At 45.2% G+C, this 144179-nt stretch overlaps 2 protein-coding genes across 4 annotated transcripts; both read right to left on the bottom strand.

The window, feature by feature from the left end:
- Nucleotides 1–51907: 51907 nt before the first annotated feature.
- FBXL18 (F-box and leucine rich repeat protein 18) lies at nt 51908–109532 on the bottom strand. Of its 2 annotated transcripts, XR_005455329.1 has the most exons (6): nt 109468–109532; nt 94318–94527; nt 92154–93694; nt 74666–74884; nt 71657–71722; nt 52971–53054 (listed from the first exon to the last, which is right to left on the bottom strand). XR_005455329.1 is itself a non-coding variant. In XM_038762378.1 (5 exons), the coding sequence occupies exons 1-5, from the start codon at nt 109483–109485 to the stop codon at nt 52898–52900; spliced, it is 2145 nt and encodes a 714-aa protein (XP_038618306.1). In that variant the 5' UTR covers nt 109486–109532; the 3' UTR covers nt 51908–52897. The 2 variants fall into 2 exon arrangements, 1 of the variants encoding a protein (XP_038618306.1); XM_038762378.1 differs by lacking the exon at nt 71657–71722 and having other exon boundaries at nt 51908–53054.
- Nucleotides 109533–128362: 18830 nt separating this feature from the next.
- ACTB (actin beta) lies at nt 128363–135611 on the bottom strand. 2 transcript variants are annotated; one of them, XM_038762452.1, is made up of 6 exons: nt 135509–135611; nt 131396–131524; nt 130688–130927; nt 129722–130160; nt 129313–129494; nt 128363–129084 (listed from the first exon to the last, which is right to left on the bottom strand). In XM_038762452.1, the coding sequence occupies exons 2-6, from the start codon at nt 131516–131518 to the stop codon at nt 128941–128943; spliced, it is 1128 nt and encodes a 375-aa protein (XP_038618380.1). In that variant the 5' UTR covers nt 131519–131524; nt 135509–135611; the 3' UTR covers nt 128363–128940. The 2 variants fall into 2 exon arrangements, with proteins under 2 accessions (XP_038618380.1, XP_038618381.1); XM_038762453.1 differs by having other exon boundaries at nt 131396–131551; nt 135509–135581.
- Between the last annotated feature and the right edge of the window lie 8568 nt (nt 135612–144179).

The raw sequence follows: 144179 nt of genomic DNA, 5'->3' as shown, positions 1-144179 counted from the left end.
TTCTTGCCCTGATTTGACACTGGGGAAAATTGGGCCAGTGACAGAGGGGTTACAAGAAGCCAGAGTTGTAGGAGTACAGAGATAGTAAAACATTACTAGGTTTAATGACCGACCTCAGCTCCCTCTGAACCAGTGTGCTCCCTGCTTCCCAGCTGCAACACAATTGGAAAGTGGGGAGGCAAGGGAAAGGCCCCAGAAATCCACTCTCCCATCAGCTTCCTGGAGCTGAAAATAAGGATAAGTGAAGTGGCCCCGGAAACCTGAGCAGGCACCCAGAAATCTGGGTAGGCTGGTCTAAAGACCCGGAGACAGCAACTCTACACCACAACTGCCCCTAAAGTGCAATTTCTCAAAAGAGGCAGATGATAGGAGAGTCCCTGTATTAGGGAGTGAAACGAAGAACTCTGTAGAAGTCCAAGTCTTAGATTCGGGTGGGGAGGCGAGCGTAAGTTTGTAAATTAAAATGAACCCCTGGGAGGCGAGGAGGTCAGTCCTAGTCATTAATCCGGGCGATTTTTTATTTTTTCCGAAACCTGGGACCTCTCTTGGTGATTTTTCCCTTCAATTTAATTACTTGAGTCCCTGGAGAGATGGCAGCTGCCCGGCTCCCCCGCAACATGCCCAAATCTTCTCAGGATGCTACCAACACGTTTCACGTGCTTCCAATACCAATCACCAAAAGATGTTTTTCCCTACCCAGTCAACTCCCTGTAAAATGCCCAGAGTCCAAGTGGACTAGAAGGTGGGTACCTTCAGCAGCTGTATTAAACCAATGGTTCCCCTGCAATGAGTCCCAGCATCGTCAGCCTTGACAAAATGCTTAATCCCTTGTTTTCGGAATCACCGTCGGTGGAAAATGACAACTCAATGCCACCTGCCATTTTAGATGGGGCTCTTGGTATTATACTCTTTAAATAAGAATAAGTAACTCTGTGTGACTGCTGTGCCCCAGGATCCCTTGTAAAAATGAGCTGCAATTGTGAGGTCCTCAGAGGGAGCAGAGATCTGTAAGATAAATAAATATGGACAGCCAGTCTCCAAACCTTCATTACTAATCCGTCTTACAGGCTCTGCTCTCTGGCACATCTGAATTCTTTGTAACCTAAACCAAAATGAAGTTTCAAAGCAAAGAGATAGTTTTGAAAGCAACTGCACCCTACCTAGCCACGTTTCGACAGTTTTTTTGGAAAGGGCAGGTGGAAGAGCCATTTGTTGCTTCACTCATTTACCTTTTGGTAAATGACTTCCTGGGTAATCTCCATCAGGACACAACAGATTCTCTGGGAGACCTGGAGCTGAGGCGCTCTGAGACAGGTGCTTCCCAAAGGGGCTATTCTGCTCTTGGATGTTTTCCTTCTTCCCACTAGATGAGGACAAAGGGAATTTCACATCAGGGAAAGAAACTCCAGAGATCCAATTCAGTCTTCCCCGAAGCCTTCAAATAATGGTATTTGTTGAACACCTCCTTGCAGATGGAGCCCAATTAGGCATTCTGGAGGATTTATTTTGGTGTCTGTCTTTCAAGCTAGATCATAAACTCTTTGAGGGGAGGGATCCAGTCTACTAGCTCTAGACTGTATGGTCATTTTGGGCAGGGAATGTGTTCTCGAATTTTGTTGTTTTATACTCTCCCAAGCACTTAGTACTGTGCTCTGTACATAGTAAACAATAAATACCATTTGATTGGTCGATTGATTATTGTACCTTTCCAAGCTCTCTGTACAGAACTCTGCATAGAATAAGCTCTTAATACATACTACTGATTGATTGACTACAAAGAAAGAATGAGGTTAGGTCCCTGCTCTTTGGAGCTGATATTCAATAATAACGATAGTATTTGTTGTATGTAGTATGTGCACGGCACTGAACTAAGCGCTGGGGTGGATGCAAGGAAGTGGGGGTGAACACAGCCCCTGTCCCACTTGGGGCCCACAGTCTTAGTCCCCATTTTACAGATGAGGTAACTGAGGCACAGAGAAGTGAAGTGACTTGCCCAAGGTCACAGAGCAGACAAGGGGTGCAGCGGGGATTAGAACCCATGACCAAACGGTAAGAACTCTGAGACTTTCTCCAAAATGGAAATTATTGAGTGCTTACTCTGTGCACAGCACTATATTAACTGCTTGGGAGAGAATACTATAGCAGAGTTGGCAGACACATTCCCTGCTCACAACGAGTTTATAGTTTAGAGAACAGGAACTTGATTTGTAGAAACGTCCCCTAGCCCTAATCAATGTTCTGATGAAGAAATATCAATTCCTGCTCTTGCAGAGGCAAGCTTTTGAGGCACCATATGCAGAGTCGATAGGAAAGAACCAGCTAAAAAGAGAAAAATTGATCAAACCAAATAGGGAACCAATAGGGAATCTAAACTGAATCCCTCCACAACCTAGAACTCTAGCAGCACCACTGGCTGTTGCAGCAGGATCCCAAGGAATTTCGGTTGGAGGAGTTGCACCCGAGTCTCAGCCGGGACCTCAATTACATTTGGTGTGATCCTGGCATTCAATTCCGTTGGGTGGCAGGGCTGCGTAGATATCCAGGCCACTGGCTGGGAAAACCTGCTGCATTTTACGGAAACAATCAATACCCGGGATGAAAAATGATCATGCCAAGACAAAACCCAAAAAGAAAACCCTGATGACAAGAGGCTGCTTGACAGAAGTGTTTGATTATCTTCTCCCAGCCTGGGCTCGCATAGTCTTTACCCTTAAGAGGCCAGCCCTCTCCACTTCTCCTCCTCCCCATCCCCCCAACCCCAAGCAATAGAAGAGACAAAAGAAATCAAAGTTTGGCTCAGCAAAAATGGGTGGCATTCCTCAGAGCCCTCTAGCAAAGATGGGGTAGGGAGGCGGGGTGTTCGTGCAGGGTCTGAAGGCTGGGTAGGATTCCCTCTTTGCTGCTTCGCCTCTCTGATATCTGGGAATCTGGGAAAACAGCGGCTGTATCAGTGCAGGGGAGGTGGGGTAAACATCTGGTTGATTTGATCAATGTAGACAGTGGACCCGGCCCTAAAGTGGATTATTTGGCCTGAATTACCCAGTTTGTCCATCCCCATAGCCTGAATTAGCCAGAAAATTGTCTCATCTCTCTGTGCTGGGTACACTCATCCAGCAAGCCTTCCTCTAGGCCTGGATGGCTAATCCTAACTAATTTCCAAATGACAGTTAGGCTCCTTTGAATCTTGTTTCTAAACTTTTTTTTTTCCTGTTTACAATTCCATTTTGAAATTAACTTAAAAACATGCAGGGCATAATTGTCCCCGGTTAATATCTCCTGTTTATATTTAGTGCAAAAGCCCAGCAGTGTTTCTGGACACAAATAACATGCCAGCAGCATCACCAGCCCTGATAATCCTTTGAAAAACAAAAAAAAAAAATTCTGCCCGAGGCCCCTTCTGATGAGGAGAAGCTGCAGTTGGGTGCGGTTCAGTAGTACATCTGATTAACAAGGAGCACTGTATTTCCAAGATTTCGCGTTCTCGGAAGGAGAGTGGAGGGAAACGGCTGTATTCAGCATTAACAGAAGAAGAGAGTGACAAAATTAAGGAGGAAAAAGTTGTTTACCTGGAGCTGATTTTGATTTTCTCTTTTCAAATACCAGCAGGATGCTCAGTCCAACCTCATTATGCAAATAGAAGCAATTAGAGCCAACCCAGGATCTCACCATGTGATGCATTATACTCACGGAAATTTTCCCTGCTACATGAGAAGAATAACAACCAAGTTGTGTTCTTCTGTTCTCTATGACTCATTCCACGATATATATGTGCTGCCTTCTACTTCATTCGGAAAAGTAAACAAAAGTTAAAGCAATTCCTATAACTCAAATTCTGCCTGTCTTTAATGTCAGTCTTCAGGGACAGCCTTTTTAAAGAGCCCTGGGTACTTTGAAACGCAATTTAAGAAGAAAGAAATCCTCCCGAGAGATGAGGAGGGGCTTGTACAGGTTTCCAGGGTTCTGGACCTGCAGAGGCCTTATCTAGATGTTTGATAACTGGGCGGAATTTACAGCACCGAGGGCAGGGCGCTGGGCAAAATGAGAACTTTCCAGTTCCTAATCTCCTGGAGAAGCTCATGTTACAATGAAGCCACTCTCTATATCTATTTTTCCTGCGCTTTTTAAAAGCAGAAAAGATAGAATTGCAGTCATGATCCTAGAGAAACATGTCATGCATGTTAATGATGCCTTTTTTTAATTTTAATCATTCTCCGGAGTCTCCTTTCAGAGCAACTGGATGATCGTGAACTAGGCAAGGATCAGTCATACCAAGCAAACCTCTCAGCATGTTTAGAGAGAGGGTGGAGGGAAAGCTTTTCTTGGGAGGGGTAATTAATTGTGTACCTCTCCTGGGCACAGACAGAGAGCTACAGTCCACAAAATCAGAGGCCAGTCACTTGAGTCCCTGTGCAGAGATGAAAAGCCACCCTGTTTCTATCGCTTCGAGACGGATGGGTTTGAGGGGTTTTGGGGTTATTTTTTTTCGTTGTTGTTTTCAGTCAAATAGCTTCTCTGCCCATTTGGAGGATTACTCATTCTTCAAAATAAGAATAACTGAGATTGGGTGGGCCCCCAAAGCAGTCCAGCTAGGCTACAAAGCTAATGGATGTGATAATGGGGAGCCCTGTCAAAAGGTCTGCTAACACGGTCAGAGTCTATCCTGAAAACCAGGAATTCCCAAGAACCACATTCACACTTCTCTCTTAAATGACAAAACCAACCAAATGACACAGAACCAGACTGCAGGCGAAGCAAGTCCAAGTGGTTCTCTAGTGCCATTAGCCAGATTCCTTTCCTCTCAAGAAAGGCTCCAATTCCTCTAGACTGTAAGCTCCTTGTGGGCAGGCAACATGTCTACCAATCTTGTACTCACCCAACCACTTAGTACAATGTTCTGCACACAGTAAGAATTCAGTACATACAACTGATTGATTGGGAGGCAGGGAGAGGACAGCAGCAGAAAATTTTCCGGTTCAACATTCTAGTTCTTAACACAGACGAGACTGTTTATAATGCCTTTGTTGGGTGGGACATTCAAGGCGGGTGGGGGAGTTTAGGGGGGAGGGACGGTTATAATAAACCCAGCTGTTGACCCATTAAGATAGCAGTTGTGGATCTAAGGCAGCCTGTTGTTTCCTCTGCTGCCTAATTTTATCAGCTCACTGAGCAGGTTCCGGTATAAAGGCTGAACTGCCTAAGGAAATGCTGAACTAGGATAAGAGATAGATCAGCAGCCGATTTTCCTGTCTTTTTTTTTTTCACACTTTGGGGAAAATGACCTTTTCCCATACATGTGTTTCCAGTTTGAAAATGTATCCATACTCCACATGAAAGTACCTTATGGCAAGATCTGCATGTTCATTTATCAATATTTATTAAGTACTGACTGTGTGCAGAACGTTGAACTGGGTACTAGGGGAAATTACAATAAGAGAAAAAGATGAGGCCTCTGCCCTCAGGGATTTTACAGTCTAATGACATCCACCCTCATGGCTAGAAGCTCACCATCAGAAGCATCGGTGAATGTGAGATCGGTTCTTTATAAACGCATACATCTGCATAGCTACCGAGAGGCACTGAGTTAATTGATATTATACGGTTCCAATTTTGATGCAGTTTTCTCCAACAGGACAGTGGGAATAATGATCACTTCCCCAGATGTTTTCAAAGGCACGGGAGATTATGTTGGGAAAGAACACTGAGATTCTCAGGTGCTACACAGCAAGACATACTAAGATGAGTGTTAATGGATTTTCTATACATCTTTTCTCCACCTTTTTCTCTGTATACTATTGTCTATGCTTTCCTCCAGTATCTTTTAAGGAGGATCCTTAGGCTTCTGTAGTAAAACCTTGTAGCATCCAAAAACCCTGAAAGGAAATTCCTCCTAACATCTAATCAAGATCCTTCCAGCAGCAATTTAAGCCTGTTCCTTCTTGTCCTGTGCTTAGGGAAACGAAGAACAACTGCTCACCATCACCCATTCGTTAGTTTTTCACGCCCTTGGAAACTACTACTGAGTTCTACTCAGCCTTCTTTTCTGCAGGCTAAATACACCCAATTCCTTGGCCTTTTCCTTCTACTCAAGAAGCCTTGTATATAAAGGCTTAACTTTTTGCAAATCCTAATCTAGGCTTGCCCCTCTTCCCTTCAGCCAGAGAGGAGAGCAGACCTGAGTTCTAGAAAGGTAGAATTACTTTAAAGAAGATGATGAGTCTTAAATAACTTCAACAATCATTCCTGGGACAGATTTATGTTTGTTTACTTGGAAAGTCGATCTTTTGTCAAGTTGTCACTCAGGCTGGTCCCCTAACCTTTTTGGGTCTTATATTCTATGTCTGAAAAATGAGGTAATATTAGTTGATCAGATGAAAGCTATTAGAGATACAAAAAGCACTATAAATTGGGATTTCTGGGCCTCCTTTTCCCACCTGTAAAATGGGGACAATAACATATCTCCTTTCCTAAATGGTGGCAGTGATGAAACATACTTTGAGTTTCTGGGGTGAGAGGACCTTTATAAGAGTAGCGTTGTATTTTCTTGGGTAAAATGGAAGCAGAATACTTGCTTGTATAGTGCTTTGGGATCCTCCTTTGCAGAGATGCTTTGGGACCATCATCAGTGGTATTTGGTGAGCCCTTACTTTATGCAAAGCATTAAGCGCTTGGGAGAGTACAAGAGTTGGTAGATATGTTCCCTGCCCAAAATAAGCTTACAGACCAGAGGCAGAGGCAGACATTACCATAAATATTAAAAATTATATTACATATATATTGTACACAGTATTCCTGGAAACAAAGACTCTAGTCTCCTCGGATGCCCCCATTGTAAACACTTATTTAGAATTCATTTTTTTTTCCCTGGAGTTTAGGAAGTAAAGGCACATAAAAGATTCCTATGTTTGATCACTCTGGTAACACATTAACATGGGTTCTAATAGGGTTGTTCTCCTAATGTAGAATAAAGAGACCAGACTTATTAACAGCTACTATAGACTTCCCTATCCAGCAATTAAGTTTACCTACCTAAGTGTATCAGTTCCTGGGGAACGCAGGGAATTTGGAGAAACTAGGAGGAAGTATGTGGTTTTGTCTGTGCCTGTATGAGGCTAGGTTTATGCTTGCAAATTACCTGGATAAACCACAGTTGGCTTCAGTTAGCTGGATATTTAAGGGGAAAAAATTATCCTGAAATATTTGGGTAACTGAGGACAGGGCATGTGTTTTGGCCTAATGCAGTGCTCTGAACATATTAGGTGCCTGATAATATGGCTGCTGGTTTGGGCCTGAATTATTCTACCTTAATTAATCAATCAATCGTTGCTATTTATGAGCTCTTACTGTGTGCAGAGCTTTACTAACTGCTTTAGAGTTACCACACAGTAGAGTTGGGGGGACACAATCACTACCCACAAGGATCTTAGAGTCTTCAAGGGAAAGCTTACTGTTCCCTATATTCTATTCTTCCCACATAATAAATGAAGTGAAACAGGATTCTATTTGTGGGGCCGGAAACTTCCTTGGGTTCCGACAGTGGGGGTTTCGCTTTTTGTTCCCTAGAAGATTTCTTCCAAAGGTGCATTTCATCTGTGGTCTCCATGGCTACACAACCGGTGAATGGGCTTTATGAACAGGCCCTTGAGAACCATTTGCCACAGTGAGTACAAGGGCTGGGCAAGAGAAAGCCACGGAGGAATTATTTGGAGACTTGCAAATGGAAGCAGTAAGTACTTAAGAACAATTCCAGCAGCCTTTTGGAAGTATCCAAGATAGATTAGAATAGACTTCTAAAGTAGAAGCAGAGACCCACAGTGTGTGTGGGATGAGTTGTTGCGAGGTAGGGGTTCCCCTTCCCAGATTTACTCGCTGTCCCCAGAACATTAAGAGCGGTTTGCGGTGGCATTAATGACCCACTTTCAAAGTGGGTCCCTAAATCTCAGGGTCCCCCTGGGCCTACTGCCCTTGGTCCATACCTACCGGGATGTTAATTCAGAGTGCAACAGGCCCTTGAAAGCCTCAGAAATTTGACAAAGAGTGCTCAGGACCCGGGCATCTCCTCGGTTGTGAAACGGAGCCACCTGCGGGTCTAACCGCTATCAAATTACTCTCTTAGCTACCAAATTCTAGGTTATGGAATCCTGGGCCACAGAGTTGACTTAAGCCTTTTAGTGCGATTGGATGGACAGAAAAATGCGAAGGGAAGGGAGTGTTAAAAAAAAATCAATACTCTCCGTGCTGAATAATAATAAAAACTCAGCGTCAGCACTTTGACTTTCAGCCCTACATACAGAGCGGGAATTGGGTTTTATAGAGCCCTTTCTAAAGGTATTTAAAGTAATGGCTTAAGTCCTGGAATGGAAGCAGTTGTGTCAAGTCCACAGAGGAAGCCTCCACCCATTAACTGTAAGCCGTCACTCTCACAGCCATCACCTTGATGAATCCGAAGCAAGGAAGTTGGCTGAAATAGCATGGTTCTCTCATCCATTTTCATAATAGAGCACTCACCCTTCATCAGGCAGCATGATGAAGTAAGTACCCAGGGGGTGGGCAGCCCGGATGGTAACTCCGATGGTTGGCAGATGGGAGGGGGAGCAAAGAGAGTGATCGCATACTCGGCCTGTACATCCATCCCTCCAAGATTGGGACCATGAGATGAAGCCATTAACTTTGCCTCTACAGGAGGGGGCAGGCAGCCATACCCCCTAGAGCCATATGAGGGCTGGATTAGAGCCCCTAAAATAGTGACCATCCAGCTGGTTTTTGTCTGGCAACCTTTAGCAGGCTCAGGCTCATGCTGGCCAGGGGAGCAAAGCTAAAGAGCTTGGCAAGAAGACTCCCCTCTGACCTCGAGGGCAGAAGGCAACTCCTGGCCCTCAGCATTTTAGCTACCGCAGGCGATGGCCGGAAGCAGGGATTTTGTCAAGCCCACTGTGACTGTTTCCTCCTCCCAAAGAAGCCCTGCCCTCCAGAAGCTCCATCTCCACTTCATCCCTGCACGCAAAATGAAGAGGTGGCACCAAGCTTAGGTAGGGCACTGTACAAAAGCAACTTAAACATCATCATCATCATCATCAATCGTATTTATTGAGCGCTTACTATGTGCAGAGCACTGTACTAAGCGCTTGGGAAGTACAAATTGGCAACATATAGAGACAGTCCCTACCCAACAGTGGGCTCACAGTCTAAAAGGGGGAGACAGAGAACAAAACCAAACATACTAACAAAATAAAATAAATAGAATAGATATGTACAAATAAAATAAATAAATAAATAAATAGAGTAATAAATATGTACAAACATATATACATGTACATATAAACAGATCCAGTCCCTTCCTTTTAACAACACTGGGAAGCAACATGGCCTAGTGGATAGAGTATGGGCCTGGGAGAAGGATCTGGGTTCTAATCCCAACTTTGCCACTTGTCTGCTGGGTGACCTTGGGCAAGTCACCAACTTCTCTGTACCTCAGTTCCCTCATTTGTAAAATGGGGATTAAGACTGTGAGCCCCATGTGGGACAGGGATTATCCAACCTGACTATCCTGTATCTACTCTAGCTCTTAGAACAGTGGCCGGTACAGAGTAAGTACTTAACAACACCATTTTAAAAAAAAACAAAAAAAAAACCCTTTTCTGAAACCACCACAGGTAGGTTCCAGGATGGTTATGGTGAACCTTAAGCAGGGTTATATTTAGTAGTACATGTTCGTGAGAAGAATGTGGCCTAGTAGAGACAGGACTGAAAGTCAGAAGACCTGCGTTCTAATTTCTACTCCGCCACTTGCCTGCTGGGTTAGCTGGGGCAGGTCACTTAATTTTTCTGTGCCTCAGTTTGGTCATCTGTAAAATGAGGATTAAATACCTGTTCTCCCTCTCCTTAGACTGTGGGCCTCATGTAGGGTAGGGACTGTGACCAATATAACAATAATGATAATGATGGCATTTGTTAAGTGCTTACTATGTGTGAACCACTGTTGTAAGCACTGGATAACTGTATTGTATCTACCCTAGCATTAAGCATTAGCACACAGTATGCGTTTAATACCATAATTATTCATCATTATTATTATTATTTTCCAATCAAGTTGTCAGTTCCAGCTTGAAAAGTTTCTCTTTGGAATTTCCAGTGCCAGTACTGAACAGGAAGAAGGCAACATGGCCAAGTGGGAAGAGCATATCTCTGATCACCAGAGGATCTGGGTTCTATTCCCAAGCTTTGTCTTCACCCTGCTAGAAAACCTCAGGCAAGTCACTTAACCTCTCTGGATCTCAGTTTCCTTATCTCTGAAATGGGGATAATAATCCCTGCCTTTCCCTCTCGTACAGGGTTGTTGTAAGGACAAAATGAGGCAATAATATCAAAAGCACATTGGGAAAAAGCACTAAACACAGTCAAGGCATTATTATTTATTTAATGGGAGTTTGGGGTCTGTTGCTGATTCTGTTTGGCATTCTTGTGGTGCCGAGGCTTTCGAAACAGGCCACAGTCCATCTGAAAGGTGGGTCAGTTTGGTAATCCATCAATCAGTGGCATTTATTGAGCACTTACTGTGTGAGGAGCACACTACTAAACACTTGGAAGAGTGCAATACAACAGAGTTGGAAGATGTGATCCCTGCACATAAATCCTACCATAGCCAAAATTTGGAAGATAGCACAAGTATCTGGTCCAAGTGAGACAAAGAATGCATGTTTTTCAGTTGCACTCTTCCTCTGTTTACTCTTCTTAACCACAGCCTTCCCAGCTCCCTCTGGCTCTACAGTATCAGCACTGGGAATGAACTCCCTGCCGGGTGTGGGATTTGAACCCATATGACCTTCTGGCCTAGAAGCAAAAGTGCTCTCAGTTGAGCTGCCCTGACCCCTAAACAGAGCTCTGCCCACGTGTTCTGCGAGCAGACAGCCTTCATCTGTATGGTTTTGCTTAGATGTCAGCACTCTAGTAGTAAATTCTGCTTTTTTGGTGGGCAATTACTCAGGGCTGGAAGGACTGCTTTTAAAGAAAATTTAACCCACCCTCTCCTAACTTGGAAACCAGGAGTGCGTATATCCCTAGTGGAATAAATAATTGGAAAAGTCTGCATTGTCTTACCCAATTCAAGGCAAATCGCCACTCTCCCCATTCTTCAACCCCCTTCTAAATACAATAATAATAATAATAATGGTATTTAAGTGCTTACTATATGTCAGGCACTGTACTAAGCGCTGGGGTGGATTCAAGCAAATCGGGTTGGACATAGTCCCTTGTCTCACGTGGGGCTCACAGTCTCAATCCCAATTTTACAGATGAGGTAACTGAAGCAAAGAGAAGTGACTTGCCCAAGGTCATACAGCAGACAAGTGGAGGAGCCAGAATTAGAACCCATGACCTTCTGAATCCCAGGCCCCTGCTCTATCCACTATGCCAGAAAATTCACATCTCCTCCCAGAAGCCTTCCCTGACTAAACTCGCATCTCCCCATCCTATTTTACCTCAGCTCTGCATCATCGCCTATAGGCTTGGGTCTGTACCCTCTAAAGCACTTTGATACTCATCCCACCCCACCACTCTTGGGTACACATAATTATACTCCTCTAGTTGTAATTTAGTTTAGGGTCTGCCTCCCCTGCTAGATCATAAAGTCCCTGAGGGCAGGGATCTTGTCTACCAATTCCACCGTATTCTCCCAAGCACTTAGAGAAGTGTTCTGCACACAATAAGTGCTCAATAAATAACACTGAATGATTGATACTGAAGACCCAGGGAAGAGGTCTTCCATGGGAAGAGGAAGAGGGTGGGGTCAGTGGGCCTGTGATACCCCAAAATAAATACTGGCATATATGGGAAGGCCCAAGGTAAGGCTAGGGGGTGGTCACCTCCTCCATTCCCCAGCCACCCCCCCCACTATTTCCAAGGTTATTTACGATTGCTTTCATTGCTCCAGTCTGGGGCAGATTCCTAAGAATTTTCTGGGATTGGATCTTTCTCTTTTCACACAATCATTAGGAGTTATAGGATTTGATGATGATGATTGTATTTGTTAAGCCCTTACTGTGTGTCAAGCTCCCCTCTCAGGACTGCTGGAGAGTTTCTAGTACTCTACCAGTCTCAACTACGGGAGGGGGAGTCAAGCAGAGACATACCCATTCCATTCCCAGCTTGGGCAGTGGTTAGCAAGTGGAAGGCAACCTGCTACAAGTCAAAACTAACCTGTGCTGGGCAGCGGCGGCCTGGGGCAGAATCAAGGGTGGAGACTCAAGTTTACTGCGTGGAAGGAGGAAATGGTAAACCACGTCCATATTTTTGCCAAGAAAACTCTATGGATACACTACCAGAATGATTGGAGATGGAGGCAGGGTGTTCTGGAAGAGATGTGTCCTTGGAGTCTTTATGGTTTAGAGATGATGACAGAATAAGACAAGACAAGATGTGTCAAGCACTTTTCAAAGCGCTGGGGTAGATACAATCAATCAATCAATCAATCGTATTTATTGAGCGCTTACTGTGTGCAGAGCACTGCTTGGGAAGTACAAGTTGGCAACATATAGAGACAGTCCCTACCCAACAGTGGGCTCACAGTCTAAAAGGGGGAGACAGAGAACAAAACCAAACATACTAACAAAATAAAATAAATAGAATAGATATGTACAAGTAAAATAAATAAAAAGAGTAATAAATTTGTACAAACATATATACATATCCCAAGCGCTTAGTACAGTGCTCTGCACACAGTAAGCGCTCAATAAATATGATTGATGATGATTGATGATGATGATATACAGGTAATCAGGTTGGACACAGTCCTCGTCCCACATGGGACTCACAATCTTACTCCCCGTTTTATAGATAACAAGCACAGAGAAGTGAAGTGAGTTGCCCAAGATCACACAGCAGACAAGTGGTGGAGCCGAGATTAGAACACAGGTTCTTCTTATTCCCAGGCCCGTGTTCCATCCACTGGGCCACGCTGCTTCTCTAGGATTTAACTCCCTCTTACTTTCCCTTCCTACACCCCTAACCCCCACCAAAACCAAGGGGCTAAAGTGACTCAGGCAGACTGGAAGAGCGGAAGGCAGAGTAGTTTTCAGTCTTCAGGCTTGCCAAATGTCGAGGAAATTCATTCATTCATTCAATGTCTTTATTGAGCGCTTACTGTGTGCAGAGCACTGTACTAAGCGCTTGGGAAGTACAAGTTGGCAACATGGAAACTTAGTCAGAGAACCCAGGACTTTTTCCAGTATTGTCCTGTTAGGTCACTGGCATTCAATTCATTGATTTGCACACAGATGAGGCAAGGAGCTCCCAGATCAGCATTCCTCTCCATTTGAGGCCCCTTTGGGAGAAGGGATTGTGTCTAAACTGATTATATTTTATCTGCCCCAGTGCTTTGTGTAGTGTCTGGCAGCGTGGCTCAGTGGAAAGAACCCGGGCTTTGGAGTCAGAGGTCATGGGTTCAAATCCCGACTCCGCCAATTGTCAGCTGTGTGACTTTGGGCAAGGCACTTAACTTCTCTGTGCCTGTTACCTCATCTGCAAAATGGGGATTAAGACTGTGAGCCCCACGTGGGACAACCTGATCACCTTGTATCCCCCCGGTGATTAGAGCAGTGCTTTGCACATAGTAAACGCTTAACAAATACCATCATTATTATTATTATATGGTAAGCACATAACTAATGCCACAAATACGATTATTTCTCCCCTACTTCTACCAATGGCTTGGTACCCCAGATAATTCACCCTAATAATAAAAATAATAATAATGGTATTCATTAAGCACTTACTATGTGCCAAACACTGTTCTAAGCACTGGAGTAGATACAAGGTAATCAAGTTGGACACAGTCCCTGTCCCATAAGGGGCTCACAGTCTCAATCCTCATTTTATACATCCACCAATCTAGCTCTCTTCCTCCCTTCAAAGCCTTACTGAGAGCTCACCTCCTCCAAGAGGCCTTCCCAGACTGAGCCCCTTTTTTCCTCTCCTCCTCCCCATCCCCGCCACTCTACCTCTTTCCCTTCCCCACAGCACCTGTATATATGTTTGTACAGATTTATTACTCTGTTTATTTTACTTGTACATATTTACTATTCTATTTATTTTGTTGATGATGTGCATTTAGCTTTAATTCTATTTGTTCTGACAACTTGACACCTGTCCACATGTTTTGTTTTGTTTTCTGTCTCCCCCTTCTAGACTGTGAGCCCGTTGTTGGGTAGGGACCGTGTCTACATGTTGCCAACTTGTACTTCCCAACCGCTTAGTACAGTGCTCTGCACACAGTAAGTGCTCAATAAATACGATTGATTGAATGAATGAAAGATGAGGTAACTGAGGCCCAGTTAAGTGACTTGCCCAAGGTCAGACAGCAGACAAATGATGGTGCCGGGATTAGAACTCAAGACCAGTCAATCAATCAATCAATCAATCAATCATATTTATTGAGCAATTACTATGTGCAGAGCACTGTACTAAGCGCTTGGGAAGTACAAATTGGCAACACATAGAGACAGTCCCTACCCAACAGTGGGCTCACAGTCCCAGACCAGCCTCATCAGGGACCCTTCCCTTTCCCCTAAGGCTCCAGGCAGTGTGAAGAGTGGAGCCATGATTTTACTATTTATTTTACTTGTACATATTTACTATTCTATTTATTTTGTTAATGATTCATTCATTCAATTGTATTTATTGAGCGCTTACTGTGTGCAGAGCACTGTACTAAGCACTTGGGAACAAGTTGGCAACATATAGAGACAGTCCCTACCCAACAGTAGGCTTAATGATGTGCATCTAGCTTTATTTCTATTTATTGTGATGACTTGACACCTGTCCATATGTTTTGTTTTGTTGTCTGTCTCCCCCTTCTAGACTGTGAGCCCGTTGTTGGGTAAGGACCGTCTCCATATGTTGCCAACTTGTACTTCCCAAGCGCTTAGTACAGTGCTTTGCACACAGTAAGCGCTCAGTAAATACGATTGAATGAATGAATGAATGATGCCCACATTGAAATGGTTAATGTTTCCAAGGAAGGTGTTAAATCCCAGGTCAAAGTGCTGTACTCAGACAAGCGCACAAAAGGGTGCAGGGGAAAGCTTTGAAAGAGGAAGTTAAAAAAAAATAGGAGAAAGAAAAGAACTTTGTATATAAAAGAGTAATTTAAGCCACCCCTGCATATATGAAAAGGAAAACCGGCTGGTGTGTCTCTGAACAATGAAAGGGGAGAGAGAAAGACAAGTGTGATTAAGTTCAGGCCCCTATATCTGTTAACAGTTGTCAACCTCTTTTCAGTGAGAAGGGCAGGGCCGAGGGGGTGGGAAGGGTGAGGTTAGCAATCAACCAGACTAAGAGCCAGACAAAACTATTTCCACATGTCAATAAAACACTGAACGTGAACAATTTTCTGGAACACTGTGGGCCCCCTGTGTTGCATTTAAAACAAAACAGAGGGTTGGACTACACACCCAAACAATGACGGGCTTGGAATGAAATATGCCAGGGGGTTTTCAGGGTTGGCTTCACATGCCCCTCCTTTGAAAGGCTTGTGGTGGTGGCAGGGAGAAGCAACGTGAGGCTCTCTCTACCTGGTCTGATCCCCAGTCCCGAATCAAATGGGATTCCTTTAAAAGTCACCGTCCCACACCTGGCCTTGGGGGCTGCATTCCCCTCTCTCCCCCTCTGCCCCCCATTTTCAGCTGGTTTTAGTATGGCAAAATTAAAGGGAGAGGTCCAGGGAGCTGCCCTCCCATCCAATTAGTTTCACATGTCCTCAGCCGGCTCAGAATCTGAAAAGGGCTGAAAAACTGCCCTCCAGTTAAAAGCTCTCTATACTGATTTGAAAGGTATTTCTTTCCAGCAGGCTTCACTCTGGCCTAGCCAAAGCCTTATCTTTTCCTTCCAGGAGAGAGCCTTTTGCTTGTTTAACTTTTTGAGATTTTAAAACAAATCCAGTAACAGGTGGGGCTGCTTCGGAGTTTGGCTGGAATTTGTTTTTAGAGCTTAACTGGAATGATAAGGAGAAAGCTGCCTTGACAGTATGGCCTGGTTAGAAATACTATGGCTGCATTGCAGAGAAGAACAAACAGCTTCACACAGGAGTGTCTTCACTTTGCAAACTGCAGTGCTTGGCAAAGAAAACAATTTGAATATGAGAGGGCCACCTTCAGGACTGCAAGAATATATTCTTACTCTATGATACAGTATGGGCTAAAGATTATTCCCCAAACCTAAATTCTTATGCAACTTTACCATCTTGTGGCAATCTCAATATTTTAACCACACTTATTCAGTAGATGTCAGAGACCAGATGACCCTTCTCAGGACTGCACTTGGAGAGTTTCCAGTACTCTACCAGGCTCAGGTATAATAATAATAATAATGGCATTTATTAAGCGCTTACTATGTGCAAAGCACTGTTCTAAGAGCTGGGGAGGTTACAAGGTGATCAGGTTGAACCACGGGGGGCTCACTGTCTTAATCCCCATTTTACAGATGAGGTAACTGCGGCACAGAGAAGTTAAGTGACTTGCCCAAAGTCACACAGCTGGTGGAGTGGGGATTTGAACCCATGAACCCATGACCTCTGACTCCAAAGCCCGTGCTCTTTCCAGAGTCACACAGCTGACAAGCGGCAGAGCTGGGATTAGAACCCATGACCTCTGACTCCTAAACCCGGGCTCTTTCCACTGAGCCACGCTGCTTCTCTCATACCATTAATAATAATAATAATAATAATAATAATAATAATGGTATTTGTTAAGTGCTTATTATGTGCCAAGCACTGTTCTTGTGGAGTGGAGACTCAATTTTACTGCGCGGAAGAAGGCAATGGTAAACCACTTCCATATTTTTGCCAAGAAAACTCTATCGACACACTACCAGAACGATTGCAGATGGAGGAGGGGTGTTCTGGGAGAGATGAGTCCATGGAGTTGCTAAGGGTTGGAAACGACTTGACAGCATAAGACAAGAGACCAGACGAGCTGTTGGTGTAAACGCTTCGGTAAAATAGTTGAAAACAGAATCTTGGGGCTGTTCTCTGCACCCTCCAATGTCTAAGAAGTAACAAAGAAGATGTCTGCTAAGTTGTGCTGGGGTATGAAGCTACTCTGCAGTTCAGTAGTGCAGTTGATTATAGTGGAGAGTTAATTAGAGACTATGAGCTCCTCGAGGACAAGGTTTGCTTATTCCTAAGAACCTCCTTCAGAACTTTGCACGCAGTAGGTGCTCAATAAATGCTACTACTACTAATAATAATTATTGTGGTATTTGTTAAGCGCTTACTATGTGCCAGGCACATAGTACTAAGTGCTAGGGACATAGTACTAAGTGCTGGGGAGGATACAAGAAAATCAGGTTGGACCCAATCCCTGTTCCGCGTGGGGCTCACAGGCTTAATCCCCATTTCACAAATAAAGAAACTGAGGCATAGAGCATTGAAGTAGCTTGCTCAAGGCCACATAGCAGACAAGTGGTGGAGCCGGGATTAGAACCCATGACTTGAATCCCAGGCTCATGCTTTATCTACTACACCATGCTGCTACTGAATGAACAGATGAATTCTTCAATAGCCAATCCCCCAAACCCTTGGTTTTTGTATTTTTTAAAAATGGTATTTTTTAAGCCCTTACTATTACTGTTTTAAGTGCTAGGGTAGATACAAATTAACTAAGTTGGACATAGTCCCTATCCCACATGGATCTCACAGTCTAAGTAGGAGGGAGAACAGGAAAACTGAGGCACAGCAAAGTTTAGTGACTTGCCCAAAGTCACACAGCAAACATTTGGCAGAGTTGGGATTAGAACTCAGGTCCTCTGACTCCCAGAACTGTGCCTTTTCCACGGGGCCATGCTAATTCTCCCTCAGGGACCCACAAGGCAGAAAGATGGTTAGGGTCTTGCCAGCAGTAGAGAGCAATGAGGTGCCAGTCTTCTTTCTGTCATTTCTTTGAAAAGTTCATAATGGCATCTTTTAAATTCTGTGGCATCTTTTCCATATTCCAAATGTTTAGAGAAAGCATACAATAAGCAGGAAACCCCTCCATGCTTGTCAATATCAGCAAGTATGCCAATAAGTCCAAAAATCTTACCATTTTTCATGGTTGAAATTGTGGTGGGGATTTTCTTAAAAGATGAGAGAGCCATTCAGATTCTCTGTGCTTTGAAAAGCCTAATCTTAGATAGTACAAGGTGTGTTCCAAAGATTGTTGAACTGCTGTTATTTTGGCAGAATTTCCTTTATCATTCCTTTGCAGTGATAACAATGATGGTAAGAAAGCAATAATAATAATACTAATGATAATATTTGTTAAGTGCTTAGTGTATGCCAAGCACTATACTAAAGCTCTGGGGTGGATTCGAGATAATGAGGTTAGACAAAGTCCCTGTTCCACAAGGGGCTCCCAGTCTAAGGGGGAAGGAGAACAGTTCTTAATCCCCATTATCCAGATGAGGAAACTGAGGCACAGAGAAGTTAAATGACTGGCCCAATGTCACAGAACAGGCAAGTGGCAATGCTGTGATTAGAGCCCAGGTCCTCTGACTCCCAAGCTCTTGCTCTTTCCACTAGAACATGTGGCTTCTCCCACAGGCCCGAAAGGTAGCTTGGCCCTTTTAACTTTCATTCAGTACAGTCCTCATCCAAGCACCTAAAGTGAAAGCAGGAAGAAATAGTCCTAAGAAGCTGGAATCAGGAAGGTATTGTAACTCTGTTATTATGATAGTGAGGAGAGCCAGTGGAGTTTTACTAGAGGTAGAAGTCACCAAATAAAATTCTCCATTACCTGTATGAACTCCGATTTTCCCTCCCAAACTTGAGAAAGTTGTGATTGCAGCTCTTTAATGTCACTGAAAGGATCTATGCTTTCTTATCAGATTGACACAAGTGCCCCATTGCTGGACTAAATGCTACCTGAGTCCGCGGCCAACATTTTGACTAATTGCTCCTTCACCAGACCTTGTAATGCAGTGTCCACCTCTTCCTCACTTCCATCCTGAGCTCTGGCCTCTTTCCTAACCCATGGCAGGAGAATTCAAGTAGATTCAGAGAATGCAACTGCAGTTTCTCTACAGGAGGATTCAACCATTCAGACCTGGAGGCAGGGTATTCATCAGGCCAGTACAATGAAAAAACGGCCTCCGGTATTCCCAAATCCCTCTCTGCCAAAGCAGTTTCTGAATCCCAGGAGACAGCTACCCTTATTCCCTATTCTGTGTGCGTGTAATGTATTATCTGCCTCCAGTGCATGAGGTATGTTATGTATACCTTGCAGGGCAGCTTCATGTAACATAAAAGAGTGTAACTCTATTTGACAGGAAGAAAAATTAAATACCATAAAAGAAAATTCTCTTCATCAGGAGAAAAGCTGTTTTCCTCTTGGGAATTGTCTGATTCTCGAGGGAAAGCTCAGAGATGTGCATTGTCCTTTGGACAGATGATATCTTACATATTTATAAGAGACATTTATGTCCTTTTCACTCTCCGGAAGGCTATACTTTCTTTTTCATTTTTTTTTCTCAAACTCGAGGGAAGGAAGATGAGGGAACAAAAAAAGAGCTGAAAATGAGAACGGTATTTCCACTGTGTAAACCTTTTCCAGGAGAACCTTCATGCAACACAGCAGTACATTCCCAGGATACATCTATCCTACTGAATAGAACATTAAGGCTTTTTCTCCAGCAGAAATGCTGAAGAAGTTAAAATAAACTGCAGTGCAAAGGGCTGGGAAGCAGGGGCTAGACCCAGTTTGAGTTCTTGTCAGGTTGACTTACCGAGTAACCTTGGGCAAAATCACTTAAACGTTTTGGGGCCTCAGTTTCTCCAATTGCAAAATGGAGATAATAATACAAATTTGAAAGCATTTTGTGGGGCTGGATGGAAAGGGAAAATGGAAATGCAAAGTGCTATTATTATTGTTTATTACTATTATTATTCATTTTCCCTGTGAAAAGGTTTTAGTCATATAGGTTGGGTTCCTTCTCTATTAGAAAAACAACAGGATAGGAGAAAATTTGACTCAACTAGAGGAAAATTGACTTGAGAAATTAGGAGGATAATGTTCCCATACACATGGAGTGGTCCAGCCTGAATGCCTTGTCCTTCTGTGAGGAGGATATGGGGCATCACTCGCCTTACAGGAAGACCTCTGAGGCCCATTGAGGAACCAATAATGGGGGCTTGTAGTCCTCAAAAGAGGCTTGGCCAGGGTGTCCCTGGAAAATCTGGGGTTTACTGATATTCCCAAATCAGAGGATATCAGAAGCAGCATGACCTAGTGGATAGAGAGGAGGCCTGGCAGTCCGAATGACCTGGGTTCTAATACCATCTCAGCCACTTTTCTGCTGTGTGATCTTGGGCAAGTCACTTAACTTCTCTGTGCCTCAGTTCCCTCATCTGTAAAACGGGGATTAAGGGTGTGAGCCCCATGTGGGACAGGGACTGTGTTCAACCTGATTAACTTGTATCTACCCCAGCACTTAGAACAGTGCTTGGCAAATAGTAAACGCTTAACAAGGACCATAATTATTAATTATTATTTACTGTACCTCCTCTCACACCATCCCTTCCCTTCAAGCGATTTCACAACTGGTCTCTTCCTCATCGGCAACAGTGCAGACTAATAAACTTGGCTCCGGCTCAGATCCAGATAGGACTTGGAGGGAGGATCCCCGTCCAGGCTGGGTCGGGAGAGGCCAGGCATGGGCTTGGATCTGTAAGGGCAGGGTCAGGTCTGACCTGAAATTTCCCACTTATTCAGGGCTTGGTGCTTCCTTGTGGCATATGTCCTTTTAGGTGACTACAAAGTGATTACTTGATATCTGCTCTACTATCTCCTCCAATATTGTTAAGTAGTCTGTAATTATATGGTCATCCTTTTTTAAACAGGCAAAATCTTTGAATGCTTCCAATCCCAGGGACTCCTGTCTTCTGGGAATCCTCAAAAACAACGCCTAACCATTTCTTCAAATAACATAGGATGTATGTCATCAGGCCCTGCTGATTTAAATGCATCTCTCTTCAGGCACTTCTAACTATTTCTTTCCAAACTCTACTTTGGCTTTCCAACCCCATCATCAGAAGTGGATTTGCTCTGATCAACTGCTTACATTTGATCTTTTCATAACGATAGAAGCGAAAAAACATTCAAAGCCTCTGTCTTTTCAAAGTCATCTCTGATCAATTTCTCCTTTTGGACTAGTTGGGGGGGGGGGTGTGTGCGGTACTTTCTCTGGTCCTCCTTTTTGCCTAATACAACTAAAGAAAGGTTTTTGTTACCTTTTATGTCTCATCTATTTCTTTATACTCTTTTTTAGTGAATAAGCCTAGTTTCGACTTTTTGTAGTTTCTTTATTGATCCTTAAGGTGCCTCTTTAATTTGAGGTTTATATATCCAATTTGGTATTTTGTTACCTTTCTTATCCTTCCTAGGCACTGGAGCCTGGCTTCAAATGGGTTTAGCCATTGTCTCATGGCAAGGTACAGCAGAAGACAGCAGGGTGCCTAGTCCCTTCCAAGACGACTTTTGCTTGGGATACTCCACGATGATGTCGGTATCAGACTTTACGAAGATGGCTGTCATACACGCACCTATTCCCTGTCCACAGGTCAGTTTCGTCTGACATTGTGCAAGTGCAGCAGCCATCTTTTGCTCCCCTAAAAAAGTCCCCCCCATCCCCCTTGACCTGAAGTCCAAAGCCCAACAATGTAAATCATTACATTGTTCAAATCAAGCTAACCCTGAGAAGCAGCTTAGGGGATACAGCACTGGCCTGGAAGTCAGGACCTGGGTTCTAATCCTGCCTCCGCCATTTGTCTACTGTGTGACTCTGGGTATGTCACCTAACATCTCTGTGCCTTAGTTATCTCATTTGTAAAATGGGGATTAAGACTGTGAGCCCATGGGGGACACGGACTGTGTCCAACCTGATTAATTAGTCAACTGTATTACTTGACTACTCTCTCACTGTGTGCAGAGCACTGTACTAACCCCTTGGAAGAGCACAATATAACAGTAACAATATAACGATAATCTTGTATCTAACCCTCTGAACACAGTAAGCGCTAAATAAATACGATTAAATGAATATCCCAGCGCTAAGTACAGTGCCTGGCAAATAGTAATGCATTTAAAGCACTTAGTATATAAGTATATATGTATATATACCACCTGTATATATGTATATATGTTTGTACATATTTATTACTCTATTTAATTTTTTATTTTACTTGTCCATATCTATTCTATCTATTTTATTTTGTTAGTATGTTTGGTTTTGTCTCCCCCTTTTAGACTGTGAGCCCACTCTTGGGTAGGGACTGTCTCTATATGTTGCCAATTTGTACTTCCCAAGCGCTTAGTACAGTGCTCTGCACACAGTAAGCGCTCAATAAATACGATTGATGATGATGATGATGACAGTACAGTGCTCTGCACACTGTAAGCACTCAATATATATATATATATATATATACACATGACTGAATATATATGTATATATACACATATACACATATATATATTCAATCATATTTATTGAGGGCTTACAGTTATTCTCTTACATCCTAACCATGGTTCCAAGAAGAGATCTTGAGTTTCTCCTGTCCCATACTCTTTGCAGTTGGGTTCAAATATCTAGTAAAAATATATCATCCTGTCTGTTTCTTCCTACTTCCTTGAAGCAGCGTGGCCTAATGGATAGATCACAGAAGTGGGAGTCAGGAGACCTAGGTTCTAATCCTGGCTTCCCCACTTGCCTGCCCTGTGACTTTTCAGCAGTCACTTATCTGTACCTCAGTTTCATCATCTGAAAAAAGGGGATCAATACCTGTTCTCTTTCCCCTTAGACTGTGAGCCCAAATCTGCTTACCTTGGAGCTACCCCAGGACTTAGTACATAGTAAATGCTTAACAAATACCACAATTATTATCATTATGTTAACCATAAAAGATTTCCTCATACCTCTCCTAAGATCAGTCCAAATTTCACTTTACGGGCTTGAATGACCCCTTCCCCACCAAACCTAATTTTAGGGTTTTTTTTCCTGGGTTAGTCAATATGTTCCCCCAAGTACTCTTCCTTTTTTACATTATACTTGGGTGAATAAATCTGCAGTACTCTTTGGCATATTGCCAGACATGCAACTCCAGGATTTGTGCACATCTCACTCATCAGAAACCTTCAGTGGTGGCCCATTCCTTTCAGCATGAAGCAGAAACCCCTTAGGGTCAGCTTTAAGGCACTCACTCCACTCTTTCCCTCCACTACTTATCCTAGGTCCTCTCCCACGATAATTCAGCCTGCACGCTACGATCCTCTAATTCCAACCTACTCCCTGTGCCTCATTCTCATCTCTCTCCTCATCAAACTCTTGGTCACACCTTTCCTCCTGCCAGGAACTCCCTCCCTCTTCATATCCAGCAGACAACTACTCTCCCATCTCTCAAGTCTTCCAGTTCACTCTCATTCAACCCCTCCCCACCCCTTGTCCCATCCCCTCCTCCCCTGCAAAAGCCTCAGTCAAGTGTGGCTTGTGGAACTCCCCCACACCCCAACCCTGGCTCCGTTATGGGAAAGCTTCCTTTCATCCTTGCTCTGATCCCAACCCAGTCAGTGCTCCTCTTTGCCATCAAAGAAACCTGGCTCTCCCCAGATGACACCATCTTCCCTGCCACTCTTTCTAGAGGGGCTCTCATCATCTCTCACTTACCGAGACTCACTGGGAAAAGGAGAGAAGTGGGCTCCCTTTTCACTCCCCAGTGCTGCTTTTGCACCATTCCACCTCCCCCATCGCACTTGAAGCCCATATCATCTACCTCTACTACACACTCCAATTACTAGTCAAAGACATCTATGACACCCCCAGGCCCTACCTCCAACTTTCTAAACAATTTTCTTGGAATTTCTTCTCCCTTTCCCTATCCTTACATTCATCCTTGGGGATTTCAATATCCATGTGGCTGTTCCTGACAACCTTTCCGATTCCCGCTTTCTATCACTCCCCAACTCCAGTGACCTCCTGCTCCACCCCACCTCACCCACTCACCAACTTGGACACACACTCCATATCATCTCTAGTCAATATAAAGCCTCTGCCCTCACCAACTCTAAAAATCCCTCTATCCAACCACAACCTTCTCATCTTCCCTCTATTCCACTCACCCCATCACAGCAAATCTGTCCTGTCCCCACATAGAGACCTCTGATCTTTTAATCTGTACCAATTTCCTCAAGTCATCATGCCCCAAACAGTATCGATACCCAAACTACCTTCCCTTGATGACCAAACTGACACCCTCAGTACCACCCTCTCCACTGAACTCAACTCACTCACTGCCCTCTCCCTTCGCTGTTGTGATACCACTAACCCTCCCCAGACTGCTTTCTTTGCTCCTGTGCATCCCCCTTACACTTGGATTTTCACCCTTTATTCATTTCACCCTCAACCTCACAGCCCTTACATATATATCCATAATTTATTTATATTAATGTCTGTCTCCCCGCTTAGACTGTAAACTCCTTGTGGGCCGGGAGCGTGTCTACCAACTCTGTTATACTGAACTCTCCCAAGTGCTTAGTACAATGTTCTGCCCACAGTAAATTCTCAATAAATATGATTGATTCATTGATCTTTCTAAAAATCACATCTCCAGTAGGCCATTCCTGACTAATCTCTGATTGCCTCACCCTTTTTTCCCCACTGCTATCACTTCAACACTTCTGCATCACATGAGCATTTGAGTCCTCAACTTAATCAACTCTCTTCCTTACCATTTCTTTCTCCTCTTTCCCTCTCTCCTTTCTCTCTCCCTTTCTTTCTCTTTCTTCTTTTTCCTCTCCTCTCCTTTCTCTTTCTCTATTCCTTTATCTCTCTCCCTTTTCTTCCATATCTCTGTCTCTTTCCTAATCAACTCTCTTACCTACCTTTTCTTTCTTTCTCCTTTCCCTCTCCCCTTTCTCTTTCTGCTCCCTTTTTCTCCTTTCCTCTCTCTCCTCCTTTATCTCTCTCTACTCATTCATTCATTCAATCATATTTATTGAGCACTTACTATGTGCAGAGCACTGTACTAAGCGCTTGGGAAGTACAAGTTGGCAACATACAGAGACGGTCCCTACCCAACAACGGGCTCACAATCTAGAAGGGGGAGACAGACAACAAAACATGTGAACATACTCCTTTATCTCTGTCTCTTTTCTCCTTTCTCTCACCTCTCCTTCTCTTTCTTGCCTCTCCTTTCTCTCTCCTCTCTTTTTTCTCTCCTCTTTTTTTCTATGTCTTTTCCTCTCTCCTCCTTCCTCTCTCTCTCTCCTTCTCCTTCCTCACCCCCTTCCAGCTTAGTTGCCATTTAATCATGTGGAAAGAACTGCAGGCCTAACATCAGCCTCAACCAGACAGTGAGGGGAAGCAGCGTGACCTAGTGGAAAGAGTACAGGCCTAAGAGTCAAAGGACAGGGTCCTAATCCTAGCTCCATTCGGCTTGTCTGTTTTATGACCTCAGGCAAATCCCTTAGCTTCTCTGTGCCTCAGGTACCCTCTCTAAAATGGGGATTAAATCCTACTCCCTCCTATTTACCTGATTTTCTCATACCTACCCCATCCAGCACTTATTACACTGCCTGGCACATAGTAAGCGCTTCAGTACCATTGAATAAAGAAAAAAGAAAAAATGAGTACACACGACAAGCAAGTCCAACAGTATCATCTTGGAATTCAAAAATTAATGAGAAGCAGAGGGGCCGAATGGGAAAAACACGATCCTGGGAGTCAAAGAACCAGGATTCTAGTCCCGGCTCTGCTGCTTGTCTGATGTGTGACCAGGGGCAAGTCACTTAACATTCCCATTGCTCAGCGCTTAGAACAGTGCTTGACACATAGTAAGAATTTAACAAATATCATTCAATCCCTGTTCTCCTTCCTACTTAGACTATGAGCCCCCTGTGGGAACTGATAACCTTGTATCTACCCCAGTGCTTAGTATAGTGCTTGACACAGAGTAAACGCTCAATAAATACTATTATTATTATTATTTAGGGATACTCATTTGCACTAATATTAGTGTCTGCCTTGTAAATAAGTCCCTTTCCCAGTGGAATGTTCACATCTTTTAATTTCGTAAAGCATTCTAGATGGAGCATGTTTGATGGCTGCTACATAAAATAAAGCTCTTTCTAAATACTATTGATCTATGTTGAGTTTAATAAAGTAGCAAATGACTCATGATGAATTACAAGGAATTAATTTCACCTCAAGTTTCAGCTGACTTCTCTCTATTTATATAATGCCTATCACCATGGCATCTCATAGCTTTAACAAGAATGCTATTACCGCACCAGAAGATACAAAGGGGGAGGGGAGGAAAATAGCCTTGCATTCCATCCTGAAATGAAGGGAAAATGTGGGTTCTTGCCTTGGGCAACCTGACTGGGACGCTCAGTTTAACCTAGTTTCTATTCCTAGATTTCCAAATCACCTTGGGAAAGTCCCTAGGGTTGCCTGGATTTCAATTTTCCTACGACCGTGTGCACATACTGTTTTTTTTTTTTTCTCTCTCTCTCCCTCTTTCTCTTTTTCTCTGTCTAGGTTTGGATTCACCCCAGAGGCAGCCAAGCTTCGACACCTTGGGCTAGTCCAACCTGGCTCGGCCCATCAGGGAAGGAAGCAGGCCCGGGCAGCTCGGAGGTCCTGGCGGTGAAGTCGACCAGCAGCACAGCTCTGTGCTGCCTCTGCTTCCATGGCACCAACTGAGTCGATCCTGGGTTGGCCTAGTGGAAAGAGCATGGGCCCAGGAGTCAAAAAACCTGGGTTCAAATCCCGGCTCTGCTACTTGGGCAAGTCACTTCTCTGGGCCTGTTTCCTCATCTGTAAAATGGGGAAAACCTAGTCTCCCTCCCCATTATCTAATCAATCAATCAATCAATCATATTTATTGAGCGCTTACTATGTGCAGAGCACTGTACTAAGCGCTTGGGAGGTCCAAGTTGGCAACATATAGAGACAGTCCCTACCCAACATTGGGCTCACAGTCTAAAAGGGGGAGACAGAGAAAAAAAAAAACCAAACATACTAACAAAATAAAATAAATAGGATAGGTACAATAAATAAATAGAGTAATAAATATGTACAAACATATATACATATATACAGGTGCTGTGGGGAAGGGAAGGAGGTAAGATGGGGGGACGGAGAGGGGGACGAGGGGGAGAGGAAGGAAGGGGCTCAGTCTGGGAAGGCCTCCTATCAATCATCAGTGGAACAGTGCTTTGCACACAGTAAGCGCTTAATAAATGCCATCATTATTATTATTATTATTTACTGAGTGCTTATGGTGCATTGTACTTGGGAGAGTATAATACAACAGAGTTGGTAGACACATTTCCCTACCCACAATGGGCTTACAGTATAGAGTCGGTCAGTCAGTCAATTGTATTTATTGAACGCTTACTGTAAAAAAAAAATAAATTATGGTACTTGTTAATAATAATGATGGTATTTGTTAAGTGCTTACTATGTACAAAGCACTGTTCTAAACGCTGGGGGGGGTACAAGGTGATCAGGTTGTCCCATGTGGGGCTCACAGTCTTAATCCCCGTTTTACAGATGCGGTGAATGAGGCTCCGAGAAGTTAAGTGACTTGCCCAAGGTCACACAGCAGACATGTGGTGGAGCTGGGATTCGAACCCATGACCTCTGACTCCAAAGCCCGTGCTCTTTCCACTGAGCCACGCTGCTTCCTTGTTAAGCGCTTACTATGTGCCAAAGACTGTACTGTTTGGTTTTGTTGTCTGTCTCCCCGTTCTAGACTGTGAGCCCACTGTTGGGTACGGACCGTCTCTAGATGTTGCCAACTTGTACTTCCCAAGCACTTAGTACAGTGCTCTGCACACAGTAAGCGCTCAATAAATATGATTGAATGAATGAATGAATGAATGCAGAGCACTGTAACTGTTTGGGAGAGTACAATAGAACAATAAACAGACACATTCCCTGCCCACAAGCTTACAGTATTGAGAGGGACAAAGACATTAATATAAATAATTTATAGATATGTACAGAAGTGCTAGGAGGCTGAGGTGGGGGTGAACATCAAATGCCCAAAGGGTACAGATCCAAGTGCACAGAAGGGAGAGGGAGTCAGGAAAAAGAGAGATTAATTGGGGAAGGCCCAGACATGACCTTAATAAGGCTTTGAAGGTGGGGAGAGTGGTGGTCTTGCATATATGGAGGAAGAGGGTGTTCCAGGACAGCAGGAGAACATGGAAAAGTGGTCAGCAGACAGATAGACAAGATTAGGGCCCAGTGAGCAAGTGTGCAGGCTGGGCTGTATTCATTCATACATTCAATCGTATTTAGTAATAAAAATAATAATAGTGATGATGACAGCATCTACTATGTGCCAAGCACTGTTCTATGCTTGTGAGAGTACAATATGACAATTAACAGACACATTCCCTGCCCACAGTGGGGCTATAGTAGAAGATAGGTGAGGTAAGATAGGAGGGAGCAAGCTGACTGAGTTAGGCAGTTACTGGCACATAGTAAACACTTAACAAATATTATATTTTAAAAAAAGGAGAGAAAGAGAGGGTGGGGAGGAAAGAAATTTTGTGGCCAAAGAAGAGAGGGAGAAATGGAGGGGAAAAAAGTGGAAGAGAGTGGGAAGGACGAAAGAAAGGAATGGAATGATGGAATAAAATGTGGAGTGGGACGTGGAAGTGTAGAAAGGGAGGCAGGCAGGTAAGAGACAAAGAAACACAGAGATCTCACAGTGGAAAGGGCTGATTGTATCTCAGTAGATCTCCAAGCCCAGGATGGAGTCTAGAAGAGTGATTTTAGTTCAAGTCTCATGGAGGTTATTTTTCCTTCTTTCGGCTGCCTCTGGCTTCAGGGAATACATGTGTTACATGGAGGGAAGAAAAGGCCTTATGAATCTATAGAAAGGGTATATTGCTAGAAGAGGGGGAAAGAGTAGATCAGAGGGGAGAGGTGGTGTGTAGGATTTTCTGGTGCCTTTAATTTGGTTACCTAACACCCCGTCCAGTGACCTGCGCAGTGTCCTAAAACTGCGACTGTCTGTCTTAGGAGGTATCTGACCCTGGTCGTGGGGGTGGTGTTATAATATAGAGCTACCTATTTGGAGCTCTTAGGAAGAGAGGTCTTGTATAATTGAAAGGTGACATCATCATAAAGTACCATCAGTGCTTTCATATATACAAATGAGAAGTGCTGCAAGTTCGGTTAAAGCCAGTCTATATGTCCTAAGCCAAGCCGAGTGGAGGTGATTATGCTCATCATTCAGACAAGAGAGTATTATTCCCCTGACTGATCTAGATAATTGCCTCCTCACTTGACTTGACTTTGGCTGTGCAGGAATAACCTTAAATGTGCTAGTAGGTGGGACAATTCTAGTGCAATGCAACCGAAATTAGTTGGCATTTCAACCCACCTACCGTTTAGGAATATGTCAGATCCACCCCATGATGAACTTTCATACCATGCCCGCATTAATTTTCAAAGGTCTGTACAGATAAAAATAATAAAACTATATTTATTAAACACTTACTATGTGCCAGGCACTACACTAAGCACTGACAGGATACAGTCCCTGTCCCACAAAAGGATCACAGTCTATAGGGGAGGGGGAATAAAACCATGGTCATGTGAAACTAGGCAGACGAATACTCAGGAGGCAACCTAGTTCAAAGAGTAGGTGGACCGGGAGTCCCAGGAAACCCAGGTTCTAATCCCAACCTTACCTTTTTCCAATGAGACCTCAAGCAAGTCCGCTAGCTTTTCTGGGCCTCAAATTTCTCATTTGCAAAACGGGGATAAAATACTTACCTCTTCTCCCTCTCATCTATAAGCCCTGTGTGGGAGAGGGACTATGTCCAATTTGATTATCTGTTTTCTACCCTAGTGCTTGGCACAAAGTACGGGCTTAATAAACACCACCTAAATCATTAACTAGAATCCGGAGAACAGCATCGCTGTGCATGATGATGCCTAGTTTTTGGAATCCGCACTCTGGACTCCACTGGGAAAGTTATTATTATCTACTGTCATTTTCAAAGAGAAGCTGTATTTCGGTGCCAAAACTCAAGGTCCCTGAACTGGCATGGTTTCTCTGGAAAGACGGTTAAGTCAGCTTCCCTTCCATCAATTTAGCATTACTCTTATTTCTGGGGAAAGACAAAATAATCGATGCCAAGACCTAAGTAATTATAGTACATCACTCAGTGAAATGTGCTCAAGTCCCATGGGTTCCCATGTGCATATAACCCTGCTAGAGTGGAATGATCTCCATTCACCTCCAGGTAATGGGGTAGACTAGGGGTTTGATTTTAGGTCTGGGTAGAGAGTTAGGCCCCTCTGAGGATCGCACCTGGAGAGTTTCCAGTACTCTCTACTGGTCTTGGCTGTGGGAGGGAGAGTCAAGCCGAGGCATACCCATTCCATTCCCAATTTGGGCAGTGGCTAGCGAGTGGAAGGCAATCTGCTACAGGTCAAAACTCAGCTGTGCCGGGCAGCAGCAGCATGGAAGAGAATTGAGGGTGGCGACTCAATTTTACTGCACAGAAGGCGGCAATGGTAAAAACTTCCGTATTTTTACCAAGAGAACCCTATGGTTACACGACCAGAACGACTGCAGTTGGAGGTGGGGGGTTGTGGGAGAGATCATCATCATCATCATCAATCGTATTTATTGAGCGCTTACTATGTGCAGAGCACTGTACTAAGCGCTTGGGAAGTACAAATTGGCAACATATAGAGACAGTCCCTACCCAACAGTGGGCTCACAGTCTAAAAGGGGGAGACAGAGAACAAAACCAAACATACTAACAAAATAAAATAAATAGAACAGATATGTACAAATAAAATAAATAGAGTAAAAAATATGTACAAACATATATCCATATATACAGGTGCTGTGGGGAAGGGAAGGAGGTAAGATGGGGGGGATGGAGAGGGGAGAGGAAGGAAGGGGCTCAGTCTGGGAAGGCCTTCTGGAGGAGGTGAGCTCTCAGCAGGGCCTTGAAGGGAGGAAGAGAGCTAGCTTGGCGGATGGGCAGAGGGAGGGCATTCCAGGCCCGGGGGAGGACGTGACCCGGGGGATCCTCCAGCACCCTTCTTCCCCAGGACACGCTTTTGGGGTATCAATTAGTCAATCAATGGTATTTATTGAGCACTCACCATATGCAAGGAACATGCCTATCAACTGTTATACTGTACTCTCCCAAGCGCTTACTACAGTGCTCTGCACACGGAAAGCGATTGATAGACTGATTGATTACTAAGTGCTTGGGAAAATACAATAGAGTTGATGTGTGCCTTTCTTTTCAACCCCAACCTTGGGACCCGAGTGCAAGATCCCAAACACCACACTTCCCACCCCGCACAGCCCTCTTCCCGTCAAGTGATCCAGACGGTGAAGCTGGCTCAGGGTGAACCTCCGAGGCTTCCCCGCCCCCACCCCGCTCAGTCATCTCTCGTCTGGACCCCAGAGCGAGAGATGTGTCCGTGGAGTCGTTATGGGTCGGCGATGACTCGACGGCATAAGACAAGATAAGAATTAGGCATTGGAAAAGACATAAAGGATTAGTTTTTTAGTTAAAGGTCATTTAACTATTTATTTTATTTTGTTAGTATGTTTGGTTTTGTTCTCTGTCTCCCCCTTTTAGACTGTGAGCCCACTGTTGGGTAGGGACTGTCTCTGTATGTTGCCAATTTGTACTTCCCAAGCGCTTAGTACAGTGCTCTGCACATAGTAAGCGCTCAATAAATACGATTGATTGATTGATTGATTGATTTGGTTTTAGGTTTGGGAACAGGATTGGGGTTATTAGGAAGAGGGCTAGAGCTTTTACTTGTAAGATTGTTAAGTATGATGGGTGTCACCCTCAGAAAATGTAATTTACATACTGCTCATCAATGATTTCACCCTGCAGTCAGCAAAACCAGCCCAAAATGTCAGTCCTTGCCAAACGAGAGATAAAATACCCCAGCCCCACAGTATTCAGATACATTATCTCTGTTTGCTACTATTTCTCCTACCCATAATTTATTTTAATAACTATCCCCCCACAGTCTGAAAGCTCTTTTTTATAGAATTTGTTAAGCCCTTAGCATAGGTCACACACTCTTCTAAGCGCTGGTATAGGTACAAGTTACTTAGGTAGGAAACAGTCCCTGTCATGCATATGGTTCACAGTCTAAATAGGAGGAAGAACAGGTATTTAATCCTCATTTTATAAATGAGGAAACTGGGGCCCAGAGAATTTAAATCACTTGCCCGTGGTCACACAGCAAGCCACTGGCAGAGCCAGGGTTAGAACCCAGGTCCTCAAATTCCCGGACTCATGCTCTTTAATAATAGTAATTATGGTATTAAGCGCTTACTATGTGCCAGACACTAAGTGCTGAAAAAGTTGGATATCAATCCCGCTACCTCTCGCAAGCCAAGTGAGCGCTTACCATATGAGCTATTTCCCCACCGCCTTTCCACTAGATCACAGTGTTTCTCCATGTGGGCAGGGATTAGTAATTAGCATGAGAAGCAGCATGGCTCAGTGGAACCAGCCCGGGCTTGGGAGTCAGAGGTCGTGGGTTCGAATCCCGGCTCCACCATTTGTCAGCTGTGTGACTTTGGGCAATCACTTCATGACTTCGGGCAATCACTTCACTTCTCTGTGCCTCAGTTCCCTCATCTGTAAAATGGGGATTAAGACTGTGAGCCCCACGTGGGACAACCTGTTGACCTTGTATCTACCTCAGCGCTTAGAACAGTGTTCGGCACATAGTAAGCGCTTAACAAATGCCATCATTATTATTATTATTATTATTATTATTATTATTATGTCTTCCAATTCTTTTGTGTTATACTTTCCCAAGCTCTTTAGTACAGTGAAGTGCTCAATAAATACCATTGATTGGTTGACAGAGGAATGCACTAGTCTTGATTCTATCTTGCATGAAAACAGATTCCAGAACATTGGCTAACCATGCTAAACCTGATTGCTGCATGCAGTGGTCCCCCACCCCCATCACTGACACCACTACTAACTACCCAAGTGCTTAGTGCAGTGCTTTGCACACAGAAAGATGCTCAATGAATACGATTGAATGAATGAAGTACTCCTCCATCTCTCGGGAAATGGAAACGGCAGTCATTTTCATGATTCCACTAAACCCAAGTTCTCAGTTTCTCGGGATCTGGAGTCCCTGTCTGGAATAAGGCCATGGACATGGTCTCTGGCAGGTGGACTATTCAAACCTGATGGATCACTTACCAATCAATCAGTGGCATTTACTGAGCACTTACTATGTGCATAGCACTGTACTAAGCCCTTAGGAGAAGAGAATTCAGCAGAATTTGCAGACATGTTCCCTGCCCTTGACGAGCTTACAGTCTAGAGGACTGAAAAGATGAGGGAAATGAAATGCTACAGGGTTAGGACCGCACACACACAATCCATTAATTAATCATATTTATTGAGTGCTGAGTGCAGAGAACTGTACTAAGCTCTTGGGAGAGTACAATATAACAGTTGGTAGACACGTTCCCTGCCCAGGAGTTTACAATCTAGGAGGGGGGAGATAGACACGAATATGAATAAATTGCACATATGTACATAAATCCTATGGGAGGGGTGAATGGAGGGTGCAAATCCAAGTGCAAGGGGACACAGAAGGAGTGGGAGAGAGGAAATGAGGGTTCAGTCAGGGAAGGCCTCTTGGAGGAGGTGTGCCTTCAATAAGGTGGGTTGAGGGGGGGCCTTCCAGGCCAGAGGCAGAGCGTGGGTGAAGGGTCAGCAGAAAGATAGATGAGATTGAGGTTCAGTGAGTAGGTTGGCACTGGAGGAGCTAATTGTAGTAGGAAATCAATGAGGTGCAAGCCCTTTCCTTCAAAAAGGATCCTTTGCTCCTTTCTTTTTTCTCTCCCTCCACCGACCGAATTTTGGGGCAGTCCCCTGAGTCAAAGTCCTCCCCGACATCTCCTTAGATCAATCAATCGTTTGTGAGCACTTACTATGAGCAGAGCACTGGACTAAGCACTTGGGAGAGTACACTACGACAGAATAAGCAAATATGTTCCCCTGCTCATAACGAGGTCAGATTCATTCAGTCAATCATATTTATTGAGCGCTTTACTGTGTGCAGGGCACTGTACTAAGTGCTTGGGAAGTACAGGTTGGCAACATAAAGAGACTGTCCCTACCCAACAATGGGCTCGCAATCTAGAAGGGAGAGACAGACAACAAAACATGTGGACAGGTGTCATCAGAATAAACAGAAGTAAAGCTAGATGCACATCATTAACAAAATTAATAGAATAGTAAATATGTGCAAGTAAAATCAATTAATCAATCAATCATATTTATTGAGCGCTTACTGTATGCTGAGCACTGTACTAAGCACTTGGGAAGTACAAGTTGGCCACATATGGAGACGGTCCCTACCCAACAATGGGTTCACAGTCTAGAAGGGGGAGACAGACAACAAAACAAAACATGTGGACAGATGTCAAGTCGTCATAACAAATAGAAATAAAGCTAGATGCACATCATTAACAAAATAAATAGAATAGTAAATATGTACAAGTAAAATAAATAGAGTAATAAATCTGTACAAACATATATACAGGTGCTGTGGGGAGGGGAAGGAGGTAGGGTGGGGGGGATGGGGAGGAGGAGAGGAAAAAGGGGGCTCAGTCTGGGAAGGCCTCTTGGAGGAGGTGAGCTCTCAGTAGGGCTTTGAAGGGAGGAAGAGAGCTAGCTTGGCGGACGTGCGGAGGGAGGGCATTCCAGGCCCGGGGGAGGACGCGGGCTGGGGGTCGATGGCGGGACAGGCAAGAATGAGGTACAGTGAGGAGGTTAGCGGTGGCAGAGGAGTGGAGGGTGCGAGCTGGGCTGTAGAAGGAGAGAAGGGAGGTGAGGTAGGAGGGGGCGAGGTGATGGACAGCCTTGAAGCTGAGAGTGAGGAGTTTTTGCTTGATAAGCACAGCTACTGTCTCATGAGGCCTGGAAGGCTGCCGGTGCTCAGCCAGTAGGCAGGATGGACTGCATTTGGTTTCCCGGCCACGGTCCCATCTCAAATTCCCTCTGTACCTCTCTTGGTCAGGTCTATTTCCTGAATGACTGGGGCGCCGAATCCTAAACCTTGCATTTCTAAAGTTATACCAGGAGATCCAAACCACAGACTGTAAGCTCACTGTGGGCAAGGAATGTGTTTGTTTATGCCGTTTAGTAATAATGATAATGATGATGATGGTACTTGTTAAGCGCTTACTGTGAGCCAAGCACTGTCTTAAGCACTGGGGTAGATACAAAGTAATCAGGTTGTCCCATGAGGGGCTCACAGTCTTAATCCCCATTTTACAGATGAGGAAACTGAGGCACAGAGAAGTTAAGTGATTTGCCCAAAGTAACACAGCTGACAAGAGATTTGCACACAGTAAGTGGTCAATAAATATGATTGAATGAATGAATGAATTTGGGCTGTAGATCACTGCTTTAGGCTGATGGGGGTCAGGTGTTACTATTTTCCCCCAAGGTGTCATAGTGACAGGTTGCATTCATTGTGGCAAAGATAAGAATAAGGTTCATCTTGTAACCTCCCCAGCGCTTAGAACAGTGCTTTGCACATAGTAAGCGCTTAATAAATGCCATCATTATTATTATTATTCCCCTCCTTCCTTGCTGCCTTAGTTTTCCCCCTCAACCACTTTTTCTTCAACCCTTAGGTACAGAACTATAAGCTTAGAGTGTACATATATTTCCAGGTTTCCTGCTCTTATATTTTTTATTTGAATGTCTCTGTTCATTTTCTGTCTGATGAAGGGGGAAAAGCAAACTCCTTAGGTCAAGGATCCTGGTTTTCGCCTCCCTTTGTAATGTCCCTTGACATTGTACAAAATAGGTGCTAAATACTTTCAATGACGATGGATAATAAAATAGTATTCCTTAGCCTGGTGGTCTTTGGAGAAGGTTACAAACTGCCCTTCAGCCATCCTATTTGTAGCAAGCAAAACTAACTTGGGAGCCGGTGGTGTTCCAACCTGGGAAGGACTTGCAAAAAGTCAGGACACCCCTTTTAGGGGGACTTTGGGTGAATTAATGGACAAGAGATCCATAATGGGTTTCTAGAAGGAAAGTTAAGTATGATAGATGGTAGATTTCTAACCATTAGGATGGATAACAAGGAGGGTAGCAACCATAATAATAGTGACATTTGTTAAGCGCTTACTATGCACCAGGCACTGTACTAAGCACAGGGGTGGACAGAGCACAGCCCTAGGAGTCAGAAGGCCTTGGGTTCTAATCTCACTCCTCCACTTCTCTGCTGTGTGACCTTGGGCAAATCACTTCACTGGGTCTCAGTTACCTCATCTGTAAAATGGGGATTGAGACTGTGAGCCCCACATGGGACAGGGATTGTGCCCAACCCAATTTGCTTGTATCCACCCCAGTGCTTAGTACAGTGCCTGGCACATAGTAAGCTCTTAAATACAGCGCTCTGCACACAGTAAGTGCTCAATAAATACAATTGAATGAATGAATGAATAAATACCACAATTATTATTATTATCATTACAAGTAAATTGGGTTGGACACACGGGGCTCACAGTCTTAATCCCCATTTTGCAAAATAGGTAACTGAGGCCCAGAGCAGTGAAGTCACTTGCCCAAGGTCACGCAGCAGACAAGTGGCAGAGCCAGGATCAGTCCTTCTGACTTCCAGGTCTGTGGTATAATAATAACAATAATAATAATGGACTCTAATAATAATTATTATTATGGTATTTGTTAAGCACTTACTATATGCCAGGCACTATTCTAAGCACTGGGGCGGATACAAGCAAGTCGGGTTGGACACGGTCCCCGTCCCACATGAGGCTCCCAGTCTCAATGCCCATTTTACAGATGAGGTAACTGAGGCTCAGGGAAGTGAAGTGACTTGTCCAAGGTCACACAGCAGTCACATGGCAGAGCTGGCATTAGAACCCATGACCTGCTGACCCCCAGGCGTGTGCTCTATCCACTAGGCCATGCTGATTCTAACCATCTCATGATGCCTCCGAGCATCCTTTAGTCACTCCTGCAGTCAGAATACTGGTTAAACGGACCATTAGTCTGACCCAGAAGAAACAGGTTTTAGGTTCTTATGAACTCCACAGAGGTCTGATTTTTTGAAACTGGGCGACAGCCCAGCCGAGCTGAAGCCTCAGCCTTCATCACCAGAGAGCTAGAGTTACAATCAAAAGTCCTTTAGTTGGAAATGTCAGATGACACATTTCAGAAATCACATTTCAGCTTTTGAGTGAATAGACTTTTATGAGGCTCTGAACCTTAGATTATCTTCATCTTGTCGTGGATCTATATAAAACCCCTCATGTCACATACGTGACTGCTGACTGCGAGGACAATCTCGCTTTAGCAAATGGGACGAACACCCAACAACGCTACCTAATTGGATTACGCCAGTTGACGTGATTAGGAGGAGCTGAAGGCAGCTTTTTTTTTTGGCGGCGGGGGGGTATTTGTTAAGTTCTTACTATGTGTCAAACACTGTTCTAAGCGCTGGAATAGGGACAGGTCAGTTGGGTCAGACAGTCCCCGTACTGCATGGGGCTCACAGTCTATGTGGGAAGGAGACAGGTATTACATCCCCATTTTACAGCTGAGGAGACAGGCACAGAGAAGTCAAGGGCTTACCCAAGGTCACACAGCAAGCAATTGGCAGAGCCAGGATTAGAACCCAGGTCCTCTGATTCCAAGGCCCGTGCTCTTTCCACTAGGCCAAGCTGCTTATTTCAGTTCCAAACAAGAGTTACTTCCCTTCGCGTAGCCCTGGACTTCCAGGACCGGAACACTTGTGGCTCCCTGACTTCGAAAACCTTGCCTAATAATAATAATAATAATGGCATTTATTAAGGGCTTACTATGTGCAAATCACTGTTCTAAGCGCTGGGGAGGTTACAAGGTGATCAGGTTGTCCCACGGGGGGCTCACAGTCTTAATCCCCATTTTACCTAGCACATGCCTAGCATGTGCCTAGCACATGGAGAGGGATATAGGGAGGGAAAGGAGGGAAAGAGGGGTAAAGGGGAGGGGGAAACACTCTCAGCTTGTCAGTGATGAAGTGAAAGCTGTCTCTGTTTCCAGGATTTTGCTCTCCCGCTCTTTGGATGCTGCCGTTGCTCTCCGTGAGCCTCAGCGCCGAGCAACAGACGAGCCACCGGCAAATCTGTTTTCCCCACCAGGGACTTCTTGCTCTGCAGCCACGGCTACCTGGCCGAGGAACGGGAGGGAATGGGGCTCTGCGGGGAAACCCCCTCCAAAACGGACAAGCGAAAAGGGGGCTGCTGGAAAACAGAAAACAAAGTCGTCTGTTTATACTTCCAGACTGTTTATATAATTGCCAAAATCGAAAATGCTACAATGGCTAATTAGTCAGCTCCTGCCTCAGCCCCTGTAAACAAATGTATTTGTAACCAATTTGCAAGCTCTTTGCATAAGGGGCCCAGAACACTCATGCCTGTTTGATGCATTTTGACATTAATTTGATAATAGCGGCTTAACAAGGAATCCAGGCTCCCTGACTATAAATATGCCGCTTTTCCGTTTCCTTTTATCTGCACAGCAAAATGATGTTGTTTTTCCCCCTGCTGCAATAACAACCATCCAGCCCTTTCATGAATGCCCTTTATGTCCTTTAGCATTTTCAGTGCATGTTTTCTGCACACAGCAAAGGGTTTTTCTTTTCCTTTTTTTTCTTTGGGTGGGAGGGGAGGCAAGTGGTGTTGTTCCGGGATAATAGCGCTTCTGGGAAGCAGCACTGAGAGTCTTGTTTGTTCAAAGGAAATATTTTTCTTCCATACATAAGTGTTGTGTTTATGCTATAAATCTCCCCTCTTCCTCTTTTGTCCTCCCTCCAACCTTTCTTCATTTTATTTGCCCCTTGTTTCAAGTTTTACCCAACGCATCTGTAAGGGACAAAAACAGGAATTGGCCGGGGGGCTGCGCCGGAGTCCCCCTTGGATCCTAACCAGAAAAAGAAAAACAGCATGAGATCTGGAAAGCCTCTGAGTCGGAAGAGGTTCTATCAGCTGCGCTTGCAGCGAGCCAGTGTGCATCTAAGGCAGTGCTAGGAGGAATGTGTGGCTACCTAACCAATCAATCGTTATTTATCGAGTCCTTACTGTGCGAAGAGCACTGTACTAAGCGTTTTGGAGAGCATGATATAACAGTTGGCAGTCCCGTAACGATGGAGACAACTTAATCCAACTCTAAATACTTCAATTACAGACCAAGATAGGCTAAAGACTTGGCACTATATAACCCTTACTCTTCAATATCTTTGGACCTACAAACTTCAAAATGGTCAATGGGGCTTTTGGGTCAAATCATGCAGCAATTCTATCTAGTGCTGACACCTGAATCCTCATTTGGTTATGTTCTCTTCAGAGCAAGAGCCTGCGAGTCAGAGGACCTGGGTTTTCATTCTGACTTTGCCTGCTGTGTGACCTGGGGAAAATCAGTCATCGTCTCTGTGCCTCAGTTTCCTCATCTGTAAGAAATGGTAATAAGACTCCCCTTAGACTGAGCTCCATGTGGGGCATGGCTGTGTCTGATCTGCTTATATTGTTCCATCCCAGCATTTGGTACAGTGTCTGGCACGCTGGCCTCCAAGAGGCCTTTCCCGACTAAGTCTTCATTTCCTTTTCTCCCACTCCCTTCTGTGTCACCCTTGCACTTGGATTTCCATCCTTTATCCAACCCTCCCTTAGCCCCACAGCACTTTTGTGCACATTCATAATTCACTTATTTATTTTACTGTCTCTCTCTCCCTCTAGACATAAGTTCATTATGGGAAGGAAACACGTCTACCAACTGCTTTACTGAACTCCCCCAAGTGCTTAGTACAGTGCTCTGCACACAGTAAGCCCTCAATTTGATTGACTGATGGATAGTAAGCACTTAAGTACCTCTATTAATAATGATAACTAGCTCAATAACTGAAAACGATCAGGCCGTCTTGTTCTGAAGTATTAGAAGTGACACAAGGCACTAAGAGAGAAAGGTACTGAACTGAAAAAGTCTCAGTCTATTGCCGTGAGAAGCAGTGTAGTCTACTGGAAAGAACACAGGCTTGGGAGTCAGAGGTCATGGGTTCTAATCATGCCTCTGCCACTTGCCTGCTGTTTGACCTGAGGCAAGTCATTTAACTTCTCTGTGCCTCTGTTTCCTCATCTGTAAAAACGGAGATTCAGAACCTGGTTTCCCTCCTACTTAAATTATGAGCCCCATGAGGGGCAGAGACACTGCCCAAACTGATTATTTAGTATCTACCCGTTGCTTAGGACTGTGCTTAGCACATAGTGAACACCTGAACACCACTAATGTTACCACTATTGCTTCCCAACATCTGGGTATAAGATTCAGCTGTTGCTTTCTAACACACTGTCTGCAGGTACAATTCTGGTAGAACAATTCAGGCACTGAACTAGTTGGTGATGGGACTCATATAGTCTCAGTTGTCTGAGGAAAAAGCCCTCCATGGTCCAAACAGTCCCTTCTCCCAGAAGCGCCCTCCATGAACCTCCCCGTTTCCTGTGATCTGTCCCATGCTGAGGAAATTGAGGAAGTGGGGCTCAATGGTGAGGGGCAGTTGCCAGGAAACCTGCAGTGGAAGTAAGCAATAACAGCATTTACTGAATACCCCACTTGGTGTGGTGAACTGTACTAAGAGCCCGGAAAGTACAGAATACAGTAACATGTTCCCTGCCAAGAAAGAGTTTACACTCTAACTGGGGAGAAAGACATAATCAATCAATCAGTCGTATTTATTGAACACTTACTGTGTGCAGAGCACTGTACTAAGCGCTTGGGAAGTACACGATGGCAACGTATACAGTCCCTACCCAACAGTGGGCTCACAGTCTAAAAGGGGGAGACAGAGAACGAAACCAAACATACTAACAAAATAAAATAAATAGAATAGATATGTAGAAGTAAAATAAATAAATAGAGTAATAAATATGTACAAACATATATATATACACATAAAAATATGTGTAACTAGCAAAGTAAAAATACACAATTGAGGGCATCTAAGTTCTTAAGAGCCAGAGTTGGCTGAAGAGATATGATTCATGGTGCTGGGAGATTAATTGGGGAAGGTGAGATGTGAATGTGGGAAGAGCTAGGGTCTGTCTGTTGTGGGGAAGGAGGGAATTCCAAGCCCAGGGAACAGCACGAGCGAGAAGATAGAGGCGGGAGAGTTGAGAGTATTGTCCATAGGTTCCCCAGTCCTACGGTCAGAAAGACGCCCTTTCTGTCTGCAGAAATATTTTCAATCAGTGGTACTTATTGAGCACGTAACATGTGCAAAGAACTTTACTAAGCACTTGGGCAAGTACAACAGAATTAGCAGACATGTTCTCTGCCCACAATGAGCCTATTTGGACAGAGCCTGGGCCTGGGAATCATTCAACAGTATTTATTAAGCGCTACGTGCAGAGCACTGTACTAAGCACTTGGGAGAGTACAATACAACAATAAGCATCTGGGTTCTGATTCCAGTTCTGCCACAGGTCTGTATATGACCTTGGGCAAGTCTTTTCACTTCCTCTATGCCTCGGTTCCCGCATCTGTAAAATGATGATTAAAACTGTGAGCCCTAGATGGGACACGGACTGCGTCCAACCTGTTCAACTCATATCTACCCCAGCACTTAGTACAGTGCCCGGCACACAGTAAGCACTTAAATACAGAAAAAAAAAAAAAAAAAAAGAGCTTACAGTCTACAGACTGTAACTTGGAAGTTACCTTCGTATCCAGCTGCCTTAGTAGACTATTTTCCACGTTTGGAACTGAGTTCCGATTGTGCAGGGATAGAGGCTGGAGGAGAAAGGAAGGAAAGAAAGAAAGGAAACTAGGGGAATCAGTTGGACTCTGGGTTCATTCTAAGACTTTAATTGTGCTTACTTAAGAGGTGAACATGAAATATTAAAAGCCTGAAACACAAGTTTTTTATACATTGAAAGAAGAAAACAGACACCTTCAGCACTTATGTATATACCATATGCACATTCAGTGATACATTTCCTATGCCGCCCTAAATAACAAGTTACTATCTTGTTTTACCCCTGGGTAATGTTGACTAACAAGGCTTATTGAAGATCTGGTAATTAAAGGAGAACACATACCTCAACTCCTGGCTTCCTCCAGGTGTCTCTCAGACCCAGAGGTTGGGTACCATCTTAAAATGTCCAAGGACAAGATGAGCCCCAAATATTTTGCAAGTCTGAAATGTAAAAGTTGGCTTGGTTTTGACCTGGGCATACATTTGGAAAGAGAGTCACAGTGAGAACTTAACCTCAGTCCTTTGGCCAGGGAGGTAAAGAAAAGACTCAGATGATTCAGGGGTTCTAAGGGAAGGCTTAATAATAACAAGAGGGGCAGGAGGATGGGGGCCAAGATTCAAGGGAACTTATGAGCCTCTTCAAATGAATGGGAAAGTGCTTGGCCTAGTGGAAAGAGCCTGGGCATGAGAGCCAGAGGACCTCAATTCTAATCCCAGCCCCGCCACTTGACTGCTGTGTGAGCAAGGGCAAGTGCCCTCACTTCTCTGCGCCCCCGTTTCCTCAACTGCAAGATGGGGATTCAATACTTGTTCCTCCTCCCACTTAAACTGTGAGACCCATATGGAACAGGGACTATATGCAGCCTGATTACATTGCACCTACCCCAGCACTTAAAACAGCACCTGACACACAGTAAGTGCTTAAATAGCATAAATAAAAAATGTCCCAGGTCAGCAGGGCTCTAATGATCGGGGGCTTCTGCAGTCGCACAAGCTCATTCCAAGAGAAGAAAGGCTGAGTCAGTGAAATCCAGCAGGGGCCTATGGGTAAACAGTGGAAAAACTTGGGAGCTTTAGAATTGCAGATTTCAGACATTTAGCCGAGAAAGTTGAAACAAATCCTCCCACAGGAAGCCAGTACATCTATGTCCTAGATTAAAATGCAGCAGTTATGGTCCCCTGCTTAATTGCCCAGCACTTCCTCTATCATTCCTTGGAAAGACCACAGCTTCCCAGTAGAACTGAAATAAGGAGTTGCCCAATTATCAGTCTAGGAAAACCTATTGGGGTATTTCTGGATTAATTTGTGGAGGTGGGGCAAGGGGAGAGGGATCCAAATAAGCTATTTAAACAATTCTGTATCCACCCTCTACTTCTCTCTGGCTGGGGAAATCTTGCTAGGAAGAACTTTTCTTGCTTTCAGTGTCAACCTCTTTTAGATATTTCTGCTCTTCCCTCAAATCACCTTCAACTCGTTTACTGAATATATGCCTGCAAAATATTCTTCAAATAGGAAGCTGCAATCTTGAGGGCTGACACCATCCCCTCCTCCAGAAAGCTCAGGCCATCCACTCCTGAAGCATCCATAAAAGTGGACACTTCTGATCTAACCATTCATTCATTCATTCAATCGTATTTATTGAATTCCCGTATTCCAGTATTCCCAGCTCCACAACACACTGAACAAAGCATCCCAAGTTTCTGAGGGGTGTCTGCATGTTACACAAGGGAGTAGTTATGAGGAAGAACAACAGGCGGGTTTGGAGGGGAGAGGGGGGCACTGGTAGAAGTTAGGAGACAGACAAATGTCTGAATCTCTGGGACCATCACTGTGGGCAAAGCAATAGTTCAGAAGCCACCTCAAGCTTCAGGGGGAGGGCTTTGCCCCTCTGAATGTTTGTTTCTTGAAAGGGACAAAACAAATAAGGAAACTCCAAATGTGCAGTTGTCAATATCCCGTCCAGTGCCACCAGTTGGCTGTCATTGGAAAAGTAATGAAGGATTTCCTGAGATTCACTCCTGGCCACGGCAAAAAAAAAAGTCATACACCCCCATTCTGGATTCCTCATTCCCCAAGTCAAGTTTCCTCCTAAGAGAGAGGTTGAAAGAATAACTAGGACAAGGGGTATGGCTTGAATTTTGAAAGCTGGTGCAAAATGAGCTGTGTGTTTGTTCAGCTACCTCTACCTTTTCTTTTGATGGTCTTGGAAATGAGTACATTTTTGTCAAATCGAGGAACACTAGCAATGTCAATATCCTACAGCTATGCACCCAGATTTCTAATAGAAGCAGAATTTTAAACTTCGAGCTTTAAATATATACCTATAGAGCTGTTTTCCTCCCAGGAGGTAATGAGGTGGAAAAAACACAGGGCTGAGAATCCAGGGTACAGGTCCTGGCTCTGTGAGACCAGTCACTTAACTGCTTTGGGCCTTGGTTTCCCCCATGTGTTTCCTCCCTCTCAGCCGGGGATGTCGAAATAAATAATACATGAAGTGCTTTGATTGCTCTATAGGAACGCAAGGAATTACAACCCCCGCCATGCAAATTGTATTCTTTGGAAAATACATCCACATCTTAATTATTCAGGGAGTAATTATCCAGGGTCTTTGCCTTTCCTCCTCCTCCCTCCTATGGCCCAACTTTTGGCCATTTCAGTGCTTGTTAGCACTGCCACTGGAAGATGCACCAGGGATGAAGAGGAGGTGAAATTTCAACCCGATAAATGCACTACACGCTAGCCAGTTAGGGTGAGGGAGAAAGGTTTTGAATTATTAACTGATGTAAATCACCCATGGTATCCCTGCCTCCATTATCACAGGAAAAAAAAATCAAGAGTTGGCCATACCATCCTTACCAGAGCTGCACGTTAAAACATACTATAGCCTCACCCCCAATCTCCACAACTTCTATTTCCCTAGAGAGTCGAGACTAATTGTGCTCAACTGAAAATGTTCTAGGGAATCCTTCCTTGACGGTTAGGATTGGGAAACACATTGCTGTTTCCTTCCCAACGATAAAAGAATGCTTGCGTGAAGAGTTAGGAAATGTTAGAAAAGGCCAAAGCTAGAAATCACCAAGGCCTAACTAACTAAGCTCCACAGGGCAACGAGAAAGGATCGAGGCAGCATATGCATGTTCAAGACAATGGTTCCCAGTCAATTCTGCCGTTAATTCCCACGATACAAAGTTCATCACTCTTGAAGAAAGCTGGCTGCCATGCCAGCATCTCCATGTAGGCCAAAACTTATGCTCCTGGTGGGCTTAAATAACTAGGAGCCCATAAAACTTGATAAACTATTTCTGACTGCCCTCCTGAAGCTACTGAAAAGAGAAACCCAGGGTTAAGCCTGGAAGAGAGGAAAAAAGGTACCGATCTAGGCCAATGCTTCATTGAATTGTGCTGGCCTAGAGACTTTTGATTCGTTACGATTCCGATGCTTTCTCCTGTCCTTTAATGCTTTCACCATTTTGCCATATTTCATGGTTATTTCTTAGAGTTGGCTCCCCTCTCCTTCACTCTTATCTGTCACTGTAATGATCAAGTCATAAATGCGCCTCTGAAATAAGGGCTGCTGTAATGTCTCTCAGCTATACAAATTCCCATCTGATATCACCCTGCTGTCACATTTAACCACGGCAGTCAGAACGGCCAGCTCCTTCCCCTTACTGGGAAGGACACTTGACTGGTCAGGGCAACTCCATTAATAAGGAGGTCACTCTGGCTCTAGCTCTCGGTCCAAAATGGAAACTTGGAACTCTCCCCAACATCCCATGGTCAATTTTGACCATCCCTCAAAATGAGATGGTTCAGCAACGAGTTGCTGGTCAGTACAGGGCATTTTTCTGAAAAGCACTGTGGACTAGTGGATCATTGTGGGCACGGAATGTGTCTGCTTACTGTTATATTGTACTCTCCCAAGCGCTTAGTACAGTGTTCAATAAATACAGTTGAACGAATAAAGCATAGGCCTGCGAATCAGAGACGCCCGAGTTCTAATTCCTTTTAAACTGTGAGCCCACTGTTGGGCAGGGACTGTCTCTATATGTTGCCAATTTGTACTTCCCAAGCTCTTAGTACAGTGCTCTGCACATAGTAAGCGCTCAATAAATACGATTGATGATGATGACTCTGTCGCTTGCCTTCTGCGTGACCTAGGGCAAGTCACTTCTCTTCTTTGGGCCTCAACTCCATCTGTAAAATGCAGATTAAGATTATGAACCCCAAGTGGGTCATGGACTGTGTCCAACCCCGTTTTCTTGTATCTACCCCAGCACTTAGTACAGTTCCTGGCACATAGTAAGCATTTAACAAATACCATTTTAAAAAAATATTCAATCTGGGCTATGAGAACTTCGTTCTGCTGCCCAGGCTGACTACCCCTAATGTGGTTGGTATCTCAACCTCCTTTGAAAAGGTGTGAAATGACACCCTCGAAGTCTGAATTAAAAGCAGAAATCCACTTTCCAGAAATGGGCATAAGACAATGAAGTCGTCTTTTTAAAATCAATTTCTCTTTATTTGAAATCTTGTACATGCCACAAATTTACATGAAAATAGCACATTCAAAATGTGATTCACTACTATGAACTCACAGATCCAGTTGTAAGTACAAGTGTAAAACAAATGCACAGATGGAGCTGTTAAAACTGAGGAGTTTGTCAGTCATTTGCAAGCAGGTTGCCGTTTCTTGTTATTTAGCACCTTATAAAAATGAGACTGAATCTTCTTGGATCTTTTCATCGATGGTACGATATTTTCTCTCTCGTTAACCAAAATGAGTTGCAGAAGTCAGGGGTGCATAAAAATGGACAATGCTATTGCACTTCTATTGTAATTCAACACTACCAAAAACTCTTTTCACAAGAATTACACACAGGACAACATCAGGTATGTGTGCGCACATGAGAATAAATAAGATGTGAACTTTTCCATGACAGAGGTTTTTAATACTTAAATGTCATATAAAAAGTTGATAGAAAGGTTTTCCCCTAATCAGCTTTAAGCTGAGTTACAGCTTCCACTTCAAAGGACAAACTTCAAAAACAAATCTGATGTCCTAATGGTTTTGTGCTACTTTGCTTAATTGTCAAACAGCTTAATTAGCAATACCTATTTTAATACTAATTCTCATTGCACTGATGAAGTTCACAGTGGTGGGACTGCTGGGGGAAAAAAAAGGTGCCTGACTCCATGATATTAACATAAAACTCTGATTTTGAGTTTTAAAAACAGAAGGTAAAAAAATAAAATAAATTCAAGCCTATCTGCCTCTGTGAGATCTGCAGTTTTAAAATTTCCTTGGGGGTATTTGATCCTTAGGGCTCTGTGGATCTTAGAAATTTCTAATTATCTCCCCACAAGATCAATGACCAGTACACACTGCTCCCTCACACCTCCCCGGCCCTCTTCTCCAATCCTTTACTGTCAAGGAAAAAAAAAAGTGGGGAAAAAATAGGGGTGTCAAGAGGTCGATGCCATTGAAAACAATGGATATCGACTTTTCCATTTATTTCAACAGCAGAAAGGTCAATGCCTCCCTTGCTTCATGTTTTATAGCTGAAATGGCTGGGATCCTGCTGCTAACAGCAACAATGTTAATCATCATGCCTCATCCATTAACTTTTTTATTATTATTTCTAACAAGATCTTAGCGATTTTCAAATCCGAAAAGGAGCAAGCAATGATGGGGGCAGGAAGATGAGGGAGTCTGCCTTTAAAACTTAATGGAGGAAATGAGGATTTTCTTTTTTTTCCCCCGCAGCAGCCAACTCTCCCGTTACCGGTCCACCACTTCATTCTAGTTCGTCCCTCACTGTAGCCTAAAAACAAAAGAGGGCTCCAGGCAGTGTCCCTTCCCTATTAATCAGTATTTCCTCAGACCACATCCCAAATGGTTTCTATGGAAATTGTCTTCCTGCCACAGAGCTCTGGTTGTCTGTGCCTCTCAGAGACAGAGGGCACCTTAGAGACCAAGGGACCAAGAAGCCCTTTCCTCCGCAATTCCCATTTACCAAACTTATTATTCCCCAGAGCCCCCATGGATTGGGAACCAATGCCAAGAGCCCATCAGATTTCCCTGACCTACCCCTCGCCTAAACAGGTTGAAGCATCAAATGTCAGTCATTTTCTTTTTTTAAAAGCACACGTCATGTTCAATGAGCTTTAGTTTCCAGAATTAGATTTCTTCCTTAAAGACCGTCCCCGGTCCTGGCTGCAATGGCTCCATCCTCTTTACACCTCAGGGTTCACCTTGTCTCGGTCATTTACTCTGAACTGGCAACTGCAGGGCACCACCTTGCCAGGAGTAGGAACAAGCCCCAGCATGAAGCAGTTAAGGGAGATTGACGACTCGCAAGAATAGTCAGCTCAATGCGGTGAAATCTGGATTTTTTTTTATACAGGGAATGGAAACTGTTACCAGGGTCATATTTCTATTACTTGAGGAACCCAATCCGAGCTAATTTTTTGGCTGGCCCTTTTTCTCAGCCATCCTGATAGGGTCTGGAAGAAAACCCCTTAGGATCCACTTCCAAGCAGCCCCGGGGGATCCTGCTTTACAGACTATGTTTGCCCGTCCCCCTCACCCGGACCAAATTAAGACTGAACTGCAAGGGACCCAATATCCTGCTGTTGAGGTCTCGAGACCTCTGTGGTGACAGGCCAGTGGCGTCCCAGGAAGACGGAAGGAGCCTGAGGCTCTGCCACTGTTCAGTTCCATAATCCCTATTTTAAGACTGCCTGAGGAAGACAGAAATGGACAGATCACAAGGACAGCTTTCTACATGTCAAATGACCCTCCTGAGTTTACACCTCCTTCGAAGTGCTCTCCCCCAAACCCCCACCACTTCATTTTCCTAAAAGACACCAACCATGTCTGATCAGACTTCTCAGATCTGAACTAACGATAAAATGAGGTTCGAAAGCCCAGCTCTCCGTGGGAGATGAAGTCCAGGTGGTGTCTTTTGGTTCAAATCTGTTCTCCTGCGTCATGCTCCCTGAATTGGTAAATGGATCACTGGTGGCACGTGTCCCTCCTCTAAGGAATGGTCAGTCCCAGACGCTCCCAAGCTTTCTGACCGGACAACGGGCTTATTGCCTCAGAGACCCAGAAGGGAGAGGCCACCAGGACATGCAGCTTTGAAAAGATCCCGTGGAGAATGTAGAGCCCAACCTGAGAGATGCCCCTTTGAAGAGACAAAAAGGTAGGAGGAGAGATCAGTGAAAAAGGAGATATAAATGTCTCCTCTGTTCTCCCCTGACCCCCCTCAATGAAACAACAATAACAACAACAAAAAGCCCACACAGTCCGCCCCACCCCCTCGTTTTGAAGCTTTAATGCTGACCAGGCTCTAAATCCTATGCTTTTCTCTGCTCAGAACATATGGCACTACATTTAATAGCCCAGCCCTGCCAATTGGGGACTATTAGGGTGGGTTCTTTTCCCAGTGTAAATGCTGCAGAATATAAATTGTAATTAACACCGGTGCCAAAATAGCACTTAGAGAAAATAAGCACATTATTAACATCTGGTGAATCCTGTTTGGAGTGCAGAAACAGCGGAAATTCTCACTAAGTAAAAGGATTGCTGCAGAGACACTAAAAATATCAAGTCTACGGTTTCTGTGTCTCTTTTCACAGCAATTTCCATCTCTGTGTATTGATACACACACTCCCCAATGCGTGCCTCCCCCCAGCCACTTTCCCCAACAAGCTACCCTTCTTTGCCTGGAGGCTGTCCTTCCCCAGACCTGTTTTTCAGTACAAATTATGTTCCTGCTTAAAATCGCTTGCTCATGAGAATAGACTTTCTAGGCTCTGTCGTAAAGATAACATTAAATTCTTCTTATAAATTCCTGGGGAAGGCACAATCCCACGTTTATCGCAATAAGAGGCAACCTTCCGATTCAACAAAAAACAAAGGATTAAAAACATCACCTTGAGAACACAGAATGTGCAAGGGGTCTCAATGTGACAGAGATTAACCTGGGATGGAAGGCATCACTTTCGACCTCAAAAAAATTACATGTTTAACAGGTAGCGCCTGCCCCGTCTTCGACAGCTGGGAGGGAACACAAGAGCAGCAAATTTCCCCTTAGTTTCACGTGTATCAGGATGTAGCTTTGAGTGACTCGGGGGAAAACTTCACTTTGAATATGAAATGGGCAGAATGTGAAACTCAACTCTCATCCCCTAGATTCCCCTTTTCATTGATTAGAACATCACTTCTACCTGATGGAGGCCAAAAACAACAACCACCAAAAAAAGCCCCAAACTGGAAAAATGTCCAGGTGCTCAAATTTGACTAAATCACCGCCGTAACCTTTTAGGCCAGCCGTTCCTTACCAGCAGAACGAGGATAACTTGCTTTCTCCATTTTTTGTAATTACCCTGATCAACCGTATCACATTGCTGGATGCCCTGAAAGCCTAAGGAATGATTGGCGAGGCATCGCTTGAAGAAAAACACAGTGCCACAACCACCTTTAAAAACAAGAACAAGTAATTTAGGGAGAGAAGGGATATTTACATAGGGAGGGGGGAGCTGAAACAATTTCTAGGCTTTGGGGAGTCGAGGTAAAGGAGAGCTGTTTCAGTGACAGAAAAAAACAAAAGGCTACTGGTAGAAAAACAAAGTATTTTCTCCACGATTTGGAACTGAGAAATGATGTGCTCTGTTCAAAACTTGCATTTTGGCCAAGGCCTTATTTAATGCTATTGCTGTGAGATTCCTGGTTTTCTAGGAAAATTCTATCACAAATCTTTATAAAAGTGAGTGAAAAATTGCTTTCCTCTCTTCCCAATCTTTCAGCCAGAAGAGGAAAGAGGTTAGAAGAATCTCTCTGGAGTTGAGGCTTCTATATTTCATCATGAGTAAGAAAAATATTTAAGTCCATTTTTTCAGGAGTAGAGGAGTTAAAGAGTAGAAGTTCTTCTAAAAGACATGACAGTCTGGTTCGTTAACAGCAAGGTGAACCTCGGGCAAGAATGGCTCAGCAAGGAGCGCAACTTGTCACATGGACTAATTCACTAAAAAAAAAAATCATCAGGAAAACGGCCACTATAGGGACTGCCTGAAAATTATCTGATCCACTGGGAGATAAATCATATCAGATACATACAGGCACACAAATGGTCCAGATAAGACTGGGCCCCGATCCAATTATCACCATTTTAAGATATGTCTGCAATCTCTGAGCATTAGGAAGGGAGTACGGAGGAGAAACTGGAGATTTGCAGGAAGGACATGAGAGTGAGACATATTAGCTTCTCTCCTCCTGGGGCCTTCACAAAATAATGGAGGCCCCCAAGTTGGATATCATTCTGCAAAGAAACCACAAATGCAGAACTTTAAGCAGTGACCTTGCTGAGCTGAAAATACCAACTGAAAGGGGTTGCAATGGCCCGCGGGGAAATTCTGTGTTCCCTCGGGAAGTCCTCCTGGACTTGTCCCACCAAACAGCCACATAATCTTGCTAGGGGTGCTAAAAGCATGTAAAAGTATTACAATTCATGAGTGGAAAAAGGCCAGAAGGAAAGATTATCCAATAAGACACTAAGACAGGAAAGCGACCCTGCCATCATTTGGCCCTTTGCATTTCCACAAAAAGCTATTCACTTTTGGAACAGCTTCTTTAGTTTTGAAAGTGCTCAATAAATAAGGCAATTGGGAGGTTGGTTGGGCGGGGGGAGGGGAACACACACACACACACACACACACACACACACACACACACACACACACACACACACACAAACACCCAGACCACAACCGCGCCTCAAGTTTTCTTTCTCAGTTTAATACAAGTTATTCAACTGGAAATCAAACATATCTTCTCAGGATACTTCCAAGTCTCAAAAAGCCACCTTAGGTAAGCTCCTAGGGCTGGAGTTCGGGTTTGGGGTTGCTTGTGTGACAGGTAACCACCGTTCTTTGGGCTAAAAACTGAGCTGGAGTGGTTCCAAGTGACTTTAGCTCAGAAATGATTATTTCAAAAATCAACAGGAAGTGGATCCTCAATCCCTTTCTTTAATTAAGATGTGTGAATTAAAACATCTGAGACATGGCTGGATTACAATGACGGTAATCTTATTTACTGGAAGAACAGCTAAAAATTTGGAACTGGAGAGCTTGAAAAAAGCAAAAAAAGTCACATTTGTTCTGTCATGTGGCTAGTAACAGCAGCAATAAAGCATGGTAATTGAAGATTTGTAAACCAGCAGTCATTGAAAATGTGTAACTGTGTAGCATCTCTGTGATCTGATTGTTAAATACCACTCCATCTCAAAACAAACACCACATTGCACCTTATTAGAATTTTGGGGACCAATCGGAAGAAAATAACCTGCATACAAAACTGCATAATAAATGGTCCAAATGGCTCAATCTGGAAGAATGCTCATGAAAAGGTTTACAAAGTGAACTTTACAAAACACTGTCCTTTGAAATAAGTGAAGAAGTTACAATAGTCATCCCAGATGTTATCCTGAAAGTTTTTTTATGTGCAAATATATAAACAATCTCAGTACTGACTGGGTAACAGGGACTGTCTCCATCCATATGAACTGCATGCTTCTACTAGTTCTCCGTAATAAAGGCTGCCCACTTCATTTCTCCTTATATAATCCTATTAACAATTAACCCTCAGCGCCAATCAAGTAACAAGCAGTCACAAAGAAAAGTGCCTGAGATAACAGAGGATACAGAGCGTACTGCCAAAGTACACAGAAACATATTGAGTGAAATGGAGTGGGATGAGGAGAGTTTTTTGTTTTTTTTTTTTTTTTGCTCCTTACATCACAGACCAAATAAGTGTTATTAACCATGAGGAACCATCCAAACACGGCTGATGGAACTTTCCGGGACAGTATCGGAGAGCACAAGCAGCAGCTGCCATGCCCGGCCTCGTCTAGCTTTAGGGTGCAATTGGACTGAAGTGATTGTAAAGCATCCACTAAGGCAGCCATAAGCTCAAGGAGGGAGAGGGAAGTGGGATGAGGCCCCCCGAAAATGGTTTCAGCTGTCGATACAGACCATCCCGCTTCCACTAGAGCACCATCACCACCACAAGTTGGGAGGTTCTTCTGCCACTCTGCTTTTAAACAAGGTAATCTCATCCAGGTGCATCATGGGGACATCTCTGATGACATCAGTCAAGCCCTCGTGGAGCAGGGGGAAAATGACGACATTTAGTGCAGGGCGGTCGGCCTGGAAACTAAAATCAGACACATAGGTTATTCGCCAGCTAGGAACACGCCTATTTCAAACACAAAGTCAAGCTCAGGTGGTTACAGGGCAGATAGAAAGACAAGGAGGACAACGACTAAGATAATGATGATAATAATAACATTTGTTCAGTACTTACTATGCGCCAAGCCCTGTACAAAGTACTGGGCTAGATGTGAGATAATCAGGTACCACATGGGACTCACAGCCTAAGATTCTAGAAGTTTTTGCCTTGGCTGTGGTTCAACCAAGACCACTGACTGACTGAATGGTTCCTGGCCATTACCAGCTAAGCTAATTTAGAAGTGATGTTCCTGGGTCAAAAGGCACCCTATATTCCAAAAATGTGCAGGCAGAAGGGAGATGGGAAAACAAGCCAGAAGAACTCTAGTTGTGGCTACCTTTGTTTCCCCCCCCTTCTAGATTGTAAGCTTGTGGTGGGCCGGGAATGTGTCTATTGCCATATTGTCCTCTCCCAAGCTCTGAATACAGTGCTGTGCACACAGTATGCGCTCAATACAACTGAATGAACTGGATGGTGACCCTCATTGGAGGTTCAACAGAGGAGACTGCGTCTAAACCAACCTTCTCTATATAGCCCTGCTGAGAGCTCACCTCCTCCAGGAGGCCTTCCCAGACTGAGCCCCTTCCTTCCTCTCCCCCTCGTCCCCCTCTCCATCCCCCCATCTTACCTCCTTCCCTTCCCCACAGCACCTGTATATATGTATATATGGTTGTACATATCTATTACTCTATTTATTTATTTATTTATTTTGCTTGTACATTTCTTTCCTATTTATTTTATTTTGTTGGTATGTTTGGTTCTGTTCTCTGTCTCCCCCTTTTAGACTGTGAGCCCACTGTTGGGTAGGGACTGTCTCTATGTGTTGCCAATTTGTACTTCCCAAGCGCTTAGTACAGTGCTCTGCACATAGTAAGCGCTCAATAAATACGATTGATTGATTGATTGATTGATCCCCCCCAGCCAAACCTCTTCTCACCTAAAGGCCCAATGGTCTTTGTGTAGCCCTTGATGGGGGCTCCTTGGCCCGGAGCAGAATGAGACTTTGCGGTTACCTCCTGGAGCAAACCCAAATCCTTCAGTGTCCCCCTAATCCACACTGGCTCCAAGTAGCCCTCTTAGGTCTGCCCCTACACACCCATCATGGGGGCAATTCTCATGACATCAGTCAAGCCCTTGTGGAACAGGGGAAAACTAGACCAGGCCACCATTAGACTGATTTTTTGGGGGGTGGGGGTGTATATGTGTCAGGAGGGCAGGCAGGGAAGGGGCAGCAGGAGGACGTGTTGATGTGCAGTTGAGGCACTTTGCAGACCTTCGAGTGGCCTAACCTTAAGCAACATCGGCAATCAGAAACTCAATTTTGAGGATTACTCTACTTATTTTATTAATGATGCGTACATAGCTATAATTCTGTTTATTCTGATGGTATTGACACCTGTCTACTTGTTTTGTTGTCTGTCTCCCCCTTCTAGACTGTGAGCCCGTTGCTGGGTAGAGACCATCTCTATATGTTGCCGATCTGTACTACCCAAGCGCTTAGTACAGTGCTCTGCACACAGTAAGCGCTCAATAAATGCGATTGAATGAATGAGTGAGGTCTACTTAATAGATCCTGACAGAGGGACAGAGACTGTAAATCTCACTCAATCATAAATAATTTTACACTTAGCACCTGAGTGAAAACATAGTCTTAAAAAAAAGAGAGAGAGAGAGAAACATACTAGGTGGAGATGCTAAGGGTTAAAAGGTACAAAGCAAAACATGGGCAGGGCACTTCAGTGACTCATGAGCTAAGAAAATGCCTATTTTTTTTAGTTTTTCTGAATACCACCACTGAATTTGCTAAAAAGAACTGATTGTAGTGCTTCTGTTTAATATACTTAATTTATTCCACCACCTCCTCTGCTTCTTTCACACAATATCACGCTCCCTTTTTGCTCCCATTTTATATCTACTGCCACCGCCCCACAGATATTGAGATTAAAAGACAGGTGGGGAGGGGAGAGGGAGAGGGAGGGAGGGAGGGAGAAAGAGAAAGGGGGGAAGATAGGCATAAAGGCAGAGAGGAATACTTGTAAAAAGGCACTAGATAGCAAAGGGGATAGGAAAGCGATGGTTTTTTAATGCTATTTGCTATGCACTATGTGCCAGGCATTGTACTAAGTGCTGGGGTAGATACAAGCTAATCACATTGTACACAATCCATATAGCTCACCATCTTAATACCCATTTTACAGATGAGATAACTGAGGAACAGATAATTTAAGTGACTTGCCCAAGGTCATACAGCAGACAAGTGGCAGAGCCAGGATTAGAACCCAGGTAAATTCCAGGATCACAGGATTGACAAAGGAATGGAGAAAGAAGGGAGGCAGGAAAGCAGCATTTCTACTTTTAATCCAGTAAGGTACCATTCCTTCTGAGAGTTTTAAAAATACACTTGTCAAAATATCTTATAGGGATTTCAAAAAATTATCTGAATTGAGAGGACTAGGTCAACCCCAAAAGAAGCAGAACTTTGCCAGGGGAGGGAAGAAAGTCAGTAAAATGCAGAAAAAATGTAATACTCACTGTACCTGCCACATTTATAGAGGAGGTTTTTTGAGTAGGGTTAGTCTTATAAAAAAAAAAAAAAAGCACCACACAGAAAACAGAATATTTTCATTTGGTGAGAAAGCTTTGTCAAAAGAAAAGGCTAGCCTCTCCTTAAACGTGCTGAAAAGAAAATACAAAGACACAGTCTTTACTGGTAAATATAAGAGGTCTCCATAAGGAAATTTCAAAGCATGTTACTTGGCTATTTGACACAACTAGTACAAACACAACTCCCCAAATATGTGAGTTTTGGATTTATGACATGTGTAAAATAAATGTCAGAAAGGATCTCATAAAATTTGATGTTTGGGAAATAAAACTGCCTACAAATACCTCCTGAATTTTGTGCTTTGGTTTTTTTAAAACTAGAAACTCTGTGTTACTATGAACCCTAAAGACAACATTCCACAGCAAGTCCATGCCTGCAAATTCCCTCTATGTAATTTACTTGATTTAAAACAAAATGAGACACACGTGGGTTATCATTATTCTCAACTGTGTGCGTGCAAAGCCTCTTCTTTTCTACCGCCTAGATCTGCACATTTCCAAACGGCTTTTAATGAGCTGCTGTCATAATGTTAAATTGGGATTAGCATTTTACCAAAAGCAAAGAATGTGCTGCAGATGCCATGTTGTATGTTCCTTCAATCCTCACCCTAAAGGCAATTCCATTCTTCATACAGCTGTCCAGGTGGACTTGGGTTGATTTTATTTTTTTTTTAAATGAACCACACTCAACACACTAGCACAGAAAGACCTGAGGCAAAGGGTGGAGGTGGCAAACCCCCCCCCCCACAAAAAACCTAAAAATACACACACACACACACACACACAAACGTAACATCTTCTTGAAAGTTCTGTCATTTTCCCTCTCCTACAATGAGCATCCATTTTGGATACACACAGCACTTAACAAATCTAAAAGACCGACAACATTTAGCAGGAGTGGAAGCTGGGAGATTCAAAAAGATGTTTGGATCCTACTTTGAAAGAGGACGGTGAAAGAGACCTGGGGCTTTGAGAAAGGGAATGAAGCCTCCAAGAGAGAGAAAGCTAGGAAGAGAAAAACGTTCATTTTTCAGCAATTAGCATCTAGGCTAAGCTAAAAGAATGACACCTAGAGAACTCTGACCTTTCAGTATTTGTTCTTTATTCAGACCCAACTACCACAAGGAGTGCAACAAAAAGCTGAGAACCACCTCACCTAGTAGCCTCTGTCCTAGGGTTCCTTACTGGGCACAAAAAGCCAACTACAGGATAGTTCAAATGAAGTCCACAAAGCAGAGATGGGCCAAGTAAAGAGTCCATTTGGGGAAGGGAACATCTGTTTCCCGGGTAAGCTTAGCTTCACGGCAACCTAAATTATATTTTGGCTAGCTCCTGTTACAACCCAAAGTGTAGTCACCCTAAAATGCTGACACAAAACGGGTTGCGCTGGGAAGTCAATCCAGCAACAGTACGGAATGTGAATTCATTCATTCATTTGATCATATTTGAGTGCTTACTGTGTGCATAGCACTGTACTAAGCGCTTAGAAAGCACAACTTAGCAATAGAGACAATCCCTGCCCACACCGGGTTTACAGTCTAGAAGGGGGGAGACAGACATCAAAACAAGTAAACAGGCATCAGGATAAATAAATAGAATTATAGATATATACGTATCAAAACAAGTAAGCAGGCATCGAAATGGAGCCTGTAGAGCAAAGGGAGTGAGTCGGAGCGATGCGGAGGGGAGGGGGAGCTGAGGAAAAATGGGGCTTAGTGTAGGAAGGCCTCTTGGAGGAGGTGAGCCTTCAGTAGGGCTTTGAAGGGGGAAGTGTGATTGTTTGGTGGATTTGAGGAGGGAGGGCATTCCAAGCCAGAGGTAGGACGTGGGCCGGGCATCGACGGTGGGACAGGCGAGGACAAGGCACAGTGAGAAGATAAGCACCAGAGGAGCAGAGTGAGCAGGCTGGGATGTAGGAGAGAAGGGAGTTGAGGTAAGAGAAGGCAAGGTGATGGAGAGCTTTGAAGCCAATAGTGAGGAGTTTTTGCTTGATATGCAGGTTGATGGGCAACTACCAGAAATTTTTGAGGAGCGGGGGGGTGACACGCCCAGAACGTTTCTGTACAAAAATAATCCGGGCAGCAGAGTTAAGTATGGACTGAAGCGGGGAGAGACAGGAGGTTGGGAAGTCGGAAAGAGCCTGATGCAGTAATCGAGTCGGGATAGGATGAGTGTGGCAGCGGTTTGGATGGAGAGGAAAGGGCAGATCTTGGCGATGTTGTGAAGGTAAGACCGGCAGGTTTTGGTGACGGAAAGGATATGTGGCGTGAATGAGAGTGGAGTCAAGGACGACACCAAGGTTGCAGGCTTGAGAAATGGGAAGGGTGGTTGTGCTGTCCACAGAGATGGGAAAGTCAGCGTGGACAGGGTTTGGGAAGGAAGATAAGGAGCTCAGTCCTGGACATGTTGAGTTTTAGGTGGCGGGAGGATATCCAAGTAGAGATGTCCTGAAGGCAGGAGGAGATGCGAGGCTGGAGGGAGGGAGAGAGAACAGGGGAGGAGATATAGATTTGGGTGTCATCCACATAGAGGTGATAGTTGAAGCTATGGGAGCGAATGAGTTCACCAAGGGAGTGAGACGTCAGCAAAGTGGATGGAACACTTGATTTTTCTCCATTCGCCAAACAAAACTGGATCAGAAACAGTGTAAAGTTTAGTGGATGAGAGGAGATGGAAGTAGCAGCCGGGCACCGCCTCCCCCACCGTCCCACCAAAGAAACTAAACCCAGAGTGCTCTCTTATTGTTTACTACAGTGCCTGCTGGGGATAAGGGACTGAATCCTGTAGAAATCATGGACCTATTTTTCTTAATTTTAGAAAGTCACATTACATGATATCCACTATCGAGAAAACGCTGAGGTGTTTTCATAAGCATTTTTAACACTGCCCAAGAGGAGCCCTTAAAATTCCACTTACTGGCAGACAGGCAGAGATGAATCAAGAAATGGACCAAGTTACTAGGTGTCAGTAGCTTTGAAAAACAGATTAATACTTCCAAATTGACTCATTTTCTATCTAGTTATAAGGAAGATGAATCCAACTGATTTGGCAATCTCATTCATTAAGCCTCTAATCTTTCCCCAGGAGACAGCCAGTGGTAAATGACTAACTGGAATGCAGAAGGGCACACTTTCCCAAGAAATGGCGTTTTTATTGACATGGGCCTCATTTTCCCAATCTCCCCTCACCAGTACTCTCAAATTATTGTGTTCACACTCCCTTCCTTTGGTCTTAACAGTTGTTTTTGAAGCGAGGAGAAAGTAATGTGTCTCCCAGCACGCACTATTCTTGAGTCAGGTATGGCCAAGCTTCAAAGACAGATGCCAACTCAAAATGTATGCCAGATGCTGACCATAAAAAACAAAACAAAAAAAACACACAACTCCCTTTCACTTTCTGTACAAACAAGAACGGCAAGCAACACCTGTTTAATAGAAGAGGCAATATCCACAGCAGGCAAATTAGAGTCTACACACTTAAAAAGAAAAATTATATAGCATTGTAGCAGCCAAGACGCCTTAAATCCATAATGCCAATGCAACAACAACAACACAAAACCCAGGCAGATCATCAAGTAATGTAGCCTGGCCATCTTTAATTTCAGTTGCATAGACCCTGCATAAACAATGCACCATTCAATGGTTTCCTTCCCCCTACATCCTATTTAAAAAAAAAAAAAGCTATCTGCTTTCAGTGGCCTCTAAGCAGATGTAAAGTGACTATGTCTACACAGCTAATTTCCACCCTTCCAGAGCTCTAGCTGCCTGAAACGTACTTTCATCTCCAAGGTGCATTCTTTCACGAAGCAAAGGGCCCCATTTACATCTACCTATTCTTTACAGGGACTCCTGAAGGGAAAGTGGGATACAAAGCTGGTTTTGTGTCCCAAGAAAAGACAACCAATTTCCTTGTGACATTCTTGCTGAAGACCCTTTTGGAATATCAATGCTGAGCAATTGCCAGCTTCCAACCCTGGAGTACTTGCAATAAGTGGGAGCTTTGTATGGTAGCAGGAGGAGTCTTAGACTTCATGAATAATCAATTATTTCTGCACCTTGAAAAGCCTCCCTCAGACCCACATGGAAGGATGTCATGACTGTTAAAGAGTCCTAAGGATCCCTGCCCCAGCTTCAATTTGCAGGGAGAGTCCTTAAAAATTAAAAGTGAATGAGAACATACCTGATCACATCTTTCACTTTATAATCAACAAGTTGTGACTGTGATTTGGTTTGAAACCAGTACTCCAACTGGCCAAACACGACTGAGAAAATGGCTTAATTTTTAGTGATCATTTGAGAAATAAGGATGACACAAGACAGCTCCTAGAAAGGATTTTTTGGTGGCCGTTTGTGGCTCCAGGAAAAGCAACATAACGTGACCTGAAGCTCTTCAAAATGTCACAGCTTTGATTTTCCTTCTGGAGACCCTGCAAAGGGAAACTGACTCTGCCTCATCTATTTTACTCCACAAATAGAGGAGAGTGGGAGAAACAGTTCAAAATGTGTGAACACTCCCACTTCACCACAAATGAGAGCCAAAAGGAAAATTTAGATCGATCAACAGTATTTATTGTGTGCTAAGCCCTGTACTGATTACTTGGGAAAGTTCAATGACATCATTAGAGATTCCCGGAGGAGTTTACAATACAGTCGGGGAGATAAATGAATTGCAGTCAGATGAAAGAAGGGAAAGGAGAAACAGACATGAACTAGAGCACAGGCCTCGGGGTCAGAAGGACCTGGGTTTTAATCCCAGCTCTGCCACTTGTCTGCTACTTAACCTTAGGAAAGTCACTGAACTTCTCTGTGCCTCAGTTACCTCATATGTAAACTGGGGATTAAGACTGTGACACCTATGTGGGACATGGACTGTATCCAACCTGATTACGTTGTATCTATCCCAGCACTTAGTACAGTGCCTGGCACATAAGTACTTAGCAAATTCCAATTAAAAACAAAAAAAAAAGTATGCAAGATATGAACTTGGATTCTCCGCCATTTGTCAGCTGTATGACTTTGGGCAAGTCACTTAACTTCTCTGTGCTTCAGTTCCCTCATCTGTAAAATGAGGATTAAGTCAATAAGCCCCATGTGGAACAGCCTGATTACCTTGTATCCCCCGCAGGTCTTAGAACAGTGCTTGGCATATAGTAGGCGCTTAACAAATACCATCATCATATGAACTTACGTGCTATTGGGGGCTGAGAGTACTTAAGGTGGCAGGAAACACTCCAGTGGCAGTTGGTGGCGACAGAAGAAGAAAAGAGAAACTAGGAAGAGGAGAAATTAGTGACGGCCTCCGGGAGGAGATGGGAATCCAGAAGGCCTGTGAAGATGGAGGGGAGCTGTGGTCTGTCAGATTTAAAGTGTGCTCCAGGCCGAGGGGAGGTTGTGATCATGAGGTCAGCATTAAGGGAGACAAGAGTGAGGCATGGTTAGCTTGGGAGAAATGAAAAGTGTAAACTGGGGTTTAATGGGAGAAGACAGTGGATTAGTAAGAGAGAGGGAGCCAAATGAGTACCTTAGAGATAATGATCAGGAACTTCTGCTCAATGTGATGAGGAATAGGCAATCATTGGAGGTTTAAGGAGTGAGATGTGTGCAGAACAACATATTATAAAAATAATGATCTGGGCGGCAGAGTGAAGTACGGGCTGGAAAGGGGAGAGACTGGAGGCAGGGAGACCAGTGAAGAGTCTGTCTGAGTAGTCAGATTGGGATAAGAAAGCACCGTATCAGTGTAGTGATCACTTGGAGAGGAAGATGCAGAACACAGAAATGTTGTGGAGGAAAACCCAACAAGATTTGGTGACAGACTGAATGTGGGGGTTGACAGAGGGGGAGTCAATGATAATGCCAAGATTGGGGCCTCAGAGATTGGGTGGAAGGTAGTGTTATCAACAGATGGGAAAGTTAAGTGGAGGAGAGGATGTGAGAGGGAATATGAGGGGTTCAATTTTGGACATACTGAGCTTGAAAGGTGCTGGCAAAACAGCCAGGAAGATTGCAGAGAAAGAGAGGTCGGATTAGCATGGTGCATTTGGGAGTCATTTGCAGAGAGGAGGTAGTTGAAACCACGGGAGTAAATGAGCTCCACAAGGAACTGCACGTACAAGTAAGAAGAGATGGGGTCTCAGAACAGATTCTTGAGGGATAAGCACATTTATGGGGTGGGAGGTGGAGGAAGAGCTGGTGAAAGAGGCTGAGAAGGATCAGGCCACAGTGGTAAAAAGACAACAATGAGAGAATTATGTCAATAAAACCAGGACTAGATAGTGTATCCAGGAGATGGGAGTTTCTCATAGTTTGAAAAGCAGTCGAGAGATCAAGGGGGATTAGGACAGAGAAGGGCCTGTTAGATTTGGCAAAGAGGGGCTCATTGGTGACCTTGGAAAAAGTGGGCTCAGTGGAGTGAAGCAATCAAGCTGGATTGTTAAAGGTCAAGGGGGAGTTGGAGGACAGAAAGAGGGACCAATGGGTGTATATAACCTGTTCGAGGAATTAGGTCAGGAAAGGGAAATGGGGGATGGGGTATCAGCTAGACTGTGCAGTGGGATCCAGAAGAGGGTAGTGTGTTTTTAGAGAGGGTAAGGAGCCACAGTGAGCAGAAGATGGCAGTCAGGGAGGGAGGAAAAGTAATTACATGGGTTTTTAGAAGGAACAGAGTTGGAGGCCCAGGTGGAAGGGTAGATTTTAAGTAAGTGGGAGATCTCCTAAGAGATGGCCAAGGAGGAGAAAGTGGATTTGGCACTGGAAAGGTGAAGGGGAGGACTTTGGGGCACTCATGCCTGATCATTTTGATTTTGTCAACAAAGCAGTTGGCCAGATTAGAGGCAGAAGAGTGGGGAGATAGGGGTCCAGTGAGTTTCACGAGGGTGTTAAGGGTCTACTGGGATAATCAGTGGGAGCAATAAGCATAAGAGTGGATGAGGGAGGAGAAATAATGTTGCTAAGCGGAAGAAGGTGTGTTGGGGGGAGGAGAGAGAGAGAGAGAGAGAGAGAGCGGAAGTGAAAAGCACCAACAAAATAAGTGCAAAAATTTGTGCTACTTCATATACAAACTGGAAGCTATAGCTCAGATTTACACAGCGAATTAAATGCTGACCTGCTACATTATTTTAGGCTTGTGAGCTAAGAGTACATTTGCTCATTTACCTCCTTACTAGTTAGGTTCACAAGATGGTGGTTTTTTAAGAACAAACAATCCACTACAGCTAAGAAATAATTCACTGGCTCAGGTCAGAAATAGTTCTATACAGCCCAGTAAGATCAACCTAATAACTATGTTCTCGAATATTTCTACTTCCCAATATATCCAAGATAATAATAACAATAATAGTAATATTTGTTAAGCACTTACTATGTGCCAAGCATTATACTAAATGCTGGGTTAGAATATAAGATAATCAAGTCAGACACAGTCCCTGTCCCACATGAGACTCACCCAGTCCAAGGGGGAGTGAGAATAGGTACTGAATCCCCATTTTACAGATAAGAAAATGAGGCACTGAGAAATCTGTGACTTGCGCACAGTCCCACATCTGTTGAGTGGTGGAGGTAGGATTAGAACCTGGGTCCCGAGTCCCAGGCCTGTGCTCTTTCCACTACGCCTTGCTAGAAAGTCTACATTTATATAATTGCCTTTCAGACTACCACAGAAAGGCCATTTAATAATAATAATAACAATGATGGCATTTATTAGGCACTTACTGTGTGCAAAGCACAGTTCTAAGCGCTGGGAGGATACAAGGTGATCACATTGTCCCACGTGGGGCTCACAGTCTTAATCCCCATTTTACAGATGAGGTAACTGAGGCTCAGAGAAGTTAAGTGACTTGCCCAAGGTCACACAGCAGACACGTGGGGGAGCCGGGATTAGAACCCATGACCTCTGACTCCCAAGCCCATGCTCTTTCCACTGAGCCACGCAGAAACAGGAAGGCAACTTAAATGGCCCAAAACTATGGCATTACAAATCCCAAGGCCCTACTCTGTCAGAAACAAGCCAAAATACATCAGGGACTTATTTTCCAACATCATCTGCAAATTAAAAAGTTACTGCAATCATTTCACAATTATGTCTAATTTCGCCTTCAAAAACCACATTAAGATTGCAGTTCGTTACTTCCTTTTCGCTCTCTTCACTTTTCCGTATTCTTTATGGGCAGGAAGTGATTCAGAGGAGCAGATTCCAATTCTACTGACCAAATGGGAAGATTTCCACAGAGGACATCGTGATAAAGGAAATGCAAGATGCTCCCACTGAGCTGGCACGGAGTCCAAATCATTAACCCAATGCAAAAGGAGTAACTCATTTCTCCTGCCCAAGACTTTCCTTTGTTCTTCCTATCAGCACGCTATACAACTTTGTATCAAGCACAGAATTTCTACGCCCCTAGCCTAGTTTCGCCACCTTACCCGCTTCGGCCTAAGACCAGGGAGGAGGGAACTTCAACAAAAGAGCAGAGGGCACGATAACAAGTGTAAACAGAGACGTCGATTATTTCACTGACTGGCTCTTGGCAATACACGGGCTTGTCAGGAGGCATGACATCATTCTTCAGAGCCAAAGATGGTGGCCTCAGAGGTGTTGTAATTTGGGTGTCCAAGCTGTTTCCCCTCAGGTACCTGAGAAGGGTACCTTTTGCTCTGTGGCTGCTGTAAACCTTTGCTGTTCAAAGGTCTTGCTTTTCTCGCCTCGAAGTCTCCACGTCATTTGGGTCCAAGCCCATCTCTAACTGCTGCTGAGGTATTCAGGCGGCCAAAGACTACATTTCAATCACTCAACTTGAGCTTCAGCTGGGGAGATAGAGGGAGAGACAGAAATCTGGGCTGAAGCCGAAGGGACTAGAGGTTGCCGCCCATTATGAGGATGAGATGAAGAGCAAGACTTCAAAGCATTAGGTACCTCAGAGTCGATACTGTAACAGCCTAGGACATCTTCCTTTCCTCTTTTCAGTGAAGAACCGAGAAAGGAAGCAACGTCATAAACATGTTCTCATCAGAGAGCTGAAGTCTTTGCAAATCAACTTTGGAGACCAAGAAGAGGCAAGATCGAGATGTCCACCAAGATGCTGTCCTCAAAAGTCTCTCCTAAAGACCTTTCATGCTACTTTTCATTAAGTATTACAGAAATCTTTCTCCTTCAGTGAACAGGGGACATTAAAATGAAAACTTTTTCAATAGTCAAGCTCCTATCCCTCCAGAACCTCTAATTTTACAAATATGTATTTATATTTTGACTGCTTTGGGAAGCAAAGAAGTCCCTGCATTTTTGATGCATACTTCTTGAACCACTTTAGAGTTTGAATGTTTGAAAACAATACATCGAGGTGCCGCGATATTGCCGCATTCTGACCCTCAAGCAGGAGAGAGTTTTCTCTGGAGGAGGTAAAAAGGATGGAAAAAATTTTATCTGCCCCTTCCCCACCACACCATCCAGAGAAATGAAAAGTAGATACACTTCCTTCCTCCTACTTTGGGGTTCAGAGACAGTGAAAATGCCAGGGTTTAGGGAGGACAAAACGTGACCCAGATCCTCAGAACATGGCACGCTACTTGTTATAATAAAGTGGTTCTCAAAGCTCTTGCCTCCTTTTCCTGCCTCCCAATACCCAGTAAACACACCTCACTCAAAAGGGACTCTTCTGCCTCTCCTCAACTTCTGTCAGATTCTTCCAACTCCTTATAGCCCTTTACCAATAAGTGACAGGGTCCCATTGGGTGAAATACTTAACGGTGAATTCATTCAATCGTATTTATTGAGCGCTTACTGTGTGCAGAGCACTGTACTAAGCGCTTGATGACCTCTGTGAGGTGATCAACTGGCGTTCTTGGCCACAAGGAGGTCGGCGACCTGCAGACCACAGAAACCCTCTATAACTAAAGCAGAGGGCAGCCAAAAGAAGTTTTAAAAATCCATCACCCCATTCTGAAGGACAGTTCAGCGTGAACGATTACTCCTCGTATAGGATGCTGCTGGGTAGTTCGTTTTGGTTTTATTTTTTATCATTCTACAAAAGTAAAGAAATGGCCAATTTTGTGGAACCTGAACCTCTTGCTACAGAGTAACAAGGGATTAATGAAAGTCATCAAGGGTAACTATTTTGTGCCTGGCAGTAAAAAGGTGGAAGCAGAAAACACAATCAATGGTATGGGTGCGCAGACACTAAGTGAAGCACTGTTGACATTGTAGCTCCAGTTACAGAGGGCTGTACAGGCTTGCTAGGTAGGGTTGTGCCCCACTGGTTAAGTGCCTATAGTACCTCTTGGCTGAAGACGCTTGGTATTAGTGTCTAGACTACAAGCTCGTCACGGGCAGGGAACGTGTCTGCTAATTTTGTTATACTGTACTCTCCCAAGTGTTTTAGTACAGCGCTCTGCACATAGTAAGCGTTCAATAAATACTATCAGTTGATCGATCTGAGGGGCAAGAGCTGCACCTTTCGCAGGCAAGGCTAGCTTCACGTTGTCCAAAATGGGCAGCACCAGAGACGGACACAAAGGAAAAGGCCACACCCACCGCTTACTCTACCTCGCCCAGAGTGCCGGCCATTTATTATTAATCCATTCTGTGACAGGATGATTCAGGGGTTTCTAAGAGGGTCAGGAAGCGAAACAGACAATGAGAACTAGAACAAGCTGTTGTGATGATTCACTACACCCATCCGCTGATACATTAAACCCTCGGCAATAAGGGCTGAGGCTAGCCTTGCGACAGCTAGTGAAGTGGGATATGCCGATCGAGTGCCAATCCGACGGCGATACGGGAGGCGGGAAGAATAACACAATGCCTTCGAAAGTTACTTTCCAAGATGAGAAAGTGGATGGGAGTAAGGGAAAAACTCTGTTTATTCTACGGGAAAGATAACACTGCTTGCCCAAGAGGCAGTGCTAAAGACCACAATGGAAAACTCCCGAGTTCTCAGTGAGGAAGAGTTTCTCTCTTAGGTCTAATAATACTGACCTTAGAGATGCATTTCTCCTGAAATCTGAAGCAAGGTTTGAGCACCTACAACTGTCACTGAGATGAACTATAATTAAAATCTAAGCTGAAGCAACAGAGCAGAGAGAAATGTGTTCGAAACACTAAATAAACAGAAGGATGACTGCACCCATGCAGGAAATCAAAGGAAAGACAATAAAAAGGATTTAACGGTCCAAGGAACAGGTTGAAGATTGAAGGAGAAAAAAAACGAAGCTAGGACGCAGGGACTTGTCTCTCCACAGTTTATCTGACCCCCACGTGTGGGTATCGGCATCAAAGTCGCGGGTTGAGCTGGAGAATTAGAATGTGGGTCCAAACGGTGCACTGAATAAATAACTGGCTGCTACCACTGCCGTAAAACCTGCAGTGAGTCTCTGCCGGTGCTGTGTCCTGGCTCATCTTGGAGCTGCCCTGTCTTCCTTCTGAACAGGCCAGCCTGGCTCCTCCCCATCTAGGCCCAGTCCACCCCATTCTGTCCCAAGGGCAGATATTTTCATACAGGTGGAAGGATAGGGCAGGGGTAACTTTGATGACCACCATGCCAGTAGAGATCTGCACTATTTGCCACTTACCAGGACGGGCCCCAGAGCCTGCAAGGCTCACAGCAAGGCTGCAGGTTAGCTAGGTCAATAGGGTTTTTTGTGTTTTTTGTTTGTGTGGGTGGTGGGGAGACACGGTCCAAGAAAACTGAGTGAATATGCGTACTAAACAGTACCTGGAGGATCTCTAGTAAAGGGGAAAAGAAAAGCACAAAGGAGAAATTTCCCACTCCTCCACCGCTGATCTCTTCACCGTACCTCGCTCTCGCCTGTCCCGCCATCGACCCCCGGCCCACGTCATCCCCCGGGCCTGGAATGCCCTCCCTCTGCCCATCCGCCAAGCTAGCTCTTTTCCTCCCTTCAAGGCCCTGCTGAGAGCTCACCTCCTCCAGGAGGCCTTCCCAGACTGAGCCCCTTCCTTCCTCTCCCCCTCGTCCCCCTCCCCATCCCCCCATCTTACCTCCTTCCCTTCCCCACAGCACCTGTATATATCTATATATGTTTGTACATATTTTTTTTACTCTATTTATTTATTTATTTTATTTGTACATATCTATTCTATTTATTTTATTTTGTTAGTATGTTTGGTTTTGTTCTCTGTCTTCCCCTTTTAGACTGTGAGCCCACTGTTGGGTAGGGACTGTCTCTATATGTTGCCAATCTGTACTTCCCAAGCGCTTAGTACAGTGCTCTGCACATAGTAAGCGCTCAATAAATATGATTGATGATGATGATGAGAAATCTGAATTGATGAAGCTTGTCAAACAAGAAGCTACAATTACCTGACAATGAAATTTGGGCTTTCAAAGGAAAATATTTTCAGAGTGAATGATAACAGACCGTTTTCCTCTCCCCCAAAAGTGGTCAAAATCCCATTGTTTGAGTCACTGAAAAAAAAAGTAAAAACTCAGTGGATATTTAATATGGCAGGCTACACCCTGGGAAAAATATTGGTGAGGTCTTAGGGGATGGACAAGATAACCTAACAGATCTTTTCTCATGCTAATGTTGATAATTCTCTGAATTCTCCGGGCAGAGTCATAAAAAAAAAGTTACGTACTAATAACCTAAAACATCTCTGTGTGTGCGTATCGTTTAGTTTCTATTGTGTAACACAGGCCTGGTGGAGAAGATAAAATGCTGAACATTGAACACACTGTTGTCATCAGTGTGGACGTGGCTGCTATAAACCACATCTCCACCTACTGGGCACGCCTAAGCAATCCAAAATTTTCAACATTTGCTGAACCAGTGTTGGGACTCTGCCGCCTCAATTCTGCCTCTAATTCAGTTCAATTCTTTCCTTCTATTACAACTTTTGTGCTTAAATAACCAGGCAGCTTTAACGGTTTGGGCAATCAAATGAACAGGGAGCCCCTACTTGCAAATACGTTGGCTCTGCTGTGTAAAAGAGCAAGGACACCGCAAGGCTCCCAGGTGTCTTTTTTTTTCATTCTTTCATGGTATTTGTTCCGTACTCTGTATTAAGCCCTGGGGTAGAGCCAAGTTAATCGGGTTGGACACAGTCCACGTCCCACATGGGGTTCACAGTCTTAACCCCCATTTTAAAGATGAGATAACTGAGGCACTTGTCCAAGGTCATATAGCAGACAAGCGGCAGAGCCTGGATTAAAACCCAGGTCCTTCTAACGCTCAAGGCCATGGTCTATCCACTAGGCCACGTTGCTTCACAAGACAGTGAGCTTCTGCCGTCTTCTACCACAGGACATCATCATCATCAATCGTATTTATTGAGCGCTTACTATGTGCAGAGCACTGTAGAGGACAGTGAAGATTCATTTACTATGTAGGAAGGGGAAGTTGTCTGTTATATGGTGTTGTCCCCTCCCAAGCATTTAGTACAGTGCCCTGCACACAGTAAGCGCTCAAATACCACTGATTGATTGTTAGCTGGATAATGCTCATTTTCTCTCCGGTACACAAAGTTCCTCTGCTTATTCAGCAATGATGTTTTGTGCACAGACAAAAGGTAGTATGTTCTGAGCATCTTAGAGAAAACTGACCCTTTCTGATCAGAAAAAAGTTTTCAGCGTTCATTTCAGCCCAAGAGTGTTTTTGCAGCAAATGCAATGCTTGTGATGGATTCTTGCATAAAGCAGATAATTCAAGGAGAACAGGAAATATGCCCACTTTCATAGAGAGGTGGATAAAACCTGTTTTAGCAGCAAAGAACTGGGAAACACTGTTGACATTTTTTGTCTTCCAAGTCACTGCCTTCTACAACTCCAAAACTTCCTCATTTTTTAAAACGGTATTTATTAAGCACTCATTATGTGCCAAGCACTGGGACAGAAACAAGATCATCAAATTGGACACAATCCCCACCCCATCTGGGGCTCAAGGTCCAGGGCAGACTGCCATGTTTCATCCCTGCTTTGTAAATGAGGAAACTGAGGCCCCCCAAAATTAAAGGATTTGCACAGAGCAAGCAAATGGAGGAGCAAGGACCACAACCTGAAACTTCTTCCACTCAGCCACATCTCTGTTCCACTCTTCTAAAAGTGCCCGGCACATAGTAAGCGCTTAACAAATACCCTAATTATTATTATTATTCTAATTGAGGAGCAGCACTGCCTAGTGGAAAGAGAACAGAACTGGGGGTCTCTCCATCCCCCCCATCCTACCTCCTTCCCTTCCCCACAGCACCTGTATATATGTATATATGTTTGTACATATTTATTACTCTATTTATTTATTTATTTATTTTACCTGTACATATCTATTCTATTTATTTTGTTAGTATGTTTGGCTTTGTTCTCTGTCTCCCCCTTTTAGACTGTGAGCCCACTGTTGGGTAGGGACTGTCTCTATATGTCGCCAATTTGTACGTCCCAAGCACTTAGTACAGTGCTCTGCACATAGTAAGCGCTCAATAAATACGATTGATGATGATGATGATGATGACCTGGGTTCTAATCCCAGTTCCACCACTTGCTTGCTGCGTGACCTTGAGTTTGTCGCTTAACTTTTTCTGTGCCTCAGTTTCCTCCTCTGTAAAAATGGAAATTAAACACATACCTGTTCTGCCTTCTAAGACTGTGAGCCCCGTGTGGGACAGGGACTGTGCAACCGGATTATTTTCTATCTCCTCCAGCGCCGAGTACAGCGCTCGGCGCATCGTAAGCCCTTAAATACCACAGTTCTCATCGCTGTCGTTATTATTGTGTCTCCTCCCCATTCTCCCTCCTCTGGGTGGCCCCAGATCATGGGTCCACTGGCCCGATTGGGGCTTCACTATCCTGAGGCTGCCTCAAACCCCAACCCCCGTAGGCTCGGCACTTGTCTGCACTTCTGGACCGCTTGCAGGCTTTGCCAGTTCAGGGTCCCCTCAGTTGGGCTCCCCCGAAAGTCTCCTCACCTCCAGATCACAGACCAGAAGCTGCTCTTGCATTTCTGTGGTTGACTAAAAACACGTGTATTACTATTAATATAATTATACCAAAGATGTAGGCTCACAAAAACATAGGACCTTTGGACATTTGATATTCGCCCAGCTTCACAGCACTTATATATGTACCTTTAAATTAATATAGTTTAAGCTATCTATTCATATTAATGTCTGCCTCCCTCTTTAGACTGCAAGCGCATTATGGACAAGGAACTTGTTGGGTAACTCTGTTGTATTACACTCTCCCAAGTGCTTAGAACAGTGCTCTGCACATTGTAAGTGCTCAATAAATAGCATTGCTGTGTATTCCGCACTTGGTTATTTGGGCTGCACACACAGTCATTTAGTTTGGTCAATAAGAAGTTTCCCTGTGCATGCCAGAAGGCAGCAGGTGCCTGGGGTCCCTAGTGCCAAAGCTAGGGGAAAAGACGGAGTAGCCAAAGCACAGCCTCTCAAAACCATCCACAAACTCACGTGCCTCTTACCCACTGCCCATACTCTCTTGCCCCCACTGCTTCCTGCCAGATGGGAGAATTACAGTGGGAGGAGGTGGGTGGACTTTTGTTTTTGGGGAGATTTTTTTGTTGTTTTTTGTTTTTTTTGTTTTGGGGAGTGGGGTTACACGATGCTTAGCCACACAGTTTCGTATAAGCAACCGCATGAGACCATGTAAAAAGATACCAAGACACCTAGTCCAATTTTTTGGGGTGTTTTTTAATCAGCCTGCCTCCCTCCACGAGACATAACCAGGAAGTCAAATTCATGAAATTGCTATTCTTTCCTAGGCACCCTGCTCAAATGGGAATGTGGCTACTTGCAACGCAAGCTGATGCAACAGTCTGTACATCTTTCAGTTCACTCCATACACCCGAGATACTGCAGCAATTTCCAGTCTCCATGTCACAGGGCGCACAAGATCTCCTATAGTCACCAAGAGCAACCTCTGGGCAACCTCCCCATTCCCACCTCTAGAAAAAAACAATACATACGAACTATCGTCAAACAGACTGTCCAAGGAAGCATCTCATCAATTCCAATTCTACTGCAGCCTGGACCTGAAACAGATTTATCATAACAGCAAATTACGGAGATAAAGTTGGCCGGACAGGCCCAACAGGCCTAGCCTTGTGGGCTAACATGAGCCCGCATCCCCCTGGAATTTTGCTAGACACCTGCCTAAACTTAGTAAAAACTAATCTGCACCAGCCTGATGTGGCTCACGGACTGGCTTATGTGACATTCTCCATCGTCGGGGCATTGAACTGGCAGTCCTTTATGAATGCTGCTGTTTCTGCTTTCCTGGTGCTTTCTCTGCTTCCACAGATTGCTTGCTCTGTACAGGATTTGCCCAGTGGACATTATCCTTACAGCCTTAAAACCCTGGATGAAAAGAGTCACTGACAAGCCGTCCCAAATTCTAGAGTGAAAGTTCCTCATTTAAGTGCTGAAAAGAGGACTGAGAATACTCCAATCCCAAATCCCTTTAGTGAAACCAATATATAAGAGCCCCTGTTGATGCCGGCCTCAGCCCCTCCAGCAATACGACCATATCAACTTTCCACCATGCAAAGCCAAGAAACCTAATGGATGAAGATTTTATTTTGTACCCAATGAGGCAAGGAAAGTACAAGTTGATACCCGGGGGACGCAGAGAGCAGGAGAGGCTCACAGCCGAGACAGGTGGCAGGGAGAGAGATCATCTATCAGATGGTTTTTCCTTTCATTCCAAATTATTTGGAAATAAACCTCCAAACCTCTTTGGCTCCCAAGGAGCCTGCTCTAGAAAAGTATCCCTAAATGTTGAAAGAGAACCTGCATTATATTCAGTTACCTGATTACAAAATGAGACTGCCTGAAATTGGTGAGTTGCTATAGGGCCCTCCTTGAACGAGACTTCCGCAAATCAAAGAGACAAAGTCCTACCGCTCTAATGATTGAAAAATAAATATTCTCCTGCAGCGAACCAAGTCAGGAAACCCCAAGAGTAGCCTTGAAGAATTAAACGCCAAGTCTCAAGCAGCTCTCCCTCACTGACTGTCAACCATGATCATTTTCGGAGGGCACCTCTACCCTGGGGTCTACTGGACATCCCAGACAAAGCAGTTGAGAATGAGGTAGGCCAGATCTTTTTTTAAACTGTTCTGAAACAACATGAGTCCAATTTTAGCCTCTTTTTGAGACCACATTTGTTCCGGGATCAGCACACAGAGGCGATCAAGGTAGGAGGGACCTATTAATGTTTCATGAAGGACATTTCAAATGCCTTGCTCCCAAAAGATCCTGTTTCGACAACAGTCCTCCCCGTGTGTGTGTGTGTGTGTGTGTGTGTGTGTGTTTATGAGACAGAGTGAGAGAGAGAGAGCGTGAAAGAGAAAGAGAGAGAGAGAGAGTATTTTCCCTTTTATTTCTGGGGAGGTAGGAGAAAATCCAGGTCGCTGTCACAGAGCAGTGCATATACTCCTGCTGTTCAGCCCCTCCTGAAGTCGGCCTTCCTGGCTATCAAAATCATATTCCAGGCCAGCTATCATTTTCTGACAGGACTAGGGCTTTGGGAAAAGAGTGAACCCAGGTGGGGCAAATGCCCTTTTACAAAACAGGGATCTTCCTCTAATTTGGGGCTCCTCAAAATAAATTCCAAGGGGAAAAAGGAGAGAACGACCAAGAGAAAAAACATAAATCTTTCAAAATCTACTAGCTGTTCACCAGAAAGCAATAATGACTCCACAAAACAAGATGTGTGTGTTTGTGTGTGTGTGAGACAGAGAGAGAGAAGAGAAAAGAAATCAAGGGAATTAATAGTAAGATGATACATACTAAATAACAACTAGGATTTGGTAAGAGGGAGTGTGTAATGAGAGGACCACTCCCAATAATGGTACATGTTGACAGAGGATACAGACATAAAGGACGATAAAAGGGAGGTTAAAAAAAAAAAGAAATTCTGGATTCCTGTAGGGTAGTTTGCCAAGATAAAGGTGGACCAGAAAATGAGTTCAGAGCCCTCCAAGGCAGGCTACAGTGATCTGGGCAATACCTTTTCTAGATTAGCAACAACTGGGTGGGATGCTGAGGCAATCTGTTCTTCGACAAACACAGTCAAAGTTCATTTGGGATTTGAATAATTTCCCGGGATAAAGAGGGTCGCTGTCATTGCCTTTTGGGATTTGGACTGGGCCATTCGAAGGCTCACAATTTGCTAAGTGACATACAAACTACTTTCACTTAACATTCAGTATGAGTTGTAGTGAGGACTGGAAAGAAAAACAGAGGGACTGAGTGTGGGAACAAGAACCAGCAGAGAAGGTATTCAGGGGAAGGAAAAAGAAAAAAAAGCATCAGAAGAACAAGCAAAGACTCCACTGCTTTCCCTAATCTGCCCATTTTCTAAACTTCCCATTGAGTAAGTGGCAAATGGAGTGAATGGTGCAGCTCGAAGGTAATTCTGCAGAACTCAGAAAAGGGCTGGGGGGGGTTAAACATCTTCCGAGAAACAAGCAAAATGGTGCCAATTTTTTGTGTGTGGGAAGCCCCCGGCTGATTTTTGCTCCCGCTGAATAATGGGGGTTGGGGGGGGGAGATAAGTGACAGGCTTGGGGAATATCTCTTTAAGCCCTCCCTGATCCTGCATGGTCCTTCCATTTAGTAGTAATAGTAATAATGGCATTTATTAAGCGCTTACTATGTGCAAAGCACTGTTCCAAGCGCTGGGGGATACAAGGTGATCAGGTTGTCCCACGTGGGGCTCACAGTCTTAATCCCATTTTACAGATGAGGTAACTGAGGCACAGAGAAGTGAAGTGGCTTGCCCAAGGCCCCACAGCTGACAAGTGGCGGAGCCGGGATTCAAACCCATGACCTCTGACTCCAAAGCCCGGGCTCTTTCCACTGAGCCGCGCTGCTTCTAGGAGCAGGAGCGGGAATTTAGGAGCGGGAATCTGCTTGTGAGGCAAACCTGTGGAAACAAGAAGCCTCCTCTTCTAGACCAGCTCTGCCCTCACCTCCGCATGATGGACTGCTGAAGATTCTTGCAGGCGGTGAGGGATTCTCCTGTAAACATGTGACACATGATGACCCCGAGGCAGCTGGCCATGAATGACATCACCGCGTCCGACTGCAGGGTTCCGCTGCGGGAGACGATGCAGAGACGCTGGAGCGAGGGGCACTGACTCAGAGCCTGGAAGAACTGGGCGTTCGCACTGAAGTAGGGCTGTTCCAGCCTGGGAAGAAGACAACAGAATCAGCTACTGCCTCCGACGAGACCCATCGGAGGCTCCTCTCGAGGTGACGGCTGCCCCTCGGAAGACGGCGTCAACGGGGCGACTGCTCCCGGAAACTCCCCCTCCCGCAAACAGTGAAACAAAACGGGGATAAATAAAAATGAGGATGCTTTTTAAATTAACCTATTTCTGTGGGGATTCCAATGAAGGAGCCTGTACCTCTAGACCGAAAGCTCGCTGTGGGCGGGGAACGCGTCTGTTTATTATCAAATAATGATGATGGCCTCTATTAATTGCTTACTATGTGCAAAGCACTGTTCTAAGCACTAGGGAGGTTACAAGGTGATCAGGTTGTCCCTTGGGGGGCTCACAGTCTTAATCCCCATTTTGCAGATGAGGTAACTGAGGAACAGAGAATCAATCAATCATATTTATTGAGCGCTTACTGTGTGCAGAGCACTGTACTAAGCGCTTGGGAAGTACTAGTTGGCAACATATAGACAGCCCCTACCCAACAGTGGGCTCACAGTCTAAAAGGGGGAGAAGTGAAGGGACTTGCCCAAAGTCACACATCTGACAATTGGCGGAGCCGGGATTTGAACCCATGACCTCTGACTCCAAAGCCCATGCTCTTTCCACTGAGCCACTCTGCTTCTCATAAATGTCAATACTTATATGTCAATATACGTCAAAATATGTCAAGACTCTCCCAAGTCCTTAATACATTTGCTTTCCATATGGAGAGCGCTCAATAAATAAGACTGAATGAATACCTCCAAATGGAAACTTGTCAGAAAATAGCCTTATTTTTTAATAAATAAACTTCTGGAGATGTTGCTGATACCTAACCAGTGGTCTAAGTACACGATTCGTGTGCAACAGAGACGTTAAATGAGCCCCTGCTTAAACCGCCCACGAATATTCCTGGCAGCTGCAAAGGAAGGTGGTGCCACTGGATCAGTCCTCCTTAACAAGCCTCGAGTTGGGTGGCACCTGTCACCCAATTCCTCTCTCTTGGCCCCACAGGTCCTAAGGTCTTCACATGCTCTGCATCCATGTCACCCTCCCTCCTGCGGAAGAGCCATCTGTTCTCCATACCTGAGGGATGGGGGTTTCTCCTACTACGACCCAGCCCACACACTTTGAGATAAAGTAAAAAGCTCACTGTGGGCAGGGAATGTCACTGCCCATTGTTGGGGAGGGACCACCTCTATACGTTGCCGACTTGCACTTCCCAAGCGCTTAGTACAGTGCTCTGCACACAGTCAGCGCTCAATAAATACGACTGAATGAATGAATGAAAACGGCTGTACTGTACTTTCCCAAGCGCTTAGTATAGTGTTCTGTTCTCTGTCTCCCCCTTTTAGACTGTGAGCCCACTGTTGGGTAGGGACTGTCTCTATGTGTTGCAAACTTGTACTTCCCAAGCGCTTAGGACAGTGCTCTGCACACAGTAAGCGCTCAATAAATACGATTGATGATGATGATGATGATAAATATGATTGAATCAATGAAGGTTAGCATTAGAGGAGCCCTCTCCTCTATTTCACTGCTGACCCCTCTCCCATATCCTGCCTCTGGTCTGGAATGCCCTCCCTCCCTCATATCCGACAGTTACTCTCCCTGCCCCTGTCTCAAACCCTTATTAAAGGCACATCTCCTCCAAGAGGCCTTCCCTGACTCTAAGCCCTCCTTTCCTCTTCTCCCACTCTCTTTTGTGTCACCCTGACCTGCTCCCTTTATTCATTCCCCCCTCCTACCCCCACAGCACTTAGGCACATATCTGTAATTAATATTAATGTCTATCTCCCCCTCTAGACTGAATGCTCACTGTGGACAGGGAATGTGTCTGCTTGTTGTAATGTACTTTCCCAAGTGCTTTGTACGGCACGCAGGAAGTGCTCAAAAAATACAGTTAACTGACTGATTGAAATTTCCCAAGTCGTCTGGAATACACCACCAGTTTCCATTACCCACCTTCTATGTAATTAATAATAATCATCATAATAATAGTGGTTTCTGTTAAGCGCTTACTATGCGCCAGACACTGTACTAACCATTGGGTAGGTACAAGATAATTGGGTCCCACAGGGGGCTCACAGCCTAAGCAGGAGGGAAAACAGGTATTGAATCCCTGTTGTACAGATGAGAGAACTGAGGCACAGAGAAGTTAAGTAACTTGCCCAAGGTCACACAGCAGGTACTCAGCAGATCAAGGATTAGAACCCAGGTTCTGTGGCTCCCAGACCTGTGCTCTTTCCACTAGGCCATGCTGCATCTCTAGGGAAAGTTATGGAATGTTTTTCCCACAAGACAAGTCTGTTCCCCTACAAGACGATCCACAAGTTGCCGCAAGTAGATTCAGTGAGAAACAGTTGCGGATATGCGTGTTACCAATCAAGCAGGAAGGCTACTAATCTGCTTCCTAGTCCCTGCTTTGTACCCTGAACCATACAGTATTTTGGATTTTTTTTTACAACGCTATAGTATTCCATGCAGTAAACCAACAAGGAATGGCATGGGTGTCAAGCCTTCTGCTAGTGGTGGACATCTGTATCGAACAATGTGATGAACGGTGGTACCTTCAAACCATCTACTCTAGCTCATTAAGTCGCATTGAATCCTTGGTTTTTCCAAACCCATTTTCCCACAACACAAGGTTCTTCAGGAACGCAACCCAGGAGTTGAGAGCTCCCTGTATCTCCTCATGGGCCCAGACTGTGGGAGAGAGATCCGACAGAAGGAGAAAAATCTCATCACCCTTGAAGATTCATAGGATCGCAGTTACTCTTCTCCCTGGGGCATCAAATGCAAATGCATCCATCGAGCACTACTCACCTTAACTATGCATTTCTCAAAAGCCAAGGATTTGGGGGGCAAGTCCTGCTGGAATAATCTCAAATGAAGAGGCACCTGATTGCCAGGGACCCCATTTATGGTTTGGGGAGTACTGGGATCCAAAGAAAATTCCAGAAGGCCCGTTCACTGCAGCCTTCTGGGAGTGTCAAGGAAAGATCTTCAAAAACTTCTGCTTGAGGAGACGCACCAGGGTTGTGGGCCACACAAAAGGCCCACGGGAAATTCAGAAATAGAATTTTCTGGAGAAAAAACTGGGTACAAAATGCACAAAACCCACCAGCACACAAGTAACCCTGCTACCTTCTTAAAAAAAAAAAAAATCTTCCAAAGGAAAAGAAAAAAAAATTGAGGCTTCTTTTTAATCAAACAGAGCAGGACAAAAAATGCTTTGAAAATACCTAAACCACCACTTGGAGACAAACAAACTGAATCAGGACATTAAACATTTCCCTTCTCGGATATCAAAACAAAAACAGTGAGCCAGAACGGTTTTAGGTTCAAATTTGGAGGCAACCCCTGACAGACTGGGAAAATTTCAGTGGGTCATTTGATTCTTTGTGACTCAGTATGTAGAGCTGAGAAAGAAATTAAAAAGCTGAGCAGCTTCAGTCAGAAGTAAGGAAAATCTAGGACTGACAGATAAGAGCCAGAAATTCAAGAAGTTACCCAGTGCTAGATGCGGCTTTTCTATGGCATTTGTAGAGATGAGATGCACACAAAACATTACCAATATCCTTTACATGTCCACTTTTGCCAGAAAGTGTGTTTTCACTGCCACTTTGGCTGGAATGCCATGGCAGAATCAGGCAACCTTCTCCGGACAAGGCGCCTCAGACCGAATAGTCAGATGAAATGGCTGTGTCTTTGGACACGGGTGAGTACTATTACAATGGGAATTAGCTTTCTTTCTTGACTGACTGATTAATGTGGGGTTCTGCAAGAACGGGAACCCGCCACATTCTACGAGAACTGGGTGTAATAAGCATTTGAAAGCACAGGAAGCCTTTAAAATGGGACTTCTCCAGCTCAGATCATTAAGATTCAAAAGGAGTTCCCTCCCAGTTCCTAGAAGCCACAATATTAAACCCCCCACCAAAGCAACCTCCCACTTAGTTGCTTGATGGGTAGAGTGATCGACTGGGGAAAGCTTGTAATTACCCGTGCTATGCTAGTGGAATGGAGAATGGGAGAGGGAATAAAGGAGAAAGCATTTCCAAGATCACCCAGTCCCACCAGGGTTATTTGTTCTTTACAGCCATATTTGTGAGCTCTCCCCTTCCCTGGCAACAGAAGGACTGTGTCTGACTGATAATGGAACCCAGCTCTTAGTAAAGTGCCTGACACTATGGTATATACTAACCACCACAATTATAAATACCCTGATTTGTTAAAAAAAAAAATGTTATCAGTGTGTACTCATCATCAATCAATGGTATCTGAGCCCTTACCGTGTGCACAGCACTGTAATAAGCACTTGGGAAAGTATGATGCAACAGAGTTGGTAGACATGTTCCCTGCCCACTAGGAGTTCACGGTCTCAAGGGAAGACAAGACATTAAAACAAATTACGGATATGTACCTAAGTGTTGTGAGGCTGAGGGTGGGGTGAATATCGAGTGCTTAAAAGGTACGGGCCCCATGTGCATACGTGATGCAGAAAGGAGAGAGAGTAAGGAAAATAAGGGCTGACTTGTGGATACTCATCAAAGGGCTATGGTGAGGGAAGAAAAATCAATCCTTCTGCCTTTTAAAATATATCCAAATAGACAAAGATAGGAACTAACAGCAAAATCATTCCACGAAATCTAAATTTGTAATTATTCTGATGTGGCACTTACGCAAATATATGAAAATGGCCTGTCACTAACTCAGCCAGGTTTCACAAAGTTAATAATTTCCACAGCCACCATTAGCTATTTCCATTCTGTTAGATTTCAGCTTTAAGGCATCAATTTTATTCTCAAGAATATATTTAGGCTTGACGCGTCCCTTAAAATAAAAAAATCAGTTCACGGGAGAAGATCTGGGAAGGCAACCTACCCTTTATGAAGTGTGTGTGGGAGAGACAGGCAGCCACAGAGAGAGAGAGAAAGAGACAGACAGGGAGCGAGAGAGAGAGATCGACTCATCATCATCAGCAATCGTATTTATTGAGCGCTTATTGTGTGCAGAGCACTGTACTAAGTGCTTGGGAAGTACGCATTGGCAACATATAGAGACAGTCCCTACCCAGCAGTGGGCTTACAGTCTAAAAGGGGGCTCACAGTCTAAAAGGGGAGACACAATGGGGGGGGATACAAGGATAGAGAGACAGGGACAGAGAGACACACGGGGGTTGGGGAGAGATGGGGGGAGAGAGAGATAAAGAGAAAGGGCAGAGCCTTCCCACCATGCACTTTAAAGACAGCTTGGTTTGGAAACCAATTTTAAAAGCACCCACACTGACAAGGCTATTTAGAGCCTAAAGCTAAGTAGGTAATAAATCTGTTGCAAAACCTCGATCCTTTCTTCTTTCTACTGAGCTAACAAATTGCTTTTCCCTCCAACAGAAACACAGCTGGTGGCGCCCGACGCGTAAGCCCAGAGCGGCTCTTGTTCGGAGCTGCGGAAGGAACCAGAGAATGGGATTTGTTTTGTATTCCAAGCGATAACCGAATACGGCAGGTGAACGCCGCAGTGGCTGGAAAAACGGGTTAATAATCCCTGGCAAGCCAGAAAGAGGTGGGAAGGGAGGGAAAATAGACTAAGGGAAATGACGGGGGACTCTCTCGGACCAGTGGCGAACTTTGGACACTAGGTGGCACTATTGTTCCAGGCTCCTGTACTGAACGATCATTTCTAAGCCTACTTAAACGCCCACACAACTGCCAAAAAAAAAAGGGAAAATCTAAAATGTAAATAAACCTTTAACTGCTTGGCAGCCCAAATTCTGCTAACGTATCAGACTGCCAGCACCCTCGCATGTGTTCAACCTTCCCAGACTTCGGCAGTGTGTTCGAAAGCACGTCACTGGCGGGGAGGTACTTTTGCTCAACTTCTCGCTCGTTCCCGAAGGAAATATTTAGTCCGCCACTTTCCCAGGAAGGTTCAGACGGCAGGGTATATCATCATCATCATCAATCGTATTTATTTAATAATAATGGCATTTATTAAGCACTATGTGCAAAGCACTGTTCTAAGTGCTTTATTGAGCGCTTACTGTGTGCAGAGCACTGTACTGAGCGCTTGGGAAGTACAAGTTGGCAACATATAGAGACAGTCCCTACCCAACAGTGGGCTCACAGTCTAAAACGTGGGCTCACAGTCTAAAAATATATGAGTACTGTTAAGGCACGCTCAAAAATGTCTACTTGTTTTGTTTTGTTGTCTGTCTCCCCCTCCTAGATTGTGAGCCCGTTGTTGGGTAGGGATTGTCTGGAATTGTACTTCCTAAGCGCTTATTACAGTGCTCGGCACTCAGGAAGCACTCAATAAATACGACTGAATGAATGAATGAAAAATGACATTACAGCTCACCCAGAAATACCTTAAGCTTTGAGCACACTCAGTCTATTGTTTCAAAATCCGAAATCACTCCATCCCCCACATCTTACCTCCTTCCCTTCCCCACAGCACCTATATATATGTATATATGTTTGCACATATTTATTACTCTATTTATTTATTTTACTTGTACGTATCTATTCTATTTATTTTATTTTGTTAGTATGTTTGGTTTTGTTCTCTGTCTACCCCTTTTAGACTGTGAGCCCACTGCTGGGTAGGGACTGTCTCTATATGTTACCAACTTGTACTTCCCAAGCGCTCAGTACAGTGCTCTGCACACAGTAAGCGCTCAATAAATACGATTGATGATGATGATGATATATGCCCATCTAGACGATCTGATCTTAACTGTGGTATTTGTTAAGCGCTTACTATGTGCCGGGAACTGTACTAAGCGCTGGGGTAGATACAAGCAAACTGGATTGGGGACAGTCCCTGTCCCACGTGGGGCTCACAGTCTCAATCCCCATTTTATAGATGAGGTAACTGAGGCACAGAGAAGTGAAGTGACTTACCCAAGGCCACACAGCAGACTAGTGATGGAGCTGGCATTAGAGCACATGACCTTTGACCTCCAGGCCCGTGCTCTATCCACTATGCCATGCTGATCTTGCACTTTCCTGCTACCTGCAAGAACTACATTTTCCCAAATCTCCTGAAAAAGCTGCACTTGCATTTACACCCTTTACTGAAGCCACTCCTCAGGCCCACAGCATTAATGTATATATCCACTGGCCTAGTGGAAACAGCACGGGCTTGGGAGATCAGAGGACCTGGGTTTGAATCCTGGCTCTGCCACTTGTCTGCTGTGTGCAAGTCTCAACGTCTCTGGGCCTCAGTTTCCTCAACTGTAAAATGCGGGTTCAAAACCTGTTCTCCCACCTACCTAGATTGAGTCCCATGTGGGACCGGAACTGTGTTCAACCTGATTAATTTGTATCTACCCCAGAGAGTAGCACAATACTCGACACAGAGTAAGTGTGTAATACCATAAATAAATAATAAACAAATATATTAATGGATGTCTACCCTTCTAGACTGTAAGCTCCTTGAGGGCAGGGAGAGTGTCTACCAAGTCGGTAATACTGTTCTCTCCCAAGAGATTAGTACAGTGCTCTTCCCACAGTGAGAACTCTTACCTCCTTCCCTTCCCCACATCACCTGTATATATGTATATATAATAATAATAATAATGGCATTTATTAAGCGCTTACTATGTGCAAAGCACTGTTCTAAGCGCTGGGAGGATACAAGGTGATGAGGTTGTCCCACGTGGGGCTCACAGTCTTCATCCCCATTTTACAGATGAGGGAACTGAGGCCCAGAGAAGTGAAGTGACTTGCCCAAAGTCACACAGCTGACAAGTGGTGGAGCCGGGATTTGAACCCATGACCTCTGACTCCAAAGCCCGGGCTCTCTCCCACTGAGCCACGCTGCTTCTCTATAGGGAGTTAGAGGTCGTGGGTTCTATTCCCGGCTCCGCCACTTGCCAGCCGAGTGACTTCGCTTCTCTATATATGTTCTATATATGTTCTCCCTGCTTCTCTATATATGTTTGTACATATTTATTACTCTATTTATTTTGCTTGTACATATCTATTCCATTTATTTTATTTTGTTAGTATGTTTGGTTTTGTTCTCTGTCTCCCCCTTTTAGACTGTGAGCCCACTGTTGGGTAGGGACTGTCTCTATATGTTGCCAATTTGTACTTCCCAAGTGCTTAGTACAGTGCTCTGCACATAGTAAGCGCTCAATAAATACGATTGATGATGATGATGAAATAGGCCAGATTACTACATTAGAACCAAGGTTACTCAACTAATCATCAGTGAAGTGCCCTGATTTTTTTTCCCTAAGCGGCCAAGTTTCCTCTCCTACCATTTATCTGAACTCTGAGCCCAGTCCACCCACCTGCCCCCACCCCCAGCTCTGAGCCTGAGGGAGCTCAGTCACCCCGATGTCCAGTCCCGCTATTTTTTCCAAATCTTCTGGTCACGCTGATCCCTGCTTTTCACAATTCATAAGGGTCGCTGCAGACACGAAATTACTCCAGACTGGGCTGCTAAGACTTTGAGGCACCCGGCCTTTCAGATGTCCTTGAGAAACTGGCAACAGCTGCGTCTTCGGTGGTAACGTTTCCAGAAGGGCCTCGCACACACTCCCTACGGAGTGCAACCACCTGTCCACAGGCGCAGTGAAGCCTGGCGTCCCTGATGCTAGTTATACAGCTCCCCCATTTGCTGTTTTGGCAACCCCACCCTTGGCCTCGGCAATACTACTATTATCATCATCATCAATCGTATTTACTGAGCGCTTACTATGTGCAGAGCACTGTACTAAGCCCTTGGGAAGTACAAATTGGCAACATATAGAGACAGTCCCTACCCAACACTGGGCTCACAGTCTAAAAGGGGAAGACAGAGAACAAAACCAAACATACTAACAAAATAAAATAAAATAAAATATTACTACTACAAATAATAATAATGATATTTGTTAAGTGCTCACTGGGTGCCGGGCACTGTGGTAAGCGCTGGGTAAGATAAAAGGTTGAGTTGGACACAGCCCCTGTCCCACGTGGGGCTCACAGTCTTAATCCCCATTTTACAGATGAGGTAACTGAGGCGGAGAGAAGTGATTTACCCAAGGTGGAGCCGGGATTAGAACCCGGGTCCTTCGGACTCTCAGCTCTGTGTTCTATCCACTAGGCCACGACAGCCGGGGACTCCGTATGCAAGAGGATGGCCCGGTTTCTTCTTCCACCGCTTGAAAGCCGTTTTGGGGGAAACCTGGGAGATGCCGAGTCATTTCCTCCCATTCCTTCTGTCCCACGGGTGGGTGGGTGGTGCCTGCTCCTTTATTCCCCCCCCAGCCAGTCTCGGCTCCTCTTACATCCAGACCGGCAGAAGGCAAGAAGGTTGTGACATTCTCCGCTTCCCAGCCCCACGGCACTTATGTACATACCTTTAATTCATTTATTTATATTAATGTTTGTCTCCCTCACTCTAGACTGTGAGCTCATTGTAGGCAGGGAAAGTGCCTGTTTATTGCTGTATTGTACTCTCCCAAGCGCTCAGTACAGTGCTCTGCCGGCAATGAACACTGACTGCGTTTTAGAATCTTACAGATGGTGTCTAGCATCAGGATCACAGCCCCTGCCCCAAAAAACTCCCGGCCCAAAGTAAAGGCACAAGGGGAAGAGACTCATCAAAAGGGGAGTTGTTAGAAAGGGAGAAGGTGACCTGATCTACACATTAACTGAGATGGTGAGCAGGTCAAGTTAGCTTGGAAAGGTATTAAGCACTTACTAGTCAGTCCGTTGTATTAATTGAGCATTTACTGTGTGCCGAGCACTGTACTAAGCGCTTGGGAGAGTACAATGTAACAGCTTACTATGTGCCCGGCACGGTGCTAAATGCCAAGGCAGGGACAGGCGCAAGGTGATGGCCAGTGTCGAAATGCCTGAAGTAGAGAAGAGGTGGGAGGAAGCAGAAAAGTGGAGTGAGGAGCAGAATTGGAGACAACATAAGAGTTACGGGGGGAGGGAAGGGGAAGGCAGACCTTGAAAGTATAAATATCTTGAACCTGGAAGTAGTCCCTGGGGAAAAAAAGTGGTACACCTCACACACAGGGGTGCCAACAGAAAGATATAGTTGGAATGGCCTAACCTGACATGACTATTGCCAAGATAACCCCCTGAAAGGGGGTGAATAGATACAAGCAACCAGAGACATCTGAGACCCCCTTCACCAACCCACGGTGTTCAAATTCCTTAATTAACAATAATAATAATAATGGTATTTGTTAAGCGCTTACTATGTGCCAAGCACTGTTCTGAACACCAGGGTAGATACAAGGTAATCAGGTTGTCTCACATGGGACTCACAGTTTTAATCCCCATTTTACAGATGAGGCAACAGGCCCAGAGAAATGAAGTGACTTCCCCGAAGTCACTCGGCTGGCAAGTGGCGGAGCCGGGAATAGAACCCACGACCTCTGACTCCCAAGCCGTGCTCTTTTCCACTAAACCACGCTGCTTCTTTAAGTAAGAAGTATGGCTTCTTTAAGCCATGGATTGGTTAGTATAATGTCCTGCTTTAACTTCCCAGACCCAATCAATCAATCGTATTTATTGAGCGCTTACTGTGTGCAGAGCACTGTACTAAGCGCTTGGGAAGTACAAGTTGGCAACACACAGAGACAGTCCCTACCCAACCCTGGGCTCACAGTCTAGAAGGGGGAGACAGAGAACAAAACCAAACATATTAACAAAATAAAATAAATAGAATAGATATGTACGAGTAAAAAAGTAATAAAAGTATAATAATAAATAGCATTATTTTACACTTAAATATAGTTTAAAGAATCTAATTGCTGACTAGAGTAGAGGCTTGTGTAGATGTAACAGACTTTGAACCAGATTCCATTTTCTGACTGAGATTTGGATGCATACAATATTTTACTATATTCACTTACTCTATTTCATTACTTTTATTATTCAGACCCACTGAATAATAGCCATCAAAATAAGCGTTAGTGGTCAAAGTGAAGAAAAACAGAGTTTAAAAATAACAGAGAAGCAGCGGTTCTTGTGGAAAGAACCCAGGACTGGAACTCAGGAGACTTGAGATGTAATCTCGGCTCTGCGCAACCTCGGGCAGGTCATTTAACTTTGGCGCCTCTATTTCTTCACCTGCAAAATGGGGATTAAATATGTTTTCTCTCTCCCCCCAAACTGTGAGCGCCATGAGGGACAAGGACTGTGTCTCACCTTACTGCATTTTATCTGTCCAAGTACTAGACCATGCTCATTAACAATACCAGCTATAATTGAGATATTTGTTACTATTACTAGTCAACTCCCTACAGGATCAATCGAATTGTTTGTCTCTGTCAGCGGCACTGGAACATGGTTGAAGGATTGGGGTGATGGTTGTGCTCTCTGACCAACACCACTTCCCTACAAATCATCAATCGTATTTATTGAGCGCTTACTGTGTGCAGAGCACTGTACTAAGCGCTTGATGCAAACTGGAAGCAAGTGAAAATCGTCACAGTGCCAGGGAAGGTGCACGATAAAAACCACTACAACTACAATCGCAGTGCTAGGCTTCACACAAGGACCAAACACCCAGCAGAGGGGAAAAGTACAGAAAACAACTCCCTTTTTTCTCCCGGGTTGGCATACGCTGTTTGATTTAAGAAATCTGTATAGATAGAGCACATTTCCCATCCTTGTGGCAGGTTCTGAATGTGGTCCAACAGGGAAGTCTTTGGGGCTGACAGTGCAATACTGGAAAAACCTGAAACCCCAAAACTAATCACATTCTCTCTCTGGGCCTCTAATAGCAGGGTGTAAAATCAAACTACTTGCTTGCTACATGGCACAGTGGATAGAGCACAGGCCTGAGAGTCAGAAGGTCACGGGTTCTAATCCTGGCTCCACCACTCATCTGCTGAGTGACCCCATCTTACCTCCTTCCCTTCCCCACAGCACCTGTATATATGTACATATGTTTGTACATATTTATTACTCTATTTATCTTACTTGTACATATCTATTCTATTTATTTTATTTTGTTAGTATGTTTGGTTTTGTTCTCTGTCTCCCCCTTCTAGACTGTGAGCCCCCTGTTGGGTAGGGACTGTCTCTATATTTTGCCAACTTGGACTTCCCAAGCGCTTAGTACAGTGCTCTGCACACCGTAAGCGCTCAATAAATACGATTGATTGATTGACTGACCTTGGGCAAATCACCTCACTTCTCTGTGCCTGAGTTACCTCATCTGTAAAACGGGGATTGAGGCTGGGAACACTATGTGGGACAGGGACTGCGTTCCAATCCAATTTGCTTATATCCACCCCAACGCTTACAGTGCCCAGAGTAAGCACTTAAATACCACAATTATTTAAAGGTTTTGTGCTTTAGCAACATGAGAAAGTGAGTGATTCTGAGAACATCCTAAACCCCAAAGCTGGAAGGAGAATTGTGTTAGACGATAAAAGATTCATCAGCAGTTGGGGGTTCAAATAAATCGGGGCTCCGACCTTCAATAGGCCATCTTCAGAAATCAGGTGTCTGAGCCACCAAATTTCAAAGCAGGACGCAGACTAATAAGCAGGTTCCCGGTTATGCCTCCCCTTCTAGAATGGAAGCTCCTTGTGGGTAGGGAATGTAGCCACCAAACTCTGTTATAGTATACCTTCCCAAGAGCTTATTACAGTGTTCTGCACATAGTAAGCGCTCAATAAATACCAATAATTCATTATGCTCAGGCCCTAAGCCCTTAAGTACACAGAACTTAAAAATCCAGGTGGTGAATTATTTGGGAAAATTCCAAAAAATGATATTAATACTATTCAATAATGGGGACTGGGGGAGGATTAGCATTTTCATCAGTCAGGCTACTCCAACATTCATGTTTTTGTCATTCTGAGAAGTCAATATTCAAAATGTTTTGGATGTGCTCTTCAGTGATAATAAGGACCTTTGTTGTTTCCTAAGTAATCCTCTACATTTGAAAAGTCTTCAGGAACATTATTTTTATGGATGAGCCAATGTTTCCAGCAAACTATAAAAATGAACTGTGTTGCAGAGCTCCAGACACAGTCCAGGAGTTGTTCACTTTAAGAGGCACAGAACGACAATTTTTTCCCCTTTGCAAAAATAAAACCCTCAAAATGATATTAACTTGGAGAGTTTAAATACCCAAGAGTCAGGAAGTACAGTGCTATGGTTCTTGAAGTAAGTGTGCATCAGACACATTATAACTGGATATAAATAACTTTCAGAATCCAAGTGCTACATGTGCTCCAGGAGAATGAGCTATGGTTGCTGAGAAACAAAGCAGAGAATCTAAGACTTATTGCTCTACTACGGGAGTTAAATATAAGCAACTGGTGCAGTCTGCTCTATCAACCGAATGTCTTGGGTTTTAGTCCTTTTTCTTATTTCCCCAAATCAACAAAGGCTTGCACATGCTATGAGAATAGTCAACTCTGTCTGGGATGGAGGGAATCGAGAGACCATCGCAAATGCAACCACTGAATGAAAACTGAGCAGCGCTGATTGATTCCAAGCTAAATTTTTTTCAGGGGTATTTGTTAAGCACTTACTATAATAATAATAATGATGATGATGGCATTTATTAAGCGCTTACTACGTGCAAAGCACTGTTCTAAGCGCTGGGGAGGATATAAGGTGATCAGGTTGTCCCACGTGGGGCTCACAGTCTTCATCCCCATTTTACAGATGAGGTAACTGAGGCCCAGAGAAGTTAAGTGACGTGCCCAAAGTCACACAGCTAAGTGGTGGAGCCGGGATTTGAACCCATGACCTCTGACTCTCAAGCCCGGGCTCTTTCCACTGAGCCACGCTGCTTCTCTACATGTCACGCACCCTGAGCCCCTTCCTTCCTCTCCCCCTCGTCCCCCTCTCCATCCCCCCCATCTTACCTCCTTCCCTTCCCCACAGCACCTGTATATATGTTTGTACATATTTATTACTCTATTTATTTATTTATTTATTTTACTTGTACATATCTATTCTATTTATTTTATTTTGTTAGTATGTTTGGTTTTTTTTTTCCTCTGTCTCCCCCTTTTAGACTGTGAGCCCAATGTTGGGTAGGGACTGTCTCTATATGTTGCCAATTTGTACTTCCCAAGCGCTTAGTACAGTGCTCTGCACATAGTAAGCGCTCAATAAATATGATTGATTGATTGATTGAAATTTCTTTCAGTTGCTGGCCGAGACCACGGATATCATTCAAAACCTTGAAAGCGGTGGGGGAAACGAAGGTGAACGAGAAGGGGAAGAATAATAATAACAGTAACTTGAGTATCTGTTAAGTCCTTACTATCTGCCAAGCGCTGAACTAAGTCCTGGGGTAAATAGGCGATAATCCAATTGGATACAATCCCTGTCCCACAGTGGGGTCACAATCAAAAGGAGTCACATGAATGTCTAGGGTATCCTTAAGTTCCTTCCCCTAAGTTTTTAAAATTGTGATTACACCAGGAACCGGTATTCCCAATTACATTTTTCACTTGAAGCCATAATGCCATAAGGTGGCAGTGTGGTGTTGCGGAAAGAGTATGGGCCTGGGAGAGAGATGCCAAAGCGTTGAACTTCTCTGTGCCTCAGTTACCTCATCTGTAAAACGGGGATTAGGGCCGTGAGAAGCAGCCTGGCTCAGTGGAAAGAGCACGGGCTTTGAAGTCAGAGGTTATGGGTTCAAATCCCGGCTCCGCCAACTGTCAGCTGTGTGACTTTGGGCAAGTCACTTCTCTGGGCCTCAGTTCCCTCATCTGGAAAATGGGGATTAAGTCTGTGAGCCCCACGTGGGACAACTTGATTACCTTGTATCTACCCCAGTGCTTAGAACAGTGCTTTGCACATAGTAAGCGCTTAATAAATGCCATCATCATTATTATTATTATTATTCTCTGGGCCTCAGTTACCTCATCTGTAAAATGGGGATGAAGACTCTGAGCCCCCCGTGGGACAACCTGATCACCTTGTGACCTCCCCAGCGCTTAGAACAGGGCTTTGCACCAAGTAAGCGCTTAATAAATGCCATCATCATTATTACTATTATTATTATGTGGGACAGGGACTGTATCCAACCCGATTAGCTTATTTCTATGCCAGCGCTTAATACAGTGCCTGGCACATAGTAAGCACTTTACAAATACCGTTTTTTTTAAAAAAAGTGGTGAGTCTAAAGCCAAGTGCCAAATTTAAGCTCCTAGCCTCTGTGCTGTGCAGATAACGATTATCCTTTCAGGAGGGACACTAGTTTCACCTCCGACCCCACCCCAGGAACCTGACATTACCGGCTGTCAACTGCCAGACACCATTTCATACTTTTCCAGCTACCCATCCCTGACTTCCCACTGCCTGCTGCCCCAAATGAGAATCAGATCAATCAACTGTATTTATTGAGCGCTTACTGTGTGCAGAGCACTGTACTAAGCGCTTGGGAAGTACAAGTTGGCAACACATAGAGACAGTCCCTACCCAACAGTGGGCTCACAGTCTAAAAGAACAGTCCCTAGGGTACAAGCAGGGTGGCAGAGCTGCCAGTATCTCGAGGTCCCAGTGTCAAATGGAAGCTGCTGGGCCTAGGGGACAGGGCATGGTCCAGATAGTCAAAGGACCTGGGTTCTAATCTCAGATCCGTCACCGGTCTGCCGTGTTACCCTGGGCAAGTCACTTAACTTCTCTATGCCTTAATTACCTCAACTGTAAAACGGGGATTAAGACTGTGAGCCCTACGAGAGTGATTTGCACATAGTAAGGCTCAATACGAATGAATGACAAGAACTGTTTCCAACCTGATGATCTTGTATTTACCCTAATGCTTGAAATAGTGCCTGGCATATAATAAGCGCTTATTGAATACCATTAAAAAAAAGTCATGAGGTCTTCCCAGGAAATGCACTACATGCTCTAGTGCGCGTAGTAGCTTTAATTCTATTTGGTCTGACGACTTGACACCTGTCCACATGCTTGGTTTTGTTGTCTGTCTCCCCCTTCTAGACTGTGAGCCCGTTGTTGGGTAGGGACCGTCTCTATACCTTGCCAACTTGTACTTCCCAAGCGCTTAGTCCAGCGCTCTGCACACAGTAAGCGCTCAATAAATACGATTGAATGAATGAATGAATAGTGACCCTGTCTCCTCAAGTCCACCACACCCTTCTTCCGAGTCGCCAAACTGCAGAGCTGAAGTTGCTAAAAGAATTTCGTTGGACGACAGCACCCGTCCCACCCAGGGCTCACAATCTCAGCAAAAAATTCATTCCAAATCCCCCTTTAACTGGATTTAACTGAACTGCAAAATGACCAGAACCCACATATGTCCGCTGTGTGACCTTAGGCAAGTCACTTCACTTCTCTGGGCCTCCGTTCTCTCATCTTTATTTATTTATTTTACTTGTACATATCCATTCTATTTATTTTATTTTGTTAGTATGTTTGGTTTTGTTCTCTGTCTCCCCCTGTTAGACTGTGAGCCCGCTGTTGGGTAGGGACTGTCTCTGTATGTTGCCAACTTGTACTTCCCAAGCGCTTAGTACAGTGCTCTGCACACAGTAAGCGCTCAATAAATACGATTGATTGATTGATCTTTAAAAACGGGAATTAAGACTGTGAGCCCTACGTGGGACAGGGAGTGTGTCCAACCCAATTATGTTGTACCTACCCCAGCGCTTAGAACAGTGTCTGGCATATAATAAGCGCTTAACAAATACCACAATTATTATCATTAGTGACCATAAAGTAGCCTGGGAGCGTCTACCCTTGCTCCATTCAAACTGCCAGAGGAACGACCTACGAACCCCTCCGCTCGCTCGCTGGCCTTCCGGAAGGAGTCTTGGTCCCGTTGGAACCTGGATTTCCATCATCATCATCATCATCAATCGCATTTATTGAGCGCTTACTATGTGCAGAGCACTGTACTAAGCGCTTGGGAAGTACAAATTGGCAACGCATAGAGACAGTCCCTACCCAACAGGGGGCTCACAGTCTAAAAGGGGGAGACAGAGAACAAAACCAAACATACCAACAAAATAAAATAAATAGGATAGATATGTACAAGTAAAATAAATAGAGTAATAAATATGTACAACCATATATACATATATACAGGTGCTGTGGGGAAGGGAAGGAGGTAAGATGGGGGGATGGAGAGGGGGGCGAGGGGGAGAGGAAGGAAGGGGCTCAGTCTGGGAAGGCCTCCTGGAGGAGGTGAGCTCTCAGCAGGGCCTTGAAGGGAAGAAGAGAGCTAGCTTGGCGGATGGGCAGAGGGAGGGCATTCCAGAAACGAAGACAATCGGAAAGGATATAGGCCAGGTCCTCACCTGAGATCTCTGAGCTGCTTGCAGTGCTTCAGCATGTCAGACAGGGCGGACATGTAGACCACCTTCCCCATCATGCCCAGATTGGCCAGCGACAGTGTCTGCAGCTGCTGGCACTGCAACCCGATGCTAACGAGCCCCGAGCCCGTCAGGATACTGGGCAACTGGGCCAGAGTCAAGCTGCGCAAGAACGCCAGTTGGCCGATGGCGGCCACCTCGGCATCCCCGACGTTCTGGGCCCGGCTGCAGGGGGGCAGCGAGTTCCGGATGGCGGGCTCGTTCCGGGGCATAGCGGAGGAGAAGTTGGACCCGATCAACTCCAGGTTTTCCAAAAAGGGAACGTTCTCCAGGAGAGTCCAGAAAACCGAGCTCGGCCTGGGAGCCGCCTGCTCGGAGGGCCGGGGATACGTCTGCACTCCGATCCTCACTTTCTTCCCAAAGCCCCGGGGCACCGCCGCGGTCGCCGTCTGGGCGGGGGGCTTGTCCGCCTTCGAGGCCAGGTCGGCGACGGAGCAGACGGGCAGGGAGAGGGAGCGCAAGTGCTGGAGCTGGGCCAGGAGCTGGCACAAATGCTTCCCCAAGTCCTCCGAGCTGTGGTGATGGGCGGCCGACAGGTTCAGGTGCTTCAGGTTGCAGCAGGACACGACCAGCGTCTCCAGGATGCTGCTGTCGATGTCGTCCTCGGCTTTCCGGAAGAGCGAGTCCGGAGAGAGGCAGTGGATGCAGCCGCTGAGGTTCAGGCTGGCTAAGCTCTTCAGGTCTTTGCCCCCGTTGATGACCCGCTGGATCAGGTGGCCCCCGGACAGGGTGCAGCGGCTGAAGCTGAAGTAGAAGGGGTTGTTGAACTTCATGTGCTGAAGGAGGGACGAGCCGTTGAGCCACGACTTGGGCAGCTGCAGGGCGTCCAGAGACACGTTGCGGGCCATGGAGTCCAGCAGGTTTTTGGTGGCTCCGCTCTCCGCAAAGCTGCCCGGGACCGAAATGAGGAAGGCGTGGAGGTTTTCCGGGGTCCGGTCGCTGAGCACCGCCAGATACAGCCTCACCACTTCCTGATTGATGTAGCCGGGGGCCAGCCTGGCATAGAAGACGCGGAGGTTCTGGTAGTGGGGGACGTTGCTCTGGCCCACCATCAGCTGGCCGGACAGGATCGCTCCTTCCCGAGTGCGGTCCAGGATCTCAAAGTAGAGCAGTAGTTTCTCCAGGCTCGTGCAACAGGGGACCACCCCGTACGACGGCGTGTAGAGCGTCTGCTTGAGCTCGACCACTCGGCTGAGCGTGCCTTTACACTCGCTGCTCAGCTGGGCGGCGTCAAACCCCGGGTTGACATCGATGGCCAGCGACCGCAGGTGCTGGAGGGCCGACAGCATCTTGGAGAGGCGGACGGACGTCAGGTGGCAGCCGGCCAGGTTCACCTTCACTAGGTTCCGGCAGCGCGTCACATGCTCAATCGTGGAGCCCGGCAGCCAGTAGCAGCCGGCCATGTTCAACTGGTAGATCTCTCGCCCGATTTCTCGCACGAGTTGCTTCACTTTGTCTTCGCTGGCCTGCACCCGCAAAATAAGACCGACAGAGTTGACAGAGCCGAGGGGCTCCATTTCACCATTTACTTGGCTCCTTCCCGACCGACTCGGCCCCGTCTCACAGCTGAGGCTCAAATGGACCGCCTGGCAGAGCTGAGTCCTGCCGTGATGGAAAAGCCCAGAGCTCATGAGCACCCGCAACCGTCTGGACTTGGGGAAGATGCTAAATAATTCCAAGCCCCCTCAGCCAAGAGGTACTATAGGCATTAACCAGTGGGGTACAACTCTACTGTAACTGGGGTTACAGTTTCACTTAGCGCTCTACCTTTTCACTACTGTACTCTGTCATGGGCTCAGGGAAGTGCTCTGTACAGAGTAGAGGCTCGCCCATACCCTTGATTGTGCTTTCTGTTTTCACCTTTCTACCATCAGTAACAAGTTTCCCTTGATAACACTCAGGAATCTCTTGCTACCCTTCGGCAAGAGGTTCTGGTTCTACAAAAACCAGCCCCTTTTTTACTTTTTTAAAACGATAAAAAAAACAAAACACACAAATTGCCCTGCAGCATCCTACATACGGAGTAATCCTTCACGTTAACCTTCCTTAGGAATGGAGTGAGAACTTCTGAAAAGAGACAATTTCCCACCTGATAATCCCTGTGAAGCAATACTGTATGGGTTAGACTCTTGTCCAGACAGAGAGTCGCCAGCTTCCTGCAGGTTCTCCTCACGTTCAAAATGAGGTCCGTGCTGGGGATATAGCTCAGGATGTGCAAAAGAATCTCATCGGAAAACTCCATTAGGCCGATGTTGTTCATTAGGTCAACGCTGCTCATGTCGTCCTCATTTGGCATCTCCTGAAAGGAAACGGGGAAGATCGGCCAAGATATCAATTAGAAACACGAGAAGGTTAAGAGGCCAATATAAACACAAGGGACACGGGGCCAGGGCCACCTCCAGGGATCTGCCTGCTGTCCTCATCCAGATAAAGAGGGGAAACATCGCTGATGTGGATCCTTTTTTAAAGTTCAAAATGTAATCCTATGACTTACCCTAGAACTGCTCAAAGAGTAGAAGCAAAGAAACAACTGAATGAAAATCCCCGTGCCAACTTTCCATTTTGAATCTACAATACCGGGCTTTCAAAAGAAAGACCAGCTTTATAAAGGAAATGGAAAGTCGCCACGTGCTAAAGAGCGTTGGGATTTACTGAGCACCTTCAGTACGGTGTGCAAAAAGTTGCAGCTTGGATCCTCAGTGCCCTGGGGTTTTCTGAAAAGAAAATGAATCTGGCACTAAAGTTTCACAAGATGGGAACATCCTTTCTCCAAAGCTTCTGTAAGTCTTCTTTCCCTTCTTGAAATTAGCACCTAACAGATGACTGTCACAGCAGTGAAGATAGTAATCATCTCCATTTCTTTTGAAAAGAGCTTTGTCATCTGCATAAGAATTCTTCTTAGGTTGTCTCATCTCTTTATTCCATTTCCTGCATATTTTGGATCAGATGCTTCCATCTTTCAACTGCCTGACCAGATACCATGGCAACAATTTCCTCCATGTAGTCCAGGGTAGAAAAGTACGCCACGAGGGCTTTACAGACAAGCGGTACTGGGAAAGGAAATCACTTGCTCTGGGAGCCACAGCTATAAAATCATTTGGATCTTGTTAAACGGGTTGCACACTGACAGGGCCAAGCAGCCCCAAAACTGAGTCTCTAGGCGCTGTCCTCATCCTCCACCTCCATTTTCACCTCTCTGAACAAACATCACCACTTCACAAACTAAGAACCAAATCAAATCCCCAAACCCTGTTGTACAGTACTCTCCCAAGTGCTTCGTAAAGTGCTCTGCGCACAGTAGGTGCTCAATAAATACCATTGATGATGATGATGACCAAGACACTGGATTCCTCAATTTTGATTGTGGTTGTCGATCTGCACTATGTTTCCCCATTTCCTTTATTGTCTCTGCCAGGCAATGAAAGCAGTCCATCTCTTTGGTTACCCTCTTCCCTACAATTGCTACCCGAGCAATTCCTACACCCTTTGCTTGACCAGCACATCTCTCTCCAATCCCATTGGCTCCTTTCTCTTTTAAAGCCCCTTAACTTTCTCCTCCATCCCCTCTTTTTACAAAGTTACCAACCAACAGATGTCTGACAAAAAAGATATTGTATGCTTGTGTATACCTAGGTATGTTTTGGTGTGGCTGGTTTTCTCTCTTAGCATGTGAGTCAGCAGTCACCCTTGGTAATCTACAAAGCTTCCTTGGTTTTATCAACATTTTCCCTCCTCTGTTTCCAGTGGTTCCCTGCCCGGCAGCTGGAATGAGTCTAAAAATGGTGCCAGGTGGCTGTGCAGCCCTAGGGGGCATAAAGGCATCAGCATCCACAAACTTGGGAGTGAGGCAAGGAAGGAAAAATGACAGAACAGTTGAAACAAAGATATAGGGAGCATCCTAGAGTGTGCACACTGCTTTTCGCTGCCAAACACTCTCCCAACCACCTGATGGGAAATGGAATGAAACCTGCACACCTTACAATACTCCCGGAGTTTTTATCTAACAACTATGGAGGTTCTGGGAGCTGGAGGGTAGGAAAATTTCCCCTCCCAGAGTTTGAGCTCACCCTACCTCGAGGCTTCACAGTAGGCTGGGGTGGCAAGAGGAGAATGAGTAAGAGGTGGCACTTTCAAAAGGACAGGAATGCGGAAGATGGGCACAAAATACTGTAAAATATCACATGCTCCCATTTTTCCGCCTCTCCTCCCTCCTCACTCCTCCTCCTCATTTCCCACTCTTTTCCCAGAGAGGTTGGGAACAGGCAAACCAGACCCTCTTTCTGAGCTGCACTCGTGAAAGAGCCCTCCACCCCACCCCTCAACCTTTAAAGGGTGATCCAAGTGGTGAGCAGAAACCAGGGCTTTTCTATCAACAGCTGATAATAGCATTATCACGCCAGTTGTCCTTACTTCCCCTTAAGAATACAAGAAGAAATTCTGAGTTCCTCTCCACAAATCTCAAATACCTCCCTTTTCCCCCCATCCTGTCCATAGCTCTTGCGGTCAAAAGTTGTCAATATTTTCTTCATTTAACTAAAATTATTTCCCTCTTTCCCCATTTCACACTGTCCCTACTGTACTATCTCCCCCACCTGTAGAATACCAAACAGCTAAACCACATGATTGGTTACAGAGCAACCTTCCACCTAGGCCCAGGGGTAGCCGGTGTGAAGCACAGGTCATACCATACCCAGCCAACTTGAGACCCCCTCATACTGAAAGGGAAACCAATTCCCTGCTAGAACAACAGCCCTAGCATCATTCATTCATTCAATCGTATTTACTGAGCGCTTACTGTGTGCAGAGCACTGTACTCAGCGCTTGGGAAGTACAAGCATCACTAAGCACGCACAAAGAAACATGCCTTTCTGGGTCTTCGAGACCACAAGTCCCTGCAGAAATAGCTGCTCATGCCCAGCCTTGCCCTCACCTGGAAATACAACTGGAGTCTATCAAAGCTGGGCTTGTTTCAGGCTAGGTTTGGGTCCACACTTCAGGGCTCACTACTATCTGGGACCCAGGCTTTACCATGTGGCACAGTTATTTCAGAGACATCAGCCAAAGTACCAACGTTCTTAGTGGCATCAATATACGGTGGATAATAAATAGGCTACAACTTTGACAAATCTGGCCATTAGCACTGGCTAGTTTTAAATATATACATATATATGTATATATATCATCATCAATCATATTTATTGAGCGCTTACTGTGTGCAGAGCACTGTACTAAGCACTTGGGAAGTACAAATTGGCAACATATAGAGACAGTCCCTACCCAACGGTGGGCTCACAGTCTAAAAGAGGCAATATAATGCCCATTGACTAGTAGTGTTTTTGGAACTAAAAAGATATGAAAAGAAATTCACCTAAGATTTTAAGGGCCAGACAGAGTGAACTGTGAATTGGACCAAGAACTTAAGTCAAACTAAATAAAGTCATAAAATGATGATGAAGCCTCTTTCCTTATAAAACTCCTCTAGACTATACGCTCACTGTGGGCAGGGGGCATGTATGCCAACTCTGTTATACTGTACCCTCTCAAGTGCTTAGTACAGTGCTCTGCATACAGTAAGCATTCAATAAATATGATTAATCGATTGATTGTAAACTACCGCAAGCCACAGTCCAATCACAAAAAAAACTTTGGGACTGAGAGTCTGTATAAAATAATCTATCATGATGCCAGTGGTTTGTGAAGCACCATTGACAGTACCTTGTCCTTACCATTCATGTTCTCACGGGGGTCAGGGGGTGACACAGAGAATTCCAGCCCAGTTTGATTTGGGAAACAGTTTTGTCCACCCACTTTGAGCAGTCAATAAATCCTACTGATTGACTGGAGTAAAATTAAAAGAGCTTCAGAAGGAAGTACAGAAAAGAGCAAGTGAATAAAAGGAGGAAAAAGAATCACCCCTTTCACAGAATGGTTGAAAGATGATTCCTAGTTCTCTCATCAACACATCAATGGAGAAGATGTTTTTTACACCCCTAAACTGACAACTGCAGAAGCTGGCAAATTTCTAGGGACCTAAACTTTACCAGGGCTCTCCTTATTGTTAACTTGAATCCAAAGCACTCACTGACTATTAACTACATAATTTTGCCTGAGATAAAAGCTGCAGACACTAGTTCTACTGCAAAGCACACAATAACAACTCATATCATGCAGTTACAAAAGAATTAATGGTCTCCCTATTGGCAGGGAATGTGTCTACCAACTGTTACAGTGTACTCTCCCAAGCACTTAGTACTGTGTTCTGCACAGTGTAAGCAATCAATAAATACCCCTGATTGATCAGTCAACTGTATTTATTGAGCACTTATAGTAGTAATAATAATAATAATGACACCAGTGATGATGGTATTTGTTAAATGCTTACTATGTGCCAAGCACTGTTCTAAGCACTGGGGTAGATACAATCAGGTAATCAGGTTGTCCCACGTGGGGCTCACAGTCTTAATCATCATCATCATCATCAATCGTATTTATTGAGCGCTTACTGTGTGCAGAGCACTGTACTAAGCGCTTGGGAAATACAAGTTGGCAACATATAGAGACAGTCCCTACGCAACAGTGGGCTCACAGTCTAAAAGGGGGAGACAGAGAACAAAACCAAACATACTAACAAAATAAAATAAATAGAATAGATATGTACAAGTAAAATAAATAATCCCCATCAGATGCGGTATCAGGCACAGAAAAGTTAAGTGACTTGCCCAGAGTCACAAAGCCGACAAGAGGCGGGGCCGGGATTAGAACTCACGACCTGACTCTCAAGCCCGTGCTCTTTCTACTGAGCCACGCTGCTTCTCAGTGTGTGCAGAATACTGTACTAAACACTCGGGAGAATATAATACAACAAACACACTCCCTGCCCACAACGAGCTTACAGTCTAGAGGGGGATTGATTCATTCATTCAGTTGTATTTATTGAGCGCTTACTGTGTGCAGAGCACTGGACTAAGCGCTTGGGAAATACAAGTTAAGTACAACTGATCTAACTGTTACTTCCTCTCAGGGGACCCTACTAACATTCCCCAACAATCCTTTCACAATTCTGAACAAGCACACGCCCTACACTGGTCACGTAACCCAAAAAATATTTTTATCCCCCAAAATGATTAAAGTGTGCTCAGCTCTTTATGTGCAGCACTGGAGGCAAAATAGCTAGATGCTAACTGGGCAAGTTAGAGTGTGAGCCCGATCAATCAATCAATCAATCATATTCATTGAGCGCTTACCATGTGCAGAACACTGTACTAAGCGCTTGGGAAGTACAAGTCGGCAACACATAGAGACAGTCCCTACCCAACAGCGGGCTCCCAGTCTAGAAGGGGGAAACAGAGAACAAAACCAAACATACTGACAAAATAAAATAAATAGAATAGATATGTACAAGATAGAGTAATAAATATGTACAAACATATATATACATCTATACAGGGGGAATGATACGGGAAGCAGTATGGCCTAGTGGATAAAGCAAGCCCGATGTGGGACAGGGACTGTGTCCAACCTGATTATCTTGTATCTACCCCCGTGCTTAGTACAGTGCCTGGCAAAGAATAAGCATTTAACAAGTATCATTAAAAAAAAAAATCCACAAGTAAGAGCTGCTTCATTATGTACTCCGATCAGAAGGCCAGATTCTCTTGGCTCATTCCGGTCAGGGGGTGCCAAGAGGGGCCCCCACAGCTCTCTCCATCACCCTGCCTGGAGAACCACCACCGACAACGAGTCCTAATAGAAAGAGCCCAAGCCTGGGAGTCAGAGGGCCTGGATTCTAATCCCGCTCCACCACCTGCAGGCAGTGCGACCTTGGACAAGTCACTTGACCTCCCTGTGCCTCAGTTCCCTCATCTGCAAAATGGGGATTCAACCCCTGTTCTCCCTCCTACTCAACCTGTGAGCCCCAAGTGGGCCCAGATCATCTCTTCTCAACCCGAGTGCTTAGTACAGTGCCCGGCACATATTAAAGCGCTTAACAGATGCCACCGTTCTTACTACCACCTGCCTGACAACCCTGACACCAACAGGCCCTGGGGAAGAGAAAGGAGGGACGAAAGAAAGGAAGGAAGAGCGGCACATGATGGGAAGCGGCATGGCGTAGTGGATAGGGCAGGGGCCTGAGAGTCGAAGGTCGTGAGTTCTAATCCCGGCTCTACCAAATGCCTGCAGTGTGGCCTCGGGCAAGTCACTTCACTGGGCCTCAGTGACCCCCTCTGTAACATGGAGATTAAGCCTGTGAGCCTCAAAAGGGACAGGGGCTGTGACCAACCCAATTTGCCTACCTCCATCCCAGTGCTTACTACAGTGCCTGCCACACTGTAGAGAAGCAGCGTGGCTCAGTGGAAACAGCCCAGGCTTGGGAGTCGGAGGTCGTGGGTTCTAATTCAGGATCTGCCACTTATCAGCTGCGTGACTTTGGGCAAGTCACAACTTCTCTGTGCCTCAGTTCCCTCATCTGTAAAATGGGGGTTAAGACTGTGAGCCCCACGAGGGACAACCTGCTAACCTTGTATCTACCCAGTGCTTAGAACAGTGCTTGGCACATAGTAAGCGCTTAACAAAAAACCATCATTATTATTATTAAGTCACAACTTCTCTGTGCTTCAGTTCCCTCATCTGTAAAATGGAGGTTAAGACTGTGAGCCCCACGAGGGACAACCTGCTAACCTTGTATCTACCCCAGCGCTTAGAACAGTGCTCGGCACATAGTAAGCGCTTAACAGAAACCATCATTATTATTATTAAGTCACAACTTCTCTGTGCTTCAGTTCCCTCATCTGTAAAATGGGGATGAAGACCGTGAGCCCCATGTGGGACAACCTGATCACCTTGTATCCTCCCCAGTGCTTAGAACAGTGCTTTACACGTAGTAAGTGCTTAAATGCCATCATTATTACTATTACATAGCAAGCGCTTAAAATTCCTATGAGGACTTGGGGGAGGACAGGAGCGAAGTGAAGCCTTGGCTTCCAGGCTCTCCATTCCCTTGCCCCCTCCTACTTCCCCTCCCTTCTCTCAATCAATCGTATTTATTGAGCGCTTACTGTGTGCAGAGCACTGGTCTAAGCGCTTGGGAAGTACAAGTTGGCAACATATAGAGACAGTCCCTACCCAACAGTGGGCTCACAGTCCTTCTCCAGCCCGCACCCTCCACTCCTCTGCCATCGTTAACCTCCTCACTGGCCTTCCTTCTCGCCTGTCCCGCCATCGACCCCCGGCCCACGTCCTTCCCTGGCCTGGAATGCCCTCCCTCCACACATCCGCCAATCTAGCTCTCTTCCTCCCTTCAAAGCCCGACTGAAAACTCACCTCCTCCAGGAGGCCTTCCCCGACTGAGCCCCCTTTTTCCTCTCCTCATCACCTGCCCTACCTCCTTCCTCTCCCCACAGCACCTGTATATATTTGTACAGATTTATTACTCTACTTTACTTGTACATAGTTACTACTCTATTTTGTCAATGATGTGAATATAGAGAAGCAGCGTGGCTCAGTGGAAAGAGCGCGGGCTTGGGAGTCAGAGGTCATGGGTTCAAATCCCGGCTCTGCCGCTTGTCAGCTGTGTGAAGTCACTTCACTTCTCTGGGCCTCAGTTACCTCACCAGTAAAATAGGGATTAAGACTGCGAACCCCAAATGGGCCAACTTGATCACCTTGAACCCTCCCCAGCGTTTAGAACGGTGCTTTGCACATAGTAAGCACTTAATAAATGCCATCATTATTATTATTGGGAGTCGGAGGTCATGGGTTCAAATCCTGCTCTACCGCATGTCAGCTGTGTGACTTTGGGCAAGTCATTTAACTTCTCTGTACCTCAGTTCCCTCATCTGTAAAATGGGGATTAAGACTGTGAGCCCCATATGGGACAACCTGATCACCCTGTATCCTCCCCAGCGCTTAGAACAGTGCTTTGCACATAGTAAGCACTTTAGAAATACCAAACTTATTATTATTATATAGCTATAATTCTATTTATTCCAATGGTTTTGACACTTCTCTACATGTTTTGTTTTGCTGTCTGTCTCTCCCTTCTAGACTGGGCGCCCATTGTTGGGTAGGGACCATCTCTATGTGTTGCAGACTTGTCCTCTCCCAAGCGCTTAGTCCAGTGCTCTGCACACAGTAAGCGCTCAATAAATACGACAATGAATGAATACGACTGAATGAAGGAATGAACTTTCCAAGCACTTAGTCCAGTGCTCTGCGCACAGTAAGCGCTCAATCAATACGATTGAATGAATGAACTTTCCAAGCGCTTAGCCCAGTGCTCTGCACACAGTAAGCCCTCAATAAATACAATTGAATGAGTGAATGAATGAACTTTCCAAGCACTTAGTCCAGTGCTCTGGGCACAGTAAGTGCTCAATAAATACAAATGAATGAATGAACTTCCCAAGCACTTAGTCCAGTGCTCTGCGCACCATAAGCGCTCAATCAATGCGACTGAATGACTGAAGGAACTTTCCAAGTGCTTAGTCCAGTGCTCTACACACAGTAAGCCCTCAATATGATTAAATGAGTGAATGAATGAACTTTCCAAGCACTTAGTCCAGTGCTCTGTGCACAGTAAGTGCTCAATAAATATGACAATGAATGAATGAACTTCCCAATCACTTAGTCCAGTGCTCTGCACAAAGTAAGCGCTCAATCAATACGACTGACTGAATGAACTTTCCAAGCTCTTAGTCCAGTGCTCTGTGCACAGTAAGCGCTCAATAACTACAATTGAATGAACTTTAAAAGAGCTTAGTCCAGTGCTCTGCACACAGTAAGCGCTTAATACGATTGAATGAATGAACTTCCTAAGCGCTTAGTCCAGTGCTCTGCACACAGTAAGTGCTCAATAAATATGACTGAATGAATGAATTTCTAAGCACTTAGTCCAGTGCTCTGCACACAGTAAGTGCTCAATAAATATGATTGAATGAATGAATTTCTAAGCACTTAGTCCAGTGCTCTGCGCACAGTAAGTGCTCAATCAATGACTGAATAAATGAATAAATACGATTGAATGAATGAATGAATTTCCAAGCACTTAGTCCGGTGCTCTGCGCACAATAAGCGCTCAATCAATACGATGGAATAACTGAACTTTCCAAACGCGTAGTCCAGTGTTCTGCGCACAGTAGGCGCTCAACTAATACGACTGAATATGACTGAATGAATGAATGAACTTTCCAAGCGCTTAGTCCACTACTCTGCGCACAGTAAGCGCTCCATCAATACAACTGAGTGAATGAACTTTCCAAGCGCTTAGTCTGGTGCTCTGCGCACAATAAGCGCTCCATAAATACGACTGAATGAATGAATGAACTTCCTAGGCGCTTAGTCCAGTGCTCTGTGCACAGTAAGCGCTCAATCAATATGACAATGAATGAATACGATTGAATGAATGAATGAATTTCCAAGCGCTTAGTCCAGTGCTCTGCGCACAGTAAGCGCTCAATCAATATGACTAAACAAATGAATAAAGATGATTGAATGAATGAATGAATTTCCAAGCACTTAGTCCAGTGCTCTGCACACAGTAAGTTCTCAATCAATACGACTGAATGAATGAATATGACTGAATGAATGAATTTCCAAGCACTTAGCCCAGTGCTCTGCGCACAGTAAGTGCTCAATAAATACGATTGAATGAACGAACTTTCCAAGCGCTTAGTCCGGTACTCTGCGCATGGTAAGCGCTCAATAAACACGACTGAATGAATGAATAAATACGGTTGAATGAATGAATTTCCAAGCGCTTAGTCCAGTGCTCTGCGCACAGTAAGCACTCAATCAATACGACTGAATGAATGAATTTCCAAGCACTTAGCCCAGTGCTCTGCGCACAGTAAGTGCTCAATAAATACGATTGAATGAACGAACTTTCCAAGCACTTAGTCCGGTACTCTGTGCACAGTAAGCGCTCAAAAAACACGACTGAATGAATGAATACGGTTGAATGAATGAATGAATTTCCAAGCGCTTAGTCCAGTGCTCTGCGCACAGTAAGCGCTCAATCAATACGACTGAATGAATGAATACGATTGAATGAATGAATTTCCAACCGCTTAGCCCAGTGCTCTGCGTACAGTAAGCACTCCATCAATACGACTGAATGAATGAACTTCCCAAGCGCTTAGTCCGGTGCTCTGCGCACACCAAGCGCTCAATAAACACGACTGAATGAATACGATTGAATGAGTGAATGAATGAATTTCCAAGCACTCAGTCCAGTGCTCTGCGCACAGTAAGCGCTCCGTCAATACGACTGAGTGAATGAACTTTCCCAGCGCTTAGTCCGGTGCTCTGCGCACAGCAAGTGCTCCATAAACACGACTGAATGAATGAACAAATACGATTGAATGAATGGATTTCCAAGCACTCAGTCCAGTGCTCTGCGCACAGTAAGCGCTCCATCAATGCGACTGAATGAACGAACTTTCCCAGCGCTTAGCCCGGTGCTCTGCGCACAGTGGGCGCTCCATAAACACGACTGAATGAATGAACACGACTGAATGAATGAATTTCCAAGCGCACAGCCCGGAGCTCTGCGCACAGTGAGCGCTCCATCCACACGCTCGAATGAATGAATGAACTTCCTAAGGCGCTTAGCCCGGTGCTCTGCGCACAGCAAGTGCTCCATAAACACGACTGAATGAATGAATAAATACGATTGAATGAATGAATTTCCAAGCGCTCAGTCCAGTGCTCTGCGCACAGTAAGCGCTCCATCAATACGACTGAATGAATGAACTTTCCCAGCGCTTAGTCCGGTGCTCTGCGCACAGTAAGCGCTCCATAAACACGACTGAATGAATGAGTACAATTGAATGAATGAATTTCCAAAAGCTCAGCCCAGTGCTCTGCACACAGTAAGCGTTCCATCAATACGACTGAATGAATGAACTTCCCCAGCGCTTAGTCCGGTGCTCTGCGCACAGCAAGCGCTCAATAAACACGACTGAATGAATTAATAAGTACGACTGAATGAATGAATGATTTTCCAAGCGCTCAGTCCAGTGCTCTGCGCACAGTAAGCGCTCAATCGATACGACTGAATGAATGAATTTCCAAGCGCTCAGCCCAGTGCTCTGCGCACGGTAAGCGCTCATTCAATTCGACTGACTGAATGAATACGACTGAATGAATTTCCCAGCGCTCAGCCCAGTGCTCTGCGCACAGTAAGCGCTCCATCCATACGACTGAATGAATGAACTTCCCCAGCGCTTAGTCCGGTGCTCTGCGCACAGGAAGCGCTCAATAAACAAGACTGAATGAATGAATACGATTGAATGAGTGAATGAATGACTTTCCAAATGCACAGCCCAGTGCTCTGCGCACAGTGAGCGCTCCATCCATACGACTGAATGAATGAACTTTCCCAGCGCTTAGCCCGGTGCTCTGCGCACAGAGGGCGCTCAATAAACACGACTGCCTGAATGAATACGGTTGAATGAATGAATTTCCAAGCGCTCAGTCCAGTGCTCTGCGCACAGTGAGTGCTCCATCCATACGACTGAATGAATGAATGAACTTTCCCAGCGCTTAGCCCGGTGCTCTGAGCACAGCAAGCGCTCAATAAACACGACTGAGTGAATGAATAAGTACGATTGAATGAATGAATGAATTTCCAAGTGCTCAGCCCGGTGCTCTGCGCACAGTGAGCGCTCCATCCACACGCTCGAATGAATGAATGAACTTTCCCAGGCGCTTAGCCCGGTGCTCTGCGAACAGTAAGCGCTCCAAAAACACGACTGAATGAATGAATACGATTGAATGAATTTCCAAGCCCTCAGCCCAGTGCTCTGCGCACAGTGAGCGCTCCATCCATACGCCCGAATGACTGAATGAATTTCCCCAGGCGCTCAGCCCGGTGCTCTGAGCACAGTAAGCGCTCCATAAACACGACTGAATGAATGAATACGATTGAATGAATGAATTTCCAAGCGCACAGCCCAGTGCTCTGCGCACAGTGAGCGCTCCATCAATACGACTGAATGAATGAACTTCCCCAGCGCTTAGTCCGGTGCTCTGCGCACAGCAAGCGCTCAATAAACACGACTGAATGAATGAATACGATTGAATGAATGAATTTAGAAGTGCTCAGCACAGTGCTCTGCGCACAGTAAGCGCTCCATCCATACGCCCGAATGAATGAATGAACTTTCCCAGGGGCTTAGCCCGGTGCTCTGCGCACAGTAAGCGATCCATAAACACGACTGACTGAATGAATACGGTTGAATGAATGAATTTCCAAGCGCTCAGCCCAGTGCTCTGCGCACAGTAAGCACTCATTCAATTCGACTGAACGAATGAATACAACTGAATGAATGAATTTCCCAGCGCTCAGTCCAGTGCTCTGCGCACAGTGGGCGCTCCATCCATACGACTGAATGAATGAACTTCCCCAGCGCTTAGTCCGGTGCTCTGCGCACAGCAAGCGCTCAATAAACACGACTGAATGAATTAATAAGTACGATTGAATGAATGAATGAATTTCCAAGTGCTCAGCCCAGTGCTCTGCGCACAGTAAGCGCTCCATCAATACGACTGAATGAATGAATGTCCAAGCGCTCAGCCCAGTGCTCTGCGCACAGTAAGCACTCATTCAATTCGACTGAACGAATGAATACAACTGAATGAATGAATTTCCAAGCGCTCAGCCCAGTGCTCTGCGCACAGTAAGCACTCCATAAACACGACTGAATGAATGAATACGATTGAATGAATGAATTTCCAAGCGCACAGCCCAGTGCTCTGCGCACAGTGAGCGCTCCATCAATACGACTGAATGAATGAACTTCCCCAGCGCTTAGTCCGGTGCTCTGCGCACAGCAAGCGCTCAATAAACACGACTGAATGAATGAATACGATTGAATGAATGAATTTAGAAGTGCTCAGCACAGTGCTCTGCGCACAGTAAGCGCTCCATCCATACGACTGAATGAATGAAGTTTCCCAGGCGCTTTAGCCCGGTGCTCTGCGCACAGCAAGCGCTCCAAAAACACGACTGAATGAATGAATACGACTGAATGAATGAATTTCCCAGCGCTCAGCCCAGTGCTCTGCGCACAGTGAGCGCTCCATCCATACGACTGAATGAATGAATGAACTTTCTAGGCGCTTAGCCCGGTGCTCTGCGCACAGAGGGCGCTCAATAAACACGACTGAATGAATGAATACGATTGAATGAATGAATTTAGAAGTGCTCAGCACAGTGCTCTGCGCACAGTAAGCGCTCCATCCATACGCCCGAATGAATGAATGAACTTTCTAGGCGCTTAGCCCGGTGCTCTGCGCACAGAGGGCGCTCAATAAACACGACTGAATGAATGAATACGATTGAATGAATGAATTTAGAAGTGCTCAGCACAGTGCTCTGCGCACAATAAGGGCTCCATCCATACGCCCGAATGAATGAAGTTTCCCAGGCGCTTTAGCCCGGTGCTCTGCGCACAGCAAGCGCTCCAAAAACACGACTGAATGAATGAATACGACTGAATGAATGAATTTCCCAGCGCTCAGCCCAGTGCTCTGCGCACAGTGAGCGCTCCATCCATACGACTGAATGAATGAATGAACTTTCTAGGCGCTTAGCCCGGTGCTCTGCGCACAGAGGGCGCTCAATAAACACGACTGAATGAATGAATACGATTGAATGAATGAATTTAGAAGTGCTCAGCACAGTGCTCTGCGCACAGTAAGCGCTCCATCCATACGCCCGAATGAATGAATGAACTTTCTAGGCGCTTAGCCCGGTGCTCTGCGCACAGAGGGCGCTCAATAAACACGACTGAATGAATGAATACGATTGAATGAATGAATTTAGAAGTGCTCAGCACAGTGCTCTGCGCACAATAAGGGCTCCATCCATACGCCCGAATGAATGAAGTTTCCCAGGCGCTTTAGCCCGGTGCTCTGCGCACAGCAAGCGCTCCAAAAACACGACTGAATGAATGAATACGACTGAATGAATGAATTTCCCAGCGCTCAGCCCAGTGCTCTGCGCACAGTGAGCGCTCCATCCATACGACTGAATGAATGAATGAACTTTCTAGGCGCTTAGCCCGGTGCTCTGCGCACAGAGGGCGCTCAATAAACACGACTGAATGAATGAATACGATTGAATGAATGAATTTAGAAGTGCTCAGCACAGTGCTCTGCGCACAGTAAGCGCTCCATCCATACGCCCGAATGAATGAATGAATGAACTTTCCCAGGGGCTTAGCCCGGTGCTCTGCGCACAGTAAGCGCTCCATAAACACGACTGAATGAATGAATAAATACGATTGAATGAATGAATTTCCAAGCGCTCAGTCCAGTGCTCTGCGCACAGTAAGCGCTCCATCAATACGACTGAATGAATGAACTTTCCCAGCGCTTAGCCCGGTGCTCTGCGCACAGTGGGCGCTCCATAAACACGACTGAATGAATGAACACGATTGAATGAATGACTTCCCCAGCGCACAGCCCGGTGTTCTGCACACAGTGGGCGCTCCATCCACACGCCCGAATGAATGAATGAATGAATGAACTTCCCCAAGCGCTCAGCCCGGTGCTCTGCGCACAGAGGGCGCTCAATAAACACGACTGAATGAATGAATGAATACGATTGAATGAATGAATTTAGAAGTGCTCAGCACAGTGCTCTGCGCACAGTAACTGCTCCATCCATACGCCCGAATGAATGAATGAACTTCCCCAGGCGCTCAGCCCGGTGCTCTGCGCACAGTAAGCGCTCCATAAACACGACTGAATGAATGAATACGATCGAATGAATGAATTTCCAAGCGCTCAGTCCAGTGCTCCATAAACACGCCCGAATGAATGAATGAATGAATGAATGAATGAACTTCCCCAGGCGCTTAGCCCGGTGCTCTGCGCACAGTAAGCGCTCCATAAACACGACTGAATGAATGAATACGATCGAATGAATGAATTTCCAAGCGCTCAGTCCACTGCTCCATAAACACGCCCGAATGAATGAATGAATGAATGAATGAACTCCCCCAGGCGCTCAGCCCGGTGCTCTGCGCACAGCGGGCGCTCCACCCACACGCCTGAACGAACGAATACGGCTGAAGGAATGAATGAATGAAGTTTGTCAGCGCTCAGCCCAGTGCTCCGCGCCCCGGAAGCGGCCCTCCGATACGGCCGAATTTCTGAGGTAAAGTGAGGCGAGCGGCCGGCGGGGCTGAGGGGAGGACGATGGCCGGGGGGGGGCGGGGGGCCGGGCTTTTACCTCTCCGGAGCCGGACATGATCCCTCGGCGCCCCAACGGGCGATGGCGGCGGCCTCCGCTCCCTCCTTCCCTCCCTCCTTCCCTCCCTTCCTCCCTCTTCCCTTCCGTGCTTCCCTCCCGGCCCGGCACGGCGGCGGCCCCATCGAAGCCCCACGAGGGGCGGGACTTCCGGTCACGGCCGCCCACTTCCGGCGCCGGCCCCGCTCACTTCCGGCCCCGGCCCCGCCCACTTCCGGCCTCCCCTCCCTCCCTCAGGCGGGCCCCGCCCCTCTGAGGAATAGTCAATCAATCATCATCATCAATCGTATTGATTGAGCGCTTACTGTGTGCAGAGCACTGGACTAAGCGCTTGGGAAGTACAAGTTGGCAACATGTAGAGACAGTCCCTACCCAACAGTGGGCTCACAATCAATCAATCAATCAATCAATCAATCGTATTTATTGAGCGCTTACTATGTGCAGAGCACTGGACTAAGCGCTTGGGAAGTACAAGTTGGCAACATATAGAGACGGTCCCTACCCAACAGTGGGCTCACAATCAATCAATCAATCGTATTTATTGAGCGCTTACTATGTGCAGAGCACTGGACTAAGCGCTTGGGAAGTACAAGTTGGCAACATATAGAGACGGTCCCTACCCAACAGTGGGCTCACAATCAATCAATCAATCGTATTTATTGAGCGCTTACTATGTGCAGAGCACTGGACTAAGCGCTTGGGAAGTACAAGTTGGCAACATATAGAGACAGTCCCTACCCAACAGTGGGCTCACAATCAATCAATCAATCGTATTTATTGAGCGCTTACTATGTGCAGAGCACTGGACTAAGCGCTTGGGAAGTACAAATTGGCAACATCTAGAGACAGTCCCTGCCCAACGGTGGGCTCACAATCAATCAATCAATCAGTCGTATTTATTGAGCGCTTACTATGTGCAGAGCACTGGACTAAGCGCTTGGGAAGTACAAATTGGCAACATATAGAGACAGTCCCTGCCCAACAGTGGGCTCACAATCAATCAATCAATCAATCAATCAATCAATCGTATTTATTGAGCGCTTACTATGTGCAGAGCACTGGACTAAACGCTTGGGAAGTACAAATTGGCAACATATAGAGACAGTCCCTACCCAACAGTGGGCTCACAATCAATCAATCAATCAATCGTATTCATTGAGCGCTTACTATGTGCAGAGCACTGGACTAAACGCTTGGGAAGTACAAATTGGCAACATATAGAGACAGTCCCTGCCCAACGGTGGGCTCACAATCAATCAATCAATCGTATTTATTGAGCGCTTACTATGTGCAGAGCACTGGACTAAACGCTTGGGAAGTACAAATTGGCAACATATAGAGACAGTCCCTGCCCAACGGTGGGCTCACAATCAATCAATCAATCAATCAATCAGTCGTATTTATTGAGCGCTTACTATGTGCAGAGCACTGGACTAAGTGCTTGGGAAGTACAAATTGGCAACTATAGAGACAGTCCCTACCCAACAGTGGGCTCGCAATCAATCGTATCCCCTCTCCATCCCCCCCATCTTACCTCCTTCCCTTCCCCACAGCACCTGTATATATGTATATATGTTTCTACATATTTTTTTACTCTATTTATTTATTTATTTTACTTGTGCATATCTATCCTATTTATTTTATTTTGTTAGGATGTTTGGTTTTGTTCTCTGTCTCCCCCTTTTAGACTGTGAGCCCACTGTTGGGTAGGGACTGTCTCTATATGTTGCCAACTTGTACTTCCCAAGCGCTTAGTACAGTGCTCTGCACACAGTAAGCGCTCAATAAATACGATTGATGATGATGATGATGTATATATGTTTGTACAGATTTATTACTCTATTTATTTTACTTGTACATATCTATTCTATTTATTTTATTTTGTTAGGATGTTTGGTTTTGTCTCCCCCTTTTAGACTGTGAGCCCGCTGTTGGGTAGGGACCGTCTCTATATGTTGCCAACTTGTACTTCCCAAGCGCTTAGTCCAGTGCTCTGCACACAGTAAGTGCTCAATAAATACGACTGATGATGATGATGATGATTGAGCGCTTACTGTGTGCAGAGCGCTGGACTAAGCGCTCGGGAAGGACAAGTTGGCAACATCTAGAGACGGTCCCTACCCCATAGTGGGCTCACAGTCTAAAATAATAATAAATAAAATAATAATCACAGTCAATCGATCAATCGTATTTATTGAGCGCTTACTGTGTGCAGAGCGCTGGACTGAGCGCTTGGGAAGTACAAGTTGGCAGCATACAGAGACAGTCCCTACCCAACAGCAGTCGTGGTGGTTCATTCGTTCAGGCCTATTTATTGAGCGCTTACCGTGCGCAGAGCGCTGGACTAAGCGCTTGGAAAGTTCATTCATCCATTCATTCAGTCGTATTTATTGAGCGCTTACCGTGCGCAGAGCACTGCACTAAGCGCTTGGACATTCACTCATTCATTCAATCGTATTGATGGAGCGCTTACTGTGTGCAGAGCGCTGGACTAAGCACTTGGAAAGTTCATTCATTCACTCATTCAGCCAATCAATCAATCAGTCGTATTTATTGAGCACTTACTGTGTGCAGAGCACTGGACTAAGCGCTTGGAAATTCATTCATTCATTCATTCAATCGTATGGATGGAGCGCTTACTGTGCGCTTGGAAATTCATTGTCAGTCGTATTTATTGAGCGCTTACCGTGCACAGAGCACTGGACTAAGCGCTTGGAAATTCACTCATTCATTCAATCGTATGGATGGAGCACTTACTGTGCCCAGAGCACTGGACTAAGCGCTTGGAAAGTTCATTCATTCACTCATTCAGTCGTATTTATTGAGCGCTTACCGGGTGCAGAGCACTGGACTAAGCGCTTGGAAATTCACTCATTCCTTCAATCGATTGATGGAGCGCTTACTGTGCGCAGAGCACTGGACTAAGCGCTTGGAAAGTTAATTCATTCACTCATTCAGTTGTATTTATGGAGGCTTACTGTGCTCAGAGCACTCGACTAAGCGTTTGGAAATTAATTCATTCAATCGTATTTATTGAGCGCTTACCGTGTGCAGAGCACTGGACTAAGCACTTGGAAATTCACTCATTCATTCAATCGTATTGATGGAGCGCTTACTGTGCGCAGAGCACTCGACTAAGCGCTTGGAAATTCATTCAGTCAGTCAGTCGTATTTATTGAGCACTTACCGTGTGCAGAGCACTGGACAAAGTGCTTGGAAATTCATTCATTCATTCATATGGATGGAGAGCTTACTGTGCGCTTGGAAATTCATTCATTCAGTCAGTCGTATTTATTCAGCGCTTACCGTGTGCAGAGCACTGGACTAAGCGCTTGGAAATTCATTCATTCATTCAACCGTATTGATGGAGCGCTTACCGTGCGCAGAGCACCAGACTAAGCGCTTGGAAATTCATTCATTCTGTCAGTCGTATTTATTGAGCCCTTACCGTGTGCAGAGCACTGGACTAAGCGCTTGGAAATTCATTCAGTCAGTCGTATTTATTGAGCCCTTACCGTGCGCAGAGCCCTGCACTAAGCGCTTGGAAATTCACTCATTCATTCAATCGTATTGATGGAGCGCTTACCGTGCGCAGAGCGCTGGACTAAGCGCTTGGAAAGTGCATTCATTCACTCATTCAGTCAATCAATCGTATTTATTGAGCACTTACTGTGTGCAGAGCGCTGGACTAAGCACTTGGAAATTCATTCATTCATTCATTCATTCAATCGTATTGATGGAGCGCTTACTGTGCGCTTGGAAATTCAGTCGTTCAGTCAGTCATCATCATCAATCGTATTGATGGAGCGCTTACTGTGCGCAGAGCGCTGGACTAAGCGCTTGGAAATGCATTCATTCATTCAATCGTATGGATGGAGCGCTTACTGCGCTTGGAAATTCATTCGTTGTCAGTCATCATCATCAATCGTATTGATTGAGCGCTTACTGTGCGCAGAGCGCTGGACTAAGCGCTTGGAAAGTTCATTCATTCACTCATTCAGTCAATCAATCAATCAGTCGTATTTATTGAGTGCTTACCGTGTGCAGAGCACTGGACTAAGCGCTTGGAAATTCATTCATTCATTCAATCGTATGGATGGAGCGCTTACTGTGCGCAGAGCACTCCACTAAGCGCTTGGAAATTCACTCATTCATTCAATCATATTGATGGAGCGCTTACTGTGCGCAGAGCGCTGGACTAAGCGCTTGGAAAGTTCATTCATTCACTCATTCAGTCGTATTTATGGAGGCTTACTGTGCGCAGAGCACTCGACTAAGCGCTTGGAAATTCATTCAGTCAGTCAGTCGTATTTATTGAGCACTTACCGTGTGCAGAGCACTGGACTAAGAGCTTGGAAATTCACTCATTCATTCAACTGTATTGATGGAGCGCTTACTGTGCGCGGAGCACTGGACTAAGCACTTGGAAAGTCATCCAGTCGTATTTATGGAGCGCTTACTGTGTGCAGAGCACTGGACTAAGCACTTGGAAGTTCATTTAATCGATTTATGGAGCGCTTACCGTGCACAGAGCCCTGGACTAAGCGCTTGGAAAATTCATTCATTCATTCAATCGTACTTATTGAGCGCTTACTGTGTGCAGAGCACTGGACTAAGCGCTTGGAAAGTCCAAGTTGGCAACCTATAGAGACGGTCCCTATCCAACAGCGGGCTCACCGTCTAGAAGGGGGAGACAGACAACAAAACATTAACAAAATAAGATAAATAGAATAGTAAATATGTACAAGTAAAATAGAGTAATAAATCTGCACAAACATATATAGGTGTTGTGGGGAGTGGAAGGAGGTAGGGCGGGGGGGATGGGGATGGGGAGGAGGGGGATTCATTCAATTGTATTTATGGAGCGCTTACTGTGTGCTGAGCACTGGACTAAGCGCTTGGAAATTCATTCATTCATTCAATCATATTGATGGAGCGCTTACTGTGCGCAGAGCACTGTACTACGCGCTTGGAAATTCACTCATTCATTCAATCGTATTGATGGAGTGCTTACTGTGCGCAGAGCACTGGACTAAGCGCTTGGAAATTCATTCATTCATTCAATCGTATTGATGGAGCGCTTACAGTGTGCAGAGCACTGGACCAACCGCTTGGGAAGTTCATTCATTCATTCGATCGTATTGATGGAGCGCTTACTGTGTGCAGAGCACTGGACCAAGCGCTTAGGAAGTTCATTCATTCATTCAATCGTATTGAGCGCTTACTGTGCACAGAGCACTGGACTAAGCGCTTGAAAATTCAAACATTCATTCAATCGTATTTATTGAGCTCTTACTGTGTGCAGAGCACTGGACTAAGCGCTTGGGAAGTTCATTCATTCATTCAATCGTATTGATGGAGCGCTCACTGTGTGCAGAGCACTGGGGGAAGTTCATTCATTCATTCGATCGTACTGATGGAGCGCTTACTGTGTGCAGAGCACTGGACCAAGCGCTTAGGAAGTTCATTCATTCATTCAATCGTATTGAGCGCTTACTGCGCACAGAGCACTGGACTAAGCACTTGAAAATTCAAACATTCATTCAATCGTATTTATTGAGCGTTTACTGTGTGCAGAGCACTGGACTAAGCGCTTGAAAATTCATACATTCATTCAATCGTAGTTATTGAGCACTTACTGTGCTCAGAGCACTGGACTAAGTGCTTGGAAATTCATTCATTCATTCAATCGTATTTATTGAGCGCTTACTGTGCTCAGAGCACTGGACTAAGCGCTTGAAAATTCATTCATTCATTCAATCATATTTATTGTGTGCTAACCGTGTGCAGAGCACTGGACTAAGCAGCGTGGCTCAGTGGAAAGAGCCCGAGCTTTGGAGTCAGAGGTCATGGGTTCAAATCTCTCGTCCACCACTTGTCAGCTGTGTGACTTTGGGCAAGTCACTTAACTTCCCTGGGCCTCAGTTCCCTCATCTGTAAAATGGGGATTAAGACTGTGAGCCCCCCGTGGGACAACCTGATCATCACCTTGTAACCACCCCAGCGCTTTGCACATAGCAAGCACTTAATAAATGCCATTATTATTTATTATTAAGCGCTTGGAAAGTTCATTCATTCATTCAGTCGTATTTATTGAGCGCTTACTGTGTGCAGAGCACTGGACTAAGCGATTGGGAAGTACAAGTCGGCGACATATAGAGGCGGTCCCTACCCAACAACTGGCTCACAGTCTAGAAGATAATAATGGTACTTGTTAAGCGCTTAATATGTGCAAAAGCACTATTCTAAGAGCTGGGGGAATACAAGGTAATCAGGTTGTCTCACGTGGGGCTCACAGTCTTCATCCCCATTGTACAGATGAGGGAACTGAGGCACCGAGGAGTTAAGTGACTTGCCCAAAGTCACACAGAGCGCTTACTGTGTGCTGAGCACTGGCCTAAGCGCTTAGAAAGTTCGTTCCTTCACTCATTCAGTCGTATTTATTGAGGGCTTACTGTGTGCAGAGCAATGGACTAAGCGCTTGGAAAGTTCATTCATTCAGTCAGTCATATTTATTGAGCGCTTACTATGTGCAGAGCACTGGACTAAGCACTTGGAAAGTTCATTCATTCATTCAGTCATATTTATTGAGCGCTTACTATGTGCAGAGCACTGGACTAAACACTTGGAAAGTTCATTCATTCATTTATTGAGCACTTACTGTGTGCAGAGCACTGGGCTAAGCAGTGTAGCTCAGTGGAAAGAGCACGGGCTTTGGAGTCAGAGGTCATGGGTTCGAATCCCGACTCCGCCACATGTCTGCTGTGTGACCTTGGGCAAGTCACTTAACTTCTCTGAGCCTCAGTTACCTCATCTGTAAAATGGGGATTAAGACTGTGAACCCCACATGGGACAACCTGATCACTTTGTATCCCCCCCCCAGCACTTAGAACAGTGCTTTGCACATAGTAAGCGCTTAACAAATGCCAACATTATTTATTATTTATTTATTTAGAGTCAGCGGTCGTCAGAGGTCATGGGTTCAAATCCCGACTCTGCCAATTGCCAGCTGTGTGACATTGTGCTAGTCACTTAACTTCTCTGGGCCTCAGTTCCCTCATCTGTAAAATGGGGATGAAGACTGTGAGCCCCCCCATGGGACAACCTGATCACCTTGTAATCTCCCCAGGGCTTAGAACAGTGCTTTGCACATAGTAAGCGCTTAATAAATAATATCATTATAAATGCTATCATTATTATAAGTGGGGCAGTGTGGACTAGGGGAAAGAGCACAGACCTGGGATCTAATCTTGGCTCTGACACTGGTTTTCTGTCTGACCTTGGGCAAGGCACTTAACTTCTCTGTGCCTCAGGTACCTCATCCGCTTTTTCGTATTGTCCTAGAGTTCGAGGCAATAAGAAAGTCATTCTGACAGAATAAATGGCATGGAAACCTTAAGTAAAATAAATTAAGTGCCACTGACATCTGGGATGTTGACATATCCTCTTTCCAGATGTAGGACTTTTAAAATGTGCTATTTGTTGGACTAAAAGCCTTTCGAGGGCCAGGAACTTAACCATCTGCATTCCATGGGTTGCCTAGTCTTATTACTTCATCATCAATCGTATTTATTGAGCGCTTACTGTGTGCAGAGCACTGTACTTCTGTAGAGCAGAACGGGTGTCCCTGATAACACTAATAATTATTATTATTATGGTATTTGTTAAATACTTACTATGTGCTAGGCACTATACTAGGCACTGGGGTGGATGCAAGCAAATCAGGTCGGACACAGTCACTGTCCCACGTGGGGCTCACAGTCTCAATCCCCACTTTCCAGATGAGGTAACTGAGGCCCAGAGAAGTCAAGTGACTTGCCCAAGATCAAACAGCAGACAAGTGACAGGGTCAGGATTAGAACCCATGATTTTCTGATTCCCAGGCCCCTGCTCTACCCATTATGCCACACTGCTTCCTACTCTTGGGGCACCCTACAACCTGTGATTCCCCCTCATTCTTAAGGCAGGTAGTAGAAAAATCTATAGAGGAATTAACAATGGCGAAGGAAAACAATGAAGGAGAAAATGGGTTGCAGAGGACTCCACATCTTTAGATGTGAAATGGAATAATAATAATAATAATAATTGTATCTGTTAAGCATTTACTATATGCCAAGCACTGGGATATATACTATATACTAAGTGCTGGGATAGATACAAGATAATCAGGTCCCGCATGGGGCTCAAGTTCTGAGTAGGAGGGAGAGCAGGTATTGAATTCCCATTTTAGAGAGGAGAGAACTGAGGCACAGAGAAGTGACTTCCCTGAGGTCAAACTGCAGTAAGTGGCAGAGCCAAGATTGGAATCCAGGTCCTCTGACTCCCAGGCCGGCGCTTTTTCCATTAGGTCATGCTGCTTCTCTCAAAAGGATCCTAAAGGGATTGTTCATTTTTTTTTTTTTTGGTCATTTCTGGAATTAATCTCAAGTACTCTTGTCAGTGCGACTTTAAAATTCCATAATTTGAACACAGCCCCACTTTTTCATATTGTCCTAGGGTTCTAGACAATAAGAAAGGTCACTCTGACAGAGTAAATGGCATGGAAACCTTAACCAAAATAAATTAAGTGCCACTGCCTTCTGGGATGTTCACATATCCTCTTTCCAGATGTAGGACTTTAAAAACGTGCTATTTGTTGGATTAAAAGCCTTTTGAGGGCCAGGAGCTTATCCAATCTGAACTTTATAAACCATCATAGTACTCAGTAGTTGTTATCAGGACCCTGTGGATACGCAAACATTTTTTTGGTTAATCCTGATTTCATTTTCTCCAAATCATGTAGAAAGCCTGATATTGAATATTAAAAATGGTACTGATCTAACAGCCTAGATTTATTTTCTGAGCTTAGCACCCCATCAGTGACTAGACAGTTATGACTGACAGTAGGACCAACTTGATTTCTTAAAAGTTAATTGTCCAATTTGTATATTATCGAGATCTTTTGCTTCTCCTCTTGAGCTGCCTGCCTCTTGGCTGCTGTAATTGCTTGCTGGCACTTACATCAAAAAGTGCAAGAGCAGGGAGAGGTGCAATTCCAATTAGTAAAATTTGCCACTAAACAAATAGTTCAAACAAGTCTTTTGATTTACCTGCACATTTGACTTAGACTATTTACATTACTCTTTGTTCCCAATTACCCCAAATTATTTAGAGTTAGCCAATACAGACACAAAATATATTCAGTTTTCCCATACTGTGTGATTTCACCACCCATTTGGGACAGAATCCTATAGAGTTAGGGAATGTTATTCCTGCAACACGTGTATCTGGTTAGAACATGATGCAACATCCAAAGAAAGAGCTACCTGCCCGTTCACAGCATTAGTCAAAATGCATAACAATGCGAGGTTTATCAAGAGAGGAACCCCCACGTTACAGGAGAACTGAGTGTACGGGTTTCCCTTAGAAATGGCCATGTTTTATTTGGGCCTGCTTCCCAAATAATTCCCAAATCTTCATCTCCAGCCCTGATCACTATCCCTCTCTGCAGTCTCGCATTTCCTCCTGCTTTCGACATCTCTACTTGGATGTCCTGCCATCACCTCAAACTAAGCGCTTGGGAAGTACAAGTTGGCAGCATATAGAGACAGTCCCTACCCAACAGCAGTCGTGGTGGTTCATTCGTTCAGGCCTATTTATTGAGCGCTTACCGTGCACAGAGCACTGGACTAAGCGCTTGGAAATTCACTCATTCATTCAGTCGTATGGATGGAGCTCTTACCGTGCGCAGAGCATTGGACTAAGCGCTTGGAAAGTTCATTCATTCACTCATTCAGTCAATCAATCAATCAGTCGTACTTATTGAGTGCTTAGTCTTGCATTTCCTCCTGCTTTCTACATCTCTACTTGGATGTCCTGCCATCACCTCAAACTTAACATATCCAAAAGAGAGCTCCTTACCTTCCCACCCAAACCCTCTTCTGCTGTGACTTTCCCATTACTGTAGACAGCACCACCATCTTTCCTGTCTCACAAGTCCATCTCACAAGCCCGACATACTGGCATTATCCTTGACTCCTCTCTTTCATTCAGCCCACCTATTCAATCTATCGCTAAATAGACCTCTCGCCCACGCCCTGCCTCTGGCCTGGAATGCCTTCCCTTTTCATATCCGACAATTACTCTCACCACCTTCAAAGCCTTATTGAAGGCACATCTCCTCCAAGAGGACTTCCCTGACTAAGCCCTCATTTCCTCTTTTCCCACTCCCTTCTGCATTGCCCTGACTTGCTCCCTTTGTCATCACTGCCCCTTCCAGCCCCACAGCACTTACATACATATCTGTAATTCATTTATATTAATGCCTTTCTCCTCCTCTAGGCTGTAAGCTCATTGTGGATAGGGAATGTGTTCGTTATATCGTTGTGTTGTACTCTCCCAAGTGCCCTCCACACAATAACCACTCAATAAATACGATTGATTGATTGACTGAGCCCTGTGATCCTTCTGACTTCACTAGTGCGATCTAATAGATCAGGTCTCCACCTTGAACCACAACTGTGTGGAAATTGCTAATTGCAGCTGAGTTCCCAGCTTGATTCATCTCGGAATCCAACGATGAACACAGCTGGCTCACTGATCCCACCGTAAATTATGATGCACAAGCATGACACAGTCACTGTTTCTGCACTAAAAATAGTGTAGCACTATGGAGCTTCTCCACTCACGCTACTGCATATCTATCATAATGACCAGAATGTATTTGCACAGAACTATTAGAAGAACTACCAAGTCCGTACCTTCTTAAGACGATCATTTCCATTTTCAATAAGTGTATTTTTGAAAGCTCTACCTCATAAACACGAAATGAGCCACTGAAGGACGAAGTAATAAAATCCCTCTTGCTGTTCCCCAGCTAAACAGAACTAGCCCATTCAAATTTCCGTGAATCGAATGAACATCATCCCATTCTGCTTTTTTTTCCAAGAAGGGCTGAAATGACAGCCTGGCTGCATGACCAACTCATCCGTTTTGAAAATGCAAATTGATTCCTGGGACAATCATTCGATCAATCAATTATTTATTGAGCACTCACTGTGTGGAGGGCACTGTATTAAGCACTCGGGAGAATACAACAGAGTTGGTAGACGCGATCCCTGCCCCTAAGGAGCTTAGAGTCTACACCCGGCAAAATTACGAGCAATGTTTCCTAATTACAGCATGAGCTGCTCAACAATCTTTACCTGTTCTCCTGGTTTAGCTCAGAAGAGGTAAGCACTGTTTGGAGACTCATGGACCTGAAGGCTCATTTTTAGACATAAGCTTCACTTGATTTGAGCATTTTTTTGTCATTTTAGTTTCCTTCTTTCATTTTGTTCCACTGACCTGAGCCTCACAACGCCCATCCCTTGTGCTTAGGCACTCTTGATTAGTGCAGTTTCCCAGTATTTCAGAGTAAGCAATGTGCTGTTCTCTCCAGTGGAAGGCTTGGCTTGTTAAACAGAAACTGAGAGCCAGTTTTCTCTTATGGTCTAGTAGGGTAGCAAAACATCTCTTCTTAAGAGGGTCATAAGAAAATCACATGAGTTAAACCTCAGAAGAATGTTTTGATGGGAAGGAACTGATGATCATCTATTTTTGGTAGCCGTGGTTGGTGAGCTGATTCCTGGGGCTTGAAGGGTAGTACTTCTGACGGTGGAATGTTCTGCCTTTTCCTTCTATTTATGGTTTAGTAAAAGTAGGCATTCTCTGAGGAAAAAAAAAAGGAAACAGTAGGCTCATGCCTACAATAGGAATCGGTCTTATTCCCAACTGAATTTTCCAGTATTTGGGTCAAGCCCAATGTTCGATGCCTAAAATGCATGCCTTGTCGATGAAACAAATGTTAACGCACACATGTACCACTAACCTCTTCTCCAGGGATACTGGTATCACCAAGTCACTCTGAATGACGGCCTTCTGGACTTTCCTCCTCCAACCCCACTGCTTCCCTAAATGGTCTCACAGCAACCTCGGGTCTCCAAGCAGGTGAGCAACCGAGTAGGGGGGGGAAACTGAGGGCCACCAGGACCAATCATGCATGGAGACTCCAGAGCCAATCAGGGGACAGTTTACAAGGAAGCATCAACCTCGAGCCTAATTTAATGCTTTTCAGGCAAACCCTACTGAATTCCATCAAAAATTCCTGCCTATCAATTCCTCTTTAGCTAGAGAGAAAAGTCTCCAACTGCAGGTTTTTTTTGTTGTTTTTTGGTTTTTTAATGGTGCTTGCCAGGCAAACCCTGCTGGATTCCACCAAAAATTGCTGGCTATCAATCCCTCTTTAGCTAGAGTGAAAAGTCTCCAACTGCAGTCTTGTTTTTTGAATGGAAATTGGGGGTGGAAATCTGCCTCCGAGAAAACCTTGCTGGTTCAATCTCTCATCCTATCCCGACTGGATTACTGCATCAGCCTCCTTTCTGATCTCCCATCCTCCTGTCTCTAACCACTTCAGTCTATACTTCACTCTGCTGCCCAGATTATCTTGGTACAGAAAATGCTCTGTGCATGTCACTCCCCTCCTCAAAAATCTCCAGTGGTTGCCTGTCAACCTTCGAATCAGGCAAAAACTCCTCACTCTCGGATTTAAGGCTCTCCATCACCTCACCCCCTCATACCTCACCTCCCTTCTCTCCTCTAGCCCAGCCCACACCCTCCGCTCCTCTGCCGCTAACCTCCTCACTGTACCTCGTTCTCGCCTGTCCTGTCGTCGACCCCGGCCCACGTCCTTCCTCTGGCCTGGAATGCCCTCCCTCCGCACATCCGACAAACTAGCTCTCTTCCTCCCTTCAGAGCCCTATTGAGAGCTCACCTCCTCCAGGAGGCCTTCCCTGACTGAGCACCCCCTTTTCCTTTCCTCCTCCTCCCTTCATTACCCCCCCTACCCTACCCCCTTCCCCTCCCCACAGAACTTGTATATATTTGTACATATTTATTACTCTATTTTATTTGTACATATTTACTATATTTATTAATGGTATATATATATATATATAGCTACAATTCTATTTATTCTGATGGTATTGACACCTATCTACTTGTTTAGTTTTTTTGTCTGTCTCCCCGCTTCTAGACTGTGAGCCCACTGTTGGGTAGGGACCGTCTCTATATGTTGCCAACTTATACTTCCCAAGCACTTAGTACAGTGCTCTGCACACAGTAAGTGCTCAATAAATACGATTGATTGACTGTCTCTATATGTTGCCGATTTGTACTTCCCAAGCACTTAGTACAGTGCTCTGCATACACTAAGCGCTCAATAAATACAATTCAATGAATGAATGTTCACAGCGTACTAAGCGTTGGGTAGATCCAAGCTAATCAGGTTGGACATAGTCCCTGTCCTACATAGAGGTCAGTTTTAAAGCCCATTTTACAGATGAGGTAACTGAGGCACAGAGACGTTACGTGATTTGCCCAAGGTCAGCAGGCTAGTGGCGGATCTGGGATTAGAAAACCCATGTCCTTCAACTCCCAGGCCCGTGCTCTTCACTAGGTTTCACTACGTCTTTTCGCTACGTTGCTCTTAAAATGTAAGGGCTGGACTCAGATTTTATTTGTTCTTTTCAATTGTCACGCCATTCCGTTATAGGCACAATCAAAGAATTGCCATGAGTTGATATTATTTAGCTCGGATAAATGAAGGGTACCTCAGAATAATTTTCAATCATTCAAGTAACCCTAATCAGATCCTCGTCTTGTGTAATGCTGAAATCTCCGACCCATGCCGACTTCATGGACGCATCTCTCCTAGAACGCCCCACCTCCATCTGCAATCATTCTGCAATCATTCCAGAGTTTTCTTGATAACAATATGGAAGTGGTTTTTATTGCCTTCTTCTAAACAGTCAACTTGAGTCTTCGCCCTCAACTTTCTCCCACGCCGCCGCTGCCCAGCACACGTGAGTTTGCCTTCCACCCACTAGCTACTATCCAAGCTAGGAATGGAATGGATATCTCTGCTTGACTTTCCCTCCCACAGCCGAGACTGGGAGACTACTGGAAACTCTCCAGGTGCCATCCTGAGAGGGGAAGCAGAGACTAATGACCTGCTAATTTCCCACCTCACTTCAGGAGGGAACCAAAGGAAATGAACAAATTCTTCTTGCTATTTAAAGCTAACAGATGAGTGTATTTCCTGTAAGACGGGAGAGACAGATTACTAAAGAGGGCTGTGGAATCTTCCCTGAGTATCTGGAATTAAGTAAGTTCTGCCTGCAGAATCCTTTTCAACCTTATTTGGTGATTCTTTGAAATTTTCTCTTTGCCAAGTTGTCCAAAGAGGACTACTATGTATGTAGGTTGGTAGGAGGGCCAAGTTTAGAGGAGGGTGTATAAGAGCTGGCATGACAAAAATTCACTCAATTATCCATGGTAACAGTGGAAACAAGGGATAGCACTGAGAATGAAAATATCCAAGTAATCCCCTAACTTTTATTTTATCCAGTAGTTTCCATCTGTCTCTCCCAAGTCTTTCCCACCAACTGCTTTCAAGCAGTAAAAGTGAACTCTTTCTCTCATCCCCATCCACCTCCAGGTAGTGAGTCTGTTACCCCTGAACGAAACAGAAGGCAAGCCCTGAAAGAACAGTGAAATAATAATAATGATGGTATTTGTTGAGCGCTTACTATGGGCCAAGCAGTGTTCTAAGCACTAGGGGAGATACAAGATAATCAGGTTGTCCCACTTGGGGCTCACAGTCTTTATTCCCATTTTACAGATGAGGTATCTGAGGCACAGAGAAGTTAAGTGACTTTCCCAAAGTCACACTGCTGACAAGTGGGGGAGTCGTGATTAGAACCCACAACCTCTGACTCCTAAATCCGTGCTCTTTCCACTAAGCCACGCTTCATCTCTAATGTGATGGGCCTGGAAAATCAGTCCCTGGATAATTAATAATAACAGTAATTAATAATAACAGTAATAACTGTACGAAGCTCTGGGGTGGATAAAGGCAAATCAAGTTGGACACAGTCCCTGAGCAAAGGGCTCAAAGTCTTCATCCCCATTTTAATAATAATAATAATAACAATGGCATTTATTGAGCGCTTACTATGTGCAAAGCACTGTTCTAAGCGCTGGGGAGGTTACGAGGTGATCAGGTTGACCCACGGGGGGCTCACAGTCTTAATCCCCATTTTCCAGATGAGGTAACCGAGGCACAGAGAAGTGAAGTGACTAGCCCGAGGCCACACAACAGGCAAGTGGCAGAGCCGGAATTAGAACCCACGACCTTCTGACTGCCAGGGCTGTGCTCTATCCACTAGGCCACACTGCGGTAGGAGGAGCAGTAGCAGCAGCAACAGGGGTAACTATGGCTGCCACTGAAAGAGGCGGCGGCGCCCATTATCACTTCCACAGAAACTGCGAGCCTCCCTTCTCCCTCAAACTGTGTCAAACCCGATTTGCTTGTATCCACCCCAGCATTTAGTACAGTGCCTGGCCCACAGAAACTGCTTAACAAAATACCACAATTAGGCAATGAAGCCTTGTGGATAGAGCACGGCCTGGGAGCCAGAAGGCCTCGGGTTCTAATCCTGGCTCAATGCCAGAATTACTACAACCTCAAAATGAATGTTGGGGCTGGGGAATTTTTACAGTGCAATTTGTAGAGTTCCCCATAGGCAGAGTACAATGCCTATATAATAATAATAATGATGGTATTTATTAAGCCATGTCAAGATATGTGCAGGGCACTGTTCTAAGCGCTGGGGAGGTTACAAGGTGATCAGGTTGTCCCACGGGGGGCTCACAGTTTTAATCCCCATTTTACAGATGGGATACAGGCATGGAGAAGTGAAGTGACTTGCCCAAAGCCACACAGCTGACAGTTGGTGGAGCCGGCATTTGAACCCATGACCTCTGACTCCAAAGCCCGGGCTCTTTTCCACTGAGCCACACTGCTTCCCATTGTACTCTGCCTATATATATATTATATATGTATATATATATGCCTATATACATATGCCTATACATATATATATATATGTGTATATATATATATATATATATATACACACACACACACACACATGGAGGTCATGAGTTCTAATCCCAGCTCTGCCCCTTGTCTGCTGACTTTGGGCAAGTCACTTCACTTCTCTGGGCCTCAGTTACCTATCTGTAAAATGGGGATTGAGACTGTGAGCCCCACGTGTGACAGGGACTGTGTTCAACCCAATTTGCTTGTATCCCCCAGCACTTAATACAGTGCCTGGCACATAGTAAGCGCTTTACTACCACAATTATTACTATTATTATTAATAATATGTACTCCTATAGCATATGGCTTTAGAGGTGACCCATTTCAAAAGTTTGAGGCTTTAAATCCAAGGATGCATACTTAATTTTTGGAGAGCAAAAATTAAAATTGTCACTTAGAAAATAGGGGTGTAGAGTATGTTAGGTATATTCACTTTAGTTTACTATTATTCATTATGGACTAATGATTCCTACAGCTTAATGGGGCTACTGTATGCAAAGATAGGATCAGAAACAGAAACAATTAAAATCACAGCACTAGAATGTGTGAATAATGCAGTACACTCCTTAAGATGAAAACTGAGGCCCAGAGAGGATGTAATTTGCCCAACATACAACAAAGATCAGTGAAAAGTCATCATTTAAAAATACACCTTCATGGCTTAATGGAGAGAAGGGGTCTGAGAGTCAGACAAGAGGCATTCAAATCCCAGCCCTAACCCTGGCTTAGTATGGGACATTGGGCATCCCCTTTAACCTCTCTGGGCCTTGGCTTTCTATCTGTAAAATGGGGATAAGGTAAAAAGCTAAATGGGAGGATGAGCAGCTCAGTCCTACGTGGGACAGGTAACAGAGACAAGCACAAGTAACAATGAAAACTCATGATGTCAAGTGGAGTCCTTGGGAAATAGTTTTGAGCACTGTTTGCTAGGCTATTCTCTCATTAAAATCCATGGTGCTAGGTGTTACATAGTGCATGTTGTCTTTATCATACACCTAAATATCTCAGACCATTTTAAAGCCACTACAATGCAGGATCTAAATGTGGAAAATGGGATTTCTAGTCACAAATTGGCCTTTTCACCACAAATATCGCACACAGGAAATACTCATGGCCACCCACAAGACAGCCCCCCCCCCCAACCCAAACATACTGTCACCAAATCCTGTCATTTCTACCTTCACATCACTAAAATCCACCCTTTCCTCCTCACCCAAACTGCTGTTATGCTGATCGAAGCACTTATCCCACGTTGACTAGTATCTCTGCGTCCTCATTGACTTCCCTGCCTCACCACTCCATACTTCACTCATTTGTTCATAGTTATTAAACACTTACTGTGTGCACAGCATTGTATTAAGCACTTGGGAGAGTACGGTACGATTGCATGGGCCATCTTTACATTCAGTCCAGATCTCCCCACTCAAATACCTCCAGTGGTTCCCCATCCATCTCTGCAAACAGAAACTCCTTACCTTGGGGCTTTAAAACAATCAACTTGCCTCCTCCTCCTCACTGGTCTACTACAGTTCAGTCTGTACCCCTCACTCACTGTGCCCTCTGAGCACTTGGCTCTGTAACCCTCGGGTATTTGCTATTCACCCCACAGCACTGATGTTCATAAATTGTCAGCCTGTCTCCCCATTCTAGTCTGTAACCTTGTTGTGGGCAGGGTATGTGTCCACCAACTCTTGTATTGTACTCTTTCAAGCACTTAAAAAAATGCTCTGCGCAGAGTAAGAGCTCACTGATTACTATTGGTGATGAATTCTGACATTGCATGAGCTAGGAGAGTGGTGGGGGGGAGGGGTGAAGATACTCAAGACTAGTCAACCCAATAATGTTGAGAAATGTTTTCTCATTATGGAAATGTTTTCCATTATTATTAGCATTTGGATTAAGACATTTGTGTATTGAGTATCATTTCCCCACTCAAAAGACTACAGGTTGCCCATCTACCTTCAACAGAAAGACCTCACCCTTGGTTTTAAAGCAATTACTACTCTTCAACAACCTACCCACTTCACTCCCCTGATGCTATCTCACTATACCTCGATCTCACCTATCCCTTGCCCGCTTCCTCCTCAAATCTGACAATTACCCTCCACCCCCTTCAAAGCCTTATTCAAGGCACATTTCCAAGAGCCCTTCCCTAAGCTCTTTGTTCTTTTCCCTCCCCTTTCCTTATACCAACTTGCTCCCCTTTATTGTGTATGCATGTATATTGTTGTATTGTACTCTTGCAAGCCCTTTATATTGTTGTATTGTACTCTTGCAAGCCCTTAATACCGTGCTTTACACCTAAGCCCTCAATACAATTGGAATTCCCTGCTCCCAGCCCCACAGCACTCATGTACATACCTGTGATTTACTTATTGACTGAAGCGCTAAATGCTTTTTTTCCCCCCCATTTCCAAAGCAACCAAGTGTACATGTCACACTACGGCCAACTCCAGTTCAATCAGCTTCCATGGAATCCATAAATCCTCAGTGCTGCTTAGTGAGGATCCCACAACCAAGTGTTTAACTTTGTAGCTCTACTACGTGTCTGCTGTGTGAGCTTGGGCAAATCACTTCATTTTCCTGGGCCTCAGTAACCCCAACTGTAAAATGGGGATTGAGACTGTGAGCCCCATACAGGACAGGAACTGTGTCCAATACTATCTGTTTTTATCCACCCCAGTGCTTAATACAGTGCCTAACAAATATCACAATTATTATTAGTTTAGTAGTTCTGATAAGCTAACAGTACCACAGAAACGGGTGATTGGGTTCCCAATCTAATAAACAACTGAATGAGCCCAATCCCATTTGCTGCAGGATGAATACTTGCTCTTGCCCATTACCAATACCTGAAGTATATTAAGTATTCTCAACTTCCTGAATGCTTACAGTGAAAGGAGAAGAGATGAGAGGTCAATCAAAAGTCTCTTTAATGTGCACTTTTATTTGAACTGGTCTTAAGTCAGTGTACAGGTAAGCTCCTCCCTCCTCTCACATACTGGCACCACAACGAACTCTCCACAAGGGAGACTGTAAAAGCCTTCATTCACATCTATAAATTGGGGAGAAAAAAAAAAAACAAAAAAAAAAGTGCACCACGTGGCACTAAAAAAAAAAAGTGTTAAGGCAGAAGATACAAAAAGACATTTTTTATGGATGGTTACACGTAAAGCAGTACTTCTACTTTTTTTTTTACTGGTTTGGGGTAACTTTTGGAACAGAGTTGGCCTTCAGAGGTGGGTAAACTTCCTGTAACAATGCATTACACAATTATTTGGAATGACTATTAAAAAAACAAATGTACAATCAAAGTCCCAGACACTGTAGAACTTTGGGGATGATCCCTTCGACATACTAGACTGCTGTCACCTTCACCGTTCCAGTTTTTAAATCCTGAGTCAAGCGCCAAAAAAAACAAATAAAGCCATGCCAATCTCGTCTCGTTTTTCGCGCAGTTACGTTTGTCAAGGTGTGATACAGTAACAGTCCATTTAGAAGCATTTGCGGTGAACGATGGAGGGCCCGGACTCATCATACTCCTGCTTACTGATCCACATCTGCTGGAAGGTGGACAGGGAGGCCAGGATGGAGCCCCCAATCCAGACAGAGTACTTACGCTCAGGTGGGGCAATGATCTGCGGAAGGACAAGAAGAAGTTAAAACCTCTCAAGCACAAAGCTCCCCTGCCAACAGGAGAGGCTGCTCCCTATAAGGTAGCTTTAAATGTGAGGACAGTTGGCTAAGCTGCCAGTTTTGCTACGTTGGCCAAAGCGATCCCCATCGCATCCAGCGCTTCAGGCGGAGAACCCGAAGGTAGAGAGACTAACTGGAAGTCCTCTGGTTGCTGGGAAACAAAGACTCACCTTGATTTTCATTGTGCTGGGTGCCAGAGCTGTGATCTCCTTCTGCATTCGGTCAGCAATGCCCGGGTACATGGTGGTACCACCAGACAGCACGGTATTGGCATACAGGTCCTTACGGATGTCAACGTCACACTTCATAATTGAGTTGAAGGTAGTTTCGTGGATACCACAGGATTCCATACCTACGGCAGACAATTCAGCATTGGATTTCTTCCGTAACGTGCTCCCGTTATTAAGCTATTCAGGTGGGATGGGGTGACTACTGAGGTATTTTACCGATTGTGTGGAATTGCGTAGGACATGGGATGGAGGGAGATGTAAATAAAGGAGAAGAATGATCATCCTCCAGCCAATTTCCTTACATTTAGCGGGGCGGGGAGGTGCAAAATAAATGAAAAACAGAACTTACCCAAGAAAGAGGGCTGGAAGAGAGCCTCCGGGCACCTGAATCTCTCATTGCCAATGGTGATCACCTGACCATCAGGCAACTCATAGCTCTTCTCCAGAGAAGAGCTGGAGGCAGCTGTGGCCATCTCCTGCTCGAAGTCAAGAGCCACATAGCACAGCTTCTCCTTGATGTCACGCACGATTTCCCTCTCAGCTGTGGTGGTGAAGCTGTACCCTCTCTCGGTCAAGATCTTCATGAGGTAGTCCGTCAGGTCGCGGCCAGCCAGATCCAGACGGAGGATGGCGTGGGGAAGAGCATAACCTTCGTAGATGGGCACAGTGTGGGTGACACCATCACCAGAGTCCATCACAATACCAGTGGTACGACCAGAGGCATACAGGGACAGCACAGCCTGGATGGCAACGTACATGGCCGGGGTATTGAAGGTCTCGAACATGATCTGTGAAGAGACATCAAGGAGATCAGCTATGGATAAGCAGCCTATTCAACACTCAGGGCGTTGCAACAAGTAGTCATGCAGGAGTGTCGTTACTCTACGGACTAAATCGAGTGCGAGCGTCTGTGTCAACAGTAGTTCATTTTAATAACAGGTCTTTAAGAACGTTTAACCCCCACTCCTATTTGATAGGGAGAATGGCACCAGCTGGGACAGAGAAGCTAGAGAGCCACTACTTAGGTTTTAGGAGTCACTACAAGCAATTGGATTGTTAGTACCTAGATAAGGAATAGCAGTTTTTAGTTGCTAGTAAAGTCAGCAAAAGGAAAACCAGTTCAGGAAGAGCAAATAAAACCTGTAGAGATCCAAAGAGGAGGCTCAGGTCAGGAAAGGAAAGGCCTGTAGGGAATGGTAAAGAAAAGGAAAAAAAAAAAAGAGGGGGGAAAAAAAAAGAGAAAGTGAAGGAGCACATAAAGGAATGCCAGCTGATGAGGCTAAAGTATTAAGTAGGAGATGTCAGTTACTCATACCTGTGTCATCTTTTCTCTGTTAGCTTTGGGGTTAAGGGGAGCTTCTGTGAGCAACACGGGGTGCTCCTCTGGGGCAACACGGAGCTCATTGTAGAAAGTGTGGTGCCAGATCTTCTCCATGTCGTCCCAGTTGGTGACGATACCGTGTTCAATGGGGTACTTCAGGGTCAGGATACCTCTTTTGCTCTGGGCTTCATCACCAACATAGCTGTCTTTCTGGCCCATACCAACCATCACACCCTGAAGGGAGAAAAAAAAAAAAAAAAGGAAGGTGTCTCTCTCTGGTTGATTCAGATCACTAATCCATACTTTACACCACTTCCCCCACCTTCTGTCTCTCCCTCCCCAGGTATGACCCAATGTCAAATCCTACAAATAGCATACTGTATTCAAAGAAAGGTAGCAACTTGGTTCACTAGCCAAGCACTAAATGGAGTGAGAACCGGGGATGCTATCCCAAGCTACTTTAAAAGCTTGATCCAACAACTTGATCTATATTGGAAATTTACAACTTTAATGGAAATGTTTCTTATTGGCCCAACTCTTGGCCTTCCCCATTTACAATGCTAGGTAAAAACAGGTGCCTCCTTCATTAGTAAACAGAGAGTGTCTTGGGGGGAGGCCACTGCCCTGTATAACTGGGAGAGTCCCTTCATCATCCAAACTTTCCCGCTGGCGGAATGACGAAGCTTCAGGAGGAAAGCATACCTGATGCCTGGGGCGACCAACAATGGAGGGGAAGACGGCACGCGGGGCATCGTCTCCTGCAAAGCCAGCTTTGCACATTCCGGATCCATTGTCGACCACGAGCGCGGCGATATCGTCGTCCATGGCTAACTGCGGAGAGGAAGCAGGGCGTCACTCCTTCATAACAATAATAATAATGGTATTTGTTAAGCACTTATTACGTGCAAAGCACTGTTCTAAGCACTGGGGAGGACACAAGTTGATCAGGTTGCCCCTGATCACAGTCTTAATCCCCATTTTCCAGATGAGGGAACTGAAGCCCAGAAGTGAAATGACTTGCCCAAAGTCACACAGCTCACAACTGGTGGAGTCGGGATTTGAATCCATGACCTCTGACTCCAAGAACCCAGGCTCTTTCCACTGAGCCAAGCTGCTTCTTCATCTTTACTGACGTAAGGGTGTGGGAAGTCCAAATCGGCACCAGAGAGGGATGGGCCCTACCCAATGTCGGGAAGCCGTTCGAGTTTTGACATAGAGGGGTTGTCAAAGGTCCGGATGGGTGGGTGGCCTGCCTCAGGGCCTGCAGTGTGGCTCATTGGAAGGAACCTGGTTTGGAGTCAGAGGTCAAGGGTTCAAATCCCAGCTCCTCCAATTGTCAGCTGTATGACTTTGGGGAAATCACTTTGCTTCTCTGTGCCTCAGTTACCTCAGCTGTAAAATGGGGATTAAGACTGTGAGCCCCACGTGGGACAACCTGATCACCTTGTATTTCATTCATTCATTCAATCATATTTACTAAGCGCTGTGTGCAGAGCACTGTACTAAGGGCTTGGGAAGTGCAAGTTGGCAACATATAGAGACAGTCCCTACCCATCAGTGGGCTCACAGTCTCAAAGGGGGAGACAGACAACAACACATATTAACAAAATAAAAATACAATAATTGCATGTATTGAGCACTTAGTGTGTGCAGAGCACTGTACTAAGCGCTTGGGAAGCACAACTTGGCATTCAGTCAATCATATTTACTGAGCACTTACTGTGTGCAGAGCGCTGTACTAAGGGCTTGGGAAGTACAAGTTGGCAACATATAGAGATGGTCCCTACCCAACAGTGGGCTCACACTCTAGAAGGGGGAGACAAACAACAAAACAAAACATATTAACAAAATAAAATAGAATAAATATGCACAAGTAAAACAGAGTAATAAATATGTACAAATATATATATATATACGTATGTACAGGTGCTGTGGGGAGGGGAAGGAAGTCAGGCGGGGGAGAGGAATTAGTAAACTCCCCAGCGCTTAGAACAGTGCTTTAAGATTGGGGATTAAGACTGAGCCCCACGTGGGGCAACCTGATCAATCAATCGTACTTATTGAGCGCTTACTGTGTGCAGAACACTGTACTAAGCGCTTGGGAAGTACAAGTTGGCAACATACAGAGCCAGTCCCTACCCAACAGCGGGCTCACAGTCTATAAAAGGGGGAGACAGAGAACAAAACCAAACATACTAACAAAATAAAATAAATAGAATAGATATGTACAAGTAAAATAGAGTAACAAATATGTACAAACATATATACATATATACAGGTGTTGTGGGGAAGGGAAGGAGGTAAGATGGGGGGATGGAGAAGGGGACGAGGGGGAGAGGAAGGATCAACTTGTATCCTCCCCAGCGCTTAATAAACGCCATTATTATTATTAATATTATTATTAGTTGGCCTGTCAGGCTGTGGCCCTCCTCCCTCTTCCCCCCCCCCCGCCATTTCCTTTCTCCGCTTCCTGTTGGCCGGTTGAAGTAGGCGCCTTTGGGCGCTAGGGGGCGCGCCGGCCCGCGCCGATTTGGGACAAAGGAAGTCCCCGCTCGCGGCTCCCATTATTGCCATAAAAGGCAATGGTTTGGAGTCGGCGGCGGCCGCGGCGGCGGCGGCTTGGCCCAAGTCCTCGGTGCGGCAGGAAGCCAGCTCTCCTCAGGGCTTCTAGCTCTCCTCAAGGCACTTCCCAAGCGCCTAGTACAGTGCTCTGCACACAGTAGGCGCTCAGTAAATACGACTGGATGAATCTTAGCTCCCCTCGCTCTCCTCAGAGCACTTCCCCAGGGCTTAATACAGTGCTCTGCACAGAGTAAGAGCTCAATAAATACGATTGAATCAATCTTAGCTCCCCTCGCTCTCCTGAGGGCACTTCCCAAGCGCTTAGTACAGTGCTCTGCACACAGTAAGACCTCAATAAATGCGATTGAATGAATCTTAGGTCCCCTTGCTCCCCTCAGGGCACTTCCCAAGTGCTTAGTCTCTGCACACAGTAAGCGCTCAATTAATAAGACTGAATGAATCTTAGCTCCCCTCAATCAATTTATTGAGCGCTTACTGTGTGCAGAGCAGTGTACTTAGCGCTTGGGAAGTACAAGTTGGCAACATATAGAGCCAGTCCCTACCTAACAGTGGGCTCACCCTCGCTCTCCTCAAGGAACTTCCCAAGCGCTTACTACAGTGCTCTGCACATCATCATCAATCGTATTTATTGAGCGCTTACTATGTGCAGAGCACTGTACTAAGCGCTACCAAGTACTAAACACGCAGTAAGCGCTCAATAAATACGACTGAATGAATCTTAGTTCCCCTCAGGGCTCCCAACCCTCCTCATTCATTCATCCAATCGTATTTATTGAGCAATTACTGAGTGCAGAGCACTGTACTAAGCGCTTGGGAAGTACAAGTTGGCAACCTAAGAGGTCCCAGCTGTCCTCGGGGGTCCGGGCCCAGGTTCCCCCGAGGCCCCTCCCTCCATCGAGGCAGGGCGGCAGCCCCACCCCGGCGCTGGCTTCCCTCCCCCTGGCTGACGTTCCCCCTTCCCCACCCCCGAGGGCTCCTTCCACCCCGGCAGTTCAAAAGGGGGAAGTTGCCAACACCCTTCTCTTTCGAGAAGGAACTTGCCCCGGTCTCCGCCCCGGGATAAACTGGCGAGTCATTCCGGCCCGGGAACGCTCGCAAAAACGACTTAACTAGGCCGCTTGGAAGCCTGCCCCTTCCCCCATCACCCCCACGAGGGCGGGACAACGTGTCCTTGAGGGCTTTAGGGGCTCCCGAGAACGTGACCCCCTCCATTATTTCCCCCTCCGGCTGAATCAATCAATCAATCGTATTTATTGAGCGCTTACTGTGTGCAGATTACTGGACTAAGCGCTTGGGAAGTACAAGTTGGCAACATATAGAGACAGTCCCTACCCAACAGTGGGCTCACAGTCTAAAATGAGGCCCTCCCTTCGACAGAAGGCCCCACAGGCTTGCTACCTTAGTGGGCTTTGCAACCCGGGGAAGGGGCGGGTGAGCAGGCCTTCTCCCCTATCAGCCCCCCCAAACCGACATGCGCCCCCCAACTTCATCCCCGCCCCTCCCATGGGCCTTTTGCAGCTCATCCCTCCCTCCCTCCCGGGACCCCTCGAAACAAAAGCGTCCCCCTCCCCCAGTGGAGCATGTGGCCGGCCTGCTACAATGGGGAAAGGGAAGCGGCATCCCCCGGGACGGATCCCACTCTGGAGCCGGTCCTTTTCCCTCCACCTTTCCCAGACGCTTCCCCTCCACCCCCTTCCTCCTCTCCCAACTTCTTGCAGGCGTGATGAGCTCCCCCCCACGAAATCCTCTTAAGGAAAAGTCAGGGCAACCCCACCTACCTCCCAAGTCACGCACTGTGACTGCGAGCCCACTGTTGGGTAGGGACTGTCTCTATATGTTGCCAACTTGTACTTCCCAAGCGCTTAGTACAGTAAGCGCTCAATAAATACGATTATTGATTGGTTGCACACAACACACAAGCCCCCCAAACCCGATTTTCCCTCCCACACCCTGAACGCCACCGTCAACTTTCCCCGCAAAATCCATTGCAACCCTTTTCAAAGTGCAACCCAAAAGCCCCCAAATCCACGCGCGGAAGAGAAGCCCTCTTCCAGAGGACGTCAGCCGGGCTGGCTTTTTTCACCCCTCCAAAAGCAAACACACCGACTGGGCGACTAAACGGTTGCAACTGAATCCCACTTTTAAAGGAGCCGGGAGAACCAGGATAATAAAAGGGATCCTTGGAGGGTGAGCGAAATGGGGATAATAAAAAGGCTTGGGGCAGCCGCTTACCTTTGAAGTGGCAAGTTTAGACCCTGAAAGACAGGAGGGAGGTGGTGCAGGACCGAAAAGCGAGGAAGCAGGGTGGAGGAGCTCACACAGCTAGCCCGGCTGGGCAGATTGTTGGCCTTTTATAAGGTTTGAGGGCTACCACTACCGCCATAAAAGGCAACTTTCGGAATGGCGCCCTCCGATTGGCCCCGCGTCGCTCACTCACCAGCCTCTTTGCACATTGCAGCATTTTTCCTGCTCTCCCCCCCCCCCCCCCTCTTTGCAAAGACACAGAACCAGGGATTCTTTAATCATCTATTTCTGCCAACGGGCTCCCCTCTCGGCTCCAAACCTCTCTGAGGATGAGGGCTTCCTACACCCAAGCGGTGCCCGGCTGATTCATAACAAAACACGGATGGGCCATCATCAATCATCAGTCGTATTTATTGAGCGCTTGCTGTGTGCAGAGCGCTGTACTAAGCGCTTGGGAAGTACAAATTGGCAACGTATAGAGACAGTCCCTACCCAACAGCGGGCTCACAGTCTAAAAGGGGGAGACAGAGGACAAAACCAAACATACTAACCAAATAAAATAGAATAGATATGTACAAATAAAATAAATAAATAAAGAGTAAAAAATATGTACAAACATATATACAGGGAGCTCGGGTGGCCCTTGGGTGTTTCCTCTCCCCCCTTCCGCCCCCGACTTTGTCCCAGGACCCTGCCTTATTATGTGCAGCCCCTCATCCCCCTCTCCATCCCCCCGTCATACCTCCTTCCCTTCCCCACAGCACCTGTATATATGTTTGTACATATTTATTACTCTATTTTACTTGTACTTATCTATTGTATTTATTTTATTTTGTTAATATGTTTGGTTTTGATCTCTGTCTCCCCCTCCTAGACTGTGAGCCCACTGTTGGGTAGGGACTGTCTCTATATGTTGCCAACTTGTACTTCCCAAGCGCTTGGTACAGTGCTCTGCACACAGTAAGCGCTCAATAAATACGATTGATTGATTGATTGATTCTCCTCAGGATGCCGGTGTCCCTCGCATCAGTCCTTCCCCTTCACGGGCCCGAAAAGGAATCCTCACCCCTGCCTTCTGAAGATTCATTCACACACAGGCACCCGCGCCTTTAATTTAGATTGGAAGGCTCAGGTCGGGCCTCTGTCCAGGCCAGGAAATTCAAAATTTCACCGAGAAGCCTGCCTTCAGCCCTTCCTAGCAAATAACCGAGGTACAATAGTGTGAGTCACTGGGATGGCACCGAACTTTCAATTGCTCTACTGGGTGCCCGGGTGCTACTGTCTGAACGTTCTTCCGATGGAGTTTCTTTGGGTGTTTTTCATCTCCTTGGTTTTCCAAGGGACTTGTCCCTCTTGGACATGATTGTGAGTGAATTTGCGTTTCTTGAACCAATTCTCCGGAGTAAATCTCGCCTCTTCCTGGTATGCTCATCCGTCTCTTTCTCTCTCCCAACGATCTTACTGCTTTCCCCTAAATCCTCAGTCCCCTAAAACGAATCTGCGCTGCCTATTCTGATCACTGGAACAGCGGTCTGTTTACCAGACACAATGTGCCCCCAAGTTTGGGATGAAAAAAAAGTGCTCACTGTATCTGTAAATTCTCTATGTTTCCAAATAAGTTTGAGTGTCAGGAAGACAGGGGTCAGGGTCCAACAAAGCTATTCACTTCTTTGTTAAAATGAACCAAACTTCAATACCCCCCCAAAAAAAATCAAGGAAAAAGGATTTCCCAGGAGAGGTTTAATTTTGTATTTATTCCACATCTGAGAAATAGAGCCTTTTAAAACATCCACATAAGGTTTTTATGCATAATACCCATTTTATGTTGGGGTTTTTTTAAACTTACCCTCACAGAGAGTCAGATTGGAGGGAAAAGCTGCTAGAGTGGCCTTCTATATGTAATCTCGTTATGGGCAGGGAATGTGTTCGTTAAATCTGTTGTACTCTCCCAAGCACTTAGAGTATAGTGCTCTGCACTTAGTACAGTGCTCTTCACACAGCAAGCGCTCAATAAATACGATTGAATGAATGAATGAATGAATAGTAGTAAGCACTCAATAAATACAATTGATTTCTGGTGTCAGTGTAAAAACCACAGAGCTGGTAGTTTTACTTCCTAAATTTTGTACGTTGTTATTTCTGGCTGAAATCTGCACTTTGTAAATGAATTACAAAGTTCCAAAGTTTAAGTGTCAATAATTGTAATATTTATTCAGCAGCCAGCCTGACCTCCCTGAGAAAAGTGGAACGTCCCTCTCCCCCCCCCCCACTGCAGTTGTTTTGTTTGTTTATTTTTAACTCAGGCACTCACTTGATTTTAATTGTGGCTCCTTATTGTAGGTAGCGATGTTTCCTGTTCAACCATCAACCCTGAGAGGCCTGTGACTAGCCCAAGACCTGCCTCTCTTAGGGTCTCTCAAGGGAAGGAGGGAGGGGCTGGCTCCACCACCCTCTGACTTCCGCTACTCTCCTCGCCCTACATACATTTAGTCAGGGCTGAACCCTGAACTAGGGAACACTAAACTACCGCAGCTGAATCGACAATCCATCAATCGATGGTGTTGATTAAGCGCTTGCTGTGTGCAGAGCACTGTACTAAGTGCTTGGGAGAGTACAATACAACAGAGTTCTTTCAATCGTATTTATTGAGTGCTTACTGTGTGCAGAGTACTGAGTCAGGATAGGATGTGTCTCATCCTTATCCCGACTGGATTACTGCATCAGCCTCCTCTCTGATCTCCCATTCTCCTGTCTCTCCCCACTTCAGTCTATATGCTGCTGCCCGGATCATCTTTGTGCAGAAACGCTCTGGGCATGTTACTCCACTCCTCAAAAATCTCCAGTGGCTACCAATCAACCTACACATCAGGCAAAAACTCCTCACTCGGCTTCAAGGCTCTCCATCACCTCGCCCCCTCCTACCTCACCTCCCCTCTTTCCTTCTACAGCCCAGCCAGCACCCTCCGCTCCTCTGCCGCTAATCTCCTCACTGTGCCTCGTTCTCACCCGTCCCGCCGTCGACCCCCGGCCCACGTCCTCCCCCTGGCCTGGAATGCCCTCCCTCTGCACATCTGCCAAGCTAGCTCTCTTCCTCTCTTCAAAACCCTACTGAGAGCTCACCTCCTCCAAGAGGCCTTCCCAGATTAAGCCCCCTCCTTCCTCTCCCCAACTTCCCCCCCATCCCCCCAGCCCTACCTCCTTCCCCTCCCCACAACACCTGTATATATGTTTGTACAGATTTATTACTCTATTTATTTTACTATTCTATTTATTTTATTTTATTAATATGTGTTGTTTTGTTGTCTGTCTGTCTCCCCCTTCTAGACTGTGAGCCCGCTATTGGGTAAGGACCCTCTCTATATGTTACCAACTTGTACTTCCCAAGCGCTTAGTACAGTGCTCTGCACACAGGAAGCGCTCAATAAATACGATTGAATGAATGAATGAATTGTAATCACATTCCCTGCTCACAAGGAGTTTACAGTCCAGAGGGGATGACCACCCAGCAAATTTGATGATGATGATGTTGAGACGGTGGGAGTAGCATCCCTGTTGGGTGAGTGTTAGGGAGAATTTTTGGAACACTATACCTATGAAAATATTTTAGGGCAACTCTCTGACCCCTGGCCTTTATTATCCTTCATAATAATTACCCTCGTGATATTTGTTAAGTGCCTGCTATATACCAGACGTTACGTTAATTAGGATAGCTCAGACCCCAGAGGTGTTGTCAGGTAGCACTGCTGCCTGATCTTCATCAGAAGACCCGGAATGGAGCTATCTAGGTTTCACAGCACTGTAGTTTAGGTTTGGGGATGGGGATAACTCCATTTTACCAGCAGATTAGTGCTTGGTTTGGCTCTGCTGTAGCAGTGATGATTAGCTCTGAACCATTCATACCCTCTCGCCCGGTTCTCCGTGCCCCGAAGCATACGCTTCAAAATGACCTGCGAGAATAACGGGTCCAAGCCAGTGGCCACGGCACAGAATATCTCTGTAGGATCTCATCAGCAGCTGACATTGTTAGGCCCTCACTCATTTTTCCTAAACCATTGTCGACTGTGGCATAAGCTTAGGTGGGTGTGGAGGGATCGTTTCTGCTCTCTTACAAAACCCTAGAGAAAAGTAAAACAAAACCCCCAAAATGACACTCGTGGACCCCTAAAAGAAAGTAGAAGAAAAATATCGATCTGCATGAACAGAGGTTTTGTTTCCAATTTACTAATTAGCGTTTCTTTAGGAAAAGCGCCTTTGGGACACTGGACCCTGCCCTTCGGTCCACGGCTAGAAGTGTAACCGGCCTTTTAAGGGGCCCGTCCACCTCCCTACCCCAGAACACTGGGCACTCATCCAGTCTGCGCACTGAAGAAACATCATGCTTCTATCCGAATGGGACGATAATACATGCAAACGAGCAACACTGCACTTACGAATGGTGTAAAAAGAGACGTCACGGACAACAGTGTTTCCAAATGGGGGCCAGGGGACTATCTTTTATAAAGATGCTTGAGCCACGGACCATCACGTTATCTTTCAGCAATTCAGACTAGGCGGTAGAAATGGGGAAATAAATAAATATGACATCTTTCACTCTAAACTGGATCGACTAAGAGCTGTGAAGCCCCAGGGATTTATTTTTCAAGAGGGAGGGGAGTGATATCACCTGGCCGGGGACCAGCTCCCATCAACGATCATCCCACTAGTTGTTAACCTCTGACCTTGGATGACTCTCAGCCTCCACTGGGGTCTGGGTGGAGGGATTGGTTCAGCTGAGCTGGAAGGATTCAAGCCCGATTTGACCCACCCACGGTATTCATGCAGCTTAAGCACTCAGCCATCTGGAAGGTCATAAATGTCTTAGTGAAACTCAATGTGCCCAAGAGAAAGCCTTAGGGGTGCTGCGTGTGAGGGGTGCACTGGCCATCTGCCTGACAGATGGCACCCCTTCTTCCAGAGAAAGAGAGGGCCCATCAGGATCCTGGTGGCGACGTGCAGTTGTTGCTCTCTTTAATGAAGGAACTCCATCCTCCAGTGAGAGGGTCCCAGGCATCCTCCTCCAGTCAGTCAATCATATTTATTGAGCACTGTGTGCACAGCACTGTACTAAGCGCATGGGAGAGCACAATACAACAATGAACAGACACATACCCTGCCCACACCGAGCTCTCCCGTATGGCAAAGGAAAATGGACAAGGGAAGAAGGAGATTACCATCTCCATATCATAGTTGAGAGGCCCACAGAAGTGCAGTGACTTTCTCAAAGTCCCACAGCAAGACGAAGTGAGGATGGAGGAAGACGGGATCAAACTAAAGTTTAAAGACAACTTCTGCAATCTCCCTGGGTCAGCTAGTGGGAGCGAGGGCGGCAGTAAGGAAGGCAATGAAATATCAATAATGCCGCTTGTCCCACTAAAACAAAGTTCTTGATTTGGGACCCATGTGAAATCCTGCCCATGTTAGACCTGAGGATACCACTTTTTCCCTGGACTCTCCTCCACTTCTATATTTTCTATATAGGCACTAGCTTTAACTACAGTGACCAAGTGTGCATAATCCCTCTGTCCTTAAGAGAAAGCAAAGGAGAAGATTTACCCTTTAACGTTGGTTACATTTCCTCTGTGGGAAAGCTTGTCAGGGTCCTTTGGACCAAGACTACAGGTCTCACCTACTTCATGGAGGTCCTGGGAATTCAGGGAATTTCTAAAGATCATCATTTTCATGGCCTGGGCCTCCATCGGGAGATATACAGAGGGCTGGGCAGGAGTGGGAGGGGAGGGCAAAGGGGAGGAGATGAAATGAAGGCCTTTTTTCAACTACAATCCCGGGAAAGGGGTACAACCCACCAATATCTAAAATAAGATGAGGAACTGGCATAAAAAAATTAGCTGATGATCAAGGACGACAGACAGAGAAAGAGGACGAAGTGGAGAGAAGGGGGAGGAGCAAGATGAGAAGGAGGAATATGAGGAAGAGTGAGAGAAGGAAGAAGACGAAGAGAACAGGAGAAAGAAGAAGAATCAATCGTATTTATCGAGCTCCTACTGGGTACAGAGCATTGTACTGAGCAATTGGGAGAGTACAGTATAACGATGTAAAAGAGTTGGAAGACATGATGGCTGCCCACACTGAACTTACAGCCTGGAGTAGGATCTGGAAGAGAAGTAATAGAAGGTGGAAGAGGTGAAGGAAGTTCAACAAAATGGGAAGGGGTTAGGTGAGACCAACCTGGGAACTGATTTCCACTGGGATAGTCTCCCAAAGGGAAAAATGGATTGAATTGTGATCCATGTAATCCAGGAACTTTCCTGAATGAGAACACTGTGTGGGAACTGAGGGAAGCTCTCTGCCCTGGGAAACAATATATTTTGGTAGAAAGGAAAAAAGCAATAGTCACTGCACTAATAAATGAAAGAAACTCGTTTACTACCTTCAATCCAAACTAAATACAAAAGCAGAGGTCCTTCCTAGGGTCTTTTATGAGGAACAGACAAGTCGCAAGACCAAAGCTACGCAGCATTCCTTGGGAACAAGACTAAATAATATCATGTTGACATTAGTGAGCCCGCTGTTGGGTACGGACTGTCTCTACATGTTGCCAACTTGTACTTCCCAAGCACTTAGTACAGTGCTCTGCACACAGTAAGCGCTCAATAAATACGACAATGAATTAATTAATTAATAGATACACTTCTTATAATAACCATATCCCGTGACTGCAAGGAACACTGAACTGAACACAAGAAGTTACTGGAAAAAGTCTGGCATCGTAGTTCCCCATTGAATTATAGGCTCTTTGAGGGCAGTAGTAGTAGTAGTAAGTAGTAGTAGGAGCACCAGTCATATCATTTACTAAGTGACCATTGGGTCCAATGCACCATATTCAGTGCTTGGGATGCCCAAAGCCAAAGAACAAGTGACACATCCCCTGTCCTGCAAACAGCTTACACTCTAATGGGCAAGGATCATGTTTACTAATTCTATTTTCTCAAGTGCTTCATACAGTGATCTGAACATAACTACCCAATGAAAACTATTATCATTGTGGTTTTTATTAAGGGCTTACTATGTGCCAGGCACTGAAGGAAGGCGAGCTCAGGAAGGACAGAAACTTCCCATGGAGCAGGAGGGCCGGGAATGGGTCTGCTTATTGTTTCATTGTACTTTTCCAAGCACTTAGCACAGTGTTCTGCACACAATAAACGCTCAATAAATACAATTGAAGGAATAAATGAATGAATCAGTGTTACTGACTGATTTTAGAGAAAAGTGCTTAACTGGACTCCTCCAGAAGAAAGAGTTCATCTGCTAAGTCAGTCAATTTTGTCTATTGCGTGTCCATTAAAAATGGAATGCTGGACTTGGATTTGAGCTAACTTCGTTTTCTAGGGCTCTGTGAGCAGGTCCTCTGCACCTGCTTTAATGAAGCAGGTTTGATGGTTCCTATGGGAGATCAGGTCACCTCTTTGCATTTGGGACCTGCGTTATGGGTGCGAAATATCGATAAAGGGGGTTTAAGGGAGGCCTCCCAACGTGGTTTAGGAAAATCCAAATTCAAAGGAAAGGCTAGGAAAACATGAATCTGTACAAGAGGCAGCTCAGGGGTGGCAGGATAGTACCTGCCAAGGATTAGCAAAGAGGAAGCCGTGGAGGGATTACTTCTGAAGTCTGCAGACACAACACACAGTTGCTACTTTTCTGTGATTTGACCTGGGGGAGCAAAAAAATTGGTTCCCAGAGTTGCAACACCACATCGTGATTCATGCCGGCAGGGAGGGGGATTCCAGATCAAACTCCTTTTGGGATATCGTCCTATCAACCTTCCAGCTCACCTCCCCGAGGCCGATCCTGAGAAATGCCAAGAGTCTGGCACGGTGACTGCAGACCTAGCGAACACACAGAAACTGCAGTAAGGAACATCTGAGCCCCAGGGGTCTTGGCTGCCATGGGATATTTCCAAACCACCCTTAATAAGTAAGGTCCCAGCACAGCTTGTGATGGCTGGAGATTAGTTCTAGTTAGCGAGGGGCCGTTTTTGACTGGCACATCCTTTGTAGAGCTTGTTGCATGTCTCTGTCTCACCTGGGGTTTCCCTGACTACCAGGGTGCCGCTGCTCTGAGTAACAGTGATGACGATGATGATGAGGAGGATAACTGAATAGTAATCACAATAATAAACCTTTATTAAGGACTTACAGTTGTGACCTAAGCGACTTACAGTTGTGACCTAATGCTCTCAAGTCTCCTTTCAGGGCCTAAGGAAGATCCAACTAATGCACCCTTTTGGGAGCGGTTGAGAGTAAACAGTCCATTCTCCTCTCCCTTATATCCTTTCCTGGAGCCAGGTTTCTACCAGGATTGAAGAGAGAAACATTCACGCTGTACTTCCCAAGTGCTTAGTACAGTGCTCTGCACACAGTAAGCGCTCAATAAACACAATTGATTGATTGATAGTAATTTCCTTGACTCCTGAGAGACACCGTGGCCTAGTGGAAAGAACTCAGGCCTAGGAGTCAGGAGGACTGTGTTCTAATCCCAGCTCTGCCATTTACCTGCCAGGTGACCTTGGGCAAGTCATTTAACTTGCCTGTGCCTCATTTTCCTCATCTGTAAAATGGGGATAAAATACCTGTTCTCCCCACCCATAGATTATGAACCCCAT

Source organism: Tachyglossus aculeatus, chromosome 21 (assembly GCF_015852505.1).
Source record: "Tachyglossus aculeatus isolate mTacAcu1 chromosome 21, mTacAcu1.pri, whole genome shotgun sequence".
Taxonomy (NCBI): Eukaryota; Metazoa; Chordata; class Mammalia; order Monotremata; family Tachyglossidae; genus Tachyglossus; species Tachyglossus aculeatus.
The sequence above is the reverse complement of the archived record's forward strand: the minus strand, read 5'-3'. Positions and strand labels throughout refer to the sequence as shown.

Coding starts and splice junctions, on each gene's coding strand:
- FBXL18 (XM_038762378.1), bottom strand. Junction 93,695..94,317: donor TGCTTCACAGGGATTATCAG/GTGGGAAATTGT, acceptor TTGCGGGTGCAG/GCCAGCGAAGACAAAGTGAA. Junction 74,885..92,153: donor AAGCAGCTCAGAGATCTCAG/GTGAGGACCTGG, acceptor TCTTCTTCCCAG/GCTGGAACAGCCCTACTTCA.
- ACTB (XM_038762452.1), bottom strand. CDS start 131,518: ATGGACGACGATATCGCCGCGCTCGTGGTCGACAATGGATCCGGAATG. Junction 129,495..129,721: donor CTTCCAGCCCTCTTTCTTGG/GTAAGTTCTGTT, acceptor TGTCTGCCGTAG/GTATGGAATCCTGTGGTATC. Junction 129,085..129,312: donor CCAGCACAATGAAAATCAAG/GTGAGTCTTTGT, acceptor GTCCTTCCGCAG/ATCATTGCCCCACCTGAGCG.